General features: G+C 41.2%; 2 protein-coding genes across 8 annotated transcripts in view; one reads left to right on the forward strand and one right to left on the reverse strand.

Annotated features, from left to right (window-relative positions):
- Nucleotides 1-2,971, forward strand: part of ctnnb1 (catenin (cadherin-associated protein), beta 1) — a 13,858-nt gene extending 10,887 nt beyond the window's left edge. The window contains exons 13-17 of the mRNA XM_034207657.1: nucleotides 296-446; nucleotides 921-1,042; nucleotides 1,270-1,330; nucleotides 1,637-1,887; nucleotides 2,188-2,971. Coding sequence (XP_034063548.1) covers nucleotides 296-446; nucleotides 921-1,042; nucleotides 1,270-1,330; nucleotides 1,637-1,851 — 549 coding nt within the window. The 3' untranslated portion in view covers nucleotides 1,852-1,887; nucleotides 2,188-2,971. The remainder of the gene's footprint in view (nucleotides 1-295; nucleotides 447-920; nucleotides 1,043-1,269; nucleotides 1,331-1,636; nucleotides 1,888-2,187) is intronic.
- Nucleotides 2,972-10,116: 7,145 nt separating this feature from the next.
- Nucleotides 10,117-111,243, reverse strand: ulk4 (unc-51 like kinase 4). 7 transcript variants are annotated; one of them, XM_034207669.1, is made up of 37 exons: nucleotides 111,178-111,243; nucleotides 110,066-110,206; nucleotides 109,681-109,780; nucleotides 108,941-109,080; nucleotides 108,685-108,847; nucleotides 108,133-108,234; nucleotides 107,899-107,982; nucleotides 107,706-107,781; nucleotides 107,349-107,498; nucleotides 106,723-107,048; nucleotides 106,343-106,412; nucleotides 105,968-106,034; nucleotides 105,622-105,714; nucleotides 105,315-105,375; nucleotides 104,976-105,175; nucleotides 104,728-104,774; nucleotides 104,075-104,153; nucleotides 98,902-99,009; nucleotides 92,222-92,305; nucleotides 78,673-78,834; nucleotides 77,946-78,131; nucleotides 76,373-76,500; nucleotides 71,290-71,423; nucleotides 71,014-71,135; nucleotides 70,545-70,601; nucleotides 70,292-70,343; nucleotides 69,748-69,845; nucleotides 65,144-65,195; nucleotides 64,516-64,720; nucleotides 63,480-63,572; nucleotides 55,508-55,556; nucleotides 50,815-50,920; nucleotides 43,264-43,429; nucleotides 40,843-40,945; nucleotides 38,567-38,761; nucleotides 16,785-16,873; nucleotides 10,117-10,463 (listed from the first exon to the last, which is right to left on the reverse strand). In XM_034207669.1, the coding sequence occupies exons 2-37, from the start codon at nucleotides 110,201-110,203 to the stop codon at nucleotides 10,403-10,405; spliced, it is 4,146 nt and encodes a 1,381-aa protein (XP_034063560.1). In that variant the 5' UTR covers nucleotides 110,204-110,206; nucleotides 111,178-111,243; the 3' UTR covers nucleotides 10,117-10,402. The 7 variants fall into 7 exon arrangements, 6 of the variants coding, with proteins under 6 accessions (XP_034063560.1, XP_034063561.1, XP_034063558.1 ...); XM_034207670.1 differs by having other exon boundaries at nucleotides 109,677-109,780; nucleotides 111,178-111,198; XM_034207667.1 differs by having other exon boundaries at nucleotides 110,066-110,219; nucleotides 111,178-111,198.
- Between the last annotated feature and the right edge of the window lie 12,027 nt (nucleotides 111,244-123,270).

Raw genomic sequence — 123,270 nt, forward strand, 5'->3', positions numbered from 1 at the left:
GTAAGACGAAAGTTATTCAAATGAAATAATATTAAAAAAGTGTGGCTTTCTAACTGTGATGTGCTCTTAGGAAATATTAACATTTAGTTATGTAAATGATTTTACCTATCATTTTTGATTGACTAGAGAAACTGTGAAAATATAAATATTAAAGTCATGGCAGTTAATAAAAAACAAAAACGTTACATTTGTTGTACCACCTGTCGTGCTTGAAACTCTGCTTATCGCCTCCTTTCAGATAACATGTGAGTACTGTGGAGGCTGATCGTTGTGTGTTTGTCCTGTTTGTGTGCAGCTGTTGTATTCTCCCATTGAGAACATCCAGCGCGTGGCAGCAGGCGTCCTGTGTGAGCTGGCCCAGGACAAAGAGGCCGCCGAGGCCATCGAGGCTGAGGGAGCCACCGCCCCGCTCACAGAGCTATTGCACAGCCGCAACGAAGGAGTCGGTATGTTCACACACACCTTCTAGATGAGGGCTACGCTATACAGTGATGCAAATTAGTCGCTTTTCGGCGCCTCCCGCTTTTTTAATGCTGATTTGGGTGACTGTGTCATTCGTGGAGAACCGAAGAGTGAGCAGAGGTTGAGTTCAATCATTTGTACGGCCCTCGGAGGATGTTGTAAAAATTGAAAGGAAAAAGGTTCCCATAACTTAACATCTCTGTCTCCTATTGATCTGAGTATATTATAAATATCAGTTAATTGAAGCATTATAGCACAGGCCTTTGTCAGATGGTATATTACTCTGTTTTTTTTCTGCTTCGAATAGTTCTCTCTTTTTTCACCATACCTGTGTTTGCATCACTGACTGTAGCTGTTTGCATGTTCAGAATAGCCAGTCCAGCTGAGAAATGCTGGCGTTTTGATTCTCATCACCACGGTAGCGGTTTGCCTAACCTGTAAACCCTCATCTCCCTCAGCCACCTACGCTGCAGCAGTTCTGTTCCGCATGTCAGAGGACAAACCCCAGGACTACAAGAAACGCCTCTCAGTAGAACTCACCAGCTCGCTCTTCAGGACAGAACCCATGGCCTGGAACGAGGTACGAAGCCCCAGAATCCCCTCTGTTTTCTAACTGCTAAACTACAGGTTTTTAAAGCGTAAGGCAGGCCTCCAACCCTGTGCTAAATGTATATCATTAGTCAAAACACAGGTGCTTGTGCAGCAATTTCGATTTTAAAATGAATAATAAAAGCCTGAATAACTCGTTGGTCTTAACAAAAACTGCTGGCACCCGGCTTACCCTTTCCCCTCTTTATTTCTCTGCAGACCGGAGACCTGGGACTGGACATCGGAGCTCAGGGAGAGCCTCTGGGCTACAGACAGGAAGGTGAGTCACCTCTTTAGTTTCTCCATTCCTCCAGCACTAACCACTTGAATTGGCTCTGGACCAGACAAATAAAAACAAAGGCGTACAGTTTGTAGATGTGTTGAGGAACACTTTGGCCACTGCAGATGAATCTCTGGTGGTTTCAGTTGAAAGCGCCTCACTGATTTGTTTGTGTTGTGTGCTGGAGGACGGACGTTGTGTTGTTTGATTGATAATACTACTGTGTGAAGGCTTGGTTTGTTAACATGCTTCTAACAACTGCTCTGCTCCCCCTGCCTCTCCTCCACCCAATCCTTCCTCCCCCAGACCCCAGCTACCGTTCCTTCCACTCTGGGGGTTACGGAGCAGACTCAATGGGCATGGAGCCCATGATGGACCATGACCTGGTGGGGGTCCACCACCCCGGCCAGGACTACCCCCCTGTCGAGGGGCTGCCTGACCTGGGACACGCCCAGGAGCTGATCGAGGGCCTGCCGCCCGGCGACTCCAACCAACTGGCCTGGTTCGATACCGACCTGTAAATACCAAGACCAACATTACACTACACTTTGTACTAGGTAAGATCGTCCTCCCAGCAGCGCTGTGTTCACAGAAGAGCGAGAGGCATTTTTTGGGATGTAGAAGCATGGTGGGAGGTTTTCCTGTCTGGATGAAATGGGGGGTCGGGACTCGCTCACTGATGAGGCTGCTGCATGTTCAGACTGCTCCTAATTACAAAGCTGTGTGATGTGGTGTGTGTGACGTTTGATCTGTGTGTGCGGTCGTCACCAAATCCTGTGCCCTGTCTCCTTCCTCTCACCTCTGGTTTTCCCCTCATTCCTGCTTTCTTCTTCTAACGCTTTCTCCTCCCTTTGCAGCTGTATCATGTGATCTGGATGAACCTGCATCGTGATTCGCCCATATGGAGGAGGCGGGTTTTCAGAAAGTGCCTGAAGGAGACTCAACAACAGCAAGCAGAGTTTCTGTCTATGGAAACTCCATTGGGACAAACTAGATTTAAGTGCGGTTCTGTTCTCTCAGCCTGACGGAGGGCTGACTTCAAATCCTGACGTGACACGGATTTTATTGTCAACAGTTTTTGAAAAACCCTTTTTATGTACTTTTGTTTTATCATTTTTACTTCATTTGGTCGTTTTACTTTTTTTTATTATTTTCTCAAGTCTGTAAGGTACAAACTGACTAGCTTGCTTTTTTTCATTACCCTGAATTATGATATTCATCTCTTGTTTTTGCGGTTCCTTGTATTTTAAGTCTCTGGTAGTGTTGAGGTTTTTTTTTAGTGGTAATGCTCCATCCAAGAAAATAATCTGATGACATTTTAAAAGGTGTCCAAACACTAAAGTTAATCAGTTGAATTGTATTCTGATGATCAAGTGTAACATTGTGTAGCTTTTGTATAAAAAAAAACATGAATTTGAAATCATGGTCCAAATATCAAGCTATTTTCTTGCTTTAAAGATGGACACTGATGTGTCTCTGCTGTTCCAAAGGGGGTGTAGCTGACCTAGCTGGATGGGTGTGGCTGTGGAATGATGGGGAGGAGGAGGGCTCTTATTGGTCTGCTGTTACTAAGGGGTGGGGTAGTGGGAGGAGCTGGTTGCTGTAGCCTGCTGTGTTCTGAAACAATAAAATGGACTGTCATTTCACCTGGACCCCTCTTGTCTCATTTCACAAACACTTCCTTCACTGGTTCTTTATCTGAGCCGGTGCCTAGCTGCTGAAGTTGTTAAAGCGTAAACAGTTGACTAGCTAACTGTTAATCTGACCAGGAAGTAGCTAAGTGTTAGCCATGATAGGTGTCAGTATTATGACATAATATACTATCACGTTTCTTTGTCTTTCAGTTGTTTTGACTTGATATTTTCAATAATCTATACTATTTCTATTTTTTTCTTTTGGATATTTACGACATACTACAACTATTGTGTTTTCAGATTTGTTTAACATACACTGAACAAAAATATAAATGCAACACTTTTGTTTTTGCTCCCATTTTTCATGAGATGAACTCAAAGATCTAAAACATTTTCTATATACACAAAATAACCATTTCTCTCAAATATTGTTCACAAATCTGAAATAATCTGTGATAGTGAGCACTTCTCCTTTGCCGAGATAATCCATCCCACCTCACAGGTGTGGCATATCAAGATGCTGATTAGACAGCATGATTATTGCACAGGTGTGCCTTAGGCTGGCCACAATAAAAGGCCACTCTAAAATGTTCAGTTTTATCACACAGCATAATGCCACAGATGTCGCAAGTTTTGAGGGAGCGTGCAATTGGCATGCTGACAGCAGGAATGTCCACCAGAGCTGTTGCCCGTGAATTGAATGTTAATTTCTCTACCATAAGCCGTCTCCAAAGGCGTTTCAGAGAATTTGGCAGTACATCCAACCGGCCTCACAACCGCAGACCACGTGTAACCACACCAGCCCAGGACCTCCACATCCAGCATGTTCACCTCCAAGATCGTCTGAGACCAGCCACTCGGACAGCTGCTGCAACAATCGCTTTGCATAACCAAAGAATTTCTGCACAAACTGTCAGAAACCGTCTCAGGGAAGCTCATCTGCATGCTCGTCATCCTCATCGGGGTCTCGACCTGACTCCGGTCCGTCGTCTTAACCGACTTGAGTGGGCAAATGCTCACATTCGATGGCGTCTGGCACGTTGGAGAGGTGTTCTCTTCACGGATGAATCCCGGTTTTCACTGTTCAGGGCAGATGGCAGACAGAGTGTGTGGCGTCATGTGGGTGAGCGGTTTTCTGATGTCAATGTTGTGAATCGAGTGGCCCATGGTGGTGGTGGGGTTATGGTATGGGCAGGCGTATGTTATGGACGACGAACACAGGTGCATTTTATTGATGGCATTGTGAATGCACAGAGATACCGTGACGAGATCCTGAGGCCCATTGTTGTAACATTCATCCACGACCATCACCTCATGATCTGTACACAATTCCTGGAGGCTGAAAACAACCCAGTTCTTGCATGGCCAGCATACTCACCGGACATGTCACCCATTGAGCATGTTTGGGATGCTCTGGATCGGCGTATACGACAGCGTGTTCCAGTTCCTGCCAATATCCAGCAACTTCGCACAGCCATTGAAGAGGAGTGGACCAACATTCCACAGGCCACAATCAACAACCTGATCAACTCTATGCGAAGGAGATCTGTTGCACTGCGTGAGGCAAATGGTGGTCACACCAGATACTGACTGGTTTTCGGACCCCGCCAATAAAGCAAAACTGCACGTTTCAGAGTGGCCTTTTATTGTGGCCAGCCTAAGGAACACCTGTGCAATAATCATGCTGTCTAATCAGCATCTTGATATGCCACACCTGTGAGGTGGGATGGATTATCTCGGCAAAGGAGAAGTGCTCACTATCACAGATTTTTTCAGATTTATGAACAATATTTGAGAGAAATGGTTATTTTGTGTATATAGAAAATGTTTTAGATCTTAGATCTCATGAAAAATGGGAGCAAAAACAAGTGTTGCATTTATATTTTCAAATCACTATACTCAATATTTATTTTTGATATTTGACATACTATACTATTTTACTTTTTCTGAAATGTCGACATACAATACTATATTTTTTTTGTGTTGATATTTACGACATATTTAATTAACAATGTTTTTCCAAAATATTTTTGAAATGCATGCTATGTAAACTAAAGCATGACAGACTATACTTCACTTTTTTCAAATATTTCAAAAATCCCCAAAACATATTTTCTGATCTTATTGACTTTACTGTCACTGAAGACGGAGCCGGGGGGGATCTACATTCAATTGGATTTAGATGACAGACTACAATGATTTGTTTGACAAACTTGTATTTATTTGACTTTTTATGACGTTTTACTTTGACTGTAATGACATGTAATGTAAATCTGAGTGAAAAAGTTCATGGTTCGTGGAAGTGATGCCTGCTGCCAGCACACGGTACATCTTCCTTGTGCGGCATAATAACACCTGATAGAGACACATTAGCATTAGGGAAAATAGAGAAGCTGGCAGAACCTAATCTGTATGTTGCTATGTAACTATATTTACCAATACCATATCTACCAAAAGTAGACATTTGTGATGTCACATTACAGACACATTATCTAAAGAGTCGATAGCCTCATCCCAATACCCCTCCTAGACTCCTCCTTTCCCTCACTTGCGTCCCTTCCTTGCATTTTAGCTCCGCCTCCGTAAGATGCGAGCGAGGGACACGAGGACAGAGGACAGAGGAGTCCTCAGGTATTAATTGGGATGTCCTCGTTCACTCAAACGTCACTCTTAAACGACGTCTGTTAATGATGACATGTGCACAGCTGTATCCCCTCTCATCGGGCTCAACTGACCCCTTAGAACCGGCCCATTTCTGGTTAAATATGTATTTAAATGAATGAATCTTTCTCTTGTTAGTCAAGGAATTCAATGATGGTTGGTCCTGCTTTTGTGTTCCGTTTTGGTGTAAAATGTAGCCTACATTTAAATAAAAATATAATTATAGTAATGTGAAAGCCTTTTAGAAATGAATTGCACATAATAATTCCCACGGAGCTGTGAGCACTTGTACATTTATGTGACGCTTTTCCACTCATCTTCCAGTTGTCGGTTTTCCTCTGTTGAAATGGACCAGCTGTGAAGGTGGGGGCGGGGCTTTTATACGCGAGTAGTGAAAACACTTCCGCATAGTCTGCCCGCGTGTATCCTCCCTTTCGTCTCCTCCCGCACCCCTCCTCCCTCCTCGACTCCTCCGTGTGCATTTCAGCTATTGGGATATCCTTCAAAATGGCGTGTCTTGATCGATTTCCGGGTCAAGTCCCGAAGGAGGGGAAGAGAGGAGTCGAGGAGGGGTATTGGGATGAGGCTGATGTTCCTGATGCTGTGGGTAGTGTCAGACTAACTCAGAGCCAGATTAACTTTCATGCTGTAATCCTGAGCCGTCTGATGGACACTCCATGGGTGTTTTGGTTCCTCTCAGCAATATTTCGTTCTGCACATTTGATGAGTCAAACACTGAAGCAGTTCTCTGAGACCAGTCACATTGGCCCTTTCTCATTTCATCAAATCCCCCTCCTCGACTCCTCGGTCCTCCGGTAGTGACCCGGAAATGAATTTTAGCGCTCCATGTTGAACAGTGGCGAGCTGTGACTTTTATACCTAGGCCCTCTGACCCCCCTTCCCTCGAAAAAAAGGAAGAGATATTACGTCACAGCGTATACTTCAGCGGAATATTAAAACAGCGGCCCGGGGTGCAAAACGCATCAATGACAGCGACCCTCTTCCACACAAAACAACATCATTTATATAAACATCTATCATGACAGGGCACCCACAGCCAAGTAACAATTACAAATGAATTAAGTCGGCAAGGCGGCCCACATTGAAAATGACTTAGGCCTACCTTTGATGATAAATCACTGAAACACAAAGTCCATCCTCCTGTCCTTTTGGATGAAGCACTTGATGGCGGGTCATGCAGCTGATCCTTTGCCACTCCAGTTTATCATTGTAACTCAATCTTGAAAATGACTCGGTTAATAATTTCGTCATCACTATCACTGAAGTGAGACATCATGAACGATCTTATGCTAATCATAAATCTATCGATCGTAAATCTATCGGTTAGATTTATGATACGAAAATAATAAAAGTAGGGTAGACATGTGGATATTATCCGGCTGAACAAAACGTGCATTTATCTAACAGGTTCGTTTTCCACAGACCTTATTTCGAGCTATTTTCCAAAATCCTATGGAGAAATCCCATTGCTTTCTGTCGAGGGAATCCCAGCGCAGCTTACTTCCGGGTTTTAGGATGCTTCACTGCACCACTTGCATAGACCTCACAGCGGGCGGAACTTGTCATAAAGTCCGCGAAAATAAAGCCCGCCCATTTAGAGGGAATATATGATTGGTCAATTGTACTGTCATTTGACATTACTCTCTCGTTGAGTTACTATAGCGGGCCCTCTGTGAATGTAGAGAGGGACCAACAAGCTCTCCCGTCTTCACATAACTCGCAGAGACGGCATTTAACCCTTCACATTCCAACAGAAACTGAACAGGCAGATTCAAAGGATTTATTTCTTTGGAAATATTATTTTAAATACAATTAGATCAAGTTATTTTGGTAAAACTAATGAAAAATGTAACAACAAAAAAATATAAAAAATAATTTTGTTTTTTTAATGTTTTCAAATATTATTTTTTAGAATATCTTAGGCACTCACAGAGGGCCCTGACGGCTCGCCACTGATGTTGAAGGACATCTCATTTCTCTAAATGAACTTCGAGGACCGAGCATCGAGGAGCTATAATCGAGGATACACTGATGGGTCCTCCACGGCTCACGGATGCATTTCCGGGAACAGAGATGTTTCAAAGAGTCGTGACGTACGGCCGGACTTGTCTCAGCCAATGACAGCTCTGCATGCATCCCCTGGATATTATTTTAGAAACTGCTCATCGAATATCCAGTCTCTGATAGTGTTACGTTATTATGAGCAGTGGCGACTGGTCATTAGGGGCACAGCCCCACCTAGTGTCAGCAGAAAGTATTAAAATAATGATTACAACAAAATGCTAAAAATAAATAAAAACAAATATATTTTAAGATCATGTTTAATCATCTGATTCGTCTGTACATTGCTGTTTTAGTATGTGTTCTTCTAATTAGTGTCTACAGTGTGTGCCTATTGAGCTGTTTAGAGCCATGTGGGACAAACCCTGATCATGCCCCTCCCTCTCACTGTCTAAGTGAACGGTGACTGTAAAAACTACACTGCGCATGCTCAGAGTATTTTCCTATTTAATGTGTGTGGCAAAAAATAATGACCATAGGGGCATAGAGCTGCCATCCTCACCATACGTCATCTCACATCATTCAGAGCTGATTGGCTGTAAGTACGTGTGCCGCGAAAAGTGTGGTGTGTGAAGAGGAGGAGAGAGACGCGTCCTAAAACCAGGAGGTAAGCTGCGCATGGCTTCCCTCGACAAAAAAGCAATGATATTTCTCCATAGGATTTTAGAAAATAGCTGAAAATAAGATCTGTGGGAAACGTACCTGTTAGATAAATGCACGTTTTGTTCAGCCGGATAATATCCACATGTCTACCCTACTTTTATCATTTTCGAATCATAAATCCATCATTTAGATTTATGATAGACTTTTGAAACTACAAGAAGATAAGGAGGACTTTTACAAAAAAGTAATAGAGATTTTTGTCCAGAAGGATAGGCAAATGGACTTCATCTTCAAGTCAAGACCACAATTTTATTGAAAATGGGATCTTACTAAGAGAGAATTCAATATTTAAATGATAAAATTACATTTTTTGGGTATCCTTCTGTTGAACTGTCTGTTTAAAATTAATTGAAGCATCAGACTAAAAAAGCTTTTGAAAATAATATTATATTTTGATTTAGGTCAAAATATAATATTTGTAAACCTGAAGAGTCAGTGCCAGTGCCTCACCAGCCATGAACCTCACTGCACTCACTCACTTTTGTACATATAGAAACGCCACTGATTATGAGAGTGCTCTGTTTGATTCTGAAATTGTATATATTTATATAAATATATACGTATATGTGTGTGTCCGCATCTGTAGCCTGTCTCATTATACCGCACTGTGAATGAATTAAAATTAGGGATGCACGATATTGGTTTTTTGAAACCGATACCGATAACTTCCTGCTTCTCAAGACCGATACCGATAACCGATAATAATATCATATATATTAAATGTACCTGTAGTTTTTGCACACCTGGTGGTAAAAAAAAGACTAGTAGTGAGCAAATGACATGAGCATTACTACTATGAACAAAACAAAGCCAAGAACAGTTTTGACTCTTCAAAGTGACCATATTTATTTCCCCAAATAAAGTTCTTGCCTTTTTCAAAAGCCTCGTCGATAGGTAAAAGCCCCGGTGCCTTTGCAGCTGGCTTTGGATTCGCCGCTAGTTTAGCAGCGCAGGCGTTTTCGTATGCTTTTAACACACCATCGTAGCGATGGCGATGTTTCAGGTGACTAATCAGGTTGGAAGTATTATAGCTCGTTGCCTTTTTCCCTCCTCGTGGAACTTCTGCATTTGTTAATACAAATAGCAAGCGAACTATCTAACTCTGAAACTTTGAAATAGTCCGATACTACCGGCGACATGTTTGTTTACTGTCCTGCTTTCACGGCCGCACACCATTTACGTCACAGCCAGGCATGAGTTAGGGAGCGCTGGATTTGTGAAAAACTCCCCTCTTCCTAAACCACTAATACCACAGTACTGGCAAAACGGGAGGAGCCGAGTGAAAAACAAGCGCCCCTCATCCCAATCCACCCACACCGCAGTATTTTTTTCTACCTAAAAAATATATTGTATATTATCGGGGCTATTAATACTTATATCGGGTTTATCGGGATGACGTCATAATTCCTAATATCGGACCGATAATTATCGGGCCGATAATTATCGTGCACCACTAATTAAAAGTAATATATAAGTCGTCATGAACACATCTGTCCATCAGACAGAGGGCTGCTGTGCCTCCTGTCATCATTAATGGACGTCTCTTTAAAATGACCGCTCAGAGGAGAGGAGTTCTCATTTCTCTAACCGCCTGCTCCTCCGCTCGCATCTCCTGTGGGCGGGACTAAGTCTCGAGGAGGGGAGTCGAGGAGGGGAGTTAAACAAATGAGAAAGGGCCATTGACTCTGGTCTCAAAGCTTTTTAGAGCCAGCTGCTACTCAAAACAAAAACCATTATGAATTCATAAATATTTATAAATATTTTAATATTATAATAACTGTTTTGTTTACCTCCAGTCCAATGTATAACAATTAACTCAGATTGACGAAGAAACTTTTATGATGAAAATCTACGCATTTTATTAAAAAACTGATAACGGTTTAAAAGATCAATCATCTATCTGGTTATTTATTAAATAACTGTATTCAGAGAAAAACATCTAAAAGCAGAATTCCAATCATGCGTACATTTTCAAAGTTCTGAGATGCTGAAATGTTGGATGGCTCTTGATCGTTTTGACCATCACATGCTTTCAGGATCCAGAGATCACCTGCAGGATTTCAGCAGCCACTGGAGCCAAATCGAGGTGACACCTGGGAAAGAGGAAAGAAAGGTTATTCATGATATCATACATTAGTTTACTGGTGACATCAAACACATCCAAACTATTCCTTAAAAAGGTGAAGATGAGTCTCAATTGCATAAAGGCTAAGAGGCATGTTCACGATGGGATACCAGCCGACAGCCTGTGTTGCATGTCCCTCACTCTTCTCTCGTTCGCCTCTAACTTTATTCATCCATATATATATTTTAATCTATTAAGGCAACATGGCCCAAAAAAGTGCACATGAATGTCATGTCCTGAACGTATGCCTTCAAATCTTCATAAAAGGTTTTCTACTGCACATCATTTCTCCAGCTCTTGTGTGGCTCCACAGTTTGCAGTAAAACTGAAGACTAGGGAAAGAACATCTATTTGGAAATGAGATAGATAGCAAATATAGTGTCATTTTCATTTAGGCTTCATTATGGACATCATGCGTTTGATTCTGGGCATTGGTGTATTGATAGAAGTGCAGCTGTCTGATTTGAGCTTTTATTATTATTTCTTTTTTATACAATACAAATAAAGTCATGTTCAGTTTCATTCAAGACCACCTAAGAGGGAGCTCTTGTCTTAACATGAAGACAATGGGGGGCTATTTTTTCCTTGAAAGTGAATGAACCCACCAAAGACTTCTTCTTCTTCCCTCAGCACCACTTAGAATAAGCCTTGTGGCTAAATAGCGGCCTGCCTGTAAATGAGAATGATACGGGGGGGGGGGGGGGGGACTGTGAGGGAAATGAACAGAATCTAGGTCATATTTAAGTACGGCAGCCGAGAGCACCGGAGCAGGTAATGATAATAAAACGTTGATATATGGACCTTTCATAACAGGAAATGCAGCTCATAGTGCTTTGAACAAATCAATAACACAGGTATTAAAACTGATGCTGCTTTTTGTCCGACTGATTTGACATATATTCATCTCTTTTCTCTAAAACTATACTTTCCCTTTATGAGTATCCTATTTGTGTTATCGCCATGGAATAGTTATCACAATACAAAACAGGTTTTAAATAAATACTATTGCTCAAATATATTGAACGTGCAACAGTTGCAACAATATTAGTATATTCGTGGTTCATACACATTCCCCCAGATTTATGGGCAGATTTTTTTGACCATTACATTCAGACTATGTATGCTAGTTTGCCTGTGCTGGCTGTCAGTAAAATACACTCTGGTTGTATGATCAATATATTAAAACAAATTCTAAAGAAAAAAAGAAAAATGTTTTTCCATACTCTCTTTTTGAAAAATGTCTTTAAAGCGTTTTCTTTTAAATTCATGAATAGCAACAGTATTCTATGTCATAATCAAATCATAAATGTCATAGTTCACAAAAAGTTCATCGTTTTTTTCCAAAGTATTTATGTATTAAATTGTTATATGTAGTGAATGTCATGATGTTGTCACAATAATCCTAAAAAAAAAATCGTAGTCTGTCAAATAAGTCATACAATAGTTTGCTATAAATAGGTAACAACAAGTCATGGTATATCTATCTATCCATATTTCTGGGAACAATTGACAATGACAAACCAAAAATGTCAAGAAAAGTAATAAGTAGTTAAGTATTCCTTTACAGAGTCATATAACAAGTGGTGGTATAGTATACTCTAACAAAAGTCCTGAAGATGTTTGGTTTCTCTTTATAACTAAACACCACTAAAATATGATACGAACAAACATTCAGTCATCATTTTGTGACTATAATCTGTCTGTAATCTACCCCCCCCCCCCCCCTCCCCTTCCTCCCAGGTGTCTTTGAGGGCAGCCTGACAGCGAGGCCAGCAGAAGGCCAACCCCCCCCCCCCCCCCCCCCCCCCCCCCTGCTCTGAGTTGATTAAAACCCACATAATTAACATAATTAACACATCTCCCAGAGGCCGCGGAAATCCTTCAAAGTTTGTGAATATTGAAAACATAAATTGGATCCACAAAAGTTTTAGGACAAACTTTAGAGTAACTCATTAAACCTCTGCACCTTCACTGTCCTTGTGGACACTCAGCAGCTGCAGGAGGACCACGGAGCTTACACCATCACCTGGAGCCAAACAAGGAACAGCTCTCTACCTCTCACTTTGATCAGATCTCAATAACTGCATGTTCACCAGACAGTTCAGGAATCTGCTCTCCGTGGTGGCAGACTGCAGGTCAGACCATGTGACATATTAGTCCTGTTATAGGGTTTACATGTGGCCATTGCAGAGTGAGCTGTTCTATGAACCAATGGTTCCCACTCTTCATCGCCTGATACCTCCCCCAAAATGAGCTAAAGTGTCCCTTCATTGACTCTCCTGATAGATTATAGACTATAGACTTTATAAAAAGGTGGATGATGTTATAGTATAATCTCCAGACAAATCATGACCATGGCGATGTTATGCAGAGGGTTTGCAGCTATGAGCAAACGTCTGACAGCTTCATGTTCAAATTGAACCCAGCAACAGGAGATCAGGTTTTTGGGCCTCAGGGCTTCTCTTCAGGACGGAGAACTACGAGTGACGCCCCCCCCCCCCCCCCAAATCTACTCTCGCTCAGGCTTGAGGTTTTGAAAAGGCATTCCTCAGGTTGCCATGGTAAAGGCTGAATTACATCATTTGGGTGAGGAACTCTCCACGCCGCTCTTCTCTTTCCGTCTCGTCTCTCTGCCGCAACTCCTCTCATCCTCTCAATTAACCCCCCCCCCCCCTTCCTCCCTTCTCTCTTCTCCTCTCTCCTCATAACTCCTTTCATCTCCTGCCCTTTCTCCTAAAACCTCTGCTCCCCTCCTCCTACCTAAACCAGTGGGAGTGTGCCAGTCTCAGCCACTTCAAAGGCTGGAGCTGATCTTGCTTTCATCTGCTAGAGAGGGAGAGCAGAGAGGTGACGAGTGGAGAGGGGAGAGAGAGAGAGAGAGGTGGAAGAGGAAGAAAATGGAGGGGGGAGAGAGAAGGAGAAATGGATATAGAGGGTGACAAAAAGGGGGGACCGAGGAGAGGAGAGGCCTCTATAGCAGGACAACAATACACCTTTATTATTGATCTGACAGGGTGTGTGTGTGTGTGTGTGTGTGTGTGTGTGTGTGTGTGTGTGTTTGATTGATTGAAAGACAGACAGATTGTGTATAGAAGAGGGTGAAAGCACTATTGGTGTGTGTGTGTGTGTGTGTGTTTTTGTGTCAGGTCGCTGGTCTCATACATCTAGAGATCAAAAGGAAGGGAGAATGGTCACTAAGGCGACAAAACCCTTGGCACAAAGAGGGTACACACATTTTGCCCACATACTCATAAAGGCAGTTAGATGCAACACGCACGCACGCACACACACACACACACACACACACACACACACACACACACACACACACACACACACACACACACACACACACACACACACACACACACACACACACACACACACACACACACACACACACACACACACACACACACACACACACACACACACACACACACACACACACACACACACACACACACACACACACACACACACACACACACACACACACACACACACACACACACACACACACACACACACACACCTCCATCAGAGTGAGGGGACATTGATGTGTGTCTGCGAACCACACAGACACCTACTCATCATCCCTCCTCCACCCTTATTCTCTCAGTTTGGTCTGATTCACTGTTTGTGTGAGAGGGAAATGTTACGGGTGTCACGCCCTGTTCTCAAGTTACCCTTAGCATAGGGAAAGTGAACAACTGTTTTATGAATGGGTGTAAAGTGGACGACACTTTTTAAATCAACACTAAAAACTCACTTCTTCTCCCTGGCCTTCTAGTCAGAGCGGAGCACGACTCCTGATTTTTATATGTATTGTCTTCTTTTTGCGAATGTAGTAATGTGTTATTTATTATTTGCATGTACAGCACTTTGGCTCGACCAAAAATCGTTTTTAAAATGTGCTATATAAATAAAACCTGATTTGATTTGACACAGGAATTTCATGAAGTGGAGACAAAAGTATTTAAGCTATATGTGAACTAAACTGATACCGTAGTAACTGAGATGTGCTGGTGTACTTTTTCACATTTGTATTAGCTTCTGTTGTTTGCAGTTTGTTTACAGGTAAGCACTGCTGGCAGTGAGATTAACTCGGGGTCCCTTTTGAAGCTGTGTTCCCTGAGCATTTCTTGTGGTTCAGATTGTATTGATCTTGGTTTGATTCCCATTATCTTCACAGTATCCACACAAAGCTCCCAGGAAGATGTTACCTTGCCAGGTATGTGAGGAGCTGCAGGTCATGTTTCCTGCCACTGATATGAAATCTCAAGAGAAGCCCAAACAAAGAACACTTTTTGTTTCTAATATACAATGCCTTGCAAAAGTATTCACCCCCCTTGGCATTTTTCTTTAATTCGTTTTAATTTAACGATTGAATTAGATTTGTTGAGAATGTGTGGTATTTGATATACACAACATGCCTACAACTTTGAAGATGCAAAAAATATTTTTTATTGTGACACAAAAAAGAAATAATAATGAAAAAGAGAAAACCTGAGCGTGCATAACTACTCACCCCCCCCAAAGTCAATACTTTGTAGAGCCACCTTTCGCAGCAATAACAGCTGCAAGTCTCTTGGGGCGTGTGTCTATAAGCTTGGCACATCTTTCCACTGGGATTTGTTTCCATGCTTCTTGGCAACACTGCTCCAGCTCCTTTAGGTTAGATGGGGTCCGCTCGTGTTCAGCCTTCTTTAGGTCATACCACAGATTTTCCATTGGATTAAGAGCTTTGACTTGGCCACTCCAAAACGTTTCCCCTTAAACCACTCTAGCGTTGCTTTAGCAGAATGCTTTGGGTCATTGTCCTGCTGGAAGGTGAACCTCCGCCCAAGCCTCAATTCTCTGGCAGACTGAAACACAGTTTCCTCAACTATTTCCCTGTAATTAGCTCCATCCATCACTCCTTCTATTTTGACCAGCTTCCAGTCCCTGCCGATGAAAAACATCCCCACAACATGATGCTGCCACCACCTTGCTTCCCTGTGGGGGTGGTGTTGTGAGGGGGATCAGAGGGGTTGGGTTTGGGCCAGACGTTTACCTTGACGGCCAAAAGTTCCATTTTAGTCTCACCTGACCACAGGACCTTCTTCCACATGTTTGGGGAATCCTCCACATGCCTTTTGGCAAACTCCACACGTGTTTTCTTATTTTTTGCCTTAAGCAATGGCTTCTTTCTGACGACTCTTCCATAACGCCCAGCTCTGTGGAGTGTACGGCTTACTGTGGTCCTATGTACAGATTCTCCTCTCTCTGCTGTGGAGCTTACCAGCTCCTTCAGGGTTACCCTCGGCCTCTTTGTTGCCTCTCTGATCGATGCTCTCCTTGCACGGTGTGAGAGTTTTGGTGGGCGGCCCTCTCTTGGCAGGTTTGTTGTCGTGCCATATGTTTTCCATTTTAAAATAATGGATTTAATGGTGCTTCGTGGGATGTTCAAAGTCTGTGAGATTTTTTTATAACCCAACCCTTTGTCATACTTTTCCACAACTTTGTCCCTGACCTGTTTGGAGAGCTCCTTAGTCTTCATGGTGTCGTTTTCTCGCTTAGAAAGGCCACTTGCTGAGGTATGGAGGACTGAGGCCTTCTACAACAGGTGTATATATACAGAGATAATGAGGCACTTGATTTAACACAGGTGAACTTTATTTAAATTATTGTGTGACTGAAGGTCTTTGTTTGGGCTAAATAGCACACACCACTTTTCAGTTTTTAATTATTTTTTATGTTTTAAAAGACGCTCTCTTTTTTTTCACTTTACCAATTTTGACTGACTTTGTTTGGCCATAAAATCCCCCCAAAAATATTATATTATTTTAGTTTTTCTTTGCAAGAAAATAGGAAAAATGGCAAAGGGCGTGAATACTTTTGCAAGGCACTGTATATATTTGATCTCTCAGCTCTGAGCCATTAAGCTGACACTGTCTTGCCAGCAGCCTGCTTTGCATCCTTTCAATTAACAGCGGAGAAAAGGTCAGTTGTGACACGTGTAACCAGACATGTTCAGACATGCATGAAAATAATAAGATGAAGGAGAGGGCTGGAGGAGACATTTTTAAATCCACAACATTGTGTTTTTGGGAACCTTTGAAGAATGGTTTCACCACTAGTGTACAGATACTACTGACAGGAATGAGCACCGCAAATGGCAAAAATACTATTTTGCCGCAGATATTAAAGAAAAATCAGTTTCAGTTCTTAGATCTGTTGTATCAGAAAGGAACAGTGATATTTTATATGACGCGCACAAGTGTCTTCAAACAGCACAAACACGCACCTGTTGGACGTAGTTATGTCCTGCAGTAGACAAAGTAGCCCCGCTCCTTCAGGACATTCTGACCAATCAGATCGCTCTGTAGTCTGCACCTGTAATAAGGGGAGAGAGGAAGAACAAAGTGAGGGAAATAGACTAAAAGGTACGGTCATATTAGTCATCAGCTAAGTAGCAGTGGTCCACGCTCGACAAGGATGTGAAGGCATTGGTCTGACATGAAAAAAATAAAAATGGTGAGCCGTGTGAGGGAGCATTGTTGCTCTGTGTGACTGCCAGATCACAAATTGCATTATTTCAAAGGTACAACAAATAGGAAGATGGCATACTGTTAAATAATGACCTCTGTTTCCAAAAAACATTGCATCACTGTTTCTGTGCAACTCTCCAACTGTGCACATGCATACAGTCAGGTTTGGATTAGTGCAGCACACTGCATGATATCCTGTCGCAAAGTCCTTTTTCAAACATTGGACAGATAACTCAGGTGAAGGCAGACTATCAGCTAAAACCATCTTTTCGCAAACAATAGGAAACCAACAATGATACATTTATCGTTTGATTTGAGTCATTTTCATATTCTTTGTTATCTTGTGACACTCAAAATCATCCATGGAGAACTACATGAACCACTGGTCTGAGTTATTACCACAGAATCGTTTTGCAAGTTGCCACGACCGACTGCTGGGTGACATCACACTCATTTGTCACTGCCATTTCAAAGTAAATTGGTCAAACAGCCAATTTGCCCAAAGTCCGGCTGAATACCCACCCACGTTAAATGACTCCCTCTTCAGTCCTTCAGCCATTTTTCTTGCTTTCTACATTGTCATTAGGTTTCTTGCCCTATCATTTTGTTACAGCCGGAATGTATTCTATGATTCTACTGCTAAATATTTTACACAGCTTTGAACAAGACTAGCTAAAACTGCTTGAGTGTAAAATCTATTCCCTCTCTGAGTTTCCTCACTGCTGTAAAAGTAAGTACAACTTTATTTATATAGCACCCTTCTCAACACGAATGCACATCATTACTCCATGTCTTTGTCAGCCCTGTGTTTTTACTTCAGTCCCAACATGTTTCCAAACACCAGGATGTCCAGGACCCACACACACCTGGTCTGCCGTTTGTGTGTGTGTGCATGTGTGTGCATTTACAGTGTTTAAACTAAGTTTGGAGTTACTAATATGGTGACAGTTGGTTGTGGAGCAAATGTATTCCAATAAATTAGATAAACGGTGTTTGCCTCTGTAAGTGTTGTTCAAAGGGTGTGTGATAGCGGATATTTATGTGTGTTTGTGTGTGTATGTGAGTGTGCGGCGTGTTGTTGTGAACGTGTTCTCCTCTGATCTATGGTGACATCATCACCCTCTGGCTCTGCGGCAGCACAGCACGACTGTTGCTAGGCAACAGGTTAGGGGGAGACAAAAGACACTCCCCTCCCGCACACACACACACAAACAAACACACACACACACACACACAACACAACACACACACACACACTACACAACACACACACACACACTACACCACAACACACACACACACACACACACACACACACACACACACACACACACACACACACACACACACACACACACACACACACAACACACACACACACACACACACACACACACACACACACACACACACACACACACACACACACACACACACACACACACACACACACACACACACACACACACACACACACACACACACACCAGAGTGAGGGGACATTGATGTGTGTCTGCAAACCACACCGACTCATCATCCCACCTCCACCCTTATTCTCTCCCCATGTCTATCTGACCAACGCCCTGACACCAGGACACTGAACTGACAAACAGACAGGTAGACAGATAGAGAGACAGACAGATAGAGAGACAGACGGATAGAGAGACAGATAGAGAGACAGACTGATAGAGAGACAGACGGGTAGAGAGACAGATAGAGAGACAGACGGATAGAGAGACAGATAGAGAGACAGACAGATAGAGAGACAGATAGAGAGACAGACAGATAGAGAGACAGATAGAGAGACAGACAGATAGAGAGACGGATAGAGAGACAGACTGATAGAGAGAAAGACAGATAGACAGACAAACAGATAGAGAGACAGATAGAGAGACAGATAGAGAGACAGACAGATAGAAAGACAGATAAACAGACAGAGAGACAGACAGATAGACAGACAGAGAGACAGATAGAGAAACAGATAGATAGAGAGACATACAGATAGACAGATAGAGAGACTGACAGATATAAAGACAGATAAACAGACAAACAGATAGAGAGACAGACAGATAGAGAGACAGACAGATAGATAGAGAGACAGACAGATAGATAGACAGATAGAGAGACAGACAGATAGATAGAGGGACAGACAGAGAGACAGACAGATAGAAAGACAGATAAACAGACAAACAGACAGATAGACAGATAGAGAGATAGATAGAGAGACAGACAGATAGATAGAGGGACAGACAGATAGAGAGACAGATAAACAGACAAACAGATAGAGAGACAGATAGATAGAGAGACAGACAGATAGAGAGATAAACAGATAGAGAGATAAACAGATAGAGAGACAGATAGAGAGACAGACAGATAGAAAAACAGAGACAGATAGAGAGACATACAGATAGAGACACAGATAGAGAGACATACAGATAGAGAGACAGACAGATAGATAGAGAGACAGACAGATAGATAGACAGATAGATAGACAGATAGAGAGACAGACAGATAGATAGAGAGACAGATAGAGAGACAGACAGAGAGACAGACAGATAGAAAGACAGATAAACAGACAAACAGACAAACAGACAGATAGAGAGATAGATAGAGAGACAGACAGATAGATAGAGGGACAGACAGATAGAGAGACAGATAAACAGACAAACAGATAGAGAGACAGATAGATAGAGAGACAGACAGATAGAGAGACAGACAGATAGAGAGACAGACAGATAGACACATCTAACAACATGTAACAACAGCAGCAGAGCCCCATGGCTTCAACCACAGCCTGTACAGAGGCTGTTCCTCTTGTATACCCACAAGAGGTCAAAAATGACAGTGCCAGGAAGGCATACAAACTAAAACTGTTGAAGGATAGACCAGAGACGCTCTTTGCTGACCTGTACAAGAGTGGAGAAGTCAGCAATCTGATCTTCCTCACAGACCAGCCATTAGCATGGCACGCCGCCATAAGTGCCCACTACCCTTCTGTGAAGAAAGAGGGGATCTGCAATGGTTGGAAACTCAAAATTAAAGAGGTAGAAGACCCAGACACTGTCATGACAACAGTCAACATATATAAGAACGGGACTGTCATGGTGCAGGGGAACCTCACACAATTTGGGCTGGACTTTCTCCTTATAAAGGAACGGGCCCAACAGGATAAATCTGCCCCCACTGAGAACAACCACACCCTGCCAGAGACGGACACCACCCCCACTTCTGGCTGCCCCACTGCTGACCCTGAGGAGGGAGAACCCGCCGGCCCAGAACAGGCCCAGGACCCCCAGCTGAACCACACCATCACTGAACTGAAGGTGAAGTTCACAGAGTTGGAGAGAGAGCTCGTACAGTTGCGAGAGCTGATCAGCCAACAGCCAACCCAGGACATCACGGTCCAGGGGGACTCGTCTGCCATCAGCACAGAGCTCACCAAGCTGAGGCAGGACAGAGACAGCCACAGGAGAGAGCTGTCCACCGTGAGGACTGAGGTGCTAGAGCTGCAGCAGGACAGAGAGAGTCACATGGCACGGCTGGCCGCTCTGACAGAGGAGTTGAGGGAGCTGAGAGAGGAGGGACAGAGCTACAGGAGAGAACTGGCTACTCTATCTGAGGAGCTTCAGGAGACAGAGAGAGTTGCACAGGCCCTGAAAGAGCAGCTGGACTCACACCCAGACCACAACCAGAACCCTGTGACCCCCATTGAGAGCAGCCAGAACCCTCCAACTCAGCAGCCACCCTCTACCCCCAGCTCCATCTCTGACCCACAGGCTAACCCAACTCCCAGATCTCCCCCTATCACACAGATGAACACCACCCGTAGCCCACAGACTAACAACACCCCTCATCCTTCCAGACCAGCACAGCAGAGAGGGAAGCCAGACATTGTCATCCTCATCGACTCCAATGGCAAATTCATTGATGAAAATAAACTTTTCCCCACTCACACAGTGGCTAAAATCTGGTGTCCAAACACCCAACATGCCATGGACCTGCTGTCAGAGGAGCAGCTGGGATCCCCAAGCCACATCATCATCCACACTGGCTCCAACGACCTGAGGAGCCAGCAAGAGAGAGTGTCAGAGTCACTCAGAGGAGTGATAGAGAAAGCCTCCACCACCTTCCCCCCATGGAGACAAGATCATCCTCATCTTCTTCCACACCATGCCCCACTAAGATCCCACCAGGGCAACTATGATTACCCTCAAGCAAGGCCAGAACCACTCCTGTCCCCAGGGGTCCTACCCCAACCACAGCGACGGAAGCTACACCCTGACCCACTGAGTTATGCTCAGGCAGTGAAGAGAACAGCAGGCCCAACCCTTACCACCACCACCCATGTCCCTGAACCCACCCACACGACGAGCTGAGAGACATCCAGCAGATGCTCAGCCTGCTCTGCTCCCACCTGATAGGTCAGGTACCACAGTAGACAATCAGTAGTCATTGTTTGTTTTCTTGCTTGTATACAGTAGACACAAAAAAAGAAAAAAAAAGAAAACTGTTCTGTAAAATTGTTAAATCTATCGTATATTGAAATCCCATATATCTAATGTGTTCTTAAATCAACCTATTTATTGACAACCAGCGATTTGGGAGTTTATCTCATTGTAATGTTGAATGCTCTGAATCTTTCTCTGTTTTAATGCAATCTAGATCATTTATTATTTCATGTTGGAATATCCAGGGTCTGAGGTCCTCTGCTTTTGCCCTTAAGAGCAGGACCCCAGACTTCACCAAAGAGTTAGGAGATGCAGATGTGATGGTTTTACAGGAGACCTGGAGTAGAGGAGACATGTCCACTGGTTGTCCCTTAGGCTATAGAGAGATAGTGTTCCCATCCACCAAACTCAAAGGAGTGACCCAGGGCAGGGATTCAGTAGGAATGCTGATTTGGTACAAGGAAAAACTTGTACACTCAATCGAACTCATCAAAAAAGGCGAATTTTCAATTTGGCTCAAAATAAAAAGAGAGGTGGTCGCCATGGATAAAGACATTTTCATGTGTACAGCATATATCCCCCCATCAGAATCACCTTATTATAGTGAAAATAGTTTCTCCATTCTTGAAGATGAGATCAATCAATACCAGGCCCAGGGTAGTGTACTGATCTGTGGGGACCTTAATGCCAGGACAGGTATAGAACCAGATTCTATTAGCCCACAGGGAGACAAACATATACCTGGCCAAATCAGCATTCCCCTCCCTTCACATCCCCACAGGAACAACTTTGACAAAACTGTCAACAAAAGCGGGCAGCAACTACTGCAGCTGTGCCGAACGCAGGGCCTGTACATTGTTAACGGTCGGCTTCGAGGGGACTCCTTTGGTCACTACACACACAGCTCTCCTCTTGGCAATAGCTCAGTAGATTATAGCATCACAGACATCGACCCCTTCTGTCTGAGGGCATTCACAATCAGCCCCCTAACACCCTTATCTGATCATAGTAAAATTACACTCTACATTATGAAGACAGTAACAGACCCTCACGAAGCAGAACCCAGTAAACTGAACTATACCAAACAACCTTATAGATGGACAAACAATAGCAAGGACGACTACCAGAAAGCAATCAGACATCAAACAATTCAATCCCAATTAGACAATTTTCTATCCACCCCGTATCCCCACAGTAACGATGGCCTGAATCAGGCTGTGTGGGATATTAACAGCATCTTTGACAATGTGGCAGATTTATCCAATCTGAAAAAACCACAATATCATAAATCAAAAAAGTCAACCAATGAAAAGTGGTTTGATACAGACTGCAGACATCTGAGAAAAACCCTCAGAAGTTTATAAAATCAAAAACACAGACAACCTGACAATCCTGAGCTCCGCCTCCAATATTGGGAAACACTGAAACTACAGAACACTCAGAACTAAAAGGGAGCAGCATGTGCAGCACCAACTTGAAATCATTGAAGAGTCCATTGATTCAAATCATTTCTGGAAGAAATGGCACTCTTTCAGCAAACCACACAAGGAAGAATTGGCTATTCAAAATGGGGACATTTGGAAAACACACTTTGAAAACCTGTACAGCAAGAGACAGTGTCATCAACCTGAACATCAATTCAAACACCATGACACAATTCCATCAGATTAATGATAAAAACCTAGAGGACATTATACAACTTCTGAAATCCTCCTCTTGCTGCCTTGATATTATTCCAACAGGATTTTTCAAAGATGTTTTTCCTTGCATGGCCTCAGATCTACTTCATATAGTAAACAAATCTCTTCACTCAGGTATTTTTCCACAGGCCCTGAAAACTGCAGTCATTAAACCGCTCTTAAAAAAGAATAATCTAGATGCTTCAGTAATGAACAATTACAGGCCCATATCAAACCTCCCATTTCTAGGTAAAATCATTGAAAAAGTTGTTTTTCAACAGTTGAGTAATTTCTTGCATTTAAATAACTGTTTCGATGTGTTCCAGTCAGGCTTTCGTCCAAACCACAGCACTGAGACTGCTCTTGTAAAGGTCTTTAATGACATCCACTTAAACACAGACAGTGGCAGAACTTCAGTGTTAGTATTATTAGATCTCAGTGCTGCGTTTGACACTGTTGACCACAGCATATTACTAGACCGACTGGAAAACTGGGTGGGACTTTCGGAAACAGTTCTAAATTGGTTTGAATCCTATTTAAAGGACAGAAACAACTTTGTTTCTATAGGTAAATACACATCTGAGTTGACAAATATGACATGTGGGGTTCCTCAAGGCTCCATCTTGGGGCCTCTTCTTTTTAACATCTACATGCTACCACTGGCTCAGATAATGAAGAACAACAAAATAAGTTACCATAGCTATGCAGATGACACACACATTTACGTAACAATTTCACCAGGAGACTATGCTCCAATTCAAACACTGAGTAAGTGCATTGAACAAATCAATGACTGGATGTGTCAGAACTTTCTCCAATTAAACAAAGACAAAACTGAGGTAATGGTTTTTGGAGCGAAGGCAGAACGTATAAAAGTTAGCGCTGAGCTTCAGTCTGCAATGTTCAAAACAACAAATAAAGCCAGAAATCTAGGTGTAGTCATGGACTCTGACCTGAGTTTCAACAGTCACATTAAAACAGTTACTAAATCAGCCAACTATCACCTAAAGAATATATCTAGGATTAAAAGACTAATGGCACAGCAGGATTTGGAAAAACTTGTCCATGCTTTTATCTTCAGTAGACTCGACTACTGTAATGGTGTCTTCACAGGTCTCACTAAAAAATCTATTAGGAAGCTGCAGCTGATTCAGAACGCCGCTGCTCGAGTCCTCACTAACACTAAGAAAGTGGATCACATCACTCCTGTTCTGAAGTATTTACACTGGCTTCCTGTGTGTCAAAGAATAGATTTCAAAATACTGCTGCTGGTTTATAAAGCACTGAATGGTTTAGGACCAAAATACATTAGGAATCATCACACCAATATTTAAAAATGGAAATAAATTTGACCCAAACAATTACCGAGGCATATGTGTCAGCAGCAACCTGGGAAAGTTATTCTACAGCATCCTAAACAGCCGACTGCAAGACTTCCTCAGTGAACATAATGTCCTGAGCAAGAGTCAGATTGGATTTACACCACAACATCGGACTGTCCCTCCACATCCTCATTAATAAACATGTTCACTAAAATAAGAAGATTTTCTCTTGTTTTGTAGATTTCAAAAAAGCATTCGACTCAATTTGGCATAACGGTCTGTTCCTGAAGTTGATTGAAAACGGTGTAGGGGGGAAAACATATGATATCATTAAAACAATGTATACCAATAATAAATGTGCGGTGAAAATTGGCAATATGGAAACAGATTTCTTCCCCCAAAGTAGAGGGGTGAAACAGGGCTGCAGTCTCAGCCCCACCCTATTTAACATTTATATTGATCAATTTGCAAAATCATTAGAACAATCCGATATCCCTGGACTCACCCTCTCTGACACACAAATTAAATGCCTCCTGTTTGCAGATGATCTAATATTGCTAGCTCCATCTAAGGAGGCATTACAACAGCAAATGGATCATCTGCAAAGCTTCTGTCAGACCTGGGCCCTGACAGTTAATCTGGAAAAGACCAGGATTATGGTCTTCCAGAAATGACCCAGGGGTCAGGGAAACCCACACCGGTTCTTACTGGGCTCCACTGGCATAGAACACACACACAGCTACACATATTTGGGACTAAAAATTTCAATCTGGCCATTAATGATCTCAGAGACAAAGGAAGAAAGGCTTTCTATGCTATCAAAATGTCTTCAAATTACATTATTACATTACATTGCATTTAGCTGACGCTTTTATCCAAAGCGACATACAATAAGTGCGTTCGACCAACAAAATACAAACTTGAGGAAAACAGAATCATATAAGTACATCAGGCTTCATAGAGCAAAAACATTTCAAGTGCTACTCAACTGGCTTTAGATAAGCCAGCCCTTTATTAGTATATAAGTGCTTTGTTAATAGTTCTATATCTCGAAGTGGAGTCCAAAGAGATGAGTTTTCAGTCTGCGCCGGAAGATGTGCAAGCTATCTGCTGTCCTGATGTCAATGGGGAGCTCATTCCACCATTTTGGAGCCAGGATAGCAAACCCACGTGTTTTTGCTGATGGGAACTTGGGTCCCCTTCGCAGCGAGGGTGCAGCGAGCCGTTTAGTTGATGCAGAGCAGAGTGCACGTGCTGGGGTGTACGGTTTAACCATGTCCTGGATGTAGGAAGGGCCAGATCCATTCGCAGCATGGTACGCAAGTACCATTGTCTTGAAGTGGATTCTAGCAGTTATCGGAAGCCAGTGAAGGGAGCGGAGGAGCGGCGTGGTGTGGGAGAATTTAGGAAGGTTGAAGACCAGGCGAGCAGCTGCATTCTGGATGGCAGAGGTCGGATGGCACATGCAGGTAGACCAGCCAGGAGGGAGTTGCAGTAGTCTAGGCGTGAGATGACGAGAGGCTGGACCAGAACCTGCGTCGCTTTCTGGATCAGCTGGGGACGCATCCTCCTGATGTTGTAAAGCGTGTATCTGCAGCAGCGGGTTGTAGCAGCGATGTTTGCAGTGAAGGACAGGTTGTTATCTAGGGTCACACCCAGATTCCTTGTAGTCTGAGTCGGGGAAACAACAGAGGTGCCAATGTTGATTGTTAGGTCAAGAGTGGGACAATCTTTTCCCGGAAGGAAAAGCAGTTCAGTCTTGTCAAGGTTGAGCTTGAGGTGATGATCAGACATCCACTGAGAGATGTCAGCTAGACAAGCAGAGATGCGTGCGACAATCTGGGTCTCTGAGCGGGGAAAGGACAGAATTAATTGGGTGTCGTCAGCGTAGCAGTGGTATGAAAAACCATGCGGGCTAATGACTGATCCGAGCGAGTTTGTGTACAAGGAGAAGAGGAGGGGACCAAGAACAGAGCCCTGAGGGACCCCTGTAGTTAATTGACAAGGGTCGGACTCGGACCCTCTCCAAGTAACCCTGTAGGTGCGGTCTTTGAGGTATGAGGTGAGGAGGGAAAGTGCAGAGCCTGAAACTCCAAGTTCTTGGAGAGTGCGAAGGAGGATCTGATGATTCACCGTGTCGAATGCAGCAGACAGGTCCAACAGGATGATGACAGAGGAGAGGGAGGCTGCTTTAGCAGTGTGCAGTTCCTCAGTGACAGCAAGGAGGGCAGTTTCTGTGGAGTGACCTGCCTTGAAACCAGACTGGTGCGGATCCAGAAGGTTGTTCTGATGGAGATAGCAGGAGAGTTGTTTAAAGACAGCGCGTTCAAGTGTTTTAGACAGGAACGGATATAGATATACCTGTTAGAATCTGGCTCAAAATATTCAATTCAATAATAGAACCAATCATACTGTATGGTAGTGAAGTGTGGGGTCCTCTTTGAAATCAAGACTTTGATAAATGGGACAAACACCCAATAGAAACCCTACATGCGGAGATATGCAAGAGCATCCTGAGAGTCCACAGGAACACCCCCAACAATGGATGCCGAGCTGAGCTAGGCCAATTCCCCCTTTTAATTAGGATACAAAAAAGAGCAGTCAAATTCTACAACCACCTAAAAACCAGTGATCCCAACTCCTACCATTACAAAGCCCTCCATTGCCAAGAGGAGAACATAGAGAGGAGTCCCCTCAACCAGCTGGTCCTGAGGCTCACCTCCTCTAACAGGACAAGGCCTCAGGACAGCCCTCACACAATCTGGCCCAACCAAATCATAGCTAAAGAAAAAGAAAATTACATCAACTATTGGACATGTACCACGAAAACCCAAAACAAACTTCAATGCTATTTGGCTCTAAACAGACAGTACACGGTGGCAAACTATCTGACCGCCGTGACTGATCCCAAACTGAGGAAGACATTAACAATGTACAGACTCAGTGACCACAGCCTGGCCGTAGAGACTGGCCGACACAGGCAGACCTGGCTGCCTAGAGAAGAGAGGCTGTGTCAGCTCTGTCTACAGAGACAGGTGGAGACAGAGCAACACTTCCTGCTACACTGTCAAACATACCAAGACATTAGAACAAAATTCTTTACAAAGATAACATGTAAACTCCAAGATTTTGAATCACTGTCTGAGCAGAATAAAATGCAACATGTACTTGGAGAAAATAGTGCCAGCAGCATAGAAGCAGCGAAATATGTGAGCGCATGTCACAGCCTAACCCCCAAAACACACCAGGAGCGTCTGCGCCGCGTCACGTTGCGGCTGCGCCACGCTGCGACCTCCTCCTGCGACAACACACACCAGACGCGTTTCAAAACGTTGCGGAAGCGGAGCGTCGTGTGTGCAGCCTCGCAGTTGTTGTTGATTTTGGAATATTTCCATTATAAATGCAAGGTTTTCCACCACAGCATACTGTATTTAAACATTATTGAGAGTATTTTGGGTAGTTGTTATAACACATGAATAAAAACAAATTATAATACAAAAATATAATATCATTATAAAGAGTTAAACACAACTGTATTGATCCCTGGGCGAAATTCACAAGATAAAGTATAGTTAAAAAACCAATATTTATAAAAATATAAATACAAAATAATAATAATATAATAATCTTGATATAGGAAATAAGATCTTACTTTATTGTGAAATGCAAGTTTACTGAACAGTTTTTTAACGACTTTCACAAGATGTTAAACTACTGAATGGCTCTGTACTGTACCTACAAGTATTAATTAACTTTAAAACATTAATATGTAGTTGTTACCTTCCACTCCACAAACTGCAGCGACTAAAAACCAGGCCTTGTCCTTTCTGATGTTGTCCTTGTAAAAAGCATTGGTTACATCATATACAATTGTGTGTTTCTCCACTTCCATTATGAACACCTCGTCGTCCATGGTGCGTTTCGTAGTGGAGGTGTTGTGGGGTCTGCTAAATTAGTATATGTGGGGGATGGGCCTGGCCCGGATGCTCACCTTTCCACTGCCTGCCCGACTTTACCTTACGGCTGCGCCGCGGCAAAAATAGGATTCATCCTAATTTTAGAGAAGCGCTGCGCCGAGCCGCTTCTGGGACGAGCCGCTTCTGGGACGCGCCGCTTCTGGGACGCGTCTGAGCCGTAACACGGCGCGTGTGGTGTAATAGCACCCATTGACTAGAGTGGCCGCGATCCTTACGACCGCTGCGGCGCGGCCGTAACGCGACGCAGACGCTCCTGGTGTGTTTTGGGGGTAAGAGACAACAACAACACATAACAGCTGTTCCTCTCAGCTCACTCTGATTGCTCCTCTACTTCATGTGTCTTTCTTTTCTTCCTTTCTTTCTTTTTACATTTGATACTTGAGGTTTTGTAATATATTGTTGTAAATTGTTTAATGAATGAATTGTATTCGTATTTTTTTTCTTATCATATATCCTTGACGCTTTGGCAATATTGTTCACCTGACATTCATGCCAATAAAGCATATTGAATTGAATTGAATTGAATAGAGAGACAGACAGATAGAGAGACAGACAGATAGACAGATAAACAGTTATGCCCCTTTCACACCAGCGCTTTTTCAGCTCCGGCTCGGAGCTGGAGCCTGAAAAGTGCCGTTTTTTCCTGTTCACACCGCAGCGGCGCCGGCTCTTAGCTCCGGAATCGGGTTCACTTCCAGCTCCAAAAAATTGTCGGTCTAGAGGCAAGAGCTTCGGAGCTAAGAGGTGGCGTCGCTTACGTCTCTCTTACGTCGAGGCGTGCAGGAAACTAAACCCTCCTCCCCTGAACATGGGTCGACTGTCATGCCTGCCTACAAGCAGTAGTGCTTATAAACATACTTTATAAAGTCAGGCAACACTAACCAGGCTTCGTGTGATTCTGTTTATTTGTACCTTACTTTGACTGTCCGTTCATTGTTATTGATCATTGTGGAGAGAGGCAGACGTTTTGTTTTGTATTATAGCAGCTATCGGATGGAATCAATACATGGGCTGCACAGGTTGTCGTGTCCGACTATCACGAGTAGAATCATAATAAAAGTACGCCGGTAAAATGTGCCTGTAGAAAACGGTTTATGCCACAATAGGATAGCAATAGCAAGTAGTCAGTTTAGCTTCGGTTGCTATGCTAACATCACCCATTTTATACCAGAGAAACTTTCATAACAGCGTTGTGATACCAAACAGCGTCAATTCAGACTGACACACATTCACTTAGGCTAAGGGGAACTGGGGATATGTATCAGCTGCTTGTATGAGTCGGACAGTGAATACTTTAGAGCGGCCGCCGCAGTGTGAGCTAACCGGGAGCTAACGGGAGAATAAACTCCCGTGGAAGAGCAGCCAACACTGCAGCGGTCGGTAAATGCTGCAGAAACACATTAATAAACAATGAACCACGGCACTCTGGAGAAAAGCATAAGGTTGGATAAGTCGTTATTCAATTTAATCTGGCTTCGTGTGATTAAAAGCAACACGATCATCGACCCGACGCAGTTCCCCGTTGTTGTGAGCGCCGTAATGCCGTTGGGGAGCAAATCAGCGATGTAAACGGTGACGTCATGACGCAGCAGCGGCAGCACCAATCGGGTGCTGGGCGGTGTGAACAGAGCGGGAGCAGAAAAGGGAAACCGGAGCTGAACCAGAAAAGCTCTAACTCGGAGCTAGAAAGGGAAAAGCGCTGGTGTGAAAGCCGCAATAGAGACAGATAGAGAGACAGATAAACAGACAAACAGATAGAAAGACAGACAGATAGAGAGACAGACAGAGAGACAGACAGATAGACAGACAAACAGATAGATAGATAGACAGACAGATAGAGACACAGACGGATAGAAAGACAGATAAACAGACAAACACATAGAGAGACAGATAGACAGATAGAGAGACAGACAGATAGAGAGACAGACAGATAGACAGATAAACAGATAGAGAGACATACAGATATAAAGACAGATAAACAGACAAACAGACAGATAGACAGACAGATAGAGACAGAGAGACAGACAGAGAGACAGATAGAGAGCCAGACAGATAGAGAGACAGACAGATAGACAGATAAACAGAGAGACAGATAGAGACAGACAGACAGACAGACAGACAGACAGACAGATAAACAGATAGAGAGACATACAGATAGAGAGCCAGACAGATAGAGAGACAGATAGAGAGACATACAGATAGAGAGACAGACAGATAGACAGATCAACAGAGAGACAGATAGAGAGACAGACAGACAGAGAGACAAATAGAAAGACAGATAGACAGACAGAGAGACATACAGATAGATAGACAGATAGACAGATAGAGAGACATACAGATAAACAGACAAACAGATAGAGAGACAGATAGACAGATAGAGAGACAGATAGAGAGACAGACAGATAGACAGACAGATAGAGAGACAGACAGATAGATAGACAGATAGACAGATAGAGAGACAGACAGATAGACAGATAGAGAGACAGATAGACAGATAGAGAGACAGATAGAGAGACAAACAGATAGAGAGACAGACAGATAGACAGATAGAGACAGATAGAGAGACAGATAAACAGACAAACAGACAGAGAGACAGATAGAGAGACAGACAGATAGACAGATAGAAAGACAGACAGACAGACAGACAGATAGACAGATAAACAGACAAACAGACAGAGACAGACAGATAGACAGATAGAGAGACAGACAGATAAACAGACAAACAGATAGAGAGACAGACAGATAGACAGACAGACATATAGACAGATAGAGGGACAGACAGATAGACAGATAGAGGGACAGACAGATAGAAAGACAGATAGAGAGACAGACAGATAGAGAGACAGAGAGACTCCACATTTGGCATAATTAAAGGCTGTAAGTCATTCAGTGTCATTATTGTCTTTTCTCAGAGGTTTGCTGTCGTGGATCTATGATCTATGAGAGGCCCATGGTTCAGCTGTTTACTGCTAGACGGACAGAGGAACCTGTTTCCACTAACAGACAGATTCGGTCATATTGTCTCTCAGAGCAACACATCCTCACTCCCAGGTCGGCCTATGTTGACGTTATGTCAAGTCCCCTGTCGGCTTTTTCCAACGCAAGGGGGGGGGCCTTAGCGTCCATTTTCAACGCAAGGGGGGGGGGCCCTTAGCGTCCATTTTCAGCTTTCCGGGATGTCCATATGCTTCTATGGACGCTCATGGAAGCACGGCATTCGTTTGTGTCGGCTGCCCTTAAAGGCAATGTGAGCGTCCATTCTCATTGGATAACGGAGAATTGTACACCCGGAAGTAAGTATTCCCCTTACTGTCGATTGATTTTACAGTGATATCTGCACTACTCATCGACTAAAAAACACCAGATTATCCTTGTTAATTACACAATATTGATTGGTTTAAATTGTGTGCAATGCTTTTGTATTTTTCCCCTTCGATTCGGAGAAACAAATGTTTTTTCGGAGTAAAGGATGGCAGAAGACACTACACTACCCAGAATCCCCAGCTATCGTTTGGACTACACCATGTGCTCTGTTTGACAAACCCCGTGATAGTCCTCAAGCTCTGTGATTGGAGAGTGTGCTCCGAGGGTTACGCCGAGCCTCGAACAGCACTTGAAATGGGATGGAATCACGGCACTGTCCAAAACTGGATTTGAACGGGTCCACCGCGTCCCCCCTCCCCCACCCTGTCCCCAGAACTACAAATGCTGGCTATTCTGTTTCGCAACATGTTCTGTATCTATGGCACGTCTCTACTGGGAGTTGTAGTTTTAAAAGACGTTTTCGTATTTCCCATAATAAGAAGTTGCCAGTATTAAACTGTGTACATCCCTGGAGGTTTAGGGGATAGGAAACACTCACATTTAAAACATATAATTAATAAATGGGTGAAAATTGCTTGTGCCCATAATGGGCAGCATTAATATATATATATACACACATGCCAGCTAAGGTCAGAAGAGCTTTATTTAACAGCTGGTCTTATGTTTGTGACCCCTGTTGTTAATTGATAACATTACATTACATTACATTAATTGATAAGCCTGAAACATGCACTTGTTAAGGTTCAGAGGCACATTTTGCAAATATGGCAGTAGCCATCGATCAGCTTAAGATAAGATATACTTTATTGATCTCAAGTTGGAACATTTGCATTACATCAGCATGTGTAACAGTTACATATGCGGTGGTGTTTATTTGTAAATCATTTAGTATAATCACACAAATTCTGTGTTTTATATTCAACAATTCTGTGTTCTTTATTTATTGATTGTTCAATACCTGACAAGGTCGGAGATGAAATATCTACATACATCTTATAAGAGTATAATACATTATGTATAATATCAGTTAAAATAAGTGCTTCAACATAGTTAACATTGCTGGAGGTACGCACAAATATTGATAGATGTCTTGTAATGCACTATTGAGGAACCTGAGACCCAAGTTTTTCATTCAATGCATAACTACACCATAGTTGTGTAGGCCTATATGATATGTCAATAAACCTTAGAAAATCTTGAAAGGGATGTGCAAAATAGTCATTATATACAGTCTTTAATGAACTATTAGTAGAGAATAACGAGTAATGAATATACTTTATAGGGATCCTATTAATATCTAATAATAAAAATAATGAAATTCAATAACATGCTTTAACCACTAGGTGTCCCTTTATATCAGCTGTGTACCTTTATGGTGTAAATACAGCCTATCTACCAATTGGATCAAATATAAAAGTCAGCCGAATTAGTGTTGATACTGCAAGGAGACGTATTGTGTGAAAAGAAATGTAAGATGTTGTTTAATGGCTGATATATTTATGATCCACGTCACGTTTTCAGTTCCTCATGTTTGTCTAGAAGTCTTCTCATCAGGGCTCTATAAATACAGAACTACGGCAGATATGTAATATTTAATGCAGCCGAACCGTGTATTACAATGCCGTTATGTGATGACTTCCAAAGAGAAAAGCAAGCACACTCGGAATAAAGTATTTTTTAAATTTTTTTTAATGTTTTCGGTCTGTTTCCGTTATTTGTTAATGACGATGTGCTGTGAGATGTGAGACTGGAATTGCACAGGGGGAAATAACGTAGGCTATCTTTAGATGCGGATTTTGTTAAACTAATATGTTTGCGCTGTGGACCAACACTATACATTGACGGGGAAGGGGGTAGCAATAAAGATAACACCATTAAACAGTTACACAACATAACAGAAATAATATGGATAGCAGCGTCCCTAGCAACCACCTTGGTAACAATGAAAACGTTATGGACGCAATTTCCTGAAGTAATCTTCGTAATAACTAGCAAACTAAAGATCATGTACATCCACTGCACACATAATCTGAAATAACAACTCATATTTCTCGCATCAAATGACATCAAAACGCATTTTAATGGCCAAACTAACTTTAAAATAGGCATTTTCCATCGAGAATAAAACGAAGTTCGGCCATGTTTTTTTTTTCTGCAGGGAGAAATTTGAAGATCACGTGACGTCAAACAGAGCACATGGTGTAGTCCAAACGATAGCTGGGGATTCTGGGTCGTGTAGTGTCTTCTGCCATCCTTTACTCCGAAAACATATTTGTTTCTCCGAATCGAAGGGGAAAAATACAAAAGCATTGCACACAATTTAAACCAATCAATGTTGTGTAATTAACAAGGATAATCTGGTGTTTTTTAGTCGATGAGTAGTGCAGATATCACTGTAAAATCAATCGACAGTAAGCGGAATACTTACTTCCGGGTGTACAATTCTCCGTTATCCAATGAGAATGGACGCTCACATTGCCTTTAAGGGCAGCCGACACAAACGAATGCCGTGCTTCCATGAGCGTCCATAGAAGCATATGGACATCCCGGAAAGCTGAAAATGGACGCTAAGGCCCCCCCCCTTGCGTTGAAAATGGACGCTAAGGCCCCCCCCTTTGCGTTGGAAAAAGCCGACAGGGGACTTGACATAACGTCAACATAGGCCGACCTGGGAGTGAGGATGTGTTGCTCAGAGAGACAGCACAGGGCTGTCTTTACAGATGTTGTCTTGGATATTAACTTTAAACAAGTGACAATGTACTTTATAGTATAGAACGACAGATCATTCACTGAAAAGTGAAAAGTTGCTCTGATGGTGTTAGCAAAAAATATATCTGCCTCAAAAGACTGCTGTTAAAATATTATAATGATGTTATAATATAATTTCTACTTTCACAGAGTTGAACTTTTAACAAATCTTAATCCTGATCATTACTACCAATGATTTGATTATTCTGAGAATTGTATGACCCTCTAATGCAGAGGTGCCCAGTACGTCGACCGCGGGGGCAATGCTGGAAGATCGCGAGTCATTCATAAAAAAAAAAAAATCAAGCTCCGTTAAAATAGACAAAACAGGTTTTGATCCCTCCTCCCTTGGCCTCCCTGCCACTTAATTCAGGAGTTTACTTGATTGACAGAAAAAGCGACCTATCGCTTTCCAGTCTGTTAACCCAGAATGCAAAGCGATACAAAATCAGTCAAGTGCCGGGAAAACTCAAATTAAGTTAAAGAGACTAACAAGAGACAAACAACAAAATGAGTGCGGGACCGAGCAAGAAGCTAAAGAGATACCACTTCCACCCAGAATGGGAGGAAGAATATTTTGTTGTGATGTCACATTCAAAGGTTATTTGCCTTATTTGTAAAGCAAGCGTCGCTCTGCCAAAGAAAGGTAACGTGGAGAGGCATTATCGGAGTGTTCACAAAGCATATGACAGCGACTTCCCTCCGAGTAGCGAGTTGAGAAAGGTCATGTATTATTGCTACACAAACATTATCTCGCAGTCTGTCGCCAACTCGTTTCTAACATGCAAAAAGACAAAACAAATGCGTCTATGGTCGGTGAATTTTTGATCTTTCCAATCGAGACGTGAGCTCTCTCCCCCGTCTTAGCGCGAGGAGGCGGGGCATTTTACACACATGCAGCTGCTACAAGCAGCAACACACGGAGGAGATGGCGGAGAGAAGCGCTCCAAGGTGTGGTTAAATGTTACCCGTCTTGAGGTGAACAATGCTCCTTGCCAAGAGTGTTTAGGAAGGGCGGATCAATGTGTATAAACATTTAGAAAAAGTGCACCACATTCAGACGGAGGAATGTACCGGGTTCGACCGTCTTTCTAGCAGCTCTGTAGCTCCATCCACGAGTAAATTTTCCACGTCAGGTGTTATGTATGCTAGCAGCAACACACGGAGTTAACTCAATGATTCAAACATGGGTTAATGATTAGAGGGAACTGAGTTACTCTTTATTTAGTTAAAGTTTCAGTTATTCTGTTCACAGTTCTGTCATCAGATTATTTAATACGATTTGTTAAAACATTGTTTCTTTTGATGTGAAATATTATTTATTTAATTTAAATAAAAAGCAATGTTAATTTTGTTCACAATTTGTTAAGTTAATTTAATAATATATGTATTTTTGAATCAAGTATTCATCTTTATTGTCTTCATTGTTAGTTTCCACATGCCTAAAACAACCTCAAGCTAAATCTAAAAGTTGATGGCTAAATAAGAGCGTTTGAGAAATTGTGCAAGGCATACAGTAATAGTCTGAATAGTCAATTAATCGTTTCATTAATCGATAGATTAATCTATTATCAAATGAGTCGTTTTTTGCAGCCCTATTGTAGTTATCCCATGTATAAATAAAACGTGTTATTCAGCAACCCTTGCAATTTGGGATTTTATTTTTGGTTGGTAGACCTCGGTGAGCTGGTCATTTCAAAAGTAGCTCACCAGCCCAAAAAAGTGTGGGCACCCCTGCTCTAATGCTTTTTTTTAAATTCCATATCAAATCTTGATATTTTTTTTAATTATTATTTCCAAAGTTCTTACACTTTAAAAGCACATTTCCTTATGTTTGTAATAAAAGTAAGCAAACACTTTTTGTGTTAAATTATAAACGTATACAAACGTCATTTTAGTTTTCTGTACTACATGGCCCTGCACACAGCTGGCCTTCTGCAGGGTAGATGGATGGACGATGGAGAATACATGGACATAAAGGCTTTGACATTAGAGACTATGTGCTGAGAGGAAGAAGCTTAGACCTGAGAGAGAGGACGGACAAACACAGGACATCATCCACATCCTGCCTGGACTAATAGTTTGTCATAATAAGTCAACATGATTTACAGAATACTACTACAAACATAACATTTCTGCGTCACAATTTAACATTACACTGTGATAGACATGAATCATGCATACATGCAAAGGGACTAAACACGGAACACATTACATTCTGTGTTGCCACACGCAGACTTAAAAAAAGACAAATGAAAATGCTTTTAACAAAATAATAAATGCTTATTTCTCTATCAGCTCCTTAAGAATCCCTTTTTATTTAATTTGCATTCCCCTTTAAGTCTTTCCAAGTTGTGTGTTGAAAATGTCACTAATTCAGACTCGATCCAGCCTCCCTCTCTCCTCCTTTGCAGTTCCTAAGCTATTAGCGGGATCTTTGATTGAGATTAACGGAGCCCTGAAATCAATGAAAGATAATTAAAAAGCCTTTGTTGAAGGGCAGGCACTTGTGTGTGTGTGTGTGTGTGTGTGTGTGTGTGTGTGTTTGAGAGAGAGTGTGAGTCATTGTGCTTCTTTGACGGTATATCTGTGAAAAAGTGTGTGTTATGGTAATTGAATGTCTGTTGTATTCGTTCAAAGGTGGATATTGCTCTCTGCCAACTGATTGATAATGGGATTTAAAAAAGGAATTTATCAACACTTCCTTTTCTTTAAAGAACTTTACCATTTAAATCTTTCTAAATGAACTGATGTGCGTCGGGTATAATGACTATATGTGCAGGATGGTCGATGGGTAGTTTTCAGAGGAAATAAATTAGATGTGCTCCTAGCACAGAGGTGCATAGTGACTCATTCACCAGCTATGAGAAAACAGCCAAAACACACAAGAATACACACCATGATGTCACTGCTCGCTCTGAGCAAAGGGGAAATGAAGGACCTTTCACCTGAGGTCAAATTTGCTAAGAGAAAAAAAGCAGTTACTCTTATTATACTATAAACGTATGTGTGACAGAGGGGTTGTTCAAGCGGTGGAAACTAAATAGTGAGACACACACACATGCACGCACTCACACAGACACACAGGTAAGGTAGCTTCCAGGCAAAGCCTTCATAAGATCTCAGTGACAGCTGACCTTGTGTCCCACGTGCAGAAACTCTTTTATGACCCTACGGCCAAGACAAACATTAGGAATGCATTTTACATAATTCATGGGGTCCAAAGAAAATCAGCCAATATTTCACAATGGTTATGTTAACTTTTAAAGATCAATTTTCATTCGACTGACCTCACCAACCTTGCCTTTTTTTTTTTATAGCTGTTTAAATAATTGATCAATTCTGAAAAACTCTGGATTAAATTCAGTAAGTACATTTTTTAAGCATGCATATCGATACTTTTAAATAAACTTATTCCTAAAATATCTGCCCCCAACTTTAGAATAGTATTGTTATGCAACCACAACTCTATGTTTAAGTTATTAATGTTATCTGCAGCTGCTTCCGTTTCCTCCATGGAAAACATGGAGCTACTGTTTTCATTACATTTGGGGAATAGAAGCTTAATTTGATCTCCTCCTGCTTTACTGCTCTCTCATGAGTCAGCCATCTTTGGCCTGTTCTACCAATCATTTTGACTTTCAGACTATCAGAATTGGGCAGACACGCAAACAGAGAGTGACAGGCAGATACAAAGCAACACTTTTGCTCCCCTCCGTCTGCTCCCTCTGTCAGTCTAATTACTTAAAAATGACTCTTACCTCAAAACAGCAGGGCTTGTGGTTGTGTACTTAGTTTGACTTCATTACTCTAATTCTGCAGTGGCGGCAGTTAATCATTCTACCCTCCAAAAAACTAAAGAAGGGCCAAGATTATTGAATCGTACAGGAATATTCATCAAACATATTTCAGTGTTGTTATATGACCAATACTGGTCAATGATAAAAATGTCATACAAGCACTGTTGACCTATGTGTCTAAATCTCTATACGTTTGCATATATCTGTTATTCTGCATGCCCAACTGTGCGCTGTACTCACCAGGCGTTTGATGATCCTAAGTGTTGAGCGTTGGATTCGGTGGGCCTCGGGGTGCATGTGTGTGCGCAGCATGTGTGAAAAGCTTTGCAAACAGGAAGGTGACAGGCAGTCACAACCCTCTCCTCCATACAGCTGGACCAGCATGGACAGACACTGAAGAGCCTCCTCAGAAACCTCCTGGTTTTCAGTGGACATCTACAAGGAGAGAAAATGACTGGAGCGATGAAATGATCACATGCACAGAGTTTCTATTTACATCACCGTGGTTACTGGTTATGGGCCATGGGCTCACCTTCTTCCTCTAGGTGTACTTACAGGACAAATCATTAATATTATATTTGTTGTTGAAAATCGAAGGCCATTTCAAGTAAATAAATAAAACAAAAGTGACATGGAAGCATCCAGGATCAGTGTTCACTCTACACTGTGTGCATGTTGGCTCGATTACTACAGGTGACAGACCCCTTGCTAAATGAATTAACTTAATGCTCTCAGAAAATAATAATACTTGCCGACTTCTCCTCAGAACTGATTTTGTTCAACACATTCAGGTTTTGCAATTTTAATGATTTTAATTAGATTCAAGGAACATATTGACGCTTCTGCTCTTTCTATCCCGCTAATCTCCCATGGGGCAAAGGGGCTACGCTGAGGCCGGGGGTGTGTCAGCTGCCCCCTTAACCCTCTCATACACAACCCCACACACAGACGCCCACCCAACACTCAATGTGTCAAGTATAAGTAAAAACCTCTATTGTGTCCCTTGAGACCTCTTCTCCTCCTCCCATTTGCCTACCCCCCCCCACCCTTCACGTCTTCAACTTCCCAGGATGCCTCACAGTGCCCTCGCTCTTTCTTTGGCATGGATTCGCTCCATCTTTCTTCTTCTAACCTCGCCTGTGAACATGATTTGATTATTTCGCAATTAAATTATTCTTCTCTTCTCCAACATCATCCTCCTGTTTTTAATCTAAGTATCTATTTGTTTTGAAATACTTACAAATCATGTTTATTTTATTCAGTGTAAAGGATGTTGCAAAAGGCCAAACACTAAGATTAGGAACTTCAATTGGTTTTACTGTACCTTTATTTAAAAAAGACTTACATCGTAATTGAGAGATGCTGGTTGCAGATAGAGGAGGGAGTTATTTTACTACACATTTATAGTGGAAGAAGGTGTGCATGTATGAACAGCTTTTTAAGACTACATGACATTCTGTGCTGGCACTTGCAGATATAGGAGCCTCCTCTCATGACTTCTGTGATTTATATTTGTAATAAAAGTAGTATAATGACTGCAGCAAACTAGCGATAATGATCTGTATCAACAGATTCATGCAGTGTGCACAGAGCACACTACATAACATCCCTACACTGATTACACGTGTGGCTTAGTCAGCATGTTTGTAGAAAACAAAGTTACCTGTTATTTAGCTTCTTTAACAGAATCCGCTGAAGGAACTAGACAGAGGACACAGAGTCCGTGCATGAAAGTGCATAACAAGCATTTTATACGTCTCTTTGAAAGTGGTTTACTGCACGACTGCTTGACTAACTTAAAGAACATAACAGTATTCACACTTATTTGGAAAACAGCTAATTAAGGAAGAACTTTTACATGAGCTTGAGCAGTATGTGCTGCTGTTTACAGCGCAGTGAGACATGGCAGAAGGTTTGACAAGTTGTCTGGAGGACGCTGTAGATGTAGTAACTGCAACACTGGCATATGGTTTTAATGGTCCCAATAGCTTCCTGCTGATTAGATAAATAAGTCTGATATAGCAGAGTTGGTGTCGCTCCCTTCTGAAATCCCTGTTTATCTTTTAGATGGAAAAGTTATGTAAGATGTAACTTACCTTCAATGCAGCACAGGGGTAGAGATCAAAGTAGCTTGTTATTAATAGAGCACACTCATTTGTGGGACCAAATAGGAAATTATAAGGCTTAAAAAATCTCTCAAGTCAAGGTGTGAGAGCCTGTACTGGCCGTTAGCAACTGAGAAGCAGTGGATAGAGATCTCTATCATTTGTATTATTCAGCCGGTTAACTGATACAAGTATTACCAACGTGTATGAATCATATCCAAGACGTATTCTTCATATGGAAAACATATAACCAGACACAGGCATGTGTTCTCTTTCTTCACACATAGACACACAGCCCTGCATAAATAGGAATACATTCACATTCAGACTTACAGTACACAAACATACAGGAGCAAAGACAACATATGTATGTATGCAGAGACACACACACACACTGAGTGTTGGTCTCACCATGTGAATGAGGTGTGTGCTGAGTTGGCTCAGGGGTCTGTTTTCTAGGAGCAGCTTCTCTGCTGTCTCCATCGCCACTGCTGGACAAGATAGCCTCTGGCGCGATACACACACACACACACACACACACACACACACACACACACACACACACACACACACACACACACACACACACACACACACACACACACACACACACACACACACACACACACACACACACACACACACACACACACACACACACACACACACACACACACACACACACAACACACACACACACACACCATCACACACACACACACACACACACACACACACACCACACACACACACACACACACACACCACACACACACACACACACACACACACACACACACACACACACACACACACACACACACACACACACACACACACACACCACACACACACACACACACAACACACACACACACACACACCACACACACACACATTAAATCATTTATAGAGATTTGACATTCAATAATGATGGATCCAGAGGCCTGTCAAGACAGATTCTGACGGCCTGAGACAGACAGAATGAGACACAGTGTTAGACTACAGGAGGAAATAGTTTCTCTGCATATGGTGTGTTATTTTAACCCTTGTGTAACACAGGGACAACACAACTTGAACACTTTTCATTATTTGTCACATCGAGTTACTTTTGAATTTTATGACGACTTCAGTCTTCTCAAGTCTTCCTTTTTTTTGCCCCCACCTCATTAGCACCTCTGTCCCTCATTTTGGCTTATTTTAGTTCAGTTCATGCCTACAGTGGAACTTCAGGCCAATTAGCCGTGGAATAATGTGATTAATACTGGCACATATTTTCTCTCTCTTTTCCCCAAGTCACTTCTTCTCTGTTACGCTCCCTCTCTCTCCTTCTCTTTTTGCTTTTGTAGTATATATAATCTCTGACTCTCGGAGCAATAGTTTGGGGAGAGCGGTCTAGTCACGTCCACTCTCCTTATCAGACCGTATTACCCAAATGAATTTGGTTTGGGCTGAAGTTTTCCTTTTAATGAGCTTTGCATTTCTCATGGAATTGATTTCCGCTGCACATTTTGCTTGCTCCCTTTTCCATCTCTAGCTCTTCCCTTCTCTCATCCATCCTTCCCTCTCCCTCTTCTGTCCTCCCTCTTCCACCCAGTCTTTTACCCTGCCTCCCCTTTAGTCCCCCCACCCCCCTGTGTCCAGGCATTAATATGTATAGGTTGGGCTGGGGTGCACACGATGGGGAGACAGGGGCTGGTGTGTGTGTGTATGTGAATGTACGTGAGTGAGTGTGTGTTAGTGTGTGTGTAGGGAGGCAAGCTGAGGACAAAGCCAGTGGTGATAATGAGGCCGCAGGGACATAGCCAGACAGGCCCCTCTGAGTATGCCTGTGAGTGTGTGTGTGTGTGTGTGTGTGTGTGTGTGTGTGTGTGTGAGTGTGTGTCAGGGACTCGGGGACCTCATCCGCTTTCTCCTGAGTCCACGACTCCAATATTGCAGTTGCTCAAACCTAGCTAGCTTCCACTTCACACATCAATGGAGAATCACACACACCCACACACCCCCACACACACACACACACACACACACACACACACACACACACACACACACACACACACACACACACACACACACACACACACACACACACACACACACACACACACACACACACACACACACACACACACACACACACACACACACACACACACACACACACACACACACACACACACTCACACACACCCACCCCCCCCCCCCCATTGGGGACTTAGTGATTCTGTGCTAAGCAGAGATGAAATTGGTAAATAGTGGTGAATCAATGTTTGAAAAACACCAGCCTAAAAGGACCAATGTAATGTGATGAAGCTAAACTAAAAGTGACACACAAGCAAACACTCGTTTGAAAATAATATTAAAATATAAACAAATAAAACAAGTATTTTTGGCTCTTTCAAATTGTAATCTTCAAGGACTATGATAATAAAGGGATTTGTGTACGTTTATAATATAAACGATGTGAGGGTCTAAGGATAGATGGTGTCGTTTTTCTCATACTGATATTCTGAACAATCTGTGTTGTTGTATTTGCTGTAAAGTGTCTCTACTGTAGGCTATTTTTATTATATGTACAGCACTAGCAGGAATAGTAGCCAAATATTGATCTTTGCTCCGTAGATACATTTTGAGTTAGTAAATGCAGCAGAAAGCCACAGAGCTGATCATCTATTCACATTTATTTGCAGTAATAATACAAATATTGGCCATTTTGGCGCCTCCTCCATGAATTCTCCTTTAAATGCTAGAATTTGAGAGAACGAGGTGAAGAGGCTGCCATTTAGTTTGTGGAGTTACTCAAAAAGCCAGAGTTTCAGTGATCGTACCTGCAGTGCGGAGCGGACAACAGCAGACAATTGTTTCAGGATGTTGTGAAGCAGTTCCAGAAGAGCTGGTAACACATGATGGCTGACCTTCCTCCCAGCATTCCCTTCTCCGTCCAGGTGTATTAGTGCAGCCTCTGGGAAGGTGCTCACCACCACCTCTATCAGGCCTGTGCAGTAGAGGGAGAGTCATTGGGTAAAGAATTAAACAGATGTTTAGTTGTTGATACCAAAACGTATTATTTTACACTCTGGTGACAGTCTACACAGCAAAGTACTCAAATAAATTGCAGAGGTAACATCATAACAGACCCTAAGCACATGATCGTGCTAGCAAAATACTCTTCCTGTTGGAAAACATTAAGCACTTTAGCTTCCTGTCCCTCCATTGTCATTATGACATATCATATTTAGAGATAAATCACCTCAATAGGTAATTCATATGAGTTAAAGTGATAGATTGCAACCCCCACTCTGCTTATACATTCCAAAACCCCTAACGCACCTTTGTTTCTCTCCTACAAGCATGTTAGGATGCAGGATAACAGCATACCTGAGCCTGACCTGAGAACATCAGTAGCTGCAGGCTCTGCAGGGGGGAGAGACACTCGCCCTCTTGAGTCGATTAGCAATTCATTGTCACCAATTTGCCATATTTAACTATGTAAACAGAACTCAGGGCTGTGCGTGTTGAAAGTCCACAGAATAGTAACAACAACAACAACAACAACAACAACAGATAACTCTAATCAGATGCTATCTAAAAATACTTGTTGTACTCCTCTTCATGTCTCTGTTCCTTCCCTCACTCTATCCCTCTCCAGAAAACGGTCCAATGTAGAACAGGTTGTAAAGCTGACAACCCTTTCTAAGCCATGAATAAATGGCTCTAACTAAAGTGCAAAATCATGTTCTTTTGCTCATTAAATGTAACATGACTCAAAAGATACCCTGCATTTTGCAGCTGGACCTGTGTAGTGAGCTGTTAATGCTCCTGTCCCCGGGGTGTTCTCACTGCACATCTCTGGAAGTGGAAACTGGGTTGACTCTGCCCTGAATAGTTTGTCATGACACATGCCTTCCAATACATAAACACTGTGCCAGTACTTTGGCTATCAATAACTGCAAAGTTGAACTTCGTTTTAATTTCCTGTGCACAAAAAGGTAACAGTTAAATGACTGTCTTCACTGGGGAAAACACACCCAGTCTTATTTTCTATTCCGATAGATCTTTATTTAGAATGTAGACGTTGTGTGTTTATTTTTGTGAGGCAAAAGGCAACACTGCAGACACTAGAAAGCTATCAACCTAGCCTGCTGTCAGTGAGATGTACTGTTACTTTGTCAAGCTGCCTCATAATTAAATAAACAGACTGCTCTATTTTTGGAATGTTCAACACGGACCTCTTCTGCTGATAATGTGATGCGACAATGCAGTGCTGGTCACAAGTAAACTCTGTTCTAGATATATGTTAAACATGATTCTGTCATTACTGTATCTGGTCAGAATAGCTGCCATCACTATACAAAACCATTATTACCAAATAAAAAACAGGATATACAATCAAATGAATTCTCTAAATCTTCCTGATATTTGATAATCTATCTACAATGCATTATAGCTAGCTGCATCATTTATCAAAACAAACAGTCTTTCATTGGGTAAGTTCAAATGTAAAGCATATGCTCAAACCACCTGAGTTATTGTAAATGCTAAACTATGTGATATTACATTGATACACATATCATTAAGTCATTGACGTTGCTCATAAATTAGACAACCAAGAGGCATAATTCTTCTTTGCGCAAAGCCACTCATTTGATTTGACCTGCAATGGTCAACAAAATACATTTACCGATTCAATATCAACAACGTGAATAAACAAATCACTTGCACCCTAAAAAGGTGTCTGGATCCATATCGATACTACAGAAGGAATGTGACATCGGCATCAATGCCTGCAAGCAGAGTCTGCACTGCCATGGCTTTTATTACCATCTATTCTTCTCAATTGTTCTCAGCTGACTGAATGCCTAGTTATCTGAAAGCAATAGGACAATTGCAGTCTCCAATTTAAAATAAAGGCTTGACCTTCTGTACCCTTCATCTAGTCATGCACTCTGCCATTTTGCTAGTCATACAAACTTAAAGGAAAGGATAAATGGTTGCTTTTTAACACCAGCTTTTACAAGTTTCCCAAACTAAGCATAGTGGTCTATGAAAAATCATTTGAGGGTAATATGAGAAGCTCATGTATTGTGATGGTTTTATTCAGAGAATGGAACCAAAATATCAAGTGCTGTTATATGATATGCGATTAGCCTGCAAATGTATTTATTTTTTGGTTTGTTTTTTTCAGTCAGCAATTGCTTGATGAAAGACTGTACACACAAAAGCTTTTACTGAGGAGATTTGTATGCAGGTTTATGCCAAATGTTTATGGAGCACACCCAGGATGAGCGTCAGTGTCTTTGTGCATCATGTAATAATGAGTTTCACTGTTACTGAGGTCTTTGGACGTGTATGCATGGCTACACTGTGTATGTGTACAGGGGAGGACATAACTAAGATTGATCAGAGGGATATATACTAACAAGTCAATTAAAAAAAAGTCACATATGTATAAATGATACTTGCTAATGAGCAAGTATCATTTAAAGACTGGAGGAATAATTTATGACTGAAAAACATTGAGGTCTGTCCTATTTTTGAGCTTGGACTTTAACTAGGTTAAAAATAGACATTCGACAATGCTTTGCGGTATTATCTATTTATAAACCACTGAGAAATGAGTTATATTGGGAATCAACAGGAGCAGTGGCGGCCGGCCCATAGGGGCGTCGCCCACCCTCTTCCCACATGTTTGATTGTCATTACAAATAAAAAATAAATAAAAATATATATTAAAAAAAATATTTTTTTATTTTAATTTTGAATGAAGAAGGTAAATATTATATAGTTGGTATCAGTAAAATGTATAATCTACAATAAAATCTCGTTTAAAATTGTTTTACGATATCTAAAGTAACTGATAAGTCACATGTTTCCTGCCTGGCCGCGCGTGTATCATTACTCTCTCTCGTCCGGGCGGTAGAAAGGAGCCCTCAGCCAGAGCAGCAGCAGCCAACAAGCTGACTGTTGCTATCTGTAAACTATGCCGACGAAACATAATTTCAGCCAATCAGCGTCGTCAGATCTGATGCTCAAAGGGCGCCGTGTCAGCGCCCTGGCCTGTGTGTCTGTGAGTTGTTTGGACTCGTATCCAAGGTGACGCTATAGTAGTTGTCGAGGATGGCTGCGTCTCGGTGCTAGTGGATCGCCGGAGCTGTAGATTAACATTTACATGCTTATTGTAGTTGTAAGGGCAATGCCTGTGGCACCATGGAGCTATGTGTGGGCTGGACCTGTATTTTACAGGAAAGGAGTGAGCAGAGGGTCGAGTTGTCGATTCTTGTTCAGTTTTCATCTTCCTCACCCTCTCAAACTTTGAGTTGCGCGCGCTGCTAAAGAGACGCGCTACCATGGAAACCAAACAATGGTGTAGCTGTATTAAAGTCCGAGTGGAAACAGTCGTGAGTAAATCTGATTTTGTCAGAAATCGGGAGAAATATGACCCCGGGAGGAAACCGGGGAGAGGGCAATGAAATCGGGAGTCTCCTGCGAAAATCGGGAGGGTTGGCAAGTATGACACACACACACCCCCCCCCACCACACACACACACACACACACACACACACACACACACACACACACACACACACACACACACACACACACACACACACACACACACACACACCACACACACACACACACACACACACACACACACACACACACACACACACACACACACACACACACACACACACACACACACACACACACACACACACACACAATGTTCGTATTTAGTCTCCTTATTTTAAATGGGAATTAAATAATTTGAGTGTTCCCAAAGCACCAGTGTTCTGCAGTTTGTGTGGGCCTACTGTACTGTTGCACAGTTTTGGAAGATTCATAGCTAACCACACTGAAGATTATGGATTATCTCATATTTTTAAGCCTCAATTTGTCCTCCCCCCCCCCCCCCCCCCCCCACACACCCTCTAACATCACCAGATAATTTAAGGGGTCATTTCTCAAACATTTCTTCCGGGGGAAGATCCCCCCGGACCGCCCTAGTATGGTTTGGTCCCTATTTCCATAGCCCTACCAAAAATATTTTCCACCAGCCGCCACTGAACAGGAGGATGGCTCAGAGCATTACTGTCTGAGCAAAGTAGGAAGGTTACATACGATTAATGGATAATCTTTTATTTGTTTAAAAAAAGGGAACATCGGTTCAATAATGTAACTTTCCCCATCAGAGTATGCTGATTTTTAGTAAGTCTTCTTCAACCCTAGACGTATAAGCAAGGTATGTTATATAATGAATACAAAAATGCCAATTGATTTTTCAGGCCTATGACTTTTTTCGTATCAGCTCTTTTACTGATTTTCATCTTGATATGAATAGAAAACATATTTTATTCACAATGCGCTGTCTAGAATGTATGTAAACATGTTTTTGGTCCCTTCCTATAGCTAAGAGATGTGACCATTTCCATCTTATTCTGTAGTGCACTTAGTATTAAGTATTCATGCATTGGTCAATAAAACAACCTGACTCACTTTAAATCCAGAAGCAAAGAAGTGTCCCCCCAGGTTTTGCACTCTTCGTTACTTTTAAAATGCAGACAAACCCTAAAATGTAGGTCTTGTTAATTGTTGGTAATTACATAAATTAGTGATAGTTATGTAAATATTATGGGGAGGTTAAAGGAATATCACCACATATTTAAATATATGAATATTCTGTAACAGCTTATTTGCACTGGGATGTTGTTCTTTGTAAAATAAAATGTACTTAAATTATATATTTTATTTATTATACGTCAATATATTTTGTCCGGTAGGCAGAGATTGCAAGGAATTGTATCAATACAATCTATGCTGAGCATAAACTCAAGACAGACTAAAAAACATCCCACATTTACTGCCAAAACTTTCTTATTGATTGCTTTAATGCAAAAGTGACACTCCAATGACCTCTTGGGTACTGATACGAACACATTCATATGGAAGACAGATCTTTATAGTATAATTTACGCTAGGGGGCATAATTGATTGGACACGGTGTGCAGGAACCATTATAGCATTTTTTTTACGTTTGGGGAAATAAACTGAACCCAATTTGAAATGGCAATTTATACTGTAGATGCAAGTTCCACCGACACACGATAACACCGGCTCAGAGGCAATTACCTCAAAAAGTCCACTGAGCTTCACAGAAGGTCAAGAGAAATAAGAACCCGAAGAGGAACCTCAAAGACCCTCAAGGAATCAGAAGACACAATAAGTCCCTGAGGACTTCTTTAATGAATTAAAGGACAAGCAAACGATTTTAACTAACAGAGACCTTTTCAGAACCACAAAACCAGGATGCAAACACGACTTAACTGTTGGGCTGAATTTCTACTAAATGATATGCTCTACATGTGTCTATTTCTTATCAAATCACACAGTCTGCTTGTCAATGCGCCGGAAAAATGAATCTCAAATCCACTCTAAGCGGAGAAGCTTTAGGCTTCACATCCTTATATAATCAGATTACAAGCTAGACTATCTAAATTAGGCTGCACCGTGTTCAAAAATTAAAACTGAACCATCCACAATCATATAAAATAATAATTGTGTAGGAAGTGTCTCTTACTCCCACATCAAGTCAACCTTTGCTTCCCGACTCTGTCTCTCCCTCTATCAAGTTGTCACTCATTTTAACCTCACATTTCTCCTCTCTCGTCACTGCTCCCTGTCTCACCCAAATGCACCACATTTTCCCGCTCACTATATCCCATTCTTCCTCTCTGCTTCCCTTTTTACTTTACCACTTTTTGCCTTCCTGACTGTCATTTTTTCCTTATATCTTCTCTCTCATGCTTTTTGTCATCTTCTTTTTTCTTTCTGTTGTTTCGTTCTCCTTCCCTATCTCTGCCGTTCTCTCTTAGCTCCCTCTGTCTTCATTCCCCAGGGGGTATTATCTCAGTTGGAGGCAAATCTGCCCAATTATAAACATCATCTCCTCTCTCTCTCTTACACACACATATTAGGCGTTCCTGCATCCATCGGCGCCCACACACACACACACCGAACATCTCACACATAGACATAAGCATAAATACATTCACAGTAGCACAAAAAAAACATCTCCCTATTTTGCTCTTCTTCACTGTCTATTTCATTTCCTCCCAACGCACGCAGACACACACACACACGCACGCACACACACACACGCACGCACGCACGCACACACATGCTCACACATCACCTCCACCTCTCTCTGTCACACCTTAAAAAGCCAATTATACACGCTTCCTCCCTTCACCTCTTCTCTCCTCTCCCTTTTACTCCTTTCTTGCCACACTGATCTGGAAAGAACCATGACTAAAAGAAGGAGGGAAGATTGGAGGAGGAGAAGAAGATACAAGAGGAGCCTAACATAGAGGATAGGGGAGAAAGGGAAAATGAGAACAGAGGCATGGCAGGAGAGAAGATGATGGGGCAAGATGTGAGCTGGATTGAAAAAATGGAAAGAGGGGAGAGGAGAGGAAAGGAGAGGAGAGGAAAGGAAGGAGAGGAAATGACATGATAGAAGAGGAGAGGATAGAAGAGGATAGTATAGAGGAGAGGAGCGGAGCGTTAATTGCCCGGCCAGTATTAGTGCTGGGTTGACAGTTTCTTGTTGAGAGGAGAGCTGATTGGACGATAATGATGCTGACTACTGAACCTCCCCACTGCTGACCCAATGGAAATAGGAGAGGATTTTGGGGAGGCAGGGGTGCAGAGGAATGATGGATAGACAGAATGAGTCACACAATAAGTGAAAGCGACAACTCTTATTAGACATTTGAGTACAGCAAAACACACACCCACACGTTTGTAAATATTTTCTTGTAAATCTTTAATTAACTGCATTCATTCTCTAATGCTAGATCTAGGCTGCATCCCTACATTCCTAAGTCTTGTGCCTTACTATTCCTCCCTCCTAATCCTAAATTAGCTATTGGGTGATAAAACGGGCCTAAAATGACCTGACTTCCTAAAAAACGTCCTCACTCCCAGAGGACACACACCATAGATTTGACTCCCCCCCCCCCCCCCCTCTTTGCAATTGAAAATAAATTCTAATATTATTGAGATTTACCATAGCTGAAGGACAGAATATATTGCCTCATGCACCCAGAGACAGACAAATATCCAAGGTTGTTGACCAGAACAAGCTTTGTGGTGCTGTAGGACAGCAGGCTGGGGAAAACAAGATGTCAACAAGTACCATGACAGTAACTGATGCTAGCAGTGTAGAAACAATATAATGATACTGTGCAGTAGGATCGATGACAGAAGAGCCTCTATTATAGGAATCGCTTATTTAGCTAAGAAATAATATTACTAGTGTAAGAGAGTTTAATCCTCCCTTCTTCAAGCATATACTGTATGTAGAGATAATGTACCTTGTTGATATAGTGGCTCCAGGTCCAAGACGGTGTCTCCACTGAGATTACACAGCAAGGCCACTGCACTCTGGACCATCGCACTGGTGATGTTACTACTGTTAGCCTACAGAAAAGAGAAGAAAGAGATATGATAACAAGGTTAAATGTCAGCTAACAACAACAACAACAACAACAACTGTATGTAGATTTTTGTCTTGGTCTAAATTCACATCTACTTTCTAATATTAAACATGTGAAAGCTTAAAGTGGACCTATCATGCTAGATTTGAAAAATATATTGTAGGGCCATACCTATACAAAACATGTCTGTGAAGTTTTTTTTTCAAAATACCAAACAGATCACCCATTGTAGCCATGCCGCATACTGCTCATACCCCTCTTTTGCTGCCCTGTTAGAGAAACACGGATCTTGGGTCCTTAGCTTGAAAAAAAGAAAGAAGAGGAGGCGGAGCTAATGCCTGATCAGAATTCTACCGGAGTTAAAATTAGTTAAATTCTGCTGTGATAAAACGCCATCCTGTTTAAACCACGTCAAGGATTATTTCTGAAACAGTATGGAGCTCAAATGCTTTTTCTCTTGCAGGTTTATCACAAGGTGAGTTCTTTTTTCATTTCCTGCTTTTTAAACACATGTGCTCTTCAGTACAGGTTAGCTCTGAGTGTTAGAGAGGTTTGCTAATGTAAACAAAGACGAGATTACGTCCAAAACACGTCAGGCATTGCTTCTGATAGCAACTTTATGTGGGTCCGCCGACGTCACAGCGGATGGAAATCTGTATCCGCTCGTTGTACACCCGTTTTTAAAAGATTTGGGTACGGAGGAAAAGAGAGAGGGTTTTATTTTCTGACACTGCGTGAGTTCCCCGACGCACCGGGAACACATATTTATGTATAAAAGACATCACAGAGTGCATTTTGCATGATATATAATGTAAATATGCAGTGAACCTCCAAGCATGGTCAGCACCATTTATCTATAAAGCAATATTTGGTCATGGACTTGTGTAATTCTTCAAACTCACCTCACAATAAGCACCGTCTTATGTTACACAGCCAGAGCCTAATGACCAATTGATTATGGGATCTTATACTTAAACATTACACAAAACAAACAGCGTCATTTGCCACAGTACTGTGTTTTCATACAGGGTTCGGTGATACAGGGGACTTCTGCCCAGGCCTTGCATTGTTTATTAGAGAGATGGACACGGTGTGATGGACATGTCAGCATTGCTGCAAATTTCTCCAAGGGTTGAACTACTGCAAACAACTCTTCAGTTTTCCCAAAGTCTACCATTGCAGTAACATTATGAAACTATTTTACCTAAAAATTAGTGGTGCACGATAATTATCGGCCCAATAATTATCGGTCCGATATTAGGAATTATGACGTCATCCCGATAAACCCGATATAAGTATTAATAGCCCCGATAATATACAATATATTTTTTGGGTAGAAAAAAAGACTGCGGTGTGGGTGGATTGGGATGAGGGACGCTTGTTTTTCACTCGGCTCCTCCCGTTTTGCCAGTACTGTGGTATTAGTGGTTTAGGAAGAGGGGAGTTCTTCACAAATCCAGCGCTCCCTAACTCATGCCTGGCTGTGACGTAAATGGTGTGCGGCCGTGAAGCCAGGACAGTAAACAAACATGTCGCCGGTAGTATGGGACTATTTCAAAGTTTCAGAGTTAGATAGTTCGCTTGCTATTTGTATTAACAAATGCAATGCAGAAGTTCCACGAGGAGGGAAAAAGGCAACGAGCTATAATACTTCCAACCTGATTAGTCACCTGAAACATCGCCATCGCTACGATGGTGTGTTAAAAGCGTACGAAGACGCCTGCGCTGCTAAACTAGCGGCGAATCCAAAGCCAGCTGCAAAGGCACCGGGGCTTTTACCTATCGACGAGGCTTTTGAAAAAGGCAAGAACTTTATTTGGGAAAATAAATATGGTCACTTTGAAGAGTCAAAACTGTTCTTGGCTTTGTTTTGTTCATAGTAGTAATGCTCATGTCATTTGCTCACTACTAGTCTTTTTTTTTACCACCAGGTGTGCAAAAACTACAGGTACATTTAATATATATATATATATATATTATATTATTATCGGTTATCGGTCTTGAGAAGCAGGAAGTTATCGGTATCGGTATCGGTTTCAAAAAACCAATATCGTGCATCCCTACTAAAAATAACAGCTTCAAAGTTACTTTGATGCTACACTGACTTGTAGTAGGGATGATGCTGTCTGTGTGTACCACTTTTACCACATTATTGCACTATAACTTTATGGGTCATATAATATCCCGGGAAACGTGCGTGAGGCTTGAAGGCACTCAGATCATTTTGGAGAAACTGGATCATTTTATCTGGATATAATATGTTCTGCTTTTCCCTATGATGTTCTCAGGCTGTTATGCTTAGACATTTGGTGATTTACAGAGTTTTCTGATGGAAAACTTTACTCGTTGTTAAAGTAACGCTAGCATTTTTGTTACAGCATCAGACCTGGGCACGCAGGCAACAGTCCCAACTTGAGCAGCCCCTTTGGACATCATGGTTGAAACAGAGAAATTGAGGATGTTGAAGGAGGAAGTAAAGAAAAAAAAAAACTGATGAGAAAGAGGCCAGTAGCACGCTACCAGAGTAATGCTCTGACTCTGTTTCAGAACATTAGGTCGCAATGCAAATGGCAACCTTACTATTTTCCTTTTCCATCAGTAAGTAAGATTAGATGGGCTGCAATGTCTCACTTATTGACTTACTTGATGTTTGGCAGTGCTAACCAATATATCGACTTGGTCGTTTTTTTATTATCACTAATGTAATCATAACAAATGCATGTTAGCTGTCCATATATACCACAGCAGTGTATAAGTGAATTTTATTCTGAAACTGTGGGGGCACTCAATCGAAGAAATACAGAAACATTATGTTGCTTAAAGACACATCTGTGAAACGGTTTGCCAGAAGCACAGTCCTATGCCAAAATGATCTCCACCTGGGAGATCATTTGATGTTTTATCTGAGAATCATATTCTGCCAACTGTGACAATTGTTACTGCAGCACAGGATCAAATTCATTCTCTTTATCAGAGGAGGGTTTACTTGTGACCTTTGATAGTTAATTGGGTTTTAAGAGACAAAGGAGCAAGGCTGTAGTCTACACTTTCCTCTCACCCCTATCTCATCAATTTCTCCCTTCTCCTCCTTCGCTTTTTCCCTCCCTCTTCTTTTCTTTCTCCTCCTTGCAAAACCTTGTCTCTTTCCTCCTGCAGTAATCCATTTCTCCTTCTGTCTCCTGCCCTCATTTCACTATTTGATCCACTCGCAGATACACCAGCTCTGCCTGCGGGGTCTGTGCGCATCGGTGTGATCTGTGTACGGGCCGATAAGCCTGACTGGTACTCATCATGTGCAGTAGCCTGAGGCTGAAGACAATGACATCAATTCACACCTAGGACAACCTGCCTGTCAGTGACAACAAATGACTCATTTATTTTGATCTCTATGGACTAATGAGCCGTGAAAGGACTATCGTGTTCACCCCTGAAAGCGTAAACGTGACAGAGATCAATGAGGAAACCAAAGCGAATTTTAACTTAGTGACTCATGGTCCTGCACCTTTACTCAGAGAGCATTGAGCATGTATTGGTGATGGATCTACAGAATGTACTGTAACTGTGAGTCTCTGCCTCCTCAGGCACGACAACCAAACAGTCAGAGAAACATGGTCGTTTCGGTTTCCTGACGTCCTTTCATGTCTGAAGTAGAAACTACTTCATCATGTAGACAAATACAATTAGGTGAGTTTCTCCATGACAAGTGTGATCGCCAGAGGCAGGTGTAATCAATCCACATCACAGAGTTTCAGGCAGCATAAATCAATCCAACGTGAGCTTTACAGACGGCACTAATGGATCCTGACATGACCAGTTCAGACGGGAGTAAACAATCAGGAGAGGAGTTAATCAGGCTGTTGGATTACAGTGTTTAACATTCTGCATCAGCTATTCAGGGCTGGACAGGCAGCCATGCAGAACACTGATTATTTAGAGTGAGAGTGTGTGTGTGTGTGTGTGTGTGTGTGTGTGTGTGTGTGTGTGTGTGTGTGTGTGTGTGTGTGTGTGTGTCTTGTGTGTGTGTGTGTGTGTGTGTGTAAACTGAAATTGTTTACTGCAGTACAAGTGTTTCGGTTCGCTGAAAACAGATCGCACTGCTTGTGTGTTCATTAGATTGCGTGTATGCAAAGAGGGTCAGGTGAAATAAATTGTTTACTGGAAACGTTGTTATGCTTGGCTGATAACAGACAAGTGCTGCGTGTCTGTGTGCATGCGTGTATGTGGTATCTTAATAGCAGAGTCCAAATTCTCACTCTATTAACCCTTCCTGCTCTCTGTGGATGACCTGCCAGTCAATTACACCAGCCCTCTAATAGGTCAACACCACTCAGACTCATTTACATAACTTGGTCTATAAGGGTTGGATGGAGCGCGTAAGAGAGGAAGGAGACAGAATACAATTGAGCTGTAATAAAATGCAAAGGAATTGCCAAAAAAGGATACAGATGTGATAACAGAGTTTGAATAGCTGATTGTAAGACTGTCGACTGATTGACTGACTGCATGACCAAGGGATTTGCTGATTGGCTGAGAATATAGATGAATTGATTATGTGAAATTGGTCTCTTACCATAATGAGTTGAAATACTGCTGGTAAGATCCTACTGTGTTTGATGAAGCTGAAAAGGGAAGAGAAAAATACACATTAATTGGAGCAGAGGTGGAAAAACGAGGGGCGAGACATTTATGTAATTTGGAGGCAATTCACTGCACTGTTCACACGTGCGCACACACTGGGCTGTTTCATCTTCATTAAGGATGGAGTTCCGCTACAACGACTGCTGCGTGGTGCCAGTGGAATTGGGGAGAGAAGAGAAATAAAAAGAGGAGAAGGGATGAGAACAGATAAAGTGAAAGGAGGTAAACGAGGAGAGGAAAGGACATAGAAAGAGGAGATGAGAGTTAAGAGAACAGGGGAGAAGATTTAGGCAGAGAATAGATGTAGGACAGAAGAATGGATAGAAGTGAGAATAAAAGGAGATGTGGTTGAATCCTCATTGAAAAGAAAGAAAGGCGTGTGAGTAGAAGAAAGATGGCTGTCTATATTAGCAATGACATTCTGCCTACTTACTGATTAAGGTTCTTTGATTTGCAATCAATTACTGCTTGGTCGGAGACGTGTCAACCAATATACACACACCTGGCTTGTGTAGGAAAGCAAGAAAGCATTCAGACTGTAATGGGGACAAAGCAGGCTGAAGCAGACAAGTGTTAATATGTTGAAAGCCAGTCCACTGATTCAACAATCTGTCTCTTTATTTGAACTATGAGTTATAGCTTGTCTGGCAGACCGAACTTATAATGATGTGATGTTCTTCAACGTTATCACAATGATGGTGTAACAACAGGTTGGCTTTTTTGATAAAAGTTAGATGTTCCGTTACAATATCAGGTCAAGTCCTTCAAACTTTTTAAAGTGCCTTTCTACTCCTTTTTGCTTTTTTCAGATGCTTGCTTTATGTTTTATATGTGGGCTGAGATCCACTTTGCCTTTGATTGTTGTATCTGATTACTTTCGCTGTTGCCTGAAACTCACTTTTTACACAGAAATCAATACCAGTTTCATTTCATCTTAATGTGTTCTGAGAATATATTCCCCACACCATTACACCAACTTCTGAGTAAAACTATCAGCATCTGCCAAACACACTGCGATTCATTTGAAACAGTGCTAGTTTTCAGGGGGTTATATCAAATATCAATGCAAAAGAAAACAGCTTCTACTTTAGAATTGTTTTATTAACAATTTTTGGGCGCTAGCCACAAAATGTTATGTTATGTTATGTATCTTATGTTGATGAGTCTTAATTTCTTTGTTTTACGCCTGATTCTTTAGTTGGACCATAACTGATCTGCAGCGACGTGCAGTCAGGGGAGGCAGGGGAGGCAGAGCCTCACCTGTCATACTCCAATGTAACGGAAAAACAACTAAAGAAAAACTAAATAGTAATAATAATAAAATGTCTCCACTGATCTGTGTTGTAAATGTGATTTCTGTATGATTCCAATCGCTTTTTATAGTCAAAATCAGCAAATTGGCCGAGCTCCGCTACAACTACATGGGAGCGATGAGGAGTGAGGCAGGGACGAGCTCTGCCTCACCTCAGAATGCGTCACCCCACAGAAACTGTCTGGAAAGCGGGCCCTAAGCTCATGCCTGCACCATCTCACTGTATGTCACCATTAATGTTTGTAGATCCCTCTATTACATTTATCCTCGCCATCCATAGTCTCTAAATAACTTATTTCACGTATATATGATATTTAGACTCGCTGGTCTCATCATACAACGGCAATGAAAAAAGCACCAGGGGAGGCAGCCATAACCTCTGCCGCACTGACGGGGGCGCAAGTGAGCCCACAGGTTCTCGTTGCTACTGTTATTCTACGTAGAGACGGTATAGACGCAAACAACAAACTAGACTTTTGAAACTAGAGGAAGATAAGGAGGACTTTTACAAACATGTAATGGAGATTGTTGTCCAGAAGGATAGCATGGACTTCATCTTCAAGTCAAGGTAAGACCACAATTGTAATGAACATGGGATCTTACTAAGAAAGAACAATTCAATATTTAGATTTTGGGTATCCTTTTGTTGAACGGTCTGTTTAAAATGAATCGAAACATCAGACCAAAAAAGCTTTTGAAAATAACCGAACATTTCGATTAAGGTCAAAATATAATATTTGTAAATCTGACTCTGAAAGAGTCAGTGCCTCACCAGCCATGAACCTCACCGCACGTCACTGCTGATCTGACAGTTTCCAAATGCATTAAAACACCTTCCTCCCTACTTCGTCCATCATCCATAAAGGGGACATTCAAGGCGAGCAAGTGGTCATGTTTATGACATTTCTATTTCTGCTGGCATAAAACCAAAGGAAAACAAACCAAATCCAAGAGTGAAGAAGTAGGTCATTTTCACAAAAATGCCAACAAATAGTCTGAAGAGACCGGCACAGACAAATTCAAAGACAAGAGAGGGCCAATGCACATTCAAGGACGGGAAATAAATGTGGTTGTTTATGAACGAACTCTGATCATGCGATGTAATCTGTGTCATGTCGTGCACGCTCTTTGCAAGCGCACCCCTTGCCTGAAGCAATGGAAGTATTTTCAGTAAGTGAGAATGCTCCTCACACGGACAATCTCCTGATGTGCGCTACATGTGTGAAAGGGGATTTATGTCCAGACCTGATCTCCAGACAGGAGTTCATACAAGTAGACAGCATTAGCTTGTGTTTGTGGATGACGGATGGCCTCCCATTAGGAAGGTGACAGGCTGAGAGATGACAGGACAGGCCAGCACGACATGATAAACTGGACCACCTTTAAACGACAAGCCATGTATCAACAGACACACTTGCACAACACCAGACATTGAACAACCCGTAGCACAACAGACCGCCTAAACTAAACCTCACATTAGAGACAACAATGAAGTTAGATTCACCTCTGCTGTCCTTGTCATATTATTCTCAGTGAGCTACACGTGTAGCTCTCTAAAGCTTTGTCTGTGATATTTAAAGTGAATAGTGGACCTTGCTATTTCAAGTGAAGAGATAAATCAGGGGTGGCCAACCCGCGGCTCTCGAGCCGCATGCGGCTCTTTGCCCAGTTTCATGCGGCTCTTCAGTTCATATCGAATTTTATATGTGTGAGTGTGGGGGAGAGACACTGACTCCTGGCAGTTAAACCTGATATTTAGTAGGTCTGTTAAGTATTGAATGCTGATAATTCTGACGTAATTTGGCCGGTCAAAGTTGTTTGGGCTCGAATAAAATCGCTCCGTTACTTTCGTCCCGTGTTACTTTCGTCCCGTGTTACTTTCGTCCCGGCTCTCCCTACGTGTGTATGTGTGGTGTCAGGTGTTAGTATGAGAGGATGACAGCGTGGCTAATTTTGATGTGGCCCAAGAGCCAATCACAATAATACCTGCGATGCAGTGAACCAATCACCTTTGAGGGGGGGGGGGGGAAACCTATCGTTGATTAAACACTATCTGACCATGAACTGAGTTTGATCCTAAAATGACAGGGAAGAAATGCACAGCTAAGCGAAAATATGAAGACGAACATAAGAGAGAGGGACTAAAGGGCGAAAGTTAAAAATGCTGCCTGACCTAGTGCAAAGTGTATTAGCGTTTGTTAACAAACTAAAACTGTTTAAGACACATCTTCAAAAAGGGAGACTTAGCGCATTTTCCCTCTCTGCTAAAAGCAAGCCCACAAGCCACCTGTGCCACCCGGAAAAAGCAAACAGCCCGTTATGCAACATTGGTTGAAACCCTGCAGGAAAACTTTGCGACCCGGTTCCATGATCTACATGTGAAAAGGCCACAGACTACGTTCCTCGTCGATCCTTTTAATGCTGAGACGGACTGTTTGAAAGCCCCGCTGGTCAAGGACGAGGCGGTGGCCGAGTTGGAGATGATCGAACTTTCAGAGGATGACCGACTGAAACCTGTTCTGAGGGAGGGGGCCCTTGAGTTCTGGAAAACTGTGCCAATCACAAAATACCCCAATGTCAAACGGGCTGCGCTCAAGCAACTTTCAATGTTTGGGTCAACATACGTCTGTGAGTCTGTGTTTTCTACCCTGAAACACGTGAAATCCAAACATCGATCTGTTCTGACTGACACACATGTGAGAGAATTGCTTCGAGTGGCCACAACGGAATACATACCAGATTTGAGGAGGATTGTTCAAAGCAAGGAATGTCAGAAGTCACACTAATTTAAAGTGAGATAAAAAACCTTTTAAATGTTGTTTACTGAGAGTTTGTGTGTGAGTGCACACAATGTTCATTGTTATGTTGTTATGTTAACTGGCCGCTGAATACTGGTAGGAGAGGTTTAATTCAATTTCTGTCAATATTATAGTGTGTGACATTTACAACAAATCTGTCTGAGCAAAGCTATATGTGTCTATCTGTGTGTGTGTGTGTGTGTGTGTGTGTGTGTGTGTGTGTGTGTGTGTGTGTGTGTGTGTGTGTGCACATGTGTGTGACTGTGTGTGTGTGTGTGTGTGCACATGTGTGTGACTGTGTGTGTGTGTGCACATGTGTAAAGTTTTAGATTTTAATTTTGTCTGTGTGAGAGAGAGAGGGGAGGAAGACAGTGAAGGAGCACAGAGAAAGGCTGAGAACAAAAGAGGGAAGGAGGGGGGGGGGGGTGTGCACACGCATCTGTGACTGTGTGTTTGATGTGGCTCTTTGCAGTAACATAGTAAAAATGTTGGCTCTTAATCTCTGACTGGTTGGCCACCCCTGAGATAAATGATCTTAGCATTTGGAAGTTTCAGTTACTACAACATTCTCTCCTAGAGGGTTGTCAAATGTTCCCAAATGATGCAAATTCATAAGTTTCTTTATAGTTTTAAGAATATTCTTTATAATTGTTGTAATATGTTGTCATGCATTAATTCACAACAGAAAGCAGCCCAGTAAAACAGTTTGTTGCATTTAAAGACTAAGTGTGTGCAAACGACCACCTCCGTGTTTTAAAACACATAATGGTTCCACTTTCCTCTTGCTTAGAGACACTTGGGTGTCCAAATCACTATGGTAATTTGATGAAGTCATGGTTTTGCAAGCTTTTAACTGATTAAAAAAAAAGAAAATCACATGGGCAAGTAATGTGAGTTGTAGTGAATATTCTACAATCACAATACAATAGCAATCCAATGTATTTTAGAGAAAACATAATCTGATACTTGGTTGATTAATCATGGCATGTGTGAAAAGGCCACATCCACACATTTGGTACACATACAGACAGTATGTATGGGGACATTAAAACATACTTGAGCACACACACACACACACACACACACACACACACACACACACACACACACACACACACACACACACACACACACACACACACACACACACACACACACACACACACACACACACACACACACACCACACACACACACACACACACACACACACACACACACACACACTCACACACACACACACACACACACACACACACACACACACACACACACACACACACACACTTTGGCTAAAGGTCACAGTAAATGTAGTTGTTTGAAGGTGTGTCTGGGCTGTGATAATGCAGAGAGAAACAGCAGGCTGCCTTCACAACGCTAATGTCCCCAATTTACCATCTAATTACCGCTCGGCTGGCTTCATAGCCACACTTATCTAACCAAGACCCAGGCAATTTAATTTCTGATTGTATAACCGCAGTGATGGAGGGAGAGTTGTGGAGAGAGGGCACAGAGAAAGAGAGAAACGAGGACTAATGTTCATAAATTACAGATGGTGCGAGAAAGAACGAGGGAGAATGTGAAATATTGTTAATAATGTCAGAGGGAAATGAGTGAGAGAAAACAGAGATGTAGAGAGGAGAGTGCTGACACCAATTTGAAAAGTTCACGTCACTCGACTTCTGTCAAGGAAATAAGGGAATGAGGAGAGGTGGAGGAAGGGAAGGATGGAGACGAGATGGGCGGAACATTACTGATAAGAGACGTAGGGGGGAATTCAGATATAAGGGTGACCTTTGAACCCAAGGATGGTGTGAAGAGATGGAGGGGAAGTGGAATTATAGTGATAAGAGGTTTGTTAAGTTAGTAATGCTGAAGTAGATACAATAAGTGGATGGAAGAGGGGACAAAAATGAAGGGGAAGGACGAAACAGAAGGTTAACTATCAAGGTTGAAAATGAATACTTAGTAATGAATGATTCATATAGAAGTGTTGATAAAACAGCACCGTTGTCCGTGCTACCTAAGCGCTAGGAAGTGATGATGTTGATTCACACTTCATACTATTCAATACTCGTCTTTCACCTTTTGTTAACATTTTCTCTCCTTCCCAACTGAATCTCCTTGTCTATTTATTTCTTACTTTCTTCATCTATCCTTTCTCCCAAGCATACATTCACTTCTCTCTTTCTTTATGCCCCCATTTTTACCCTCACCTTCCTTGTCAGTCAACAGCTAAAATAGAAGCCAGATGACCAGAGAATCAAGATGTACTGACAGCTGCTGTTAGAACACGTCCATCAGACCCACATAGATCATTGCAAGCACCAGTAAGACGCATGCCCACACGCACATTTGCACACACAGGTGGACCATCTCATGGTTAGAATAAGGATCAGCAGATTCTCGGTGCAACCAAACCAGAAAACCCATCAACTGACTGCTTCCCCAAGGCATGTTTTTTTTAATTCATGTATAGCAACATTACTTTGACGCTATGCGGTAGTGGATTTTATGCCAGCAATAATTACGGTTGTTGATCTAAAGATAGTATGCAAAGAAGTATCAACACATCTCAAAGGATACAGCACTTTATGCATGCAACTAAACCCATTACTCAAGTAGAAAACACTGGCTTCAAGATGGGATGAAAATGTGTTTGTGCATGAATCCATGTGTCTGCGTGTGCGTCGTTGTGAATACAATTCAGCGAGTAATGATTTACACAGCTGAACTGGGAATAACCGGCCTTGGTATTAAAAAATTACAAGTGCCTAAAATGTGTGTGCGCCTGCCAGGACTGCAAAACACTTTTAAATTACCACAGCTCAGTCTTGGCCAGAACCAGAAGAGTCAAAAATATCTCAAGTTTACAAAAACATTTTCACAAAAGTTCAGTTACTATAAGAAAGAATAAAGTATGTTAAAGGGGCCCTATTTTCCTTATTTTCCAGTTTCATATTTGTATTTTATTTCATATTTGCCCGATTGGTTATATGGCCTGCTCTGTTGTTATTGGTGAACCGCTTAGTGATGCCCCGCACCTAAACATAAGCTCATTCCGCACACATTGAGTTGCAATGCGTTTAACATCATGCAAAGTAAATGCAGAGACACAAACGACGTGGCGCGAATGATGACATTAGCGAGACTCGCATCATTTGCGAGAGTCAAAAGCCAATCAGCTTTGAGAATCTCAGACTGATATCACTGATCGTGAATCAGAAAACCAAAACAGGAGCCGTTGGCTCTGGGCAACGGCACACGGCTCCTCATATCTGTTCAGAAACTGGAGAAAAGTTATAAATGACTGTCTATGGCATGGCAAATACAGTTGCTGCTATATTTATGTCTGTCTGGAATTGCTGTGAGTGAGGACAGGGCAGCTTCAACGGTAGCTTAGCCGGATCGATCCGATCTCCATTAACAAAAACACGCATTTTAAATGTTTTTCGACTGTCGTCTTGTAAGCACATTTCAAAGCATTAATTCATGGTTTCTACTGACCGCTATGATTATGTAGTTATTTCTGCCCCATTTTGAAACGTGTATTACAATTAAATCACGGTAAAATGTGTTCATTTTTGTTGTTATCTACCATAGTATCTACATATAGATAAGCCCTGCATCATCGCCAGTACGTCTTGTTTGAGTGTGGTGTGTGTGTGTGTGTGTGTGTGTGTGTGTGTGTGTGTGTGTGTGTGTGTGTGTGTGTGTGTGTGTGTGTGTGTGTGTGTGTGTGTGTGTGTGTGTGTGTGTGTGTGTGTGTGTGTGTGTGTGTGTGTGTGCAGTACCTGCAGATGTGCGTGCTGTGTTCAGTCATCGATACCAGCAGTTTGAGTGCGTAGAGTGGGATAGGCTCTGCTGCTCGAAGAAGAGTCTCGTACCTACACAAACACGCATGAGAACAACATTTGGCTTTCATGGTGTAAATAATAAATGTACTGTTCTAATCATTAGTAACTGAGTGTAAACTGGAAACGCTCTGGAGAGAGGGATGGTGAGGAGGGGGAGGGTAGAAGTGGAGTTACAATAGGAGACGAGGAGAGAAAAAAGACATGGGAAGAGGAGAAGAGGAGAGAAGTTGAGAGGCAAGAGGAGAGATGTGAGTGTGAGAAGGAGAAATGAAAAAAGGTGAACAAGAGGTACACATGAGGCAACACTGAGAAAGAATCACGCTTAAAAAAAGGGAAGATATGAATAGTAATGGTAAAGGAGGAGACTGTATAGCTCAACATAGAGGGTTGGAAGTAAAGTGAGAGAAACGCAGCACAAATGTCAACTTCTATTTTCCATTTTTGTTACTCTGTCATGAACTTCTACAAACTGCTCTCAGCAGAATGCATTGTTGTTTGAGGCTTACACTCGTAAAACAAATGCTTTTCAATGTGTTTGACAATTAAAAGGATGTGATATGAACCAAAAGAAGATGGAAGGACACTAGTATTCATAACAAGATTGTAACTCCCCCAAAATATCAGTTATTCATCATAGAAAGATGGTTGGATATTATTTCCTTGAAAGAGTGCTAGCTGCTTAAGCATAGGACAAGGTAGGACTTCATGGAACATTGTCTAAAGTGTGAAACAGGGGTTAAAGGAAGTGTTGTTTTAATATCGAGAAACATATTCAATAACAATACTACTGACATCAAATGATTTTGGTCTTTTGGACTTATTCCTAAAGTATCAACATCTGATTGGTTACCTTGTATTGATGTTAAAATGCCATTTAAAAAACCTACAATGCTTTTTTGTTCAGAAACAAAATGGAGGGACAGAGGGACACAGAGACAGTATAAAAGAGATTTTTAGAAAGAGTCTGACAAACCTTGGAAGCAGGGATTTAGTGTCCAGAGCAAATATTTGATCATAGGAGCTTCCAGCAACCCTTCTTTCAGCAGGATTTCCTCTTTCCTCTGTTCCTTTCTGCTTTTTCTCTGTCTCCTCCTCTCCTTCTGTTCCATCCCTCCCCTGGACCAGCAGGACAAGACTGAGTTCGGAGAGCACCCTCAAAACAAACACAGACCACTCCACTGGAGCACACGGAGAAAGATATTATTCACATGGAATAAAGAAGTGTTTAGAACAACGATAAATTACACGTCAAACAAGTAAAATGGGAAAGTCTGTATACATATTCATTACGATATAGAGTAGTTATATATATACAAGAATATATACATTCTCTTACATAGGTGAATTCAGAGCACAACTCAATATTATACGCTCTTTAATATTAAACTAAATAGTGTGACATGAGACACTGGCAGTAGCGTGGTTTGTGCATTAACCATTCGGACTAATGCCCCTATCTCTTATTTCCTACTCTTTCCAATTTGCCATTTCCTCTATTCACTTTTCTTCCTCCCTCTCTCTGACATTTGCTTCAATTTCCACATATTCTCACTCTCTCTATTCTCTCTCCCCGGTCCAAAATGCCCTTCCATCTCTCTTACCATTTCTGCTGAAAGCCAGTGTTGTCAGAGGAGGCAGGATGGCATCCACAACCTTCAAGAGAGGTAAATAGACAGACACATATTTGTTTACACCTGTAACTCAGCATTGCGACCAGGAAGCCTTGTAAAAAGCTGATACTCAGTGGCAAAACAATCTTAGGATTTCGCACAATTATTACGTTGTGTTAAATAAGTTCATCTGCAGATAATGTCTGTGCAACGGACATGAAAAAACGCAGGCCAAAACTGGGTGAAATACTGTAGCAGCAGACATGAACTTTAGAAACTCACTGCTGAACAGAATCTAAATATATATTAGCAACAGTTCAATATTGTCCAGTGTCCTTTCATTGAAGGGGGGAGAGCAATTTCCGCCTTTCCACTGAAAAACGACTTAATATACGGCACATCTGAAAACAGGACGTCTTTTTTGATTAAACTGAATAAAAGACACTTCACTGTATTAATTCAGTGGGCATCGTCCACACAGAGGATCACATTACCATGGAAATGCAATGTTGTATGATCCATTTAACACACACACACACACACACACACACACACACACACACACACACACACACACACACACCACACACACACACACAACACACACACACACACACCACACACACACACACACACACACACACACACACACACACACACACACAAATGAACTTTCTCAATTCCTAATATAGACATGTATCTGTATTGCATGAATTTGCATGATTACTTATATTACCATAGAAACAACACTAATGCTGAGTGAGAGGTCATTTCATTGAAAGCCAGAGCGAGGAAACTACAAAGGATGTTGTCCACCACTTAATGATGTGTATTAATATAACAACCATCAAAAGACTGTGTGTGTGTGTGTTTGTGCGTGTGACATGTCTGAAATCCTTTCTTGTCCCCATTTTATGTTTTAGCTCTCTTACCAAGTCACCTAGTAACCTCATCTACCTATTTTACATGTGCAAAAGCTGCCAAAGAAGACTGTATTCACTGCAGTCAATACAAACATAGTTTGATTATTTTTCCAATATACCAGGGGGGTGTACTACGAAGCAGGATTTTCGCTTAGCCGGCTAACTTCAGGGAAAACTCTGGGTTTCCGGTCCTACGAAGCTGGTTCTCTTTTTAGCAGGCTAGATCTCCATGGTAACTTATGCTGTGCGGCTAACCTGCTCCGGAGCAGGTTAGGTTGCAGGCTAAGAGTTCAACTCAGTGAAAGCACTGCCTGCTGACCAATCAGAGCTCAGTGTGCGGAGTTTAAAGCGATCAAGTCATATTACAGGAGAAAGGAAACTTGCAGGAAAGACGGCCGGCAAAAATCACCGACTGTGTGAACGTGAACATTAATAGAATATCACCTCCCATCTTCAGAGCAATCTGACTATTATAACATTAGCGTTAAGAAAGCTTACTTAAATATCTGCCACAACATAACGGATCAGAGTAACATTAAGTACAGTCCGCGGCATATCACTTCATAATGTATCATATATTTCCTTATCTGAGTCAGCTGAGCCGTATCTGGCCGTGCAACACTCAGTGTCACATACTGTATGCAGAAGTATTATTTTAAGCAACACATTAAGTTGACGAAACACTCGAGTCAAATGTAATTAAAGTCAGATCGTGTCTTAGACGGGTCAGTGATATCATAAACCTGTTAATGTACGCATTCAAACGCTTTTTCTTTTACCAGCTGTATTCACCTTGCAGGTGCAGACTATGTGGCTTTGATCCTGGATAAAGTGTTTAAGTCATGGATGTTTAAAGTTTAACTTCTTCATATGTCTAATTATATAGTATAATGCTCCAAATACCACCCCTTTCATGTGAACGCGCACCTAACTAGATAGGACACGGCTGGCTTGAGCGATCCACTTGATAACCCGTGTCGTAGTACAGTTTAGCGAGAGCGCGTATGTTTTGGATTAGGCCAACCGGCTAACTCAAACATATCCAGGTTAGGTTGAACCAGCTTCGTAGTACAGGCCTCTGCTGTGCTGAAGCTACTGTCTACCATTCATTCAACAACAAATATGCTATGGTTAGCATGCAGCTCCTAAAAAGAGACAGAAGTGTATGAAGATGCTCAGTATTTATTGGCCTTACTAGAAGACTGAATGCTTGATAATGCCGCAAACAACACTGAAAAGAAGATGGTGATTTACCCAAAACAACAAATTGAAATATTATTGATCAACGTTGTTAATCAACTCAATTTGATATTGTTTAAGAGTAATGCAAATGCAACCACTGGACAGCTTGTAGCCCCTACATTAATTTGACTATCAACTGGGACACTCAGTTAATTGCTCTCCATCACTACTTGATATCATTTGGCAGTGTTTCCATAGCTAAAATGTTTAACTTTTTAAGATGACTAAAGCACAAATAACGTTCTGGTTCTGTTGGCCAAATTTCCTGCAAACTTTACTTTGTATTAAGTATTCTGAGAGGTAAAGTAACTCAAACAGCACTGAGTGTCCTTGTCCAGCGGGCATTACAAGTGAATCTGAGCTGGCTGTCGGTAATTAAAGTGTCTTCCTGTGTTATTGACTATCAGTAGCAGCAAACCTCCTCTCTGCTCCTATTCTCTATTCCTCATCTCTTTTATTTTTATTTCCCCCCATCCTGTCTGCTTCCTGCTGCTTTCTACTTCAATATGTCAATAGTCATTAAACACAATTTCTTCGTCCTATCGCATGCACATTCACGTACGCGCACACACACACACACACTCTTAGAAACAGACAAGTTTAGAATGAGGCTCCGTTGGTTCAATAGTTGATTAGTGTCTTGCCTAATAGCACACAAGGAGACCCTTTGTCCTCTGACCACTAATAGCCAGGTTTGATATACTGGAAGATACGTGCTGAATATAAAACCTGGGGCACTATGAAATGGAGATATTAATAAAGACTCTTAAACCTGACCATTCTTATATGCCTCACTTTTTCTCTGCAAGCTGTCTTATAACAGCAAAGCAATGTATTACTTGTGTTTTTCTAAAATAGTAAACAATAAAACATGGATAGTAGAAATCTGATGGTTGCAGGATAATATGACTGTTCGTGTCATTCTTTATTTCTTTAATAAAGTCTCTGCAGACAGTCAGACAGAAATATATGGGCTCAGAACAGTCTCATAATACCCACATGCACACAGAAGGATTCACACTTGTATTTCATGATCCGCAAAAGGATCCACACTTGTATTTTTCAATGCACACACAAATGTGTTCCGTAAATGTAAATAAAATCCAAATACAGAAAAAAGTTTTACATATGTATTTTTGATCCTCACATATTTGTTTTCCGTTTAAAACCTCTGCACCTGCAAACACAAACCGCTTTCTGTGCACGGATCGCTGTGCCTTCGTGTGTGGGTTTTTTGAGACTCCCCTGACGGTCAGCCGATTCGTACTTGTAATTTTTTCTATCTATAGCCAATCAGATGTCTCCTCCATTCTAAGCCAATCACATGAGCGCGCCCCCACGAGGGTAGATTTCTTGCGTTCATGACGTAGCGCTTCATGTACGCATTTTGCACAGTCCGGAGCTGACAGGTCCATGGAGCCTGCCTGCAGGCGCTAATCTCAGGACACCTCCACTCTCAGTACATTGCCACTTTCCGAACAGGAAATGCACGCAAAATACAATATTTTATATTATTAAGGTACCGCGCCACTTTCCGAACCATTGATGAATGCTTGTGTACACAAAAACGGCAGGCAAAACCGTTTTAAATGTGTGTTTCCTGTATGGCGAATACAGCTGCTTTATTTATGTCTGTACGAAGTTGTTGTGAGTGTGGAGGGAGCAGCTACAGGTTAGCTTAGCCTATTCGATCAGTGCACTACGAAGCCAGTGCAAGACAGTGACCTGTCAACGGGGGGGAGCCCCGCCGGTCATTATCGGCCGATATTCACTAGTTAATAGTTTGATCGGTGCTGCTCTCTATAAAGGCCGATCAGGAGAGCTGGGTCTGATCGATATGGACATAAACGCGAGTGAAGTATAACCGGACGCAAGTACGAATCGGCTAACCGTCAGGGGAGTCTCAAAAAACCCACACACGAATGCACAGCGATCCTGCACAGAAAGCGGTTTGTGTTTGCAGGTGCAGAGGTTTTAAACGGAAAACAAATATGTGAGGATCAAAATACATATGTAAAACTTTTTTCTGTATTTGGATTTTATTTACATTTATATGAAACGGAACACATTTGTGTGTGCATTGAAAAACACAAGTGTGGATCCTTCTGTGTGCATTATGAGACCGTTCTGAGCCCATAGAAAGAAAGGTATCGCTCCACACACACACACACACACACACACACACACACACACACACACACACACACACACACACACACACACACACACACACACACACACACACACACACACACACACACACACACACACACACACCACACACACACACACACACACACACACACACACAACACACACACACACACACACACACACACACACACACACACACACACACACACACACACACGGCTGTAGCAGGTAGACAGACAGGAAGCAAGTTGCATATTTCATTGCATGCAGACTTACAACAGCAGAATGATGTGGAGTGATCAGAGCATGGTGCTGACTCAGGACTTCCACAATGGACAGAGATGTCCTAATCAACTCCTCACATACAGCTGCGCCTGAACAGAGAATCAAACATCATTCTGAACCATCTGCTTCATAATAAAGGGGGATGACCCAGTGCGGAGGGTGGTTGATATTCAGCTTCTCCAGGTGAGTGAACTATGTGAATACGCTTTAGAACTAATGCCATCTGTATCTCCAAGGCTTAACTTCTCTTACATATTGATATTTTTCTTCTTATGTTCCAAAGACAACTTGTGAGTGTGTAAGTAGGGCCTTCACTGAACTTTAAGCTAAAGAAATATGTAACGTTGTTTTTACGACAAGCTGCTTTATTCAGTAAAATGTTGGTTCCAAAAGGAAAAAAAGGTAATAATGATCATTAAAGCAAAACTGAATCCAGGAAACATGAAAATGGTTGCATAGTAGTACGTTTCATCAAAGTAAAATATTGTAGACTCTTAACCGACATGCTAATTTAGTAATATAGAAACTAGCTTACCCAAAGAACTGGCCAGATTAGTTTCATTGGACTCTATGGAGGCGATATAGTTCTGTGAGAAAGAGAGAGGGTAGAAATGACACTTCACTTTTGTCTTTTTTCAGACATTTACTGATCATTATGTGTCATCTGTTATTGGCTCCAACATGTCAAATGTGTCAAATGGAATAACTCTCGACTTCAGTGTTAAAACAATAAAAGATAAAGTCATGATGTCCTTATCTAACATAATACTAAAGAACCAGACACATACCAGCAGCAATCCAGTTTGAGTTATAAACTCTTCAGTTACAATTCGACATCGAAAGACCTGCAAGAGGACAGAGAGTCAGTCACACATACAAACAGGGATGGGGTGACGGGAAACAATATGATGATAATGTGAAGAGCAGTAAAAAAGAAAAAAGGTTCATTGTTTTTCTTTGAGTCTTTTGGAACCCAAATTGTGTAACAATGTGCAGTGCCACAGCACCTTCTTTAGCCAGGTGTATCTATCTAAACTAAGTACATCATCACATATACTGTGTTTATTTACAGGCCCACATAACAAAACAACAGGTAAAACAGTATATTGACAATGCAATATTTGTACTAAAATACTAGGTTTAACACTGAGGATGTGTACTGGTTATCTATGAGTAATTATATGTTGGTACTTTGCAGGCACTAAACATGAACATTACAATTAAACAATGAAGAAAACTCCTTTATGTCCAAGATACCTGCGATGAAAGAAGTTCCAGCACCACAGACATTGAAGGCAAAGTGGGTTTTAACTTCTTGCTCTGAGCTGTAGTTGGATGTCTCCTCCCGATCACACCTCGTAATGCACATAACACTTCCTCTGGAGAGAGAAAAGGAGACAAGACACAAAACAATGAGAGAAGAGGGACTTACTTTTTTATTTTTTTTAAAATGAGAAAAAAAAAATCTGAAAAAATTGATTTGCGAATGTTGAATAAATTGATAGTAGTGTGTTTGTGTGTGTGTGTCTATACCCAGTATCAGTGAGGCAGTGCTACCTAGATATACAATCAGTAAATCCAGACACTGAGTGAGGTATCCTGATTGGATGGGGTTCTCTCTGAGGGGAGTGGCTTTGCGCAGGTCTCTCTCCAGGTGCAATACAAGCCTAGATAGAAAGACACACACACATGGCAAGTCACAGAATGCATAACGTGATGTATATACTCATTGTGAGTTGCTCAGAAGTATTGATTTAATGTCCAGCGTGTAAAAATGATGAAGACATAATAATACACTGAACAAAAATATAAATGCAACACTTTTGTTTTTGCTCCCATTTTTCATGAAATGAACTCAAAGATCTAAAACATTTTCTATAAACACAAAATAACCATTTCTCTCAAATATTGTTCACAAATCTGAAAAATCTGTGATAGTGAGCACTTCTCCTTTGCCGAGATAATCCATCCCACCTCACAGGTGTGGCATATCAAGATGCTGATTAGACAGCATGATTATTGCACAGGTGTGCCTTAGGCTGGCCACAATAAAAGGCCACTCTAAAACGTGCAGTTTTGCTTTATTGGGGGGGTCCGAAAACCAGGCAGTATCTGGTGTGAGGGGTAGGGGTAGGGTTAGGGTAATGTTGTGAATCGAGTGGCCCATGGTGGTGGTGGGGTTATGGTATGGGCAGGCGTATGTTATGGACGACGAACACAGGCCACTCGATTCACAACATTACCCTAACCCTACCCCTACCCCAGATACTGCCTGGTTTTCGGAGCCCCCCCAGACCCCCTCAATAAAGCAAAAATGCACGTTTCAGAGTGGCCTTTTATTGTGGCCAGCCTAAGGCACACCTGTGCAATAATCATGCTGTCTAATCAGCATCTTGATATGCCACACCTCTGAGGTGGGATGGATTATCTCGGCAAAGGAGAAGTGCTCACTATCACAGATTTTTTCAGATTTTTGAACAATATTTGAGAGAAATGGTTATTTTGTGTATATAGAACATGTTTTAGATCTTTGAGTTCATCTCATGAAAAATGGGAGCAAAAACAAAAGTGTTGCGTTTATATTTTTGTTCAGTATAATATGATTCTGGACAATGAGCTATAAAACGTTGACAGACAAAGGGCCAGGGAGATTGGTGGAGAGGGAGACAGACAGAAAAACCCTGAGTTTAAAAACATTTGTATTCTCGTCAGACTGCTTGTATTGAACAGTAATCAATAATATTCTATTCACAAATTCATAGCAGAGCGGAAAGGTTACCACTGCTAACTGATATTCATTACTGACACACAAACACACCCACACATGTGTGCACAAGCACACACAGGCACAAAAAGCATGAATGCAGAGCAGACACATGCAGAGAGATTTGGCGAGGTCATATTAGTTAACAAATATTGATTCTAAGCTTCGGTGTGGGAATGGAGCAGGGGGAGTGAGGGATTACAAATTCAGTAGTTTTCCTCATAATGTTGCATAAAAGATTAGCAGCCACAGCTATATGGACTCCCACACAACTACTGCTACTACAGTATATTAAGGGTCCAATGAATGTTAGAGGCACTCAAAATAGTAATTGCTGAATTCAAAGCCAAATCTAGTTGGTATCACCAAACTCAGAGTCTCATATATGAAAACAAGTTCTACCAACAACACTTAAGAAGCATTTAAAAAAAGGTATTAAAAACAATTAATAGGATAAAAAATGAAAACAACAAATAATGTTACAATTAGTTTTGGTCAGAGAATGTTTTTTGTTATAACTCAAGTTAGCATGCAGTTAGATGCAGAGATGTATCATTAGTGTCACAGGGTTTTGGTCATTTAATAATGTTGCCTGATCAAAATGTAAGGAATCACTAAAGTTATTACAATTCATCGTGAGTGTTTAAAACTAATTTCATGCCAGCATGTCCAGAAGCCCCAGGATAAATGTTTAAATTGTTATTTGGATATTTCCTCACGGTACCATGAACATCTGCACACAATGATATGGTCATCCATCCAGTAGTTGTTGAGATACTTCTATTCCAGACAGAGTTGCGGACTGACCATCCGTCACACACGTTGTGTCTTACAGTAGGCTTGGTTGTGTGTTGAGTACTATGTGATATGCCTGTTTCACAAATCATTTCTGCTGTATACAAACCTTTTAACACTTTAAAGCCTGTCAATCAAGGTTAATATAAAGTAGGTTCATGAACACCTGTTGTCTGGCATAAATCGGTCTTCAACAACACAAAGTCAACATTATGTGAGGACCTCACCAACCTCAAATATAATATAAATATAATTTACACACGGCATCTATTGCACGTCTGTCCGTCCTGGGAGAGGGATCCCTCCTCTGTTGCTCTCCCTGAGGTTTCTCCCATGTTTCCCTTTAAACTGTGGGTTTTCTCCGGAAGTTTTTCCTTGTACGATGTGAGGGTCTAATGACAGAGGGTGTCGTTTGTCATACTGATATTCTGTACACACTGTGAAGTCCACTGAGACAAATGTAACATCTGTGATATTGGGCTATATAAATAAACATTGATTGATTGATTGGTAATGCAAGCTTTTTTTCTAAGACTAAACTATTATGTTTTGTAACTGTCTGTCTCTTTTTTACCTGCTATTCACCGGCTTTTCTATCTATTTGTATGCTAGAATTTTGCCTGTAAGTCTTCCAGACATTTTTGTTCCGATTGCTAAATAAAGAGAGACAAACTTGCCACCTCTTTGTCAGTCACTGTGGGACAAAGCACTCTCACACAACTAACCTACAAGTGGCCCACTCTTTGTGTGTGTGACAGTGTCTGTTGAAAGCCATCACACTCCACTCCCAACGGCAATCTTGACACTTTCTCAGCGAGACGGCCTGCACAACTTTATCTCATGCAGACAAAAACACATACACACAGGAACACACATACATTTTCACGCCACTGAGGAACTAATTAAACACAGCGTGCCAGGGTGAGAGCGGGCCTGAAAGATGTGCGCCTGTGTGTGGTTGAATCATGCAGAGCGCTCGGTGGGAGAGAGACAGGCAGGTCAACTCTGACAGCTCTAACACAGTGAACAGAGGGAGAGCAAGTGAGAGAGAGAGAGTGTGTGTGTGTGTGTGTGTGTGTGTGTGTGTGTGTGTGTGTGTGTGTGTGTGTGTGTGTGTGTGTGTGTGTGTGTGTGTGTGTGTGAGAGAGAGAGAGACAAGCAGCTATCTTTATAATTATTACCAGCTGAAATTAGGCATTCATTAAGCACAATGACATGTTCAAGTATACATACTTCTGTCGAGATTTCATATGAACCCGCTACATGCTCAATACTCAATTAGTTCTGTTTTTTATGGTGGAATTAGGACGCAGCATTTACTCTTAATACTTATAAAGTCTGATAAGTGTAAAACAATTAAAACATTCAATGGCTTTTGTTACTTGGCAACATATGAAACATATATACTGACATATAGGTTTTGCTATTCAGTGAGTCCAAGGTGTTACCAGGTTGGCACCTTGGTGACTTAAAATCATTCCTAAGACACAAACATCATTCATAAACCATTTGTTATGAAAACAAGCATAACTCAACCTTATTCTTTCATGGAAAAAGTTGACAGTTCACACGTATCAAATGTCAGAAAGGTATGGCTGTCAAAGAAATAAAGAATCTCAGACAAAGAGAGAATAAGTGAGAAGCATTTCAATAAAAGAGATAACGTATTTAGCAAGAAAAAGAGAATGGGAGAAGAGAGTGCAATAAGAGAGACAGTTCTGAGGATTCATATGTCAGTAATCTGAGGCATCTTGTTCAAACAGCAATACCAACTGGTCCTAAATTACATGGGGAATTGTCTCTGTATATATACTGTATATATATATTAATATTATGCATATGCATCTGATCACGGGGGCTAAGAACATTCAGAGCTGCATTTCAAGTTGGCGTGGGGTGAAACACAGGACAACCAGCTAATAAACCATTTGAAGTTCCTGTAAAGTTACAACATACAGCAGAACAAACTGAATGACCAGGGTACATACATTTATATTATCATTCCCACGGCTGCTGTGCTAGTTAACGCAAAGGTTACGGAGAGTACAACTGCCTTGCCAACAGCCCCAGGCAGCGCTTTTATGAAGGGAGCCTCCCTTCTCAAAGCAGTCTGCTTTAAATACCAGACAACTGTGTTGAAAAGCAATTCCTGAGTGCTTGTATCAGAATGTGGGAGGGATGTTTTAAGAAAAAGCACTCCACTTAATGCATGGCCATGTTTCTTGGTATTGTCCTAAATGTTTTTAACTCAATTCATTGTATAACAAGTCCATGCCAAGTCAATTGTAAAACTGCCAGTCTTGCATTTCAGTTCGGTAAGAATAAAACTGGATAGAGAAAATCAAAAGCTTTCGTATTTGTATTTTGTGCCCGTCTTTATTTTACTCATAATAGTGCTTCAGCACCTCTTTTCACCCTCTGTCTGAAACCAGTGCCTACTCTGCTCTGATTGGTTAGCTGGCCGGCTCTATCACGTACAATGTGTTGGAGCTCTAGCCAAGAGAAGTACAAGTGTTACATAGTGATGTCACGGAAGTAAGCCTCTTTAATCATCCATATACATGATCACATGCTGTGTGGTAGTGTGCTTATGATGTCTACTTTCCTATTAGCTTTCATTCTCAAACTATTTGGGAATGTGTACACAGTGTTTTTAAATGTAGTCCCAAGCAACCAATTCATCCCACTAGCGTTCTGAAACACCAACAGGGCTCATTGGCTTGAAATCTCAGTGTATAATATACCAATATATCCATGTTAATGGCTTTTTGTGGTAGTTACAACGGATGCAAATCTTACAGAAGAATACTTTCACAAAAACTTGAGCTTTAGATATCCACTAGACATATTGAAGGGATATCATTTCATAAAACCATTAATTACTAGGTCACAGTTAGTGACAAATTGTAAGCTATTTTTCTAGTTTGACAAACTGACATATGTAATCTGGCTATAAGCATATTTTAATTACATATTATTAGGGAAGAGACCGTGTCTATATGTATGAGTGAATGTGCAGGCCTGCATGTGTGTGGGTGTGTGTTAGTGAGTATTTACCTGTGCTGACAGCAGAATAGAAGCGTGTGTGTGTTGTCCTGTATCAGTAGCAGTAGCAGTAGTAATGCTTTGGCTCTTGTTACTGTGGATGGACTCTCTAGACAGCGTAGCACCTTCAACACCAAATCCTGCAAGACACAAACGAATAAAGCTGAACTGACAGGTTGTGTATGTTTCTGCTGCTGAACAGTCAAGTCAAGTTGTATATATATGCAGTGTATATGCTTACAAACCCAAAATGTTTGCATGGGAACATCGCATCCACAAAGGTTGAGTTTGAAGAGAAAACATGTTTGCACACTGTTCACAGCGCTATGTTCTGATGTTATCACATTATAAGATATTACTGCAATGTCTCCAAATCATGTATGCAAAGAAATAAGAATGCAACATTTTCCCTGAGGTGTTCAAAATAAATCTGAAAATGCTTCGACTAACTGGCTAAAACCTAATCAGCTCAGACTTCATTATCACACAACATGCGCGCACACACAACACACATACACACAAAACAAACTTGTATGCCCACAGCTACTTCCGACATCCATTCACTCAGCATAAACTCTGTGGCAGTAACTGGTTGGGAAAATGTGCGACTGGCCAACATTCATTACCATTATCATTATCACCAACACCATACGCTTCTGACTGTGTGCATGTGTGAGCGTGTGAGAGAACGTGCATGCATGTGTGTTTATGTGGTTACACACCAACTTAATTAATTTCAAAGCCCCGTAGTGTGTGCCTAGCTGATAAGTCCCTCCCCACTACCCATAATGCTTTGCTGAAGTAGAAGGCTGCAGCTCGTTCATTCAGCCAATTAGCCCAGATACTGACACACTCTGCAAATTAGCATATGTGCATGCACACACACACACACACACACACACACAGACACTAACAGACAGAGTTCTGTGTAAACAAACTCTTGGACTATCTGTCTTTGTGCCAGGGGAAGGAGAGAGGAGCGATTGGGGGGGTGGGGGGGGGGGGTGAATGCATATCAGTGTATAATTAGAGCAGAGTTGAAGTACTAACTTTGTATGCTGGTGTTAAATTGGAAATGCTCAATGCAAATAAATTCAGTTCTGAGTCAATTACCAATGCCAGACTCCAAGTGAAAAAACCTTCAAATCAATTTGAGCCCCTCTGCCTCACCAAGATTAGCACTACGTACGGTACTGTATACATACTAGATATGCTGCATTATGAAAATTAAATAAGTAATTTCTCACAAATTAGTTCACGCACAGTTCAGCAATAGTTCATGTACTGCGAGGAAAAAAGAGAGAAAGACGGAGTGAGTTGTTTCTCTTGTTGTGTTCAAATCTCCATATTTGGCACTTTCCTCTTAAACATCTTTAAATAAATCGACTTGTGATGTTCCTACATACATTTCCAGTAGAATCTCTCCATAGCAATATCAATCAAACGTAAGGCTAAAACAATACGGTTGTTAGTGTCTAGGTTTGATCCAGGTCCAGTTGATAAGTTATCTGCATGTGTTTCCATTTCACATTTTGCAGTATATTCTTACACTCTTATTCAGGTGTGCAAAGGCGTTTATACGCACCGTGCTCTGTGTGACGCGGTGTGTTTGGATGGGTGAGGTGAGCAGGGCCGTGGCCATAGCAGTGAGCAGGTGCTGCTGGACCCTGGCCCCTGCTCCACCAACGCCCTCCAAGATGGCCGCAGGGCCACAGGTGTCAATCACTGCCAAGAAGACTGCTGGGAGCACCCGGGTTAGCCTTGAAAGAGCCTGGAGACAAAGAAAGACAGAGGTAATGTATACCATTCATGGATTGTGGTAATCGGTAATGCCTTAAAATAAGATGCATGTGTTTAATATTGCATAACATGGAGTGACAAATTACAACCTACTAATTCTGTAATTTAAATTGTTTAAATCTATTGTTTTATTTACAAATTCGTTTATATGATTCACAATCTATAAATAGAGTATATCAATGCTGCTCGAAGGCTATGTTAATAGGTGTACATGTATCTAGATATGTGGAGGGGAAAGCTTACATTTGTTTTGTCATTTGTTGTCATTTACCATGAGAAGGTCATCAATTGTTATTATTTGAGGTCGTTCAGGAGTGGCCCGACATAGAAATATTATAATACATCTAAAATCTATAAGAAGATGTTCAAGTATCAGGCATATTTGCCTGCTTTTCCTTTTCCTAGTGCTTATAGGTCAAATATAGATGTAGGTATGTGAATATGTTTTTTCTCCACAGTCACACATACATGATGAAATCTATAAGTGTGTGTTTTCATGCGTGTGAACTCACAGAGATAGCAGTGACTCTGACGGCCTCCACGGTGGAGTGAGTGAACAGGTACCACAGGGCGGAGCCTATCTCGGTGGTAGCCAGTTGGTGGGAGGAGCCAGAGACAGCACTGGCAATGTTCTCTATGGCTTTTGCAGCCATGTGATGAACTATGGGATCAGCCTGTAAGACAGACACAAACACAGTGCAAGCATATAAACAACGACCAACCAGGTATTTTGACAATACATTTTATTAACAGCAACGGATCCTTTAATTATTGGGATTTTGTCAATTAGAGCTGTCAAACACATTCAACACTTCTCAATGGCAGAGTATCTCTTACCAAATGAATTAACAATGTGTAGTGTTTCATCACAATACATGATAAAGATGGCTATAGTAAAGGCAGTGTTTCCTCTAGGATGGAGTCATAGCAGCGGTGCTAAGGCACGTGGGCCCAGCATAGTGTGAGCGAGGAGCGCGTGGAATTTTTTTGTGTGTGCACGTGGGAAGTGCGCCCCGCCAATTTGTTTCTATGTGTCTGCCAGCACAAGAAAGGCTCTTGAGGCCTAGTACCAAGGCCGGTTCAAGAAGGAAAATGCTTCAATCTGGTGCACTTTGAGCACACAATTACTAGAGGCCTGATCTAGGGGGTTCAACTCTAAACACCCTTATGAAAAAGATTGGTTCACATTTTAATAATCAAATAAGTATGTGAACATAACCAATAACCTACCATAGCCAATAACAAATAAATGTAACTTGTTTTATTTTTGTTGTTCATTCATATCTTATTTTACCTAGTTAACATTTATTTATGCATATTTTTGTATCTCTCCAACTTTAAACGATATTTTTGGTTTACTGTCCTATAGTATACATTGGAATGATTTCAAACCTGTTTTTATTTATCCTAATAATTATAAAGGAGTGCCTTGGAAATATGTGTTTACATAATTTGTAAACACATATTTGTTTGAGACCCACTGAGATAACTTAGACTAAAATTAACTATCTAAACACTCAGAGAGTCCTTTACCTCACTGAGCCTCTCAGTCTGACAGGAGAGCTCTCCTCCACCCTGGTTGTAGAAACATCTACTTCTTATATCCGTTAGCGCAGCTAGCACCAGATTCAAATAACAACAGCGCCGGTACCGGTGCGCTCTCTCTCTCTCTCCCTCCCTCTCTCCCTCGCTCCCACGCTCGCACTTTGGCTGTGAGCTGCGGGCGCCTGATAAGCCAACACCCCCCACTTTCATCACTTACAGCGCCCATCGCACAGGGCAAATGAAAAGTGTAACCGGGGTGAAAAGGATGTTACATTTACTTAATTATGAATTTTGTTACATCAAGGCCGAAAATTAGGATGAGTGCCAACGGTCAAAAATGTTTTTTCCCCTCCCAGAGCTGCCACCGCAGGGCCCCCCAGATTTTTTTTTTGGGGTACCTGGCTGGCGCCCCCTAGCAGCGGAGCGCATATTTCAGCAGCGGCGCTGCGCCACCGCTATTTGTATATAGGGGAAACACTTAAAGGTATTGTTAATACAAATTCCTGATTACACCTATAATAATATAACACTGTCCATGTACCTTCAGAACATTTTCCTTAAAAATATTCAAACTATTTGAAAACTGAAAACAATCTTATTTTCCTGGTGCAATGTAAGACAGATGTTTTAGGAGTCTATTTAAATGTTAAAAGGATTTTATACCGTGAGCTGTTCAAAAACCTTGCAGCTCGAATCCAAAGTCCTCACACCAACACAATGACACTGATGAGTCATGACCCTCCTTAGTATAGTTACCATGCATAGTAACTGTATCATGCAGACCAAAAGAACATCATGTATGTGCTGAAAACCACTGGCATTTACCCACAAGGCCAGTAGAAATACATAAGACTAGAACAGCCTAGTGGTGATGTCTTCTATTTGACTAATATTTGTAAAGATTAGCTTTCCTACTTGTATGTGACACAGTGTGCAAAAGCATCCCAATAGCAGAGCATAGCATAGAGGGTTGTAGATTGATTTTCTTGCATACAGTATAACGAAATGCCATTGTGAGCAAAGCATTTTGCGGTTCATTGTTACAAGTTACAGACTGAAACAAATATTGAAAAATGTCACACACCAAAAGGCAGAAATGAACAAAGAACGTACGCAATCACAAACTGACAATTAGATTAGCTCCCGACACCACCTCGATACAAAAACGAGAGAAAGAGAGGTTGCGTGTGTGTGTGAGTTAGTGTGCAAGTGTTCGTGTATGTGTGTGTGTACTGTATGAGCCCACACCTTTGCCTGAGTAGGGAATAGTTGTTTGTGTTCAGACAATGGGGCCAGGCTAATGAAATCTCTGTGGCTGAGGAAATTAGTTTTTCCAGAAAAGTCATTGTTGAGAAAGACAGGAAGTAGAACAGAAGTGATTGCCTGTCAGGTTATTATTGTGTTTCACTGTGTTACATCACTTAGACGCCACTCTCCCTAGATATGAGATACAATAGTCTATTCACAAAACACATTTTGTGGCAAAGGTTCAGAATAACAGCTGAACACTAATTTCATCGTGGCAATTTATCATGGTAATTCTGAAAAGCGGTGCAGCTGACTGATAATGACATTATTACACTATTTCATTGTTGCATATTCTGCACATAACTGCACCAACTGTCACACGTTGAGATTATGTAATGTCTTTTTTTAAATCAAACTCACTCTTTGGAAATTGCCGATACAAACGTTTTAGTTGTTTTCTTATCACACAAACGCAGCGGAATTCATCCCAAACAGGTTCACATTTTCACAGGATCCACTTTTCTGTTATCCAATCTGTTGGCTCAGTATGTTTTCAACAGTCATAGATTGAGCTAAATATGACGGAATAAATAGCTTTTGTTTTGTTTTATTACCCTCCTCAAAGATCTAGGTAGCAGGTAGATAATGTGATTAAGATGCTGGAATGGTTTAGAAAAGTGTTTGTTTACAAATAAATACAATATAATACACCTCAGTCATCATTATAGACATCCATGTCAGAGCAATCTGATTGTCAAGTCAAGTTTTAAACCTGGGAGTTTATCCTTAACAACCCATTTCAAATTCCATCTGCATCAACATATTCACTATGAAATAAAAGCAAAATAATGTCCCTACCTGTGTCTAAAACAAGGTGAACATTTTATAAATAATTCTCTTATGGAGGAAAATGAAGCTCTGATCTTTTACAATGCTTCAATGGTCAGGCTGTGATCCACACTTATTTTACATTTGATGTAAATGAAAGACAGCCTATTCATCCACATGGGAACCATAATGATAACTGAGAGCTAAAATAACCTACCTATTTATCCAATATAGGACATTGTGCATTCAACACCAAGGGACTACGTAGGATGACAACATAATGAATCCTCTGGCACCCCTGCGGGAACCAGCAGAATGGACTGTTCCACGATTCCCCAGGCTAAGCGGGCCAGCTCACTAATGAGCCCACGGGGGAGCACCCACTGTCTATGTGTTTAATAGACTGTAGGCCTGCCAGGAGCTACACAGAAAGAGAAAGAGGGGGAGACTGGAGGAAGGAGAAAGAGGGAGAGCGATGCAGTGAGAGAGATATCCTTACATGTGGTGAGAAACAAGTAGCTCCAGCTCATGCAAGAAACTCCATCATTATGATGCAGAGAGAGACATGCAGGAGACCGAGGAAAGAGTGAGTTATTCTCGTTATAATTTCCCGCAGTATGAGCAACAAGTTCATCCAAGAAACACACTCATTGTATTATACTCAGTGTCCTACTTAAACTTCACATCTCCAGAATGTCAACTTTAAAGACATTAAAGTACATTTTTTGCAGCAGCTTCCCCAAAAAACTTTGCTACAAGGTCATTGCAGATTTCTTTTTCTTTGCAAGATTTGAATCTAAATACTGAGTGAGCTGTTATTTCTAGGGCCGGGACTTTAACGCGTTAATTAAGATTAATTAATTACACAAAAATTAACGCGTTAAAAAAATTAACGCATTTTAATCGCACTTATTTTTGCACCGCGGAACGTTTCTCACTGGATGAGTTTCAGGCGTACCGATTATACTGGAGCACCAACTAACGTTCATGACTTCAGACAACAACAAACCACAGTGAACAACAGTGGGAAATGTTGTTTTAAAAAACGGACGGATGGAAGCGTCGATAAGAGCACGGTTGTGTGCAAATTATGCAAAAAGGAATTCGCATATCACCGCAGCACATCAAGCCTCAAGTATCACCTCAATGCAAAACATATAGCAGCTAGCGTGGAAGCTAGCGTGGACGTTAGCCTCTTTTATCGCGTTCACACCAAAAAGAGCCGGTACTAAAATTAGTTCATGAGAAACTTTTTACCCCCACGAAAGTCCCTGCTAGAGAGCAGAGAGCTGCTAGAGAGCAGGGACTTTCGTAGGCTCTCTTGTGAGAAAAGAGCTATATTTCTGATTGGCTGGGCGGATTGCAAACCACGCCCCGTAAAACTCCCAAAAAGTTTTGTGAAGACGCCATTTTATTATCCTCGCATTAGCATTATTGGCATTAGCCCAGCGCAGAAACGCAGAGAGACTAACTTATGGCAACACAAAATAAAACATGGGAGCGGTGGAGATGAGGAGGTGTCGGCGTTCTGGCGATTTACTCGGAAGGCTGCTGGGACTCCCAGCAGCCTTCTACTGAAGCCAGTCCCCAACTCCGGGGACTTCCGGCCGGGGACTTTGGGCGGCAGTATACGCCGTGAAGTGGTTTGCGGCCTGCCAGTAAACCCAAAGCAGAAGAAGAAGAAGTGACGTCAGCGGCTTCATTTGCCTAATCCACCCCCAGGTTCAAAGAGTTCTCATGAACCTTTGTGGGAAAAGTACTGCGGTGTGAATGCGCCTAATGGTATACTAAAATCCATGTGAAAAAAAATTGCTTCTCACTGTTCTTAGGTCAAATATGTATATGCGATTAAAAATGCGATTAATTTAGATTAATTAATTACAAAGCCTCTAATTAATTAGATTAATTTTTTTAATCGAGTCCCGGCCCTAGTTATTTCATAAACACAATTTAAATCATACGACCACAATCCTTGTCCTCATAATACCACAACTCACCGGCAGTCTGTATTCAATCGACAGACCAAATTAAAACATTCTAGGAGATGATGTTGTTGCATTTAATTCAGTCTTTTTCCACCCATTCGTTTTTAAGATGAATATTCAGATATTAAGGAGAACATGTTCGGACAATCAATCATTTGACAGACATCACTAACAAAGTGCCAGTATGTTTACATAATGTTACTTTTGTTGTTTTTTGCAACAACAATGATTTTGATACATTTTCATTTTTTTGAGGAGGAAACCTGGAAAATGTGCTGTAATTGCTCTGGGATAAAACATAGTGGTTTTTATGGGTTTCAATGGGAACACCTTTCTTCCTAAGGGTCTGAATGTATTATGGTATACATTTTATGATAGACTTTATATAGAAGCTTAGGTGGAATTCGCAAAATTATTTAAAAAACAAAACAACTTCAATATTTTCCATAATGTCTGAACACAAACACATGATATGCATAATAAAGCCCAAATATGTCCTTTCTGTAAGGCACATGGGTTAAGACTAAAGAGATATAAAACTGTGGCTAATCATAGATTTTCTTGATTTGAAATTGGCATTGCTGAACAACCTTTAGTTTATCTTCCTCATGTATCCAGTTTACACGGGATTTCCATCAGGTTTCAACAGGACTAACTGGCCTCCTGGCAACTGGGCTGGAGCTCAGGGCTGACAGGTGAGATTTACAAACTTTGAAACCCTGGCTAAAAGAACATTGGGGAGAGATGAAAAGGCTAGGCGGACATGGAACAATAAAATCTTGTCTTCAAGTGTCCATCAGTGGATTAGTTTTATCCAAACATGTTTGCACCTGGCCTCGGAGTCTAAAGTAGAAAGAGATCACATCACAAATACTACATCACATGACTTTGACGCAGGATTTGTGTGTGTGCACGAGTGCGCGTGTTCACATGTCTGATGTGGTTTCCCTCTGTAATTAAAGTCCCTTAGAAGCCAGTGCACCTGGTTTTGAATGAGCCCCTATGGCAAAGACACAGACACCATCTATCAGCCTCACACAGAACATCTAACACCCCTAACAGCCACAGTCAAAGAGAGAGACAGCCTGTCTGATTAACAGGCTAGCAGACAGGCAGTGGGGCGTACAGGAAGAGGGAGGGACTAAACAACACAGCAGAAAAGAGCAACAAGTAGAGATGCAGATAGGCCAACGCAAAGAACACAGACAGAAAGACAGACAAGCACATGGGAAACAGGTTAACTAGCAGACTGAGGAGGAGACAAGGAAACAAACAGATAAGAACACAGAGATGCAGGTAGAAACAAACCAAAGGCAGAAGAGGAAAATAATGTGGCATGGAAAAAAGGACCGGCTAATATAAAAAGGAAAAAGAGGAAAGTTAGGTACACAAACTAACAAAACAAAAAAGTAACTGTACATTATTATGTTCTTTCATGTACACTTGTTTGAATGCGTGTTAACGTGGGTGATGGTCATCTTATGTTAGAGACACAAGGGTAGGACCCATGACTGTCTCCGAGGGTCCCCCTCTGCTCTTCTCTCCTTTGTGGAAGATAGTAATAAATCATTAATAGGGTGTGTGTGTGTGTGTGTGTGTGTGTGTGTGTGTGTGTGTGTGTGTGCGGGGGGGATTTATGCCTCCTGGCTCCTATCACTGTAATACTGTTCACACATCCTTTCTGCTGCACACACACACACACACACACACACACACACACACACACACACACACACACACACACACACACACACATAGCTTTTCAATCATAGGCAGCAGAAGCATCATCTTGTACAGACTCATAAATAATTTCCTGCAGCTCAAGTCTGGCCTGGAAACCTGCCTTTCACTCCATGCCATCCACTCCCCCTCTCCAACTTTCATGCTTTTTCTTCCTGACTCCCTGCCATCTCCTCTCCCTCTGCACTGATCCTTTTCTCTCTCCCTCTCTGTCACTCCTGCCATCCCCCACCCTCCCCCTCTCCACTGGTTAAACCACCACGCTTGTTCTGTCTCTGTGCCCCCCTAGTCGACCCCTACTTCAACTACAATGATCTCCATCCCGCTCTCTAGTGCTTTACTTGTAAATCAGGAAAACTCTCAACAGCAGCGGAGGGGGCTGGGGTGATCCAGGGGGTCAGAAACCGCATCAAAATCAAACCGCCTGGAGCGCATTAGACAGGGTCTTGGCGCTGTATCTCAATGCTGTCACGTAAGGAACAGTGTGGCACTGGATTTACATTTAGCACATTAGCAAACAATCTCATTCACACTGCACAAGAGAGACACCACTTCAACCAATATTAAGGTTACAGCTGGTCACCTATACAATCAGACAATATTTATTTAAAAAAAGGTTTTAACTAAGAGTAGCACAAACATCGGATTTGTAGTTTATGCTCATGTGCAATTTGAGAAATAATGATATTGAAGTGATATTTTCTCTGCTCCCAGAATTAAATCCACGATACTTTGCTGCAGTTCACACATATTTAGTTTCCAAACCAAGGTCAAGGAAAACCAAGGGAGAAAATCAATGTTCCTGAATCTCAAGTGGCTCCATCCAAGATTTGAATCATCATTAAAGAGCAGTTAGCTTAAGTTAAAATATATTATTTAAAGCTGAACAAATCAATATTACTATATTTACAATGAATCAAATGAATCTTCTGGATGTTAAAGGTGTTGCAATTTGTTATAAACATACAAACAATTGCAGCTTCTCAGCACAGCACTGTAAACTGTATTGGTATTATTATTTCATCTGGCATCTCACTGTTTTCCAATAGCAGCAAGAAGCTGAACCGGCTTGGCACCTCGCTGCAGACACATTTGATGGCAAGATGGTAAACACAGTCAAGCATTAAGCAACTTAAAAGCTGGATATTATGTTTCCCTTAGGAATTGGTGGGCTCCAAAATTGAGCTAAAATTGCTATAGCCGCATTCACACCGCAGGACTTTCCCTGGTACTTTGGTTCCGTTAGTACCAATAATGTCGCGTTCACACCGCCGGGACTACTCAGTGCCGGGAACTCTTTTGGCCATTTTCAGTCCCTGCTAGAGAGGTGGTACGAACCTGGTGATAAAAGAGTGCCAATTTATATTATATTTCTATTGGCTGGGCGAATTGCAAACCACGCCCTGTTAGACTCTGAATTTTTTTTGTTAGGCAGCCATTTTTTTCCTCGCTACAAAACCACATCCACACCTGAGCGAGTAGTTTTTTTGTACTTTAAAGCAGTTATGACCACACGTACTACAACACCGGAGCGGTGGAATGATGAGGAAGTGTCGGCGCTTCTGGCAATCTACGGAGCGTCCACACTACAGCTTCAAAAAAAGCTTGGAGCTGGGCGTGTCTGAAGCTTGGGGATGTTATTCAAGCAACGCGACCAACAACCAATAACATGAATCTCCCGCCCCCGACATACAAAGCAAAAACCCCCGGGGATTTTATGGGAGCAATATATATATAAACTCCCCAAACAGGCGAAAACCTACCAGTTTCACCCACTGTCTCTGCCACCTCCCTCCATGCCTGGTTCCTCCGGTTTGTATCCCGGTAGGTGAAGAGGGTCTGGTCATACAAAACCGGGTGATTGCTACGGCGATAATTAGTTTCTCCTCCATCTTTTTTTGAAATATAGAAATGAACGGCGGGATATCTCTCCCAGCTTAGACTCGGTTTGATTGGCTACGGCTTGAGCTGTCAGATTTTCCGAAACGGGATTTGATTGGCTGGCGCTGGCTACTCCGGCATCTCCGGCGGAGACGGACCGCTATGCTACCCACAATTCAGTTCGGCGAAAAAAAGCGGCAACGTGACGTCACCCCATTCAAAGTGAATGGGCAGATTGAAGCTGTCGACGCTGTCGACGCTGTAGTGTGGACGGGCCGTAACTCTGAGGAGGGGATGCAGCAGCTTCTACAGAAAGCAGTTCCCAACTCCAAATGTTTTGAGCGATGTTCGCAAAAGCTACTTGAGCTGGGAATCGTGCACAGTGCACACGGATGCCGGGTAAAAATAAAGAAACTCAGGCAGGACTATAACAAAATTAAAGACCACAATAATATGAGTGGTAACGATTTTCTATTGTTATTATATATATATATATATATATATATATATATATATATATATATATATTGCCACTGTTTTTTAATACTGACACCTTACTTGCACTAAGGTGTGTCTGCTGCTATATTGCCACTGTTACATTGTTTTGAAACTACTTACACTTTATTTTACATTTCACACTTTTATTTAACTTCAATTTACATGCATACGACACACCTGGAACAGCGTGATGCCGTTATTGTTATGTCTTGACTGTGCAATAAAACAAACAAACTGGCGAAGCTTTATTTATTGTGTCCCACCCATAGACTGTATATATAAATACCCACCCCAAATTTGCAGAATAGAAGAATGTGAGAGCAGACAGGTGTCGGTGGTTGAATTTATCTACAATGTTGCAACCTTGTGCAGCAATGGCAGGGGCAGAAACACAAGTCTTACACACATAAACACAAGTAATTTATCATGTCATTTGTTTTAGATAAATAAGGGGAAAAACACCAAACAAGGGTTAATGTCCTTTTCCAAAATCAGCCTGAGGGGGTAATATATAATAAATACATAAAGATAAAATCCATTGTTATAATGGGGTATTTTATTTGTAAATTACCCTTATTACCCTTATGAACTCCATCATGTCAGAGGTCGGAAAGTAAACAAACGCCTCATACAGCGGGTGGGCTTTATACCCCCTCCCCCCGTGTAGTTCTTCTTCTCTCGTTTTTTTTTGTACTCGCCGTGAAGTGGTTTTGCGGCCTGCCAGTAAACCCAGAGAAGAAGAAGACGAAGTGACGTCAGCGTAATCTTGCCTCAGGGAAAATACTGCGGTGTGAATGCGATTGGCACTAGCCCCCTGGCGGATTCAGTGCCGTGGTACTTTAGTGCCGGCACTAAAGTATGGCAAGTCCTGCGGTGTGAAAGCGGCTAATGAGATCCAAAAGACTACATGTTAAGTGTGAATTTGATCAAATTCCAACATTAGCGGTCTTCTCTTTTTGTTCACCGTAATATCGCTTAATTGTGTTTATTTGGACTGACATTGTTTTGTTTTTTATAATTTAATCAGGAAATAAAAACTGCAGAAAAGGGGCACAATGGGGTCTTAGTTCTCAATGGGATTGGCAGTACGATCAGCCTTATGCCTTGGGCTATTTGTCAGCCTGGTTGAGAAAAATGATATTAATTCTCTGTCTATATCCCTCCCCCACTCTGTCTGTCTCTCGTTAGATACTCAAGGGTGAGCAACCATATCTGCAGTCTTTCTGACCAGAAGTTCAACTTTGTATATAACCTATGGCAGGATTATCCAGGCGGATCACAGCCTGAGTCCCTCATGTGTGCTGTCTTCTTACTGGCTCTGTCACCTTGTTTGGTTTAGCAGACATTTGATACAATCACTGCTAAATGTTGTTATTTCACACAACCCTGGATGTACTGTTTGTTATTAAAACATGCTATAATAAAAATATATTGTGCATTTCAGTTACAATGTTGTGAGCTAGAAATTACTCAAAATGTTTTAACATTAACAACTCATGTTTGGAATAAGGTTGGACCCTGCTTTTTTTTTTTGGGCGGCAGTGGCTCAGTCTCTAGGGACTTGACCTGGGAACCGAATTGTTGCCGGTTCGGGTCCCGATCGGACCAAAAATAAATAGGTAGCTGGAGAGTTAAAAGTTCACCTCCTAGGCCCTGCCAAGGTGCCCAAGAGCAAGGCACCGAACCCCCAACTGCTCACTGGCACTATTTGACGCCATTTCTGACATCGAAAGTGACCGGAACTGGGCCTGTGACAGCGATGCTGAGGAAGATCTGACGTCAGAGCCCTCCAAGAACAGGTCAAGAGAGGAAGACGACGAGGAAGATGAGCCAAACAGCAAAGAATTCAGAAACTAAAAGGTTTGCTGACAGACATTTTACAGCTAGTTACAGTGACTGTAACACCATGTCTCCTGAAAGACGCCGTTTGATATCATATTGTCTGTTTTCAAATACAATCAGTGAAAACTAAAATGCCAAAATCAGATGTATTCAGTATTGACCAGGTCTTGAGACATTGTACGGGGAAATGTTTGGTTTCACGAGTAACGGGGCACAGAATAATCATGTGTTCTTCAACCAGAGACATTCTTTTATAAACATTTGTGTTGCACCTTAGGCACTAAAACACAAATTCCATTTTCAAGTTGAGATGTTCTGCCATTGCACCGGCATTGCTCATTTTCAGGGGACAGGGGACGGCAAAAAGCAGATTGCATTAACTTGCATAACACAGCTGTCCATGTCAGTGAGTTGCACAGAGTTATTGATTTGTAGATCTTTGTGAAATAGGTAGTACATTGAATAGTTTCAGGGCAAGTGCTTGAGGTAGATTGTACATTATTTCAGCCTTTTATCATTTAAGTGCAATGTCAACTTGCGTTGAACACAAACGGAATAAGCTGCGATATGGCACTCAGGTATTTTAGTTTTATGTAGTTGAAAGAGTATCAGTAAAAAACTGCACTTAAAATGTCACTATCATTCATCATTTTAATTCAAAAGTATATTTTGTATTTAAGCAGTACAATGAAAGCAGTAGAATGGCACAACCGAGTACATTTGTTGATTGCAAGTAATATTGTCATTTGATATAAAACGACGTTATTTTATATTTTCCTCCTATCGTCCGGTTGAGCCTCAGGTACTGTTGTTGGCAAGCTAAACGCTAACATGGCAAAAAAAACAATGATAGCAACCATTCCTATGCTAAGTAATACATTGACTGGGATGAAGGATGGTTTGGTCGCCCCCCTGAGACATCAAGTTTTCCTATATTTCTAAAATGATTCACAAATGGCATTTCTGTATCAGCAATGATATAGTTATATCTCAACAGTTTGTATATACGGCTCTCTATAGACGTATGATACACTATGGTATAGTGTGACCACCTTGTTAATTCCAGATAATGCAACTCCCATGAGACAAAGTTAGACTATTGAGACTGGTCTGTAATATAATAGCAAATACACAACAGGAACAACAGCCAGTCAGGGAGAGGGGAAAAGAGAGACAGGAAGGAGAGAGGGAGAGGAGGGAGGCAGGTTGGGTCTGGGGATGAGTGTCTGGTCTCTAAGGCTGAGTGTGTGTGTGTGTGTGTGTGTGTGTGTGTGTGTGTGTGTGTGTGTGTGTGTGTGTGTGTGTGTGTGTGTGTGTGTCCGTCAGCCTTCTCTCACAGCTCAATAATGATAAGTAAGTCAACCTCCTTTCTCCTCCCCTCAACCCCTCTCCCTGCTCCTGTCACACACTCACACACACCCCTGCTGTTCATCTCTCCCGCTGGTAATGAAGCAACAGTAGGTACTAGCTGACAACTGTGTAGACCAGAGTTTCATCTGTATTCATTCTGCTATGGCGGGCCACAACAGGAAGACCACTTCTGCCTGTGACAGACAAAACGACATGCATCTTCCGTCTCTCCCTCCACCTGTTCACTATATCTATCAGTCTTACCACCCAACAGAATTCTCCTTATTCAGCTGCGTTGGTCCACTATGTAAGAAGACTACAAAAGCTTTGTTATGGAATCACTTGGCTGTTTAACATGTGATACACAAATTAGAGCAAGCACAACAAAAACTATGCAATCCTAAAAATATTTCTTGCACTTACATTTTATTAAGGAGGCACAGCGTGTTGATGTTAAGAAGCAGAGGATTCAAATCAAAATAACTACTAATTACGTTGAAATGTAAATATAAGCAGAATGAAGGGAAACATCTGAAGAAAAGTGTAATTAAAAGATGTAAAATAAACGTGTAACTTCCTGCTGTGGGCCCTCTGATTGCAAAGAGGGCGGAGTCAGAATTGTCAAAAGCTTGATGCCAACATAGAACACAGTTTTATCACTGCAGACATATATGTAATTTTATAGAATAATGACAAACTAATATGAAATGGAAAGTATAATTAAATAGAAAAGGAGAGGATATAGAGAAGAGTTCAAAGAAATATAGCAGGTAAGCCAGCAACAGGGAAAGAGCTATCCATATTTCTGCTTGTGTTTCTGCTCCATCTACTGTATGTGTGTATCTGGAGGGTCCTAATTGCTGCTGAGGTCAGGCTGCTGAGCAGTAAAGGGCTGTGTTTGATGCAGGTACGAGTGTGTGTGCATGCATGTGTGTGTGTGACTGCTCTGCATGCCCTTGACTTGCAGCTGGCAAACAACGCTTTAGGCCCCCACAGCTGCCTCATCATTACTGTTCACAGGGATCCCCTGCCACACACTCGCACACACACACTGGCAGGCACACACAGTGAGAGAGACTTAGTCACAGCTACACAGGCACAGACACAAAAACAGACACACGCAGACATACACAGAGACACTCACCCCTTCCCGCAGGCTCCTCATTAAGCCAGTGTAGGCGGCAGCGGGAACGAACCACAGTCCCTCTGGGGAGCCTCTCTTCTCCTCCTGATAGAGAGACATTGAGAAGACAGAGAGAAAGGGTGAGAGGAAATAGGAGGAGGGGGTACAGATTGGGGGGGCATGGGGCAGTGGAGGAGTAGAGTGGGAGTGGGAGGAAGGCAGAGATATTATATGGAGGAGATGCAGAGAAGTAGAGCAAAGTGAAGAAAAGGGCAAGACAGGGTCAAGTAGGAGAAGGGAGCAAGAGGAGCCATGACTTCCTGATTACCATGTCTGTGTGTGAACCTGCTTTCAATACCATTCAAATTCAATGGCTTTCTGTTCTGTAACATATTGATATTTTACTTAGAAATATATTATGTTTTAGTATTTTACATAATGTTTTCTTTAATTTGTCTTGTTTGAGTAAACAATCACATCACAGGGAGAACACATTTAAATATACTAATGAAAGTTTTTTAATTTAAAGTCGACAAGGCTGTAAATAAAAAGTATTTTCACTTTCAAATGTTGCCTCATCTAATGCTTTGAGAAACAAATCTATTGATATCTTAGTCTACAATATCTCTAAATATGCCCATCACAAATTCCCCACGGCCAATGCGATTGCTTTCTTTTTCCAACCTGTAATCCTAAACAAAAATATGTTTAATTTACAATTTATTGGAACTCGGAAAAGTAGAATATCCTCAAATTCAACACAACAGTGTGTCAGTTTTACTTAATGAATTATTCAAATAATTATTCAAATTGTTGTCAATGATCTTATTGTGGATTGAGTCTTGTTCATTAGATCATCCAGGAAGTATGTACTTATTTAACTAAATACGGTATCTAAACTGTCATAACAGTGCTGTATTATATTTCAGATCAAATCTGATCATTTCAACCATCATTTAACAATGCCCCGTAACATTACATACACACTGTTCTCTGCTCTAGGCTATAGCTCACCTTGAGGAATAAGACAGGACTGGAGGCTATACCAAAGCTAATCATTGTCATTGACTGGTGCTGCAGTAGAAAAGAGGAGCAAAGCGGCTGACTTTACCTGGGGACACTAAAGGACCATTGCCACTTTACTCACATCAAAACATGCTGCATCAGAAAATTAATCAGTCTGATCATTAATGGTGTTTTCTGTGGTTATGTACTATTTCAGTGAACTATTTCTGGTGGTTTGAGGTCATGCACGATTTTAAGAAGAGTTTTCACCTCACCACACTGCTCCCACCATGTGGGAATAGTCCGAAAACTTTGTGTTTCAACCTTGAAGCAGTTAGTCCAAAGTCCAATAAAAGTTTATGCTTCTGTGGTTGTACGTACATTAGATCTAACCTTGAGAATAAATGCAGCATTGCAGCTGATCATTGACATTGACCAGAAGACCCACCAGATCTGCCAACCTGCCCTTACACCAGGGGACTCTTAAAAGACTCAATAACTACTGGGGTTTTAAGAGCCATTAGAAGCCCACACAGCACTAAAGGCTGTGCTAATCATCGACTGAAAAACACATCAAATCCAATCCTCAATCCAAAGAAGACAAGCAGGTTACCTTACATCAAGAAGGTTCTATTAGACTCTAATGACTGCCATCGCTTCACACAAGAAGCTTGCACTCAGCGTTCTCCAAGCTCCAAGTTCCAATTCAACATTTAAAAAAAAAATGGAAACCTAGAAAGAACTACAGCAAATCATTCTTACTGAAAAAAGCATATCAAAGTTTTTAGGGACTCTAATATATAAAATATATATAGGTCATAGCAGTAATATAAATAGCCAAATATTGTTCTTAGAGCTCTACCATTGGCATTTATTGGCAGCATATCATCAATATAATAAGAGGTGAGTCTATGTCTATATTTTAGATATATCTTACCAAGTAAAAGCATCTACTACTATCTATTTAAAATAGATATTGTGAGCTCCTTTGTGCTTCAGTTGCCACTTTCTGTACACGTTATGATTGTATGACAGACGTATTGGACGGGACTAAGAGAAAAACATAATCGTTTTTTGGCCTATGGTTCATGCATTTTGGATGTTTTTTTAAGCAAAATAATGCTGTTTGTTTCTGATGTAAAAGGAAAACAATGGTTCAAATCAAGTGTACTTTGTCCCCCTAAAACCTCACATTACAAACAACACCAGCCCCATTATGCTAAAACATTTGACAGAAGAAAAACCTTTTCAGTTTATCTTTTCAATATCCTATATCTCTAATTTGCCTTTTCTTACTATATAACCAGTACTCGAGTTGAGGGGGGATGAGGGGGGATGAGGGGGGATGGCATCCCCCCTGAAATAAAAACGGTCAAAATCATCCCCCTTCTAAAACTGCCATCCCCCCTTTCCATCCCTTATGTAATTTTATCAATGAACGTGGCACTGGTATTACTGCTATTTCAACATTAATTTTACGCATTTTGAGTAAAATACTGTGAGCGAGGGAGCACGCACACACGCAATGACATTTTTACCAAGTCACTGACGCTATACTATGCGAGTGCCCTAGAGGGCGCCAGAGCGCCGTGATGCGCCTGTTTGATCGATGCCAGAAGCGCAGGTAACGGTCATCACAATGGCCAAGCGACCAGGGGGACAGACCCGGCGGCAGACATACGTCTCTGGGCGGGCATTTGATTTACCAGGGCGGGCCCACCCCGAAACTTACATTTCCCGGGAAATCTCGAGATTTGTCAAGGGGGTGGGGGTGGTTAGGTTGCCATAAGGCTGTTGACGGTCTTATTTTAGGCTACATCCATTGGTTGGTTTTGTGGCACATTTGTAGAGCCGGCTTGAGAGTCAATTTCTCTTCAAAATATAATTGATTGCCAGCCTCCCTTGTCCCTGGCTGGCTTGCTAGCTCGTTGGTAACGTAACTGATGTCTTCTAATGTGCCTGCATCTGGCGCTGAGTTGCCATATTCCTTTCAAGTGTATAAGTGTGAACCACTTCCTGATATCCATTGTTGCAGATAAATATAAATGATAATAGCCAAACTAACCTAGCAAGAGTAAACTGACAGGCTGCTGTGCCGCATCTCACTCAAAAACCCACACGACTCAACCCAGCGAAACACCAGTCTCGCGCGCAGCCTTTCATTCAGAATTTCATAGCAAAATTTAAAAAATGATATTAAACTAATCTTTCAACATAGTTTAAAACAAAAATAAATATTAGGACAAAGCCCTACAAATAACAACAATAAACATAATCAGTGGCGGCTCCCGAGTGTTTTTGTTGGGTAATCTATGGTAGGGCTAACCCATACAGTGCATGGTGGGGCTCAAGTCAGTATTTGCAATGTAATTACATACACGCTCCCCTTGACAGTGAAACGCGTGAGGTTTAGATTATTTCCCTGTCTCAATCCAAATTGAACTGTATGAAATAAAAAGACACATTTGTCTTGTAGTAAATAAAAAGGGCGACCTGGAGCCAATCCTGCAATTTCCCCACAGGTGAAAGAGCTGACATGCTGAAAACCCAACCCCTGCAGGGGGGTCTGGGGGGATTCTCCCCCAGTAGATTTTTTGAAATACTAACATAAAATACACATTCTGGTACTCTCTTGAGAAGACAAATAAATACATCTATTACTACACGACATGAATGCCATTTTAGTTTTGTGTTACTTTGTTCTGAAAGCTGAACCTGCTGCTCCTCACAGAAGAGGAGAGGGAAGAGGCTGTGAATTACTTTACATTGTGGATAAGGGTGGATAGCCCCCTTTGTTCTGTGTGTCAAAATGAAAGACAGCCCACACACCTATCAATCATCAAACCGTGGGGTCTTATTTCATTATGTGATGATTTCTATCAACACGTAATGTTGTATCGATGTATATAGAGATGTACTACAGCAAAAGTATTCTCCGTCGGGACTTCCTGCATCAACACCACGTCGTTATCGTGATTCTGATTGGCCAGAAGACATTATCAAAGATGTTCTATTGAGAAGACGATCACTACGTGACAAAAGTTTTCAAAACCGTTTCTAGTCTTCGGTATTTACTGCTGTCTGTGCAATTTACTCCGCGCGAGTTGGCGGACTTTATTTAGCTTACTTTAAAATCATTTTTCATGGTGGGGCTAAGCCATTTCTTGGTATGGCTGTAGCCTACCCCAGTATACTCTGGCGCCGCCACTGAACATAATAATAAAACAATTAAAATGTTGTATTCAGCCCTGATTAAAACAGCGGGCCCAAATCCTGGATGGGCGGGCCCAAATCCTGGATGGGCGGGCCCAAATCCTGGATGGGCGGGCCCGGCCCCATGGGGCCCGCCCATGACGCCGGGTCTGCAGGGGGACAACGCGATCTGAGGGACTTCATATTTAAAAATACTAAAAATAACATTTCAGGTAAATCAAGAATCAGTAATCTTAGTCATTACTCACTACTTTATTCACCAAAGGTGGAATCTATGGACATAAGCAGCAATAACAACTTAGTTTGGAGTTTAGCTACGTTTTTCTCTCGTGTTAGCTAGCTGGTAAGACTCAAAACTGTTGCTGAAATGATACCACCAGCACCAGAAGAGCTGAAACCCCTCCTTCAAGCAGTGAACACTCTGGTCATCTCCACAGCTGAGTGTGAACGTGGGTTTAGTCAGATGAACATTTTAACCACAACTAGAAGCTCCCTGGAGGTAAAAAGCATGTCAGCCTTGCTTTTCATCAAGTGTGTTGGCCCTCCACTGAACAAGTTCAGACCAGAGGTATATGTCAAGACTTGGCTTCAAAGCCATTGCTTAGCTAACAATCCGAAAGCAAGAGCCAGAAAAAAAATTGAGACCAAAAAGCATGATTATGAAAATCTTTGTAAACTTCTATGAGATGGGGGAAAGTGGAGTAGGCAGCCATTGACAACATTGGTCCTATTTGGTATTATCTGTATAATCTTTTCATATATTTTCATATTTTGTAAACAATTTCAATTTGCACTTAATGCCCTGTTAAAAAAAAGTAACATTGGGAATGTTAACATAAAATATTTGTATTTGAACTGCAATAAAATGATGACGGATCAATATTTTTCTAATTTTTTTCCTCAATTTTTTCATGAAGAATTTACATAATGATTTAATTAATTACGATACAAATGTAACCCTTTAGATACCAGTTTTGATCGTATACCAGTAATTGCTTTTTTGAAAAAATACACTATAATTCAATATTCTAAAAACTATTTTGACTTTATTATTAGTATAATCAGTTGATCCATCTGAATAATAAATGAGGGACTGTTAACCTACAAGATTTGTACCATAGACGTCCATTATAACCACATTTTTGTATCCCCTCCCCCCCTTTAAATTAAAGTGAAAAAAAGATTTGGCACTAATTGTCCTCTGCATTTGACCCTAAATGTTAGTGGTGCCATGGCAGCCCGGAGACCGACTCTAATTCTGAGGTGCCTTGGTCAAGAGCAATGAAAGGAGTATCTGAACATCCATAACATGCATGTTGTTTTAGGAGTATAATAATGATCTTTATGCTGGTAGGTCTCCCACCCTCGGCGGGTTATCAGCACAAATGATGTCCCCATATGATAAAATCCACCATCCCTCCTGATTTATTTGTACAACTTGAGTACTGTATATAACCAAGTGCCCGAGATTATTATTATTTTTTTTAATTGCTATTAACAACTGACCCTGAACTCTAAGAGGGGCTACAGGAATCAGTTAATTAAAGCGCACACGCATCCATGGAAAACACAAGCTCCTGCAGGAGGAGAAAAGTCAATGTATCAAGAGCTTCTACAGACACTGATGAGATTCCTTGTGGCTTCAGGAGAGTAATAAGTGTAATCAGGCGGGGTGATCGATTTTTGAAGGTTATCCGTCAGTCTTGTAAATAAAAATCTTACCCTTAATCAACTCGCCTGGCTTGATTGAGGTTAACTAGAAATAAATTGGGATCACCTTTTTCTAATGAAGTCAAACGAGGCCTCCTTCACTCTTTCTCCTGTAATTTTCAGGGCTGGGGGTCAATTCACTTATAATTCTATTTAGTCAGCATGTACATTTAAACTCCATTACCTAATGACAGAGCATTCAGTTTCATTCATTTCACTGGAGATTGGTCTTTCTCACCGAAGTTATAAGAAAATGTGTTTTGATCGTGTTTTGAATGTATTCATTGTATTTCTCAAAACATGTAAATATGAATATTTCAATTAATTGAATGCATTGTTCTTATTATTTAATTATCTGTGTAGGTCTAAGCAATGGAAAGTACTGAGAATCTGAGGTAAATAACTACTCTGTAGCTATGTTCGTATGACAAATAAAGAACCTTGAACCTTGAAATGTAATGCCCCTGTCATATTATAGGATAGATTCCATCTTAATGTCCAACTGTCATATTGAAAACACTAACTAGACTGATGATAACATCTAATACTTATACAAATATTTGGCACAATGTGTTAATAACTGTTACAGAAGCCACAGAAAGGAAAAGAAGGAAGTTGTAATGAGCCATGGAACTACATATTGCAATCTTTGCCCTTGGACTACATGCATGCAAGTCATGTACATCTATTTCTCACGTATACAGTGTGTTCCCTTTAAATCAATAAGCTGCATTATATCTGTCTCTTATACTGGCTTCTGTGATGAAGCCTACCTGAGAGGCGATGAGGTAGAGGATCTCCCCGAGTGGCGGCAGCAGGAACTGCTTTATTTTATCATTCCTCAGGTTATCTCTCAACAGGTCTGTCAGTGTGGACACAGCCTGGAAACAGAGAACACACATCGTTTCATTAGCACTTATATTTTTGAAAGAAAAAAAGTTAAATCAGCAGCTCTCTAAATTATTTGCTTCTAACATCAGTTTGCAAAAGTATAATTACATTGTGCACTCTTCATAGATATGTGCATGATCTTTGCATAAAGTTTGCACTGGATGCTGACAAGATAAAATGTGTTATTTTCCCAAGAACGCATATTTCCATGTTTGCATCGCCCTGCGATACAAACACTTCATGATACTGACATTATAATTGTGCAATCCTGTGAATACCTGTGGATTTGTCTAGACAGCATTCTCACTTTCAAACAAAATGTGGATCAACTGACATAGAACTGAGGATAGAAGATATTTGCTTAAAATCATATCCATGCTTGACTATGGCTAACTTTACCTTAAAACTAAAAAAGTAGACCTGACCATGCAACAACTGTAGGAAACTACTCATCATTATTCAATGATGAGTAGTTTGACAACAAATATACAATTTTACTTAAAATATTGGGGATGAAACTTTTGTTATGTATACAACTAAAACAGAGAAAACTAAAGAGTGGGTAAAGCAGAACGGGTCATGTAGGAGTAGGAGAGGGAAGAGTGAGAAAAGGGAGGATGAAATGCATACAACACAGACAAAAGGAAAATAGAAAAAAACAATATCTAGGTCAAATATAAAAGAGGGGAAAAGGATTGGTAATGAGGTGAAAGTAGGAGAGACATATATATATATATATATATATATATATATGTGTGCTAGGTAATAGCAACAACAAAATCACTGAAAACCTATAGAAAGCATACACACGTGCACCAAAATAAAAGGGTAAGGGACACACAATAATGCATGGATACACAAACACATGTACATTAAATATATGCACAAACAACTCGGTACACAAATTGATGCAATCATATGCACTTGGAAGAAATGCACACCACACTCGGAGTTAAGTATATGCAGAGACAGCCTTGCTTGCTGGCATTAGCATTACTGCCAGCCTCCCTCCTCTGTGATCTGATGCAAGTTCTGCCTCACTCCTCCATCTCTCTTCTCTACTTTTTCCATCCCTCTCTGTTCTCCCTTCCTGTCTTGTTTTTCGCTCTACTTGTGTGCTGTCTCTTCCTGCTTTACTTTGAATTGCCCTCTATGTATGTATCACATAATATCGCTCACTCTTTCTCTCACCTATACATCCTTTTTCACACTCTGTTGCTTCCCCTTCTCTCCCTCTACTCGTTGTAGGGTGAGAAGTGGTAAGAGTCTGTGTAACAAGCATATTCTTTCCCTTTATTTCTGCCTGAGATCCAGGGTGTATGCTCAGTGAGCATGGTACAGTATCATGTTGCCACAGGTCTAAACATTACACTTTGAGACTTGAACAGCTCCTTTATTTCCTTTGGCCTCATTTAAATGTATGTATAAACTCATAGCATATTGTCTCCCTTCTAACCAAGTTTGTGAATGGTAGTGTTCATGTGCTGTCACGATACTGCTCCTGGTCTTCTGCCTCTTTCTCACATTATTGCTCTCTGACCTTCTCCCTTAACCTCTTCCTGAGCTAAACCCGCTAATAGCATAAATGGCTGCGTGGGGAGCAGAGCTACTGTGATGTTTGTTTGAAACTGGTCACGCAGCTGCTCTTAGGCAGAGGGTGCTGAAAGGCTACCCTGTGCGACGGGCCAGAGTGAAAAAGAAAACAGCACAAGCAAATGGAAGAATGTATTCCCTCGAATAACACATTATCATTATCTCAGCATCAACTGAAATACTGCTCACAAGAAAACAAACATGTGCACTTCATTAATATGCATAAACAACTCATACAGTGGCATGGAGAATACAAATATGTCCCCACACACACACACACACACACACACACACACACACACACACACACACACACACACACACACACACACACACACACACACACACACACACACACACACACACACAACACACACACACACACACACACACACACACACCACACACACACACACAACACACACACACACACACACCACACACACACACACACACACACAACACACACACACACACACACACCACACACACACACACACACACACACACACACACACACACACACACACACACACACACACACACACACACACACACACACACACACACACACACACACACACACACACACACACACACACACACACACACACACACACACACACAGATAAAGCTAGGTTGCAATATTACATTCAGATGCATAAGTACCGGGTGTTCCACTTTAATTTGCTTAACATTCTAAATGTACATACCAGATTTTTACAGAGATTTCCTAATATATATATTTGCAAAATGTATAAATGTGCTGTCCGATGTGACCCATGGCAGCTATGACAAATGGTGTGTCATATTTTAAAACAAGACAACCAATGCTTGGCTCAAATATAAATAGTAAATAAAGTTATCGTGTTAAACAGTTTTGTTAAGGATGAACCGCTTAATTGAGTAGATGTTTAGCATAGATGAGTACAGGGAAACGCTACACCAATTAGCTCCAGGAAACAATATTGCATCATTTCTGTTTGACAATAAACCTATCAATCTATTATGTACTGTTGGTTTTGAATGGATTGACATTACTTTCATTCATTAGTTGTCAAAACAAGTGGTTTGAACCCAACCTTTACTGTATATGCAATATTCACATACAGAATAAAGTGGTGTCTTCCTGGATCCAATGGCCTGTGAATGTGTGTTCCTAGAGATTGCAGAGAGCTTTAAAATGCATTAAGACTCTATATCCCCAAGAAACACCCCGCACAGTGGAAGCTTCATCGGCTAAACTTTTAGGGATGATAAGTGAAGGGGAATATGATAATATATATTTGGTTTTAAAAGGACAGCTTCTCTATGTGGCATACAGAACGTAGCAAGCTTTCGTTAGTGACATTATCCAAGATTTTTTTTCTCTCATTTCATTATTTTTGAAGAGAGTAAGAAGACAGACAGATTAAAGAGAGAGGGAAGAGGGAGACAGACAGTAGATAGTGAGACAGAAATAGAGACAAACAGGTGTTTTTAATGTGTGTGTGTGTGTGTGTGGGTGTGTGTGTGTCTGTGTGTGTGTGTGTGTGCACATGCACTCGTGTTTGAAGGGGGGGGTCGGAGCATATAGCAGTTACCATGGTAACTAAGCCCAGCCCTGACACTCCAATCAGTAGGACTGCAGCAGGAGAACCCCTGCTGTGACTAAACACACACACACACATACTGACAAAAATGAAAGTATGTGGTATGTTAGTGGTCATCTGCTAGGAATACTACAACATAAGAATACACACAAACACAGAACATTTGCGCTCACCCATACACACAAATAGGGAAGAAGAACAGAGACAAACAGAAAACTACACACACAGGACCCCTGCTGTGTGCACACAAACATTTCTCAAAAGAGCCCATGCACACTTACAAGCACACATAACCACAACAAACCAACCACACACATACACACACGCACAAGCACACACTCCCTGCTGTGTCCATAGTCGGACACACCGGTTTACACACAAAAGGACAGACACACATGGCACAAATGTACAGCTTTGTCCTTTCCTTAACAATTTATCATCCTACAGTGGCTTTAGAGAGATAAGGGGGGTGGAAGAAGAAATGTTCCACCATTTGTCTTTAACAACAAGTGCACCGAAAAAACCCTGGTACGCCACAGACGGCCATTTTGTTAATCGCCGTGACGACTGAGTAGCAGTAAAGTGTCAAAACAAGTGGAGAAAGACCAAAAACAAAAAATAAGCCATGGAAAAAGGACAAAATGGATTCGAGAGAGAAAAGATGTTAAGGATGACATGATCATAACGGCACCTCCATAAAAAACTGCTTTTACGTTGAATTAGTTCAACACCGCTCAGTTTGAGTGAGTGAGTGAGTGAGTGAGTGAGTGAGTGAGTGAGTGAGTGAGTGAGTGAGTGAGTGAGTGAGTGAGTGAGTGAGTGAGTGAGTGAGTGAGTATGTGTGTGTGTGTGTGTGTGTGTGTGTGTGTGTGTGTGTGAGTGTGTTTTATGGAGGGCTCAGAAAAGTATATGATCCATCTAGGGGAATTAGGGTTAGGGAAACTGTCTAGGGAAATGTGTGTTCAGACAAGTGTATCCTATTACCTAACGGCACTTTTGTTGATTGTTATGTGTAATAGTAACACACACTCAGTTGCAGGTATATTAAGTTAATATACATCAAAATAATTAAATCAAGTCGAGTCAATTTATTTATATAACACAACATAGCAAATCACCTATTTGACACTAAAGTTAAATTTAGTTTGACTATAATTGAATTTGATTTATGTAGGTGTAACCAAAACAAATGTTTCACCTGCATCATTGTTATAACTTGGACAAAGAAAGTCAATTGGGGGGATATTGGAAGAATTATATAGTAAACAGTTGAATATTTAAATTGTAAATTAAACACAAAATTGAAATCTAAAAGCAAAAGCCATAAAGTGAGTGAGTGAGTGAGTGACTGATATTTTCAGTATCTTTGAATCTAATGAAAGACATGTTGTTTTGTAGGTTTTTGATGCCACCTGCTGGTACACACTAGTTTGACAAAGTAAATCAGGACTAAACAGGTATTCACATCCACATCTTGTTTTAGGGCAGATTTTCGCCTCCATCTTCGGTTACACGTTTAGGTTATAGATGAAAAGAAACAAATTGACATACTGTATGAATTATTGCACTACTTTTCGTATGTTTTACGTTCTTATGCATAAAAGTAGATTCATATTTGCATTACATCTGCTGGTATTTACTGTCACCTCTTGGCGTAATCTAGTACTGCAGGATTTAGGAATTCATATATTTATATAATAATTATCTCTCACCACTTTTCTTTAAAAGGATTGTGGGGTGTGTGTGTGTGTGTGTGTGTGTGTGTGTGTGTGTGTGTGTGTGTGTGTGTGTGTGTGTGTGTGTGTGTGTGTGTGTGTGTGTGTGTGTGTGTGTGTGTGTGTGTGTGTGTGTGTGTGTGTGCATTCCAGACCTCAGAAACAGGGCTGTCCTCTCTTAGTTCAGTACAGTGCAGAGCCAGTAGACCCATCACTCTGAGAACTTTGCTCCGTCTGGAAAACATTATTTGTACAATTACACAATACAATACAATTGTGAAGGATGTAAAAAAAAATCCATGAACACAGGACTAGCATAGAAAACGGTCCTGAAAAGAGAAAATCATAGTAAGGAAACTTCAAACGAACATAAAAGAGGCACAATACTTTCGTAACCATTCATTTTGCTATAGCTTTCATAGGATTTGTTATCTGTTGATTAATAGAAGTCACTTGGAAACCAAGTTCTTATAGAACTTTTTCAGAAAGGGAGAGGGAGAAAGAGAAGAAGAGTGAGTGAGTACACATCATAAATGGTATGCTTCTCTGGCCCTCATGTTTGTTACTTTGGTGCAGCCCAAAAGCTATTCTTGCTGCTACTGAACGTCTCAGTGCTTTTTCCGCCAGCAGCTATTCTAACAAAGTTAGGTCCACTTGCATCCTTGGTTTCAGAGTTTCAGCTCCACCAATGCGGTTATTTCAGTTCTCGTATATTCTGTGAATTGAAAGTAACTACTTCTCCAACATTACTGCTTGGTGACCATCATGCTTTCTGGTTTAGAGAGAAAAACATACATAATGTACTTACACATCCCAGTTGGGAGCTTGTCGTAAATGCTGAGTCAATACTGGAAGCTGAATGTAGGAGGAAGGAGATACAAAATAAGAAAGGCTAACAAGGTTAAGAACCACAACCACAAGCATATCTTTTGTAGCAGTACTGCTGTCTTAAAAGTAGTCAAATAGGTTGATATATTCCCTAAAACTGCAAAATGATCCTGTAAAACCCATCAGCTGATTTCAACAGGGATCCAAAGTCAATATGTGTCTTCTTACCAGTTTTGAGTTTATCAGTCTGTTAGCAATAGCTTTGTGTCCAACTACACAGCAGAGGTAGCATAGCAGGTTGAGTCTGGAGCGTGTGGCTGTGGAATGAGGAGATGGAGCAGTGGAGGGGTGCTGTTCTTCAAGCGATGAACAAAACTGTAAAAGGAGGACAGTCCACTCTTCATCACTCAGGGACTGCAGCTTCTCAACTGGAGGTGGGGTGGGAAAGGTCAGCATCAAGACAGATTGGGGCCAATGAACACACAATCCACAGATCCTATGTCATTTATATAGTACACTGATACAATCAAATGTAATAAGGATTTAAAACCAAACCTAATACAGTACCTGAATATGCTGGTACACAAAGGCTTTTGGGATCAAATCGCACAGGAGGACTTTTAAGAATCTGCACAAAAAAAAACACAGAGTGACTGTCTGATCATCAAATCACAATCACCAAGTCGGTATTTCCTTACTTCATACATAAACATAAAGGTTTTTTATATTGTTTATCCTTACATTTACAATTGCATTGTGAGAAGAGGTTATAAGGAAAGGCTCCTCACAATGACTCTTAAAGTGAAAGTTAAATAGATGCATTTTAAGTAAAAATCTGAAATAGCCTGTGTCTAATAATATTGAATGTTTGTACCTTAGGGTTGTCCAGGAGTTGGGTGACAGTCAGATCAGAGTCAGTGTGAAGAAGAGCTTTCACACCAGATGTGATCTCAGTACCAGTACTAGCCTAGGAAAAGGCAAAAGGAAAGTGAGTCGACCTCAGCAGGACCGGAGTGAGGGACTTACAGGGCAGACAGCAGATGGAAGCAGGGGGTGACAATGACATGCCTTAAATGTGGACTTATAAATGAAAAAATAGAAATAGTGTGATTGTGTTTTCTCCTATTTAACAGTTACTTGTGTTGCAGTATTAGCATGAACCAATTCTCTCTGCTATTTGTTGGTATGTTGCGGATATCAGAAAATGTGTTGGCATTAACCTGAAGTGCAGCGGTCTGATTGGGAGGGTCTGAGATACTGCAGCTTCTCCTTGAGGTGGCACAGGAGCTAGAAGAACAACAACATAGAGATCATTAAAAAGAACACGGCAGTTTTCTTATTGCTAGTGAATATACCAAAGTACATTAAGTTGATTCCTTGTAAAGCACAGTTTGGCAAAGGATAGATATACTGTAAGAGTTACACTGGTAGTAACATTGTTATTTCTTGTTGAATAGTAGTTCAGTTTCACACTTTTCTTCATGAAAAATCAATGAATGAGGGCCATTAATTAGATTACTGGTTCAAACGGGTAGACAATAGGTAGGGACTGACATAACCCAGGCAAACCCTGGCAGATGGACTGAATGATATACCTGAGCAGAAAAATGGCTCCAGTGTGGTCCACATCCAAACCACTCTTTGGCGTGAGCTCTGACACCTTATCTAGAGTAGGAAGCAAAAAATATACAACAATTCATGAGGACACATGTCTGAGAATCATGCTTAGTAAAGGCCACACAGGGGGGGATCTGCATAACAACAACTACAGCAGACTAATCTCACAGAAATGTTTTAAATGTTTGCAGTTCAGGGGAAAATAATAGAACGGAACAACATTGGCTTATCTAGAAAACCAGATTACTACAATAATTGAAACAAAACACATAAAATATATATGTGGTACAGGAATAAAAGCCTTACTAACCTAGTGGCCAGGTAGCTCACATATCTAAACACATAAACATAGTATTACCTAGTATGAAGGATTTATCAGGCTGCAGTGTGAGGCACATCTGCTGTGCCCCAGTTAGCTCAGGGTCATCTTCTGTCTTTGCCTTCTCCTCTCTTCCTCTCTCCGAGCCCTTGCTGTTCCTTGAGGCTCCACAGGTTGTGTGTCTGACAGCTTGTTGGAAATCAGTTCTTCTGTCGGATGGTCTGCAGGCTGTTGCAGTTGTTATCTGTAAAGAGTTCAGTTTCTTAGAGATCCTATGGGCTTGCTGGGTGATGACTGAATCAGAATGGCTGTCTGGAAGCTTGTCCGCAGGTTCTGGAGGGAAAGGGGCACAAGTCCCTGTGTGTCTGGGGAGGAATTGAAAAAAACAGGTTAACAACTGCTGAGGGAAAATTATGAATTTAACTTTAGATTAAATGTTATGTTGATTCTGCAGGCTGTGGGTTGTGCTGTTGACTCGCTTGCATTATATAAGAAGGATAAAAAGATACTAAAGTGGGTGTACATTATGTTTTTCCTTCTACCTCTACCTATACGTATGTGCTCATAAATACTTTGACAAAGCAAATCTGAATGCAGTAATATGGTTGCGACAAAATGTCTGTAGAATGCTTGAAAATAAATATAAATAATATTAATCAACCCACCTCACGCTAGTTGAAACAACCCCCTCACAGCTAATTGTTTCCTCCTGATCCAATTCTTCCTCCTCATCTTCCTCTTCTCCCTCTCCACCCTCTTCCTCCATTAGTACTTGTGCCCAGAAAGGGTGGTCAAGCAACTCTGGCCAGTCCATCCTAATAAACAAAAAACAACACAACTTAAAATTACAACACAGAAATGTGACACTAATCAAAACATGCATGAAAAGTAGCAGACTGAAGTAAGTCTACAAAAGTGTGTGTGTGTGTGTGTGTGTGTGTGTGTGTGTGTGTGTGTGTGTGTGTGTGTGTGTGTGTGTGTGTGTGTGTGTGTGTGTGTGTGTGTGTGTGCATAAGCTTGACCTCTCATCAGAGTTTTTGTTGAGCAGGCCTTTCAGAAGACTCTGGAAGTCCTCACTGGGAGGACTGGCTGAAATCACTGTAACAAACAACACCGAGAAGATACAGTAATAGAATCCACTATAATAAAAACAATTGTGTTAAACACACAATGTGTGTACCCGCATATGATTTTATATGACAAAGGGAGTATCACCTGTCTGTCTGAGAGGTGGTGGTTCCTGACATAAAATCATCTCTGTCATTTTCGTGTAGCTCTCCGAATAGAATGGAGGTTTACCTGGAAAAGAACACTCACTTGTAAAGTATGTTGAGGTTGGTGTTGGTATTGTTTTAAACAGGATGAAATGAATTGATATTTATGTGTATTTTAAATAGTCATTCTAAATATGTGTGTTTATGTTTTATGTGTGTGTGTGTGTGTGTGTACCAGTATACATGTAGTAGAGTGTACAACCGAGAGCCCAGAAATCAGAGCTCATATTTGTTTCTGATCCCTGCAAAACCTCTGGAGCTGTGTAAGTTGGAAGACCTACAAATATAAAAAAATACAGTAATTGGGAAATGCAAAAACTGTCAGCCTTATCATGCAAAAAGGATATTTTACAATGAATGTTATGCAAAAATAGAGTATATGATTATGATATTTCGTATTCTTTGCCATCACATGGTAAATTGTAAAGACTAATCTATATCTTTAAAAGTGGACCTCTTTAGAAGACTGATCTCTCATTTGGTTCTATTTCTCTGTAATTTCTCAGCTTGTAGTTTCAATATGATAACCATGTATCAGCAACAGCTACTTGATCCCATTGGTCTTGTTTCTTTGCCTCCTGCCCTAAATATTCACCCACTCATTCTTGGTGTAGCTTAAAATCAGTTAGCCATATGCAAATTACAATTCAACATAGTACATCTTTGCACTCTTCTTGGCTAATGTACTGGCTAGCATGTGCAATACAAATAAAAAAAGTTATCTGACCATGTAATGTTTCCCTCATGTCGTCAGAGACATCCTTGCTATCTCCTTCCCTGGCCTCCTCAGATGTAGAGACTGAGGTAAAGAAATCCTCAAGTGTTTCTCCATTTGCCTTGGACAGACAGAAGTTACCAAACTTCAGAGTGCCACTACCATCCAGCAGGATCTATGGGTAACATGAGGAGAGATACTTTATTCAATGATCATACATTTGCTGTTGTATTTTAAGTCCTACATACACATGAGTGCAGATGCTGACCTTAGCAGGGGTCAAGTTCGAGTAAATTATTCCTAATTCATGGATGTGTTTCAGTCCATTGACCAAGTCCCATCCAAACCTCCTCACCACATCTTCTGACAGACATCCATCACTACCAATAATAGACTCCAGGGAACCACCTGACAAATAGATCGAGAAAATAAGACACATCAGTGAAAAAACAGAAACAAGAGAGCAACCGTAAAATAGGCAAATACACCAAGAAAGAACAAGACTGACACCTACTACAAGATGTATAAAGACATTTCATGGTGAATGAAGTATATGCAAGTTTACAATCTAAACTTGAACATTTTATTGTTAATCAAATAAACCAGATTATAAAAATATAGAGATAGATAGAATCGGAGGGATGAAACCCTCTTTAATGGTCACACATGCAGAGCACACAGCACACACAGAGAAATGTGGCCTCTGCATTTAGTAGGAGCAGTGGGCAGCTAATGCACAGCGCCCGGGTAGCAATGGGAGTGGGGGGATGTCCGGTGCCTCACTCAAGGGCACGACGGCAGAGCTCACAGTCCAAGCCCCTACTGACTGAGCCACTGCCGGACCATAGTATGAACTATTTTCGGTGAAATCTTATCCGTTTAAAGCTGCTAGAGGATGCACTTCTCTTTCCACATGTTGAGATCGTTGAAAATCAACAATAAGTAACTTATTTCATCCAATAGTGCATGAGTGCTTATCTATCAGATGTGCCAGAAATATTTACCGACCTGTGCAGAGCTCCACCACCAACCAGAGGTGGTTGCTTGTCTCATACCACTCATAGAAGCTAACTATGTTCGGATGATCCAGATCTTGGCTGAGACGTACCTAATGGAACACAAAGAGGACATATGTATACAAGATATTCTATAGTGCAATGCTAAAATGTGATTGATAGATAGAAAATGCAAAACCTTTTAAAAATGATAACAGTGCTCAACATTTTTTAATTGTAAGATAATTGTAAGATAGTAAGAAGAAATGTAAGTACAGTAAGTTAAAATTGCATTTATTGATGTCATGGTTATTTCGGCTGGAAAAAAAATACTATATAAACCTATGTACTAATTAAAAAACGAAATGAAATGTGACAGATGTCTACCACAATCCTACATGGTTAGTGATCCCAGGTCTCTTGGATTTGTCGGCACAGATGATAGCGACATAGTTCAGGTTGCCCTTTCTTCTTCCTTTGTAGACAACAGAGCTACTTCCTGCCCCTAGCTCCTCATACAGGATGAAGTTCTCCATCCACTGTGGAAAAGAACTGAACAATCTCAAGTAAAAATGGTAGACATTTTAAGAAGTTATGGTAAAAATAGAGAATGAGAATAGAGTTTGTAACCAATGGGGATTAGTACACATCAGATATAAAACCAAACCTATACATAATTGTATGACATTAGCTCTATCATTAATGTAATGCATGTTATCCAATCTGTCAGAAGAAACGTGATATTTGAATTATTGTTAATAGTTACAGTCTCATGAATTAATCAAGTAGTATAACCCTTAACCTATTAAATGTGTCATTCATATGGTTTTTCACTATTTAAAGAGAAATAACACAGTCTGAGCACATGTAAAAAATGGCACCTACAATATATTAATATTTATTATGGGTCAAATCAAATTAATATACTGTATGTAGGCATGCATGCATGCATATATATATATATATATATATGGTAATATGTGGAATATATTTGTTCTTGTTAACTTTACAAGATGAGGAATTTACATTTAGCATAGGCTTACAATTGTTCCACAACTAACGCCAGTTATTGTAAAATAAAATGGCTGACATAGCTATAAAGAGTTACCAGCTGATTATAATTACGCATAATTAGCTACAGAACACATTACACCTGTTCGACTCTGAAGGCTTGATATGCACATAAAAAATTGTCATAAAAAATTAAGAGCCTGAAGCAACTCAAATATATATATTAAATATTTATTTCAGTATATGTAACTTTAAGGAGGAGAATAGCTTATTTAACTGTCACGTTAGCGGCTAACGGTTGGCTTTTACAGGTCCCACAACCGCTATCGTGTATTCGGAAGCACAGGCAGGTTTGTTCGCGTAACAAGACAGCAGTCAAGAGTTAAAGTGACGTATTTACTTTAAAACTGCATGCAACTATACCTGGATATACAAAATACCTGCATTCAAAATGTATGCATTTGCTCAAACTAAATATGAAAACTACCCCAAAACGTACCTCTTCATTCACCCGCTGTTGTTGGCGGAAGTGTAATGGGCCACGTAATTCCAACTGGAAGAGGGAACTCCGGATTTCTTCAGTTATAATTAAAGCTAAATCTACTCACTTAAGTCATTACATGTGTATTAAGAATATTCTTTATCTTTATTAAATATTTCTAGATACAGAACATTTAAGCAAGATGTCAATTGCACAGTATATGTTTATTTTATGTTAACTTGATAGCCTTCAAATGGTATATTCCTGCGTCGCTAGGATACAGGAGTGCATACAACAGACAGCGCATGGCCACAGCAATAATCACAATCAAAATTAATGTATGACATATTTAAAACCAGGGCCGGCCCTGCCTAACTATATTGAACATATGGATCTCAGTATGATTGAATTTACATTAAAGAGGCTTTTAGACTTTTAATATTTTCCAACATTTAACGGTATATGAATAACTTATTCACTTAATGTTACTACCTTTTGTAGTTAAAGCCTTCAGCAATGTTCAAATGTCCACTAAGTTTGATGGCTCCTTGTAAGTGTGGCCTGTGTGCAGCCTTAATTCGTACGAAGATTATGTCCATACAGAATTAGTAGAGAAACATGCTTCAATCCTGCCTGGGGTCCCCCACAAATCAATGTTCCACTTATGGAAAACACTGTCCCAGATAATGTAGAAACACGTAGAAATGCATGTAAGCATAGAGCTTTGAGGGTTTCAGGATTAGTCATTGACCCCAATCCTCCTGTATCTGGTTCTCCATTGTCTTTAGATTAACAGCATCTTGGTCTGCTGTCCTGCAGTTTTCACCCTTGTTGGATAGTAACAGAAGCCAGTTATGGAAAAAATGACATATATATATATATATATTTGTGTCATTTGTAGATAAACATATTGTGTTGTGTTTTTAGTGTATTCATTTTACCCTTTTTATTTGTAATATATTTGTTATAATAGTTAACGAATATTAGCACTAATTATTTATTTTTATTTTCTCTTACTCAATCAATCAATGTTTATTTATATAGCCCAATATCACAGATGTTACATTTGTCTCAGTGGACTTCACAGTTTGTACAAAATATCAGTATGACACCCTCTGTCCTTAGACCCTCACATCGTACAAGGAAAAACTTCCGGATAAAACCCACAGTTTTAAAGGGGAAAATGGGAGAAACCTCAGGGAGAGCAACAGAGGAGGGATCCCTCTCCCAGGACGGACAGACGTGCAATAGATGCCGTGTGTAAATTGAAAAGATAATATACTTACATTATATATATATATTATATATTTACTGTGTTTATTCATCAAGACACCACTTAATTTGTACATTCACTTAATGTGTATTCATCTTAACACATTCCTAGTATTCTGATTCTGTTGGAACTTGAATCTGTCACAGGATCTGCTGTAAAAAGGCCTGATCTATATTCAGGGATGCACATAACTTTGTTGCCCTGGTTCTCAAAGGAGCACCTGGAGATGTTGCTTGGTGCTCATCCTTAAAATGAAATAAATAAACCGGTCTTTATTTGTCAGACACACGGCACAGAACACACAGAGGTGAACACAGAACACACATGCAGAGGTGAACACAGAACACACATGCAGAGGTGAACACAGAACACACATGCAGATGCGAACACAAGACAACATTAGCACGACCAGTAATCCTACAAGCTGTCATCACTACCCTCCTGACTGTTCTCCTCACTGTCTTCCTCTCAGACATGGTAGCTGATGATGTAGGCCTACTACTTTCTCTCTGGTTGAGTCTGCGATTAGCTGCTTGCATCCACAAGTCAACAGCTGGGTTTGGGTCGAAAGTCCAGTTTTAAAAGGATATGTTTGGTTACTGTCCTATAGTATACATTGGAATGATTTCAAACCTGTTTATCCCAATAATTATAAAGGAGTGCCTTGATAATATGTGTTTACATAAATTGTGACCAAACCGTTTGAACTTAGACTAAAGTGAACTATCTAAACACTCAGAGTCCTTTACCTCACTGAGCTGTAGTTATCAGTCTCTCGGTCTGACTGGAGAGGACTCTCCCTCCACATCATTGTAGAAACATCTTCTTCTTATATCCGCAGCTAGCACCAGATTCTAATAACAACAGCGCCGGTACCGGTGCACCCTCCCTCGCACTTTGGCTGTGAGCTGCGGGCGCCAGATAAGCCAACATTCCCCATTTTCATCACTTACAGCGCCCATCGTACAGGGCAAATGAAACGTGTAACCGGGGTGAAAAGGGTGTTACATTTACTTAATTATGAATGTTGTTACATCAAGGCCGAAAATTAGGATGAGCACCAACGGTCAAAAATGTTTTTTTTCCCTCCCAGAACTACCAGCGCAGCGCCTCCACAGATCTGGCGCCCTAGGCGAAAATCAACGCCAGTGCGACGGGCCGGCCCTGAGTTCATATGCAACTCGCAAATATATTTATCTCTCTTCTCCCTTCTCTCTCCCTCTCTTCTCTCTTCCTCTCTCTCAATGTTGGTACGCAAATGCGCCTTTTTTCAAATGACCCGGTGCTCTTTTTTTTGGCCGAGGTGCGCATGCGCACGTGCGCACCAGTTATGTGCAGCCCTGTCTATATTTGATTACGTTATCCAGAGGACTCGGGTCTGTGCTGGAGAACATGTTTTAGAAGCGTTTTAGCCAGTAGAAATAGTGAGGATTCAGTATTCAAGTAGTTTCATCTTAACCCAACACCACTGAGAGTAACGTAGTCTTACGTTGTTTGGTCTATTTGAATATGTGTGTTGTCGTGACTTGTGAGTTTAACAGAACACTATTTTTTTTTAAACTTCAATGCAATTTATTTTGAAATTACAAACACCGGATGTTGATCTATATTTCGTCTGCCTTGACTCCTCACTACTCAGCAGCGTTGTTTCCATCAAGTTAGTCAGTCACCCCTGCAGAGGAAGCAAACAAAGCAAATTAAGTTTAGGGAAAAGAAACGGGGCTGAGTGTGAATACCTTTTTCTACACGTTTCTCCGTTCACTTAGTTTGTTGTTCTCCTGATAGTGATTTCACTTTCTGAGTCCGGTCTGTGTCGGGTCGAAGTCTGTTTCCCGTGGGGTGGGGGTGCACTCCGTGGTCTGAGTTGGGATTTAGTTAGGTTAGGCGTGTCAGCGATAACTGGGTATAGGTTATAGTTAAAGTGGTTGTCGGGTTAGACATTTCAAAAGACGACATGTTGTACTTGGGGGGACGGTTAGGTTCAGGTCAATGAAAGAGGAGCCTCATTCAATCTGGGGAACTGACTTCTACGCAACACCGGTCGCGTGGTAGCATTTTTGGATGCATCACATTGTCACACGCGAGCAGAGCCTCGTTGAGTAGTCTGTCGCCAGACACGGAAAACGGGATTATTCTAACTCGGCAGGGAAGTCTGCGCGATGTACTATAGAGGTAAGAAACTTTATTTAAACCTCTTGATTGATTTTTGTGTTACAATATGGGGGTAGTGGAGCAGGTGCAGCGCGCTACACGGTCTGAGACCTAGTGTTACTTGTAACGGTTTCTCATTAACTTAGTAAAAGGCATGTTTTAACCAAACGTCCATAAAACTCATTTGTCTTCATCGAATGTGTATTACTCAGCTGTGTAGCCTAATAGATGACCAATGTTAGGCATTTGTTCCGTGACAACAATCCGTTTGTCTGATGTGACGGCCTATCTCTGTTTTCTGCCCTCACTTTGACTCAGAAGTGAAAATGGCTCAGTGAGTTTGTCGCAGCTGCTTGTGGGCACGCTTGATGAGATCTTACTTAGCTAGGCCTAATCCTATCACAGTAAACCTGCCTCCACTCATTAAAAGTGACTCCATAAGCAGTCTGACAGAGTATCACATCTACCTCTCAGTGTTGACAAACTTGACACCATGCATTGTGATCTATTCTGGTTTTTGTTGTCTTCATTTACTGTATATCTGTTTCTTTTTTTCAAATGCAACTATATTGGGTCAAGTTAAACCAATTATCCAATATTGATTTCCTTCATTTAAACTTGAAATAGTTCTCAACATTTCCTTTCATCACAAATAAGGAAATTGAGATAATGCACCAGTTAAAGAAAGCTTTTGAAGCTTTACTAAAATGTGGAATTTATTTGATTATATTGGGGCTGCACAATAATACTGTTAATTCAGGGTGACAGTATGCAGGGGCCAGTGATTTCCCCTTTACTTCAGCTATACTCTGCTGAGGAGGAGGGTTTCTCAGTCCAATCCAGAGAAAGCTAAATAAGGTCCCAGTTGGTTTTTGCCAACTAACAGCACATGATCTGTGGAAGGCCTGCATACCATCTCACTGCTCAGACACACAGCTGGCCTCGCTGGTAACACACACACACACACACACACACACACACACACACACACACACACACACACACACACACACACACACACTTTCCAGAACGATCACACCAGGAGCTGGACCTGGTAGCTTCGAATTGTCCCACAGATAAAGCAACTGACCAGATGGGCTGTGGGGGGAGGGTGTTTGTTTAGGACCTCCTCTCTCTCTCTCTCTCCTCTCTCTCTCTCTCACTCACTCACTCACTCACTCACTCACTCACTCACTCACTCACTCACTCACTCACTCACTCACTCACAGCACACAACACTTAAAGTGATGACAAAATGGTGTGTGCTGCTGACTGTCAGGAAATACCCCATTTCAACAAAGGTGTGTATGTGTGTTTTTTTTACCCTGGCAAACCTGCTAAAAAAGTTAGAAACACACCTTCCCCATTGCCAATAGTCTGTTTTGTTTGTTTTGGTATTTCACAAAACGCACAAAAGTAGGGAAGTAAACAGTTTAGAAAGCCGTTTGGTTGTTACTCTTTATTTATATCTGTAAATTATTCAGTCTCCTTTAAAAAACTCGCCAACCTGATTTGTCTCAAAGACCAAGTACCTAGAAATGTGTCTGAGGTTGCTTTTATGTGTGAATGAGGCCATTAATATTAACTTCAAAGCTGTTTTTTTGCTCACTATCAATGTCGAGTAGCTTTGGTGATTTATAGCTTGCTGAGTTCCATGTTTTATAAAAAAAAACACTTTTTAGATGGAAAGACAATAGAGTAAATAGAGTAAAACGCAAACATAAGGGCTAGAGTGAGTTTGTGTTTGTAAGTTGAGGAGATTTTTTTCACTTGATACTAAAAGACAATAACACTGCAATTTATTCAGCTATTACAACAAAGTTACTAATACAGTCTCCAAGGTTGTCAGTTCTGTTAAACTAGCAGAAGTAAGAAACAATTCTTCACAAATCTCAAATCTTCATCTATCGTTATATCTCACCCTCCCTCTCTCCTCATTCTCATCTGTCTTTGTCCTGGGGTTAAAGGATTTCAGAAAGGATGGCTCACCTTCCTTAGACCCATCATGTGACTTAACTTCGAAATGTTCTGGCAGCTTCCTTCTCATTTCATCTTAACTTCTCTCTTTGTCTTCCTGTTTGTCTCTCCTTCCTGTTAAGACACTTAGGTGCTATTTACACGGGAACAAAACGGGTTGTATCCGCTACTTTTCTCTTTCGTATAGCCCGTTCGTTCACACGAGGCCGTAACGGAACCGCAGAAACGGACCCCTAAAACGATAACAGGTCCCAAGGTGGATAGATCTGCGGACGGAATGCTCTGGGGGGGCAAACGGCTCCGTGTGTATGTCCTATACGATAATTTTCCTGATAACAATCAAGCCATAGCCCCGCCTCTCCCCACCTCTGCTGCTCACAGATGATAGTGCAAAATCTACACCTCCTCTACCACAACCATCAGCGCGCGGGAAGGTATTTTGAGTGGGGGTGCTGCTGAGGTGCTGGACTCCAGTGAACACTATTACGGGCACTATAGAGCACGCACAAAAGCACTCCCCACACGCAAACACACAGTACACCCGCGACTGTTACAATGAAGGCTCGATAATCAGCTCACGGCATATAGGCAGGGGTAAAGTGCTATTTTTTTACGAGTGGGGAGCGGACCTCACCTCCTCTAGGGGGGTCCTCACCTCCTCTAGGTCCTCACCTCCTCTAGGGGGGTCCGGGGGGATGCTCCCCCGGGAAGATTTTTTTTAAATATTGAAGTTGAAAGCATCAATCTGGTGCACTTTGAGAGCAACATTAAGAGATCTATGGATACATCTCTCAACACCCAGATGAAACACAACTGTAAACAGATGTTCTTTTTCTTTATGGATATTTTACAAATCACTCTCCTTTCAAACTGTATTCTTGTTTTACTGCCATATAGTATTTCATAACTGTTTTTCCTTTATTCTCTTATTTTTTTTATAACGATAATGATCATATGAAGGTGTGCCGCGGAAATAATCTTTTGAATAATTTGTGATCAAACCGTTTGAGACCCACTGAGATAACTTAGACTAAAGTGAACTATCTAAACACACAGTCCTTTAGCTCACCTGAGCCTCTCAGTCTGAGAGGAGAGCTCTCCTTCAGCTTGTTGTGGAACAAACAGCTCCGTATGTCCATTAGTGCAGCTAGCTAACCAGATGCTAACAACACGGTCCCTGCTGCTGGCACCGGTCCCTCTCTCTCTCTCCCTTTCTCACACACATTAAATGCGCTATTTCCGCACACACACACACGCAGAGCCGAGCTTGAATGACACAAGCACACTTTTATTTCCATGCAACTCTCTGATTGGTCTGGTGTCTTCTTGCCTCTGTTGCATTCACCGAACACGGGAAATTACAGTCCTGCCGTCCTCTCTAGTGTCTTGATGAGGTTCACGTAAAGCACGGTTAATGTATTATATTATTGAGGTAGAATTGTCCGGGGCTACAGAAAAAACATTCGGGGCAGGCCAAAATATTATTTACCAACAATGTGGAATGTATTGGCTACATATTACACAGATTATGCACAGCGGGAGTAGCAATAACCGTCAAATAATAATTCAGACAAGGGAGCTCCGCACCCCCTGCCTGCCGCTAGGGGGTGCTGCAGCGCCCTCAGCACCCCCCCTTCCCACGCCCATGACCATCAGCAACAAGTGGACATGGAGAACTACATGTTGCTAAATCCACCGCGGAGAATAAACAGAAAGGCAACCATGCTCGGGGGTCTTCTTCGCTGCTTTTGGTGTATTTTGTGGCGGAAGTACAGCGCCACTTACATGCCCGGAATATGTACTACAGCATCTCCAGCGGTTCGATCGGTCTCGTGTGAAGGGACACGTTTATTGAGCCATATCTAGTGATGGCGAGATGAAGCCTTATGAAGCTTTGAAGCTTTCCACCAATTGGTTCGCAAAAGGGTTCATCTCATGAGGCTTCATCATGGGCTTCATTTGAACACAAACCCCCCTGTTGGTCAAAGTGTGTAAAACAGGCAGATTGGACATCTCAACAGTGTGCTCTCTCATACCGAGTTCCCAATGAGTAAAGCCTTAGAATACCTCTAAACAACGAACATTAAATCATATTTTCATGTTAACAATATTGTTTTTATTCCAGTTGAATGATTGTGATTGAAAAGCCTAAGGAGGCTGCTAAACATTGCAAAGAGGGATTTGTATTCCTTAATAATATTCGTAAACTTAACCATGTTGTAGCCTGAGAAAGGCTAAACCATATCAAAGAATACATTTATTAACTACATTATCTCATTTAGCTGTAGCTTTTATAAACAACAACAAATACGTATTGTTCAGTCGTTGAACCAGGGACCCTGCGGTCATGAGTCAACTGCTTTCCAGCTGAGCCACAGCACACACACTAAAGCTCCCTTAAAACACTGTAACATATGTATTCCTGTATTTATTGATGTTTTTATTCCTATATTTATTTATGCTTGTATCTATTTATACTTATGACATGTTCCGACCTCTATATAAGTGAGGGTCTGAGCTCTCTTGATTCCATCGTGTCACCGGGCCCGGGTACAGGAGGGGTAATATGGTTCTTATTATACATCCATGGGTATTATGAGCGTTGTGGTTCAACGGTTCAAGCGATCTGAATCGCTTCCTGAAGCAGTCACGTGGTATCGACAGGCAGCGAGGCTTCGTTTGTCATCGATGACGTCACTGGCCCAAAACGATACAAGCCTCGATACAAGCTTCACAAAAAGCTTCTGGGATTACTCGACACACGCTCCGAAGCCTCGGCGCAATACGTAACATCACTAGCCATATCCGTGTGAACGGAAGACTTTTTTTATATCGAATTTGTTTAGTTTGCGTTCCCGTGTAAATGGGGCCTTAAAGTGAGACCATGCGTGTCTCAGAAATGGTATCATATCTCTTTTGCCCGACTAAAAACTTGTTAGATTTTTGTTGTAGGATAAAGAACTTGTTGCCACGTGCCTTTGAGTGACATGGAGGAAGTATATTGGATGAAGGGAATGCTCATTTTTTTTAAACAAGTCAAATCACTTAGGCAACTTGTATTAAAAAAAAATGCTTTAGAGATTAAAGTAGGGAGACTTTGCATCAGATACACCAGTGATTGTAGTTTACAGTGAATAGGTGGTACCTGGCATTTATTTATCTTGACAGTGAAGAATAATGATCAGTAATTGTGGCTCATTGCTGTGAAACTGGCATGTAATCGTATTAATCCCTCATTAAAATATATAGTCAAAGACCCTGTAAACACACAGGTGTTTTCACTTATCAGCTGACTGTTGTTTGCCAGGTGAGAGATATTTCATCAATCTCTGTCTGTTCGGGAGGTCATCTAATCAGTGAAAGTGAAAACACCTTCAGGTGGGTGTTCTGAAGGTGTGAAGGACCTATTAATGTTTAGCTTTTGATAGAACACTTTTCTTTCACACTGTTATAAACCGCTTTGAACCTATGTACCAATAATGACGATCAAATGAGACTAAAGGGCACTAAATAATCTAAAACTTGTATCAACCATTGCAACTGATTTTACAATTTAAACCACATGTGGCAATGATGGGACATTGTATAGACCATAATGGTCTACCAGAAAACAATACAACTACTAATAACATCTATCAGTTTTGAAGATGACAATTTGGCCAATGTTTGTTTGCCAAAATACAGTATGTCTTATTTATCTATATAAATGTAGTTTAATGTATACATGTCCAAACCTCACGGCATTTAAATGCAACCCAATAGAAGGACATGCACCCCTCGGAAGTCACAACATTATGTTATATTAAAATAATAAGCAAAAACCAAAATCGTCCCCTCTGCCCATCTTGTACAAGATAGCCTGACGACTTGAAAGAAGAGCAAAGAGTAACATAGAGAAAGAGACATTCATACATGTTGGCTTGTGTTTATAGCAGGGCCCCTCTTTTTCTTGGTGAGTATACAATTAAAGACATTGTAAGCTGAATGTCAATGAGAGAGAGAGACGTTCTCATGAATGAATGGAACCAGGCAAAGTTATAGTGATGCATAACATTACCAAGCAACTAAGCAAGGTTTTTCTGTCACTTCCTAGCTCTGTATAACCAATTTATTTTGGGACTTTGATCTCATATCAATCTTACTTTTACTCCCAAATACAAATATTGATTGTATTTCTGGTCAAACAGAGGAGTATTGATCAGATCCATTGATCATAAAGTGGCCGACAGGAAGGGTGGCAGCCTGGACTGACCTTCATTCAAAGACTCAGTCAATCATGCTGTTGGATTTCTACTCAGTTTTTGGGTGAAAATCATTCTTAAACACATAAAATAACGGTTGTGTGATCTTACCTAACCAGTTCTTAAAAGTGTTACTGCAAGTTAAAGTACTATGACATTTCCATATTCTAGATATTTATCTTTGGTAATATGTTAAATCTATAGTCGGGTGAGCTGACAGAAGGTGCTTGCAAGACTGAGGGGCTTTCCTACAGTCTGATTGGAGACAAAAGACTGAGGGTAAAATAAAACCAAACCCTTTCGACCTAGAGGGAATTAAAGAGAAATTCGAGCCCAGGGTGGACCCATCAGGTCAGGGCGTTGTAACCCTCTAGCTTAAGGCTGAGAATAATAACATGTACACTTTAACCCTTTAATCAAACAGTACCGTAACCTTTTTATACTGTATAATTACACTGTTTCTGTAAACAGGACTATATTGACATTGCGGTTATCAGCAGCAAGCAATGTCTGCTCTCCTGGTCGCTGTGTCAATTTCTCATAAATGTTTGTTTTATGGCAGGAGAGGTTCATAACTTCATATGTTGGTCTTCTCACCATGGTGATTTTATAGGGGCTGTTTTTACATGACTTTACTACTGAGTGGGAATATGGAGCCTCTGTCACCATTACACTCTGACCTGTTCCTCAGGGCAGACAGGAACGTTTAAAGAAGTTCCAAGTTTTGAAAGGAAGTCGTTTATGGTGTTTCCTGCTCCAGCTTATAGCCAGTCAGTCACAGCATGGCTGGCAGACAGATGATCACTATAAACTGTTATCCATCAGCATGTCCTTTTATCCCATTAGCCAGGAGCACACATGCTTATTGAACAGTAGTACTCTAACTCGGAGTAATCTAAAGTATTAGCTATTGTAAGTACGGAAACCCCCTCTAGCAAGGACAGACATCAGCACTAAGCTGCTAAAAAGTGCTGCAGAGGCACAGTTTGTGAATTGGTGTTTGACTGCATTAGCACCCAGCAGCAGACAGGCTAATGTTTACAACTTTTCGGCATCTGGCTACAAACAGTACGCCCAGGCTAATTTATAAGATCTAATGCCACATTTGTGCTGTACTGCACTTCTACTTCAGGTTAAACTGCTACCAACTGTTAGATGTGGTATGTCTTCTCTGTTAATAGACAATACATTAAGGTGTACAAATTGCTTCCACACATATTGCTGTGTTGTGTTAATCAGTCTACTTTCTTGCAGAGGATTGCAGAAGGACATTTTGGCATTTGTTGCATATATCAGCATGCATTTCACTTTCACTGCCGCACAGCTTCAGCGCCCTTCGTCACTTTTTCAACGCTATTGCGGTATATGGAAAAATAAATATCATACGGTATAAAGCTCACAGTATTCGGTAGGAAATTGTATACCGCCCAGCACTAGTTGTTAGTGCTGTTTCTGACAGAGGTTTGGGTGGTGCAGCATTGGTTTTCTTTAAGAGTGTCACAAGGAGCTGGGAATGAATGTCTGTGGTCTGTGATGGAATGGCCATATTGTTATGGTTAAAGAACATTCAGGAGTAACTGATTAACACAATCATTGAGAAATCAGCTGTGTCTTCATGCCCTACACCAGTTCAGAAATGAGTTACAACAACCAGACACATTTAAAGGGTTGGACAAATTTCCTTGCCCATGAAACATTTAAAAACATGAACTTGCTGTTACTGTTGTGGTTGAGCACCAGCTCCGTTAGTCCATTCAAATCTTCCACTTCCTCTAAACTCAACCCCCCCTGTGACTGTGAGCCCTGCCGGAGGACAGTACAGGGAGGGGGGAATGTTGTGGCCATAATACTTTTAGATACTGGTGTAGTTGATCATGGTAGTGCTGAACTTTAATTTGGAAATAATAAATAAATATCTGGTGAACATTGCTGCAGCTATAATGACATCATTCATTTAGGGCACTGGCTTAAAAGGAGTTCTGTTCAAAGAGCCTCTTTATTACTTTGGAAAAGCTTTATTTGCAGTCATATTAGGTTTTCAGATCTTGTTTCTGACATGTTCTAGCCCCGTAACCATCAGGACTTTTGTTTCAGTCCATGAAGACTCCTGACGTGTAAAAAAAAACATGTCATTGCAGCCTGTCATATGTTCTGCAGTTACTCTTTTGGCTTGTTGTCATTAGCAACAGTGTTTGCATGTGCTTCCCTCCTAAATAATGGAAACGGTATGACCTCAATTCTACTTCCCACAAGGCACCAGGATCTGAGTCAATATGTCGAAGAAGAGGCTGGGTTAGAAAAAAAACCATCTAAAACAGGAGGGGAAGATGGACATAGAAAGTAACACTGTGTGTGTGTGTGTGTGTGTGTGTGTGTGTGTGTGTGTGTGTGTGTGTGTGTGTGTGTGTGTGTGTGTGTGTGTGTGTGTGTGTGGTGTGTGTGTGTGTGTGTGTGTGTGTGTGTGTGTGT

The sequence above is a fragment of the Gymnodraco acuticeps genome, unplaced genomic scaffold, assembly GCF_902827175.1.
Source record: "Gymnodraco acuticeps unplaced genomic scaffold, fGymAcu1.1, whole genome shotgun sequence".
NCBI lineage: Eukaryota > Metazoa > Chordata > Actinopteri > Perciformes > Bathydraconidae > Gymnodraco > Gymnodraco acuticeps.

Excerpts from the sequence above, each read along its gene's own strand:
- ulk4 (XM_034207667.1), bottom strand. Across the intron at positions 105,715-105,967 it reads ATCAGACCGCTGCACTTCAG|GCTAGTACTGGTACTGAGAT; the intron begins GTTAATGCCAAC and ends GCCTTTTCCTAG. Across the intron at positions 43,430-50,814 it reads GGAGCCACTATATCAACAAG|GCCTGATAGAGGTGGTGGTG; the intron begins GTACATTATCTC and ends TCTACTGCACAG.